Source organism: Barbatula barbatula (assembly GCF_947034865.1).
Source record: "Barbatula barbatula genome assembly, chromosome: 3".
In the NCBI taxonomy this organism is placed as follows: Eukaryota; Metazoa; Chordata; class Actinopteri; order Cypriniformes; family Nemacheilidae; genus Barbatula; species Barbatula barbatula.
The window spans coordinates 3,669,298-3,813,476 of NC_136764.1; the positions used below are offsets into that span (position 1 = coordinate 3,669,298).

A 144,179-nucleotide genomic window follows, 5' to 3' on the forward strand; every position below is an offset into this window, starting at 1 on the left:
TTGATGTCGACTAGTCGCGGGTCATGTGGGCTAATAAATATATTGACGTTGTTCTAAAGTCGTAGGCCGTCACAAACAAACTCGACACATGTTTCTGTTGTTTCATCTATTAGTGCTCATGACACTTTCAGTGGACTTGTTGTAAATGCAAGTGAAGTTTGGTCTGTACACTCGCTTCAGATCTGAAGTAACGTAAAGCTGCTGTAGAGATCCACCTGCTGCTCTTTTACTACCAGCGACCTCACGCTTTAAAATAGTTTTATTTTAGTTGTTGTTGCTCTCGAGCAATATGAAAAACTGTTCATTTGTTTTTAGATGCTATATATTAAGAAACTAAGAAAATAAAGTCCACCCAACCTTACTTTCTTCTGCAAAACACTGTTGGTAGCCATAAACTTATATTGTATGGATACAAAACCAATGACAAGACAATGAGGACAAATGTTTTATCAAAATATCTTTTGTGAGAATAAAGTCATACATGTTTGGAATGACACAAGGTGTAAATGATTAAATAATTGTGTTTTTTGGGGACCAGTTGTTATAAACCTGAATACATTTCTTTGTTGTGCTGAACACAAATAAACACGAGAGTTTGTAACTCAGCCGTTGTGGGTCACCATTGACTCCCATAGTAGTCTTTTCATTTTTGAGTGAACTGTTCCTTTAAGTATCCAGTCAACAAAATAATCTTTATTAGACACATTTTAGGACTAGTCTTATTCAGTATAAACAAAAATATCTATTTGTTTCGAGACATTTTTAAGTAGATTTATTGACAGTGAACAAGTGACAGAAATGTTTTGTACTCACACTTGTGTTAATGTTGATGTGGCTGCACTTCTTGTATTGTGTTCTCTCTCTCAGATTAATTTAATATGATTTGTAAGTATAAAGTCATTGTGACATGATGTTGATAATGACTGAGATGAGTGAATATTAATATCATATCTGATGTTTCTCCTCAATGTTTTACAGTATTGAGCCTCGACTGTAACAATGACATGAAGAGTGAAAGGATTCCCTTCATTCAGTAAAGATCATCTGAGCCTTTTTCTCTCTGAAGACTGTGACATCACCGCTGACGGCTGTGAAGCGCTAAAAAGTGTCTTATTTATCATTATTTCCATTTATATAACATTCTGATCTCATATTCTGAATCATCCTGTATCTCTGAGCTCCTAAAGTCTGACGTGTGTCTGGTCACAATACATTATAACATGGTCAATGGACACCTACATTTACTGCTTTAAAGAATGAAATTAAAATAAAATACTTATAATAAAATAATAGTTTTAGGCATCAGACAAATTGATGCTTAAATGATCGTTGACATAAAACAATATAATGACTTTTTCCACATGTGAGGGAGTGTAAGTGATGATGAATATTGATGTGTTTCACACCTGGAGAGATAAACACCAAACACCTATAATAGACATCAAGGTGAAATATTCTGAAGCAACTAGAACAAAGAATGTGATGAAACTTCATATGTTTTATTGGTCATTTCTTTATCAAATGGTTCAGACTATGATCAACATGAGTACACAGTTACACATCATATGTCTGTCATGTGTTCTGTCTTTAACATGAACTGATTTAATAAGCTCAGAGATTCAGTGATGCAGCAACTTTCCTGAAAGAAAACTGTAAATAACTGTTAACATATAATGTGCAAAGTATTGAGCAATAATGTAAATAAATATGAACACTAACAAAGCACACGCATAACAAAAAACACTTTATTGGTGGTGTGGAATGATCTATAGCCGAGCACAGTATACAGATCTGAGTGTTTCTGTGATGTATTCACTGAGTTTTAGTCTTTATATTGAGATGTGATTTCAGAAATATATTACAGACAGTGACGGCTGAGAGCGCACCCTGTATATTTTCTTTATTTTATAAATGCACTTTTGTTGTCAATGTTATTGTACACAAATAAAAGTTTAAACACTTTACACTGTCAAATGATGTCTTACACACATATGTTTGATCACTAATTACGAGTTGATTCTGAGACTGAGGGGGGGGGGTGTCTCCAAGATGGCGCCGTGACACGTGGTTTTGTAAGCTGAGAAACAAATCAGGTAATTCTCACAAGTTCAATTCAATTTTATTTATATAGCGCTATTCACAATTTCCAATGTTCCAAATCAGCTTTACAGGGAAAAAACACAAATCAGGTAAAACACAGTACAAATGAAAACACAAATACCATTAAGTTGTTTACTACTATCGTTATGTTGTTTATTGTGGTCGATTTAGATTCAATATTGACGTTCGAGTAGCGCAACTATTGATCCATCATCAGTTTCACTGCACAATTCAGAAAATGTCTGTAGATCTTGGCGCAGAGATGGAGATCGAAACTATAAAAGAGAAGAGAAGTTTTACTGATACTCACTCGCATGCGTGTAAAGTAAAAAACGGAGGAAGTTGTGATTCTTGCTCAAGCACACCGAGCAAATATCAGCCTCCCAAAAAGCAAAAGAATGAAGTTGACACACCTCTGCCAAACGAAGTGAACTTTCTCTGAGTGATGTACAGGAGAATATCATCCGAATTCTCTCTGAGAAAATCAACCAGTGATCCGATCAGAAAATATTAAACTAGGAAACAGAGGATTGCGGTAGATGGATATTACTCGTGTTAGATCAGAATAACGAAAACAATTTATTAATACACTGTTATGCCACCAACAACAAAATGAACAACGATTTACTTTTTTCAAATATTGAGTCTCCAGCATTTATTTTCCGATCCTTCAGCCAAAGTTATGTGGGAGGAGATTTCAATACTGTGTTGAATGAAACCATTGATAGATGGCCTCCTAAAACTAGCCCAGACCCTTCTAGTGAACTGGATCATGTATGTTTAAGGGTCTTATAGATGTGTGGCGATGTCAGAATCCAGACAGGGAAGAATATACATGAGGACTCATCTCTTCATTCTCGTATTGACTATTGACTTGTGTCTAATGATTTAACTAATAATGTTTAATGTATTGACAGAACCTTGCATAATAAAGGAATATTTATAATAAAAAATACACTGTTAACGATTTGCTTGTAAAATGTAAAATGTTTAGTCTTTTTTCTTGTTTTCCAGTAAAATTGTCTACAAATTCTTGAATCAAGATGCATTTTCTTGATGAGCAAAATGACCTTAGAAAATAAGTCCTGTTTTTGTTAAAAGAAAAGATATTTCAGTTAATTTGTGCTTAAAACAATCAAAAAAATCTGCCAATGGGGTAAGAACATTTCAATTGAGTGACTAAGAAAAAGTTGAACCTTAATTCAAGATTATTTTCCTTTCCCATTGGCATGTTAAAATCCTTTAACATTATATGTTAACAAATAGAACCTTATTATAAGTGTTACTAAAAAGTCAGTAGTAACAAAAACAAATTTGAATAAAAGTTGTATTATACATACATGGTCAATATTTACAGAAACCCATAAACCCATAAACCCATAAACCCATTAACCCATGAACCCATAAACCCATAAACCCATAAACCCATTAACCCATAAACCCATAAACCCATAAACCCATAAACCCATGAACCCATGAACCCATAAACCCATAAACCCATAAACCCATAAACCCATTAACCCATAAACCCATAAACCCCAAAAACCCATAAACCCATAAACCCATAAACCCATTAACCCATAAACCCATAAACCCAAAAACCCATAAACCCCATAAACCCAAAAACCCATAAACCCATAAACCCATAAACCCATAAACCCATAAACCCATAAACCCATAAACCCAAGAACCCATGAACCCATGAACCCATGAACCCATGAACCCATGAACCCATAAACCCATAAACCCAAAAACCCATAAACCCATAAACCCATAAACCCATAAACCCAAAAACCCATAAACCCATAAACCCATAAACCCATAAACCCATTAACCCATGAACCCATGAACCCATGAACCCATGAACCCATGAACCCATAAACCCATAAACCCATAAACACATAAACCCATTAACCCATTAACCCATAAACCCATAAACCCATAAACCCATAAACCCAAAAACCCATAAACCCAAAAACCCAAAAACCCAAAAACCCATAAACTCAAAAACCCATGAACCCATGAACCCAAGAACCCATGAACCCATGAACCCATGAACCCATGAACCCATGAACCCATGAACCCATGAACCCATGAACCCATGAACCCATGAACCCATGAACCCATGAACCCATAAACCCATTAACCCATAAACCCATTAACCCATAAACCCATTAACCCATGAACCCATGAACCCATGAACCCATGAACCCATGAACCCATAAACCCATTAACCCATAAACCCATAAACCCATAAACCCATAAACCCATAAACCCCAAAAACCCAAAAACCCATAAACCCATAAACCCATAAACCCATAAACCCATAAACCCATAAACCCAAAAACCCATAAACCCATAAACCCCAAAAACCCATAAACCCATAAACCCATAAACCCATAAACCCATAAACCCATTAACCCATAAACCCATAAACCCATAAACCCAAAAACCCATAAACCCCATAAACCCCAAAAACCCATAAACCCATAAACCCATAAACCCATAAACCCATAAACCCATTAACCCATAAACCCATAAACCCATAAACCCAAAAACCCATAAACCCCATAAACCCATGAACCCATGAACCCATGAACCCATGAACCCATGAACCCATGAACCCATAGACCCATTAACCCATAAACCCATAAACCCATTAACCCATAAACCCATAAACCCATAAACCCATTAACCCATAAACCCATGAACCCATGAACCCATGAACCCATGGACCCATAGACCCATTAACCCATAAACCCATAAACCCATAAACCCATAAACCCATTAACCCATTAACCCATAAACCCATTAACCCATGAACCCATGATCCCATGAACCCATTAACCCATAAACCCATAAACCCATAAACCCATAAACCCATAAACCCATAAACCCATAAACCCATAAACCCATAAACCCATTAACCCATAAACCCATAAACCCATAAACCCATAAACCCAAAAACCCATAAACCCATAAACCCCAAAAACCCATAAACCCATAAACCCATAAACCCATAAACCCATTAACCCATAAACCCATAAACCCATAAACCCAAAAACCCATAAACCCCATAAACCCAAAAACCCAAAAACCCATAAACCCATAAACCCATAAACCCATAAACCCATAAACCCATTAACCCATAAACCCATAAACCCATAAACTCAAAAACCCATAAACCCCATAAACCCAAAAACCCATAAACCCATAAACCCATAAACCCATAAACCCATAAACCCATAAACCCATAAACCCAAAAACCCATAAACCCATAAACCCATAAACCCATAAACCCAAAAACCCATAAACCCATAAACCCATAAACCCATAAACCCATAAACCCATTAACCCATAAACCCATAAACCCATAAACCCATAAACCCATAAACCCATAAACCCATTAACCCATAAACCCATAAACCCAAAAACCCATAAACCCATAAACCCATAAACCCATAAACCCATAAACCCATAAACCCATAAACCCATAAACCCATTAACCCATAAACCCATAAACCCATAAACCCAAAAACCCATAAACCCATAAACCCATAAACCCATAAACCCATAAACCCATAAACCCATAAACCCATTAACCCATAAACCCATAAACCCATAAACCCATAAACCCAAAAACCCATAAACCCATAAACCCATAAACCCATAAACCCATAAACCCAAAAACCCATAAACCCATAAACCCATAAACCCATAAACCCAAAAACCCATAAACCCATAAACCCATAAACCCATAAACCCATAAACCCATTAACCCATAAACCCATAAACCCAAAAACCCATAAACCCATAAACCCATAAACCCATAAACCCATTAACCCATAAACCCATAAACCCATAAACCCATAAACCCAAAAACCCATAAACCCATAAACCCCAAAAACCCATAAACCCATAAACCCATAAACCCATAAACCCATTAACCCATAAACCCATAAACCCATAAACCCAAAAACCCATAAACCCCATAAACCCAAAAACCCATAAACCCATAAACCCATAAACCCATTAACCCATAAACCCATAAACCCATAAACCCATTAACCCATAAACCCATGAACCCATGAACCCATGAACCCATGAACCCATGAACCCATAGACCCATAGACCCATTAACCCATAAACCCATAAACCCATAAACCCATAAACCCATAAACCCATAAACCCATAAACCCATTAACCCATTAACCCATAAACCCATTAACCCATGAACCCATGATCCCATGAACCCATTAACCCATAAACCCATAAACCCATAAACCCATAAACCCATAAACCCATAAACCCATAAACCCATAAACCCATAAACCCATTAACCCATAAACCCATAAACCCATAAACCCATAAACCCAAAAACCCATAAACCCATAAACCCCAAAAACCCATAAACCCATAAACCCATAAACCCATAAACCCATTAACCCATAAACCCATAAACCCATAAACCCATAAACCCATAAACCCATAAACCCATAAACCCATAAACCCATAAACCCATAAACCCATAAACCCATTAACCCATAAACCCATAAACCCATAAACCCATAAACCCAAAAACCCATAAACCCATAAACCCCAAAAACCCATAAACCCATAAACCCATAAACCCATAAACCCATTAACCCATAAACCCATAAACCCATTAACCCATAAACCCATAAACCCATTAACCCATAAACCCATAAACCCATAAACCCATTAACCCATGAACCCATGAACCCATGAACCCATGAACCCATGAACCCATAGACCCATTAACCCATAAACCCATAAACCCATAAACCCATAAACCCATAAACCCATAAACCCATAAACCCATAAACCCATTAACCCATTAACCCATAAACCCATTAACCCATGAACCCATGATCCCATGAACCCATTAACCCATAAACCCATAAACCCATAAACCCATAAACCCATAAACCCATAAACCCATAAACCCATAAACCCATTAACCCATAAACCCATAAACCCATAAACCCATAAACCCAAAAACCCATAAACCCATAAACCCCAAAAACCCATAAACCCATAAACCCATAAACCCATAAACCCATTAACCCATAAACCCATAAACCCATAAACCCAAAAACCCATAAACCCCATAAACCCAAAAACCCAAAAACCCATAAACCCATAAACCCATAAACCCATAAACCCATAAACCCATTAACCCATAAACCCATAAACCCATAAACTCAAAAACCCATAAACCCCATAAACCCAAAAACCCATAAACCCATAAACCCATAAACCCATAAACCCATAAACCCATAAACCCATAAACCCATAAACCCAAAAACCCATAAACCCATAAACCCATAAACCCATAAACCCATAAACCCAAAAACCCATAAACCCATAAACCCATAAACCCATAAACCCATAAACCCATTAACCCATAAACCCATAAACCCATAAACCCATAAACCCATAAACCCATTAACCCATAAACCCATAAACCCAAAAACCCATAAACCCATAAACCCATAAACCCATAAACCCATAAACCCATAAACCCATAAACCCATAAACCCATTAACCCATAAACCCATAAACCCATAAACCCAAAAACCCATAAACCCATAAACCCATAAACCCATAAACCCATAAACCCATAAACCCATTAACCCATAAACCCATAAACCCATAAACCCATAAACCCATAAACCCAAAAACCCATAAACCCATAAACCCATAAACCCATAAACCCAAAAACCCATAAACCCATAAACCCATAAACCCAAAAACCCATAAACCCATAAACCCATAAACCCATAAACCCATAAACCCATTAACCCATAAACCCATAAACCCAAAAACCCATAAACCCATAAACCCATAAACCCATAAACCCATTAACCCATAAACCCATAAACCCATAAACCCATAAACCCAAAAACCCATAAACCCATAAACCCCAAAAACCCATAAACCCATAAACCCATAAACCCATAAACCCATTAACCCATAAACCCATAAACCCATAAACCCAAAAACCCATAAACCCCATAAACCCAAAAACCCATAAACCCATAAACCCATAAACCCATAAACCCATTAACCCATAAACCCATAAACCCATAAACTCAAAAACCCATAAACCCCATAAACCCAAAAACCCATAAACCCATAAACCCATAAACCCATAAACCCATAAACCCATAAACCCATAAACCCATAAACCCAAAAACCCATAAACCCATAAACCCATAAACCCATAAACCCATAAACCCAAAAACCCATAAACCCATAAACCCATAAACCCATAAACCCATAAACCCATTAACCCATAAACCCATAAACCCATAAACCCATAAACCCATAAACCCATAAACCCATTAACCCATAAACCCATAAACCCAAAAACCCATAAACCCATAAACCCATAAACCCATAAACCCATAAACCCATTAACCCATAAACCCATAAACCCAAAAACCCATAAACCCATAAACCCATAAACCCATAAACCCATAAACCCATAAACCCATAAACCCAGGGTGCAAAAGCGGACCAAACTGTGACTCTAGAGCTGTAAGAAAAAAGATATAAGATGTGTTACTTGCTCACAGTTTGACACGATTCTGTTTGTTATAAACGTTTAAGATTAAAATGATCATTTAAATGTTTTCCCCTTTATACATTAACATTAAGGGGTGTAAATATGTGGGATTGCATTTGCTATACCGTTGGGTTTAGAGAAATTCAATGTGGTTTTGGAAATGCATTTCAAGATCGCGCTGCTCTCTCCTCCGATTGTCATTGTGTGTGTATGTGCGCCACCTTGTGGTCATTTTCCAGTATTGAAGTTTGCGCAGTGTTGAGGTTTAGATCTCATTCATCGTACAGCAGTAAACTAGTTTCGGTTCACAACGCGATCAAACTTTGCTTGGAGAAATATAAACCTGTAAGTTTATTTATATCTTTAACGTTCATTGATTTGTTAACAGAATATTGATTCATTAATCGATATAAAATCATTTTAACACCGAAATAAAACGTATCACAAAAGTTACCGTTTGGTCTGGTTTTGTCTTCGTTGTAAACACACATGATATTTATGTTTTACACTATTTTAAACAACATATAGCACTTAAACGTTTAAAAAAGTTTTACTGCAACATCACCTAATTTTAACCGAAATGCAAAGTTGTAAAAACATTTTGTGTTTTCTGGGTCAAGATCCAAGTATTTTTTTATTTTTTGTTTTTTTATTGTATAAACTTAAATTTGCACACATTCAGTCATCACAATCCAAAAATACAAAATGAACTAACAAAATATATACAAACAATAAATTATAAATAGTATGAAATTACAAATTGATAAACCAATAAAAAAATAAAATAAAAAAAAAAGATAAAACAGACTTACAAACATCAGTAATATTAAGGATAGCGGAGTTTATTAATTAAAGAGATTTGAATATATACTAGTTATTAGTAAAGCTTTCTTATTTTTAACTAATTTAAGAGACTCAATATATAAATCAATTTCAATTTGGAATAATTTAAAATTTGGTTTGGATTTGGAAAATTTTGCTTTATGAATATGGAATTTACCTAATAAAATAAATACATTACAATATTACATATATTTCTATCTTTACAATCAAAGTAAGTGATAATCTGTTTCCCTTCAAGTGCAATTGTGTTATTTTAGATGCCATATAATTTTCAACACTTTTCCAGAATGTTATACAGTATGAGCAGCCATAAAAAAGATGAATTACAGATTCTCTTTCTGTCTCACAAACACAATTATCAATAGATGTGAATTTTGAGATAAATAACTTTGTGGGATATATATTGTGCAATATTTTCAAATGTAATTCTCTAATTTTGCTCGTAATGCAAATCTAAAAGGAACAAGCCACGCCCCATGCCAATTAATCTCAGTAAATTGAGCATTCCAGAAAAATTTCCCATGGGGTGTTATTTTCTTTAAATTTAAAAAACATTTTCTGATATGCTTATTAATACAATTGCTGCTCATTATATCCACACCATTTATATAAAGAGTAAAACTAAAGTCTGGAACTCCATTTTGTTTTATATAACTTTTCATTAATTCTAATATGCCATTTGGTATAAATTTGAAAACAGAGTTATATTCTTTGAATGTTATTGGGAATGCCTTCTCTCTAAGAAATGATTCATAGCTAAATAATTGGTTATTACAATCAAAAAGGTCTTTTAAAAATATAATATCTCTATCAATCCATTTCTGCAGTGACTTGTTCCCTTTAGTGATACATTCATTATTCCATAAGATGGACTTGTGTGGAGAGAAGTTGTGGGAATGACATAGCTTCCAGGCCAAAAGAGCTTGTTGATAAAATTGGGATAGTTTTAACGGCAATCTTGTAATATTGTAGCTACATTTCAATAAAAATGTTAAGCCTCCTACACTCGTTTGGAATAAAGTACCATAAGGATTCTGGTGCTCTCAAACATTCCTTCAACCATTTCACCTTAAAGGTGTAATTCAAGTCCAAAAAGTCCAAAAGTTCAAATCCACCTTCCTCCTTTGAACCAGAGAGCACTGCTTTTTTAACATGATGGTGTCTGTTTTTCCACACAAAATTCCTAAATATGGTATTTATATCTTTACATGTTGAATCATTGACATTAAGAGATAGGGCAGGATAGACGAATCTTGAAATCCCTTCAGCTTTAGTCCAAAGAATCCTTCCTAAAATAGAGATGTCTCTTTGAAGCCATAAATTCAATATTGTTTTAGTTTTCTTCAATTTAGGTGAAAAGTTAAGTTGTTGACGTTCCTTAAGATCCTTGCAGATATGAATACCTAAATATCTTACACATGTCTTAACAGGCATATTAAACATTTTATCCTCTTCAGTCTGATACAGACATAAGATTTCACATTTAGATTTGTTAAGCGTTAAACCTGAGGCAGCTGAAAATTGGTCAATTAGGGTTATAGCTGATGTTTGTCACTCAAAAAGAGAGCTGTATCATCCGCTAATTGAGTTAATCGAATTTCCTTATCAAAAATAGACAATCCTTTAATAATAGAACTATGTTTAATATGTAGTGACAGTAATTCAACCACCAGTAGGAACAAAAACGGTGAAATAGGGCATCCCTGGCGAACTGATCTCAGTACAGGGAATCTGTTTGTGGTATTTGGATATAGTATCACAGAACTATCAATATTTTTATAAAGCATTTCAAATGTAGATATAAAATTTTGTCCGAAATTAAAAATCTGAAGTGCTTTAAGTAAAAGTCAAGATCCAAGTTAGTCCTCAACTGCACCGCGCACCTGTGACACTATACGGAAGTTGCGTCATCAGTGACGATTCGTTCCAGGGAAAGCGCTGGCAGCCTTTTGCACAGTTACAATAGATAAAACAAAGACACAATGACCTATTTAAACACATAAGACCTTTTAAAAATCTAATAGCAGCTGTTATAACTGTTTTTTAATCTATTTGTCCGGCATATAGTGTCATATAATATCTAGATGAAGGTCGCAACTTAAAACATTTTAAAGGGGATTGATAGGGTCACTTATGATCAGTGTTTGGCAAGTTACCTCCACAATGTTATACACTATAGATGACTAGTTACTGTCACTGAAAAGTCATTAGTTATATTACAATATTACTGTCTTTGAGTTGTAATGCGTTACACTTACTCTTGAGTTACTTTCATCAAAATAACCACAACAGTATGACGACCCTGCTGAAAGAAAACCACCACAGAAGTTCTACTGGTATCCATTAAAACTCCTCTGGTAACCTTAGGATATATTAGAAGCTTTTGTAGAGTGTTTTGGACATTATTTGAGTTTGATTTAATGGTCTCATCAACATCATTCTCATATGACTGATATGTAATACTGTATGTACAGGTATATGCCACAATGAACAGTAATACAAACAAATTAAATATAAACTAGATGAACAAACCTGTCTCCCCTTTCTGGCCTTTTTGACCAGCAGCCCCATCTTTACCATCTTTGCCAGCGGTGCCATTGTGTGCCGGTATGCTGGGGACTCCAGGATAAACATTTACATTTACATTTACTCATTTGGCAGACGCTTTTATCCAAAGCGACTTACAAGTAGTTTTTTTACAGTGGCACAGTACTGCAGAGCAATCAGGGGTAAGTACCTTGCTCAAGGGCACTTCAGTCATGACCTGCTGGCACTGAGATTAGAACCAGCAACCTTCTGATCACAACGATCTAACCACCAGGCCACAACTGACCCCATTTACATTTATGCATTTGGCAAACGCCTTTATCCAAAGTGACTTACATTTGCATGATCCTATACATTTGTCTCTAAGTGCAATCCTCTGGATCGAGCCAAGACCTTGATGTTGTTACCACCAAACTCTTCCCACTGAGCTGCAGGAAAGCTGCACAACTCTTCTCTGTCGCAGCTCATACATGCGGCCACAACTGCAGCTGGAGCAGCACAGAGACAGCAGGACTTTAACATCACCATCTTCTGCTCACTGTGGAAATAACAAGGTTTCTGTTTAAGCAGTATTTAAAGTGTCCACACTTGAGGGAGGGATATACAATATATATATATATATATATATATATATATATATATTTATTATGATTATTAATTTAGTTTGATTATTAAAGTGATAATTGGTTTCAATATATAAAATGTTTACCAGCTTATATCCAAACATAAACAGTTATCAAATGATTGTTGAAATATAAATATAGACTTTTTCACATCGATGTGTCAAACACGCAAGCCTTGATGTGACTTCACAAAAATGTGTAGATAGTTTCTCTCTCCACTAAACATTTTAATTAAATAATAAAACAATTACATTCTTTAGCTTGTTAAACTTTAAGTTTGTTGTTTAGTTTTTAAACCAAATCAAATGTTTGAAACAATCTGTTTAAAGTCATATAATCAGGTCAGATACAAATGTTGTGGACAGGACGGGTCTTGAGTTCACTGTCATGTTATCTGCGCAGTCCCTAGAACAAACATTACAGCCAACCAATGAAATCCCATTTACAGTAGATGACATCACTTCAGGTACTTGGAGTTTATAAAGTTGTTATTAGATTTGCATTTAAATGAAACAGAAACTAATTTATTCAAGTCTAGCGGGATTTCACTACAATGTAGGGGTAAGTGTTTTCTCTTGCTCTGCCTTGGATGACTAGGAAAATGACAGGATCGAGGTCCCCACCCTATAGTTTCCTATAGCTATTGTCTAAGTATGTTTTTCTCTGTCTTGATTGTTTATGTTTTTTTTTTTAGTGATGACCTAGAGTTTGATTCAATTAATTTCCTTTTCCCGTCTACCAGCCTAGAGGACAAGAGGGATGTCCCTTCTCCAAGGAGATAGTAGACTTAGAATTATTTACCTTAATGTTCAGTAAAGAATAAACAAAAACACACAATAGTCATGAGATGAGAGAGTCGTGAGTACGGTTTCACCACAACAAAATGTACAAACAAAAAGAAATAAAGCTTTGTTCAGATTCACTCTTCTGTTCGGTCTCTTTTCTTCAATTATGCTCAAACCAAACAGAAATAGGAAAACAACAACAGTTCTGAAAGACCGTTCAGAAGGTGCTCGGTACACTCAAAAGTACTTTATAAATGTTTCCACATCAGATATGTTTTCATGTCAGTCCACATACCAGAATGAGATTCACAACCCGAAGCTCAATTTGACCTCACCGTAGACCTGAGCTGGTGTTGCAGTGTCCAGATGTGTCAGGTCATTTAATCACAGATGACCACCTGATCAAACACAGAAAGTCTCTTTTCTTTTTCAACCATGAATAGCATCCACGTGAGCGCTTGCAACAGACGAGGATGTATTTTCCACAAAACAACACAGTAACACAGATTTGCTCAAAAACAAAACAGTTACCAGTTCAGAAAGTATGAAGAAGGTTTATTCAAAAAGGAAAATAAACACTGCTAATGTTCAAAAATGAATTATAGAAGAAAATAGAAGGGAAGAACAATTATTCCCTGGAGGCAAAGGCTGCAGTACTCAAAATAGGAACAATACTGTGAATGAAGAATCTCAAAGAATTCGCAATGCCGTTTGCATCCACACAGCGGCGCTAATGTGTCAGAAATGGAGAGCGATGAAGTCTTTCTCTTCCCCTTCTCTCCGTATCTTTTCTCCTGAGTGTCTCTAGCTCCTCCCCTCTTCCACGCCCAATGAAACCCTTTCATAATTAAGATCCTTTTATACCTCCACACTCCGTTTGACAAATATTTCTTGATCAAATAACAACTCGCACATTAACTCACATTAAAGGAGGACGCCCGTGTGTTCAGTGTAGAAAGACACACACATGAGAATTCATTCCAGAGATTTTCATTCACATGTCCTCTGTGCAGAAAAAGACAAGTCAAAGAACTTTAAATCAAAATAGGAAACTTAAAAAAAACCCGCCCTCCTCTGAATCTGATTGGCCGTGATTAACCATCAAACCAACAATGGCAGCGAGTATTACCCAATCAGGGGCAGAATAGGACGTGTCTTCACACATTGCGGGTGGGGTGATTTGCATAGGATGCTTTACAATGTGGACCAATGTAAAGTACGGGACAAATCGCGTCCACGGGACGCGTCATTTTGTCTGTAAATACGGGACGATTCCGTATTTCACGGGACGGGTGACGACCCTATTCACGTCACTACAGAACGAAGTGTGAATATTTTCACTAACCCCGCCCACTGTAATAGTTTCTTACAGGAACTGAATATTAGACAACATCTGTTTCAAAGACGGTTTAGGACATCAAAGGCATTTTAATGAAAGTGACTTAAATATCCTAATTTAACTAAGGCATAGTCCTGGCAATATGTTTCTGATCCGGTCTGACGGTATTACATTGAAAAGAAGAAATAATATATGAGCTCATCGTCATCATCAGCTGCACATGAGTCTTAAAAAGAAACACATAAGTCATTATTGTACAAAAGTTGATTTCTTGATTTCTAATACTGAGACTTTATAATGTATTGAATCAGATCATTTAATCTGAGAAATCTTACAAAAACACACACATACTAAACCAATTAATATTTCATAATAAATACCATGAGGTTCTTCTGAAAATAATCAATAAGACATATAACATAAACAATAAAAATATCATTAATGTTTTGTTTGTTAAATGCTTTTTAATGCTTTACATTGTTTTCATTATTTTCTGATTTATGAATTTGTCAAGCAAGAAATCTTACAGTCCTGACGTCCTCAGAATAATCTCTTTTATGAACTACATTACATAATTAATTTAAATGTATTTGTTTTAATTAAATAAATGGTAAATTTGTTCAATTATATATATTGGTAAAATATAAAACCATGGTTTTGACAATAGTGCTCAATACTGAAAATAAAAGTGATTTCTACACTTTTACCACAAAACAACATTGTTAGATTGACTAGTGCATGTGCTCCGTACTAAACAACAAGAGGCAGAACAAGTGTTATTGTTTGTTGTTGGGAAACTTATTGTTGAGGAGTGAGGACCCTTCAGTTATGAAACACGTGATCTGAGAGCCGCCGACGCATCACCAACACCCGTGAAATATCTGGACCTCTCGGACTCTGGGACTCAAAATCCTGCTGTGCAATGAGTTCTGACTGAAAAACACACCGGTGATGATGTTCAGCCAATGAAAGAATCAGATTTACAGGTTCTTCTAACACCTGTTGCTGGTGATGTTTCATGATCACTTCTAGCAGCTGACGCATCTCTGTTAAAACTTCATCAAGTATTTGATTTAGTGAAAGTCTGACAATCTTTTTTCATTGTTTATTATTAAATATCCTGTTGAACTTGGTTATAATAACAATGCATTTAATTTATTAACCATCATCTGATTCACTTTCAAAGCGGCTTGGTCTCTTGTGAGGTCTGAGAGTCTCCATCAGTTTAGACATTTGACAACTCAGCATGCTTTCAGGTATTTCATGGCTTTGTGATCATTTGCTAAAAATATATTTATATATAAACTTACATATATTTGGACAGAGGCACATTTTTGGTTATTTTAGGTTTTTATATGTATTCAGGTTAGAAATAATAGCAAGATAATAACAAAAATAAAGTCACATTAAGATACTGAAAGTCATAAAAAGAAACAGTATTCACTCACGACAAACACACACACTGGTGTTGCTCCCTAAACAAAAGAGAATGAGAAACTCACTCAAGTGTTAAACACTGCACCCCTAAAGAGAGGTGTGTAAAGTACCCTTTCTACTATTGAACACAGGAGACCCGAACACTTACAATAATTACAATTAACCACAAACAAAGAAAACTGTATAAATCAACAGTTACTGGTTCTTCAGTGAACTTCCGTCTACAAATACAAATGATGTAAAACAAGTTCACGATCAGTCTGACACGACTGTACAGGTTCAGCTGCACTTGAAGGGTGTAATGACTGCAGGACACAAACTTTACATTATTCACTAATATAAGAAAATCACATTCCACATCTCACTCAAACCTGATTAACCAATGAACAGAATAAATGCCCCGAACTACACGACTCCGCTGGAACAGGCAACCAGGACTCAAAGAGTAAATCAAACCCCGCCATTTGGAAACTGTCTTTTATTTAGAGCTCCATCATAGTGATTCACCAGCCGGTGACCTGACGCCGCTAAATCTACTGGGCAGATAATGCCAGTTCTCCACCAGGGGAGTTATAGAGAGATTTCTATCCACTACAAGAAGCAAGAACTCTACTGGAGGAAGAGAACAACCAGCAAGTGGGTGAATGACTGACACGATTTGATTTAACACAGAAGTTTATATTGAAAAAACAAGTTGTTCTCTTCACTTAAATCCAATAAAAGTAATATCAGGTATAAACAATAAACCAACTGTTATTGATCTGGATGACTGTCACTAACTCATTTGTTTCCCTTTTTATTTTAGGGTACAGGAATCACTGCATACACTCTTCAGAGAGATTATGAATAAACAATAAATGAAAGTAAAACAACGCTGTGATCGTCTCCCTTTGAATTTAACCAAATAAGTTTGACCAAAGAAAATCGAAAGTTTCACACCTTGGCTGCACAACATGACAGTAATCAGGTGTTAAAACACAATGAGACTCAAATTCTTCTCAAACGTCACTAGAATGCTGGAAAACTTAGTTACTTGGTATGACATTTAAAGAAACACATTAAGATGCTTTTTTTCTCTTTTGACTTTGACAAATGGACACAAAATAATAAAAAACAAGAAATGGATATGAAATGGACTTTAGAAGTTGTAATAGTTGTAACAGAAGAGGAGGTGGAAGGAGCAGAAGTGGAGCAGCTTTGATTCTGAGGCCTCCAGTCTGTAAGCTCCAGATCCAGAGCCTCCCAGAATCTTTCTGTGTCATCTGCCTTCGGTTCTGGTGTTCAGTCAGCTGCTGGTGCAGTATGAAGGCATTGACCACTGTGATATCCACAAAAGGGTCAAATAGAAATCGATAGCACTTTCTGGATCCATCGCAAGTCCAGAAGCCTTTTTGAAGGAGATCCTGGAACAGTGATGGTCTGGTGTAAAAATGATCCACATTCAGCCTAAAGCCTGTTCCTAGAACCCTGATGTCAATCCCCCTCATCACAGATTCATAGCGGACTGTCTTGCCTTTTCATTACTGGATATAATGTTGTGAGGAGGCTTTTCAAGACCAGAACACTCTAAATACTTTTATACGCACAATCTTGTCATTTATGAATTTCATAAAGTACTGATCATATATGCATACTAGTGTCCTAGACCTTTCTGACAATATATAGTTTCTTATGACAAGTTAATAATTTAAACTAAATATTGAAGTAAATGTACGTGAACCGCCAGACATTGAGCAGCACATAAATGTTTCTTATTCACACTCTTGTCATTTATGAATCAATTACTCTTCTTACATAAATGATTTAATAAAACAGTGATGAAATATTTATTTTAAGAGTCTTAGACCTTTCCAACAATATAAGATTTGTCACAATAAGAAAATAATTCACATGCATAATATTGAGCCTCGTGTTAAAACACCGACAACCTTTAGTTTCATGTGTTCAGATTGTCATGTGTATGTGCGCCACCTTGTGGCCATTTTCAGTATTGAAGTTTGCGCAGTGTTGAGATTTAGATCGCGAACAAACTTTGCTTTGAGAAATATAAACCTGTAAGTTTATTTACTATCTGTAAGCGTTCATAGGTGAAGTGTGCAAGGGCAGGATTGTAAAGGGAAATGTCCCTCACATAAACTTTCTGTAACTGGTAAAAGTGTTTCTTGTTTGAAGCTCGACATCAATATGGATATTTCTCTTAAACAAACAATGACAGATGACAGAAAAGACCTTTATAGAGCATGAAACATCACAAACACACGTCACTCACAGATCCAGACACACACACAAAGGATATTAAATATTTGTTTTCCTTTATATGTGTAACACGGGAGAATATTAGTTGTAAGAACCACACGAGACAATGTTAGTGAAGTTTTGCTTTATTCATTTGTTAAACTAGTTCTCATGGACACTGATTTGTAGGCCCGCAAATAGTTGACAATATATTTGTCTTCTACTGTTTCTGAAAACATATTTCTTGTTGAGTTTACCGGTATGATGCGTTGGAGTCCTTGAAGGAGGCTGCTGGAGAAAGTTCCGGGGTGACAAAGATCTGAGTCCGGACAGGAGCAAGGAACTTATGCGATCTTGGTTCCGCCGGGACGAGCCATCTACCGATGAGCCGGGGGGAGAATTCAACAACAGTTTCTCAAGCGATTGTTTTTTAAGCCGATAAATCGAGTATAAATTAGTGCTTGAGTTTATCGATAATTGTGGATATGCTTATTTTATAAAACCCATGTTAAAGTTGTTAATGTTGAGAATTGTGTAATTATCCCCTGTTGTGTTAAATGGTCTCGTCTAATACCTTTATAAGGAAAGGGGCAGATGGTCTGGTTGAATCTGTTTCTCTTATAAGTCCTGTTAAGTCATTTCTGTTAGTTTGATGTTGTTTCTCTTTGTTTTATGTCTTGTCGTCTGGAGGAAGAAATAAATGATCATTGTCTATGAGTTGGGCTTGTGGATCACTTACCTTGACGTTGGTTCTCTCACATGCACATAAGAGTCCACACTGGAGAAAAGATGTTCACCTGCACTCAGTGTGGAAAACAGTCTCATACAAAGACCGACTGGCAAAGCTCATAAGAACTCACATTGAAGAGCGTCTGTACTCATGTGTTCAGTGTGGAAAGAGTTTCAGACACAATAGTGCGCTTACTGTCCACAAGAGAATTCACTGGAGAGCCCAAACACATCTTCAGTGGAGGAAGATTACCCAGTTAGCCTCAGACGTCTCACCCACGGGCCGTTCATTCAAAGCCATCATGATTCCCAGACCTTCAATATGTGCTCACATTCTGGAGAAACACCATTTATCTGTTATGAGGGATAAAACATTTTAAATAAACACAGAGAAAACCATGCAAATGTAAAGCCTTTTTGTGGAATATGTTTGTTATTGAATGACGATGGTAAGAATTGCTAGTAAATCCATAATGAAGAGAAGTGAAGTGTTTGAGTGTGGTGTGAGTATTAGAGCCAGTTAAGCAGCATCACATAATCCATACTGGAGAAAGAGCGTCACTGGAGAATAAACTTCATAAGTATTCATATAGTGAAGAGTTTCACTCAGCAGGTTCCTGGAGAGACATCACACTACTGCCTACATGAGGAAGAACCTTTAGCGCAGGGGTCACTAACTAGTGGACTTCGGTCTGAATGAACTTTGATATCATCTGACTGTGGAACAAGTCTGTCATGTTTGGTGGCTCCTCCTCCTTCACAGGTAACTGCAGGTGAAAGTGAAACTATTACAGCAGGAGCCATTTTACAGCAAAGCCTCGTTCAAGAAAATAAATCATAAAGAAGCTAAAAACACAGTAAGTATAAACAGCCTCATGTTTATTCAGTAGATTTAATATCGTCTTGATCTGAACATCACATTAAGTTTATTGGTTGAAGAACTGTCTTGAATATTGTGTTGTTTCTGGAATCAGGAAGTGTGTTTATAAACTCAAAACATTAAAAGTGACGTTTTGAAAACTTAGTTTCTCTGTTAAGAGCAAATGTGAAGCTCAATGTTGTGGACGGACTGATGGGAAAGAAGTGTGTATTTCTGAGATGACACATAACACATCAGTATTTTGTTTACAGGTTTGAGATTAACTCTTTATATTCTGACACTGTGTGTTCATCATGAATCTCTACAGAATTATCAAAAGGTGAGAAATGAAAGATTTTAATAAACTTAAATGTGTTATTGTCTATAGTTAGATGTGTTTTGATCTGACAGATGTAAGAGTTTGTGTTTAATAACTTACTTTAGTTTAAATAGTTTTTTAGTATTTGTGGTTTAAAATGTAGAGACTACATTTGTAAATGTACATTTTATACACATTTACTAATTATATTTTTATGAATTATATTAAAATATGTTTTTATCATTTATATAAAGTATTATTATTGGGTGAAATATCTCATTAATACAAGTTTTTTATTGAAAAATGCATAAAACTGAACATGAAGTAAAGTGTTGTAATGTTGTTTTAGTTTGACTGGTGGAGAATCTCCTAAACCCAGCTGTGTGTCCATGAAGAGTGAAGCATCAATGGATCCTCCACTTTACTTCAGTTCAGGAGACTGTGATGATCCAGATGTGAGGTGAGAACAGTCTGATGGTTTAGACGAGTAAATCACTTCATCAGTCTTTATTCTCTGATCTGAGTCTGTGCTGTTGATGTTACTGCAGATATTCACTGAACACTTTACTGACAGATACACACATTAATCCAAGTGTTCACTGTATGAAACACATATTTCATTTATTGTTACATTACAGAAACACAACAAATGTCTCAATCAAAGGGAAGCACATGGAGTCTGTTTTCCAGGTGAGTGTGTCTGTGTTTGTGTGTGTCTGTGTGTGTGTGTGTCTGTGTGTGTGTGTGTCAGTGTGTGTGTGTGTGTGTGTGTGTCTGTATGTCTGTGTGTCTGTGTGTTTGTGTGTGTGTGTGTGTGTGTGTGTGTCTGTGTATGTGTCTGTGTGTGTCTGTGTGTGTCTGTGTGTGTGTATCTCTCTGTGTGTGTGTGTGTGTGTGTGTGTGTGTGTCTGTGTGTAAAAGTTGAGAAATAGATGTGAAGCAACTACTGTGTAACAATCGTTTACATGCAAATATTTATAAGGGATTTTTTTACAGTATTTTGCTTTGATTAACAATAATTTATTTTACATTCATTTGATTTACATTCAATATCATGTTTCATTCACAGTTTATTCAGAAATGTAGATGCTCTTCTTCAAATGAAGCTTTAAAATAATTTTACCCCAAAATATGTTTCTAAGCCCAACATCAAATCTGTATGTTTAAGGGGCGTTTCATGAGATTCTTTTACTGTCAGTCGTACTGCAGCTTTACACAGATTACTGTTATTATTACTGATGATTCTGAAACATGTTTAGATGTTTAGTTTCAAACTGATTCATTGTAGTAAGAATTCACGATCATATTGATTTGAAATAGATCTCAGTGTGTTATCAATACTGATGTGTATTTGATGCTTTGAGAATCATTTGAAGGCAAAATATGAATTAAAGAAAATATGATTTTGTTTCTGTAGTTTTGATGTGTGTTTATAGTGTTTAAATGTGTTATAAGTTTCATGAAATGAGGTTCAAGCTATTTAGAAAAAACTGTTTTCACTAAAATGAGCATTAAAACCTTTTTCTGCCCTCATAAGAAAACAAAATCATGTGTGTTTGAACAATGTTTTCAGGAGCTTGAGCACAAACTCATCTCTCTGATGAAGAAAGAGCTGAAGATCTTCAAGAGTCTACTGAGTTCAGATTACCCATCATGCTCTGAGAGAGAAGAGGAGGATGATGAAGATCAGATCAGAGTCAGAGAGATGTTTCTGAAGATCACACTGAACGTCCTGAGGAAGATGAAGCAGACAGACCTCGCTTACAAACTACAGACCAGTAAGAGCTCTCAGTCATGTGACTATGACATCACTTTACCTTCAGACGAACAGACACAGTGTTTGTATTTACTGATGATTATTAGTGAAAATACATTTACAGTTAATAAATCAACAGAATAGAACCATGAAGCTTTTTGTGTTCAACTATGTCATGATCAGCAAAACCTTAAAACACTCTTAAGGTCAAATATATATATTTTTTCTAATCGTATACATGTATTTTTATTTATATTCCCTTTGTTTATCAGAGTTTGCCCCTTTAAACATGAAGAAACACAAATCCAGACTAAAAGAGAAATTCCAGAGAATGAATGAAGGAATCTCAAGTCAAGGAAGCTCAACACTTGTGAATGAGATCTACACAGAGCTGTACATCACAGAGGGAGGGAGTGAAGACATCAATAATGAACATGAGGTGAGACAGATTGAGACGGCATCCAGAAGATCAGAGACACAAGAAACACAAATCAAATGTAATGACATCTTTAAAGTCTCACCTGAACTAAACAAACCCATCAGAAGTGTGCTGACTAAAGGAGTCGCTGGAATTGGAAAAACAGTCTCTGTGCAGAAGTTCATTCTGGATTGGGCTGAAGAAAAAACAAATCAAGATCTTCACGTCATATTTCCACTTCCTTTCAGAGAACTGAATCTGATCAAACAGACAAATATCAGTCTGATGGATCTTCTTCATCAGTTCTTCACAGATACAACAGCACTGAGATCGACAGACTTTGATGATTATAAAGTTGTGTTTATCTTTGATGGTCTGGATGAGTGTCGTCTTCCTCTAGATTTCTCAGAGAATCCGAGTTTGTTTGATGTCAGAGAATCAGCGTCAGTGGATGTGCTGCTGACAAACCTCATCAAGGGGAATCTGCTTCCTTCTGCTCTGATCTGGATCACCTCTCGACCAGCAGCAGCCAATCAGATTCCTCCTGAGTGTGTTGATCTGATCACAGATGTACGAGGATTCAATGACCCTCAGAAGGACGAGTATTTCAGGAAGAGAATCAATGATGAGAGTCTGGCCAACAGAATCATCACACACATGAAATCATCCAGAAGTCTGTACATCATGTGTCACATCCCAGTCTTCTGCTGGATTTCAGCCACTGTTCTCCAGAGAATGTTGAGTGAAGCAGAGAGTCCAGCACAGATCCCCAAGACTCTCACTCACATGTTCACACACTTCCTGATGTTTCAGATCAAACTGAAGAGTCAGAAGTATGATGGGAAATGTGAGGTAGATCTTCAGCAGGCTAGAAAGAGTCTTGAGTCTCTGGGAAAACTGGCTTTTCAACAGCTGGAGAAAGGGAACCTGATCTTCTATGAGGAGGATCTGAGAGAGTGTGACATTGATGTCAGAGAAGCGTCAGTGTACTCAGGAGTTTGTACTCAGATCTTCAGAGAGGAGTTTGGACTGAACCTGGGGAAGGTGTTCAGCTTTGTGCATCTGAGCGTTCAGGAGTTTCTCGCTGCTTTGTTCAAGTTTCTGTCATTTCTTCAACAAACATCAGAAAACTTCAGCAGATTGAGATCAAACATGAGTGATTTACTGAAGAGTGAAGTGGACAAGGCCTTACAGAGTGAGAACGGACACCTGGATCTTTACCTCAGATTTCTTCTGGGTCTCTCACTGGAGTCCAGTCAGACAATCTTACGAGATCTGATGACACAGACAGGAAGAAGCTCTGACAGTAAACAGGAAATAGTCGAGTACATTAAGATGAAGATCAGAGAGAATCTCTCTCCAGAGAAATCCATCAATCTGTTTCACTGTCTGAATGAACTCAATGATCATTCTCTAGTGCAGGAAGTACAAACATATGTGAACAGAAGAGATGAGTTTAGTCTTGCTGGAGTCCGTCTCTCTCCTGCTCAGTGGTCGGCTCTGGTGTTTGTGTTACTGAACTCAGAAGAGAAGCTGGATGAGTTTAATCTGAGGAAATATGATCGATCAGATGAATGTCTTCTGAGGCTTCTGCCAGTGATCAAAGCATCCAGAACAGCTGAGTGAGTCATTTACCTGCAGTTTCACCTGAACATCTAACAGTCCACATTACTGTAGTTAATGTCCTACAGAGACACAATAAAACATGATGGAATTGTTCACTGCATCTATAGAGTGAGAGCTGCTCTCTTGTGGCTTTTTTCTGATTTTCATTCATTTGTTTTTTATTTATAATTGTCTGTCAGGGTTCAGTTCTTGCAGTGATTCTCTATCAGGTGCAGATGTTGCTTCAGCTCTTGTGCAGATGATTCTCATTGTTCAAACATTATCTCTTGATGTGTTTATATGTTCACTGTTATCTTGTTATTTCTCTTTCAGTCTGAGTCTCTGTAATCTGACAGAGAAAAGTTGTTCATCACTGGCGTCAGTTCTCAGATCAAACTCCTCAAGTCTGACAGAACTGAACCTGAGTAACAATAATCTGAAGGATTCAGGAGTGAAGCTGCTCTCTTATGGACTGAAGAATATAAACTGTAAACTGAAGACATTAAAGTAAGAAAATCCTTTAAGCAATAAAGTTAAACATGTGTATGTATTATGTAAATGAAGGTCTTCATAAATTTATCAGAATCATCTTTATATGTAAGAGACTCAACAGTGACTGTCAGTCAATGACTCTCTGTTGATTCAGATTCATACAGAATTATCACCAAACTGAGATCATTTTAATAACTAACTTCAATATATTAAACTATTCATGATATTATTGTATAATGACAGTGATTTACAATCATATTTTATTGCTTGTATCATGTAAAAAGGGACATAATTTGATACATTTGATGAATAATAATTGAATATATGAATGTAACAAGATTCAATAGAGTGAAGGAAGGAGGCGGCAACCGGCGAACATTTAACAACTTTAATTAAATCAAATAAACAATAAACACGGAAGTAGAGACCGGCAGCCACCTCAAGATAGACTGCCGGCCATAAAACATAGACACAAACTTTACATGTCCTGGCCCGGTCCTCTCTCGTCAACAGTCCTGCCGCTCGTCCTTTTAAACTCCCGATCTCCTCCGTAAGATATGCGGGACCAGTGCGCACACAGCTGATTGCAACTATCATTCACGCCACCGGCCCCGCCTCACAGCTCTCGTCCCGCCTTCCTCACCACAATGAAATAATAAAAATATATTAAAGTATAATTAACTATATTAAATAATTATGCTATTAATTATTGTCTAAATGTTATTGTCATTATTTTCTTCTCTCTTCAGTCTGTCGTTCTGCAGTATTGGATCTGAAGGTTGTGTTGCTCTGACTTCAGCTCTGAGATCAAACCCCTCACATCTGACACAACTGGATCTGAGCTGGAATAATCCAGAAGATTCAGGAGTGAAGCTGCTCTCTGATCTACTGAAGGATCCACACTGTCAACTAAAAACACTAATGTGAGTTACTGATCTAATTATCATTTGCTGATTCACTCTTGTTCTTGTGTAAATTTAAAACACCATGTAGTGTGTTTTACCCTTTCTTGGGTTTTTCGTTTTTCCCCTGTAAAGCTGCTTTGGAACAATGCAAATTGTGAAAGGCGCTATATAAATAAAATTGAATTGAATTGAATTGAATAAATTTGATGTAGTTGACAGTGGCGGCGTTTCAACAAAACCTTGGTTATGGCAAAATTTCCTCCGGCCAAACAACAGCGATATTCCAAAGTAACGTCACCATAAATGATACCACATCATATCTAAACAAATCCTTCACAAGAATCCAAAACACTGAATGAATGCATGAACATGCACAGAGACTTACAGATAACAAACACAAACCCTCATATCCATTAAAATGTGTTTTTAAAGCTCTAACTCTGCAGCAAAAGAGCGACTCCAACAAATATCTACTAAAGCATCTGTCATTTATACTGTGTGTGACAATCGCTTCAAACACACAGACAGATGTTTCATAACAACCACAAACGACCACGTTCATCAGGTACGAGTCTAAAATAAACACCAAACATTAAATGAAATGAACAGCAAACATTATTAAATATAAAACATGTCTCACCTTGTCACAGTGAAGTTTATTGTTATTAAGCAGCGGCGAGGTTGAAGCTAAATCTGTGACATCCAGATAATCCAAAAAGATTCACCTGAACATCTAACATACAAGAAATATACAGCAGTCTAAAATATTAAAATGATCTTTAATGGGCATCATTATACACACTTTGTTTGCTGTCTGCACTTGGGTTCTCTGTCCTTATTCCCACAACACGTTCCTGACACCTTGATGCTTCATACGATATCCTGAAACATAGAAATGAGATCAGAAGTGATCATTAAAGGGGTCAGCTGTGGCCTAATGGTTAGAGCTTGTGATCAGAAGGTTGCCGGTTCTAATCTCAGTGCCAGCAGGTCATGACTGAAGGGCCCTTGAGCAAGGCACTTTACCCCTGATTGCTCTGCAGTAATGATCCACTGTATAAAACTACTTGTAAGTCGCTTTGGATAAAAGCGTCTGCCAAATGAATAAATGTAAATGTAAATTAAAGATCCATCTGTTAATGCTTTGACTGTTATTCATCTTTGTGGCAAGTGCAGCGTTATTCACATCAGAAAGATCCATCATGCAGTCAGAAAACAGTCATAAGTGTCTTACTAACATTGTGACTCACTGTTATCTTGTTATTTCTCTTTCAGTCTGAGTCGCTGTAATCTGACAGAGAAAAGTTGTTCATCACTGGCGTCAGTTCTCAGATCAAACTCCTCAAGTCTGACAGAACTGAACCTGAGTCACAATAATCTGAAGGATTCAGGAGTGAAGCTGCTCTCTGATGGACTGAAGAATACAAACTGTAAACTGAAGACACTAAAGTAAGAAAATCCTTAAAGCAATAAAGTTAAACATGTGTATGTATTATGTAAAGAAGGTCTTCATAAGTTTATCAGAATCATCTTTATATGTAAGAGACTCAACAGTGACTGTCAGTCAATGACTCTCTGTTGATTCAGATTCATACAGAATTATCACCAAACTGAGATCATTTTAATAACTAACTTGAATATATTAAACTATTCATGATATTATTGTGATTTACAATAATTTAATTTATTACTTGTATCTTGTAAAAAGGGAAATTATTTGATTATTTGATGAATAATAATTGAATAATATATTAAATGAAGTATAATTAACTATATTATATAATTGTACTATTAATTATTGTCTAAATGTTATTGTCATTTCATTTATTTTCTTCTCTCTTCAGTCTGTTTAACTGCAGTATTGGATCTGAAGGTTGTGTTGCTCTGACTTCAGCTCTGAGATCAAACCCCTCACATCTGACACAACTGGATCTGAGATGTAATAATCCAGAAGATTCAGGAGTGAAGCTGCTCTCTGATCTACTGAAGGATCCACAATGTCAACTACAGACACTACTGTGAGTTATTTATTATTTTTAAATCATTATATTTCTATAAACTATTTCCACACTGTAGGGTTTGCTCAAACTAGTTGACATGAATGCTCTGGCACTTCATTTAAAGCTTGATGTCGACTAGTCGCGGGTCATGTGGGCTAATAAATATATTGACGTTGTTCTAAAGTCGTAGGCCGTCACAAACAAACTCGACACATGTTTCTGTTGTTTCATCTATTAGTGCTCATGACACTTTCAGTGGACTTGTTGTAAATGCAAGTGAAGTTTGGTCTGTACACTCGCTTCAGATCTGAAGTAATGTAAAGCTGCTGTAGAGATCCACCTGCAGCTTTTTTACTACCAGCGACCTCAAGCTTTAAAATAGTTTTATTTTAGTTGTTGTTGCTCTTGTGCAATAGATGAAAAACTGTTAATTTGGTTTTAGATGCTAAATATTAAGAAACTAAGAAAATAAAGTCCACCCAACCTTACTTTCTTCTGCAAAACAGAAAACTGTTGTTAGCCATAAACTTCTATTGTATGGATACAAAACCAATGACAAGACAATGGGGACAAATGTTTTAAATATATCTTTTGTCAGAAGAAAGTCAGACAGGTTTGGAATGACACAAGGTGTAAATGATTAAATAATTTTCTTTTTTAGGGACCAGTTGTTATAAACCTGAATACATTTCTTTGTTGTGCTGAACACAAATAAACACGAGAGTTTGTAACTCAGCCGTTGTGGGTCACCATTGACTCCCATAGTAGTCTTTTCATTTTTGGGTGAACTGATCCTTTAAGTATCCAGTCAACCAAATCATCTTTATTAGACACATTTTAGGACTAGTATTATTCAGTATATACAAAAATACATATTTGTTGTGAGACATTTTTAAGTTGATTAATTTACTGTGGACAAGTGACAGAAATGTTAATGTTGGTGTGGTTGCACTTCTTGTATTGTGTTCTCTCTCTCAGATTAATTTAATATGATTTGTAAGTATTAAGTCATTGTGACATGATGTTGATAATGACTGAGATAAGTGAATATTAATATCATATCTGATGTTTCTCCTCAATGTTTTACAGTTTTGAGCCTCGACTGTAACAATCACATGAAGAGTGAAAGGATTCCCTTCATTCAGTAAAGATCATCTGAGCCTTTTTCTCTCTGAAGACTGTGACATCACCGCTGACGGCTGTGAAGCACTAAAAAGTGTCTTATTTATCATTATTTCCAAAACAATCTAATGACTTTTTCAAGTGATGATGAATATTGATGTGTTTCACACCTGGAGAGATAAACACCAAACACCTATAATGGACATCAAGCTGAAATATTCTGAAGCAACTGGAACAAAGAATGTGATCAAACTTCATATGTTTTATTGGTCATTTCTTTCTCAAATGGTTCAGACTATGATCAACATGAGCTCACAGTTACACATCATATGTCTGTCATGTGTTCTGTCTTTAACATGAACTGATTTAATAAGCTCAGAGATTCAGTGATGCAGAAACTTTCCTGAAATAAAACTGTAAATAACTGTTAACATATAATGTGCAAAGTATTGATCAATAATGTAAATAAATATGAATAGTAACAAAGCACACGCATAACAAAAACACTTTATTGGTGGTGTGGAATGATCTATAGCCGAGCACAGTATACAGATCTGAGTGTTTCTGTGATGTATTCACTGAGTTTAGTCTTTATATTGAGATGTGATTTCAGAAATATATTACAGACAGTGACGGCTGAGAGCGCACCCTGTATATTTACTTTATTTTACAAATGCACTTTTGTTGTCAATGTAGCCAAATAAAAGTATAAACACTTTACACTTTTATATGATGTCTTACACACGTATGTTTGATCACTAATGTCGAGTTGATTCTGATGCTATGAGAACAAGATCCAGCGGGAGGAGCATCAATATGGCGCTGTGACAGGTTTTGTACACTGAAAAAAATAACTTGTAGGATTTACTTAATTTTTTTATCGCAAGTTTTTGCATTCACTTTTGTAAAGTAAATTTTACTCTTGAAACTAAGTAAAAGTTATTTTGAAATTGTGAATAAATCTAAATTCTTTTTTTTAGCTGTATATAATAAGAAGGTTGTGTAAATCTAACTTGATTATTTTAAGTAAAATCTACTCAGTTTTTTTTTTGTAAATTTAATTTGAAATTTTGAGTAAATCTAACTTATATTCTTGACCTGTATGTTATAAGAAAGTTATGAAACTAAAAATTGATTTGTTTTGTTGCTGATAACAAAAATAATAATTGGACTCAACTGTATCAAAAAGTATTTAATAAATGCTTTATTTAATTAAATACCATTGCAGCATTACGTAAAATTTACAAAAAAATTAGCAAAAACATAAAAAAAATTACAAACAAACAACATCAAGAATGTTTTCTATAGCCTAATCATGTAACCAACTAAATCAATCGGAATACTGTAAGTATAAGCATCAACACTGGTGGCTATTATAATGCTTCGAAAGTTGCAAACGTTTTGATGCATCTAAAGGACGTGTTTTGCAAGGCCACCTCAGGCAAAAATAAAATTTAAGGTTACAAATTGATTCCTGAATTCCACCTAATACAGTCTTCCAATCTTATGTGTACAACTGACAGCTCTTTATCAATCTTCAGTCCTTTTGAACTCCTCCCCCTCAATTTCCTGCAATTAGACAAAAAATATTGAGTACACCATATTGTCCTTGCATACATAGACACACAATTAAACCGTAACTATAAATAAAGAGAATACATGTGAACTACTATTGACCTCTTTATTATATAGTTTAGTTTTTTTAACCCCAATCAATACTTTCCCTTAAGGCAAGAAAATTAGACTTCATATCATAGCAGGTTATTTTTGCAGTATATAAAAAGATGTATGCAAGATCATTTAATAGCTAAAGTATATTAATGATAGATAATCCGTGCAAGAATTAATACATGAGTATACATAAACATGCAAAGAGGCAGATCTGTGCAGATTACAGAACTTCAGATGTGCTAGAAGTTTCAAACTAGGCCTATGTCTCTCTGCACTTTCTATTTTAAAACGTTTACTTCCAGCATTTTAAATGGCGTGGTCAATTGCTTAGTTTTATTCACAGGGCAGCTAAAACTCTGCAAACCAACGATGTGCGTTGTGTACCAATGCACGGCAACGTAAACGTACCCTATATGTGAAGAAACATTTTGTTGCTGCGGTTGGCCAAGGACTATTTATTCCAGCGGAAGGATCGCCATTAGTTATTTTACTAACTGAGAAAGCAAAGAAGGAGTTGCAGGCACAACGCGAAGCGCGAAAAGCCCTTCAAACATGATTTATTCACCATACAACAGAGCCTCTCATAACTTATTTGCTTATTTTAATGCTCCTTACCTGATCAAATGAATTACTGGATGATCGATCAGACGCTGTGGAGGCCGTAGCCTTGTTTTAAAAGCGAGCGGAAACAGTTAAGCAGCGCAGTCAAGTTCAGAAACATGTCAGAATATCCCTACACGCGGGTTATTGCGCAAGCCACACCGAATTAACATTAATCGGTTAAACGGCAACACCTAGCCTAGCACACCCAAGTACCGGTAATAAGGAGCGAGAGGACGCGGAAGATAAAATGTCACACATAAAAGTTAGCCTATCGTCAATTTTCGTATTAAAAAATACAAATGTGACGCAAAATATAACGTTACTGTTGCTCATCACTCAGTGGCGGCTCCAGACAATTTTGATTGGGGGGTCAATGGGGGGTCCTGGTCATTTAAAGGGGGGTCTCATGAAAACCGACAGAAAATACAGTGGACACGGCTAATAGCTGCATATTAATGCTACTAAACAAATAAAACAACACAGCATATCAACTACTTTGTTTTTAATTAATTAATCAATTGTAGTTTGCCAACAATATGCTCGAACTTTAATTGCCACACCCAGTGCCGCTGCTAGCCATATTGGTGCCCTAAGCATAATTCCATTATGATGACCCCCCCCCCCACCCTGAAATTTGCCAGTTTTACTTTTTATTACCAAACATATAACTCAATACCAATAACACAATAGCAGCATCGCAGTATAAAACCTAGGAACACTAAATAGAGAAAGTAAAATCTTCACAGCTTTGCTGACTTTGTAAACATATGGAGAATAGCCAACACACACTACACATTTGAAAGTGCAAACTTTTCTTCAGTAAACAGAATTAGTAGCAGCACATCCACATTTCCCGAATTTAAGTTAATTAAACATGGACATACCTGCATGTGATGCACGGGCATCATCTCGCAGTTTCTTCTTCTTTCTTATCTCTTATCCTGACTCCTAATGTCTTTTCGGGGCCATTTCCAAATAAGTTGCCTAGGCAACCATCTGTCAAACTGCGTCAGGCGCACGCGCGATCAACCGGCGCTGCTGCGGGTGGTGGTGATATGGGAATGTTCGGCCGGTTTTTTTACATAAACATGGCTGAAATGTGCCTGCCTAATAATTTTTCTATAGCCTAATGAAATAAAATTAGATTTAAAAAAATGTTTTTCATTACGCTATTTTTGGTGCCCCCTCATCACTTGGTGCCTTACGCAACGCACGTGATGCGCGTGGGAGCGGCAGCACTGGCCACACTCATGACAGAAAACATATTTACAGTCCAAAAGAACGACGCGGGTATGATTGTAGTTGAGCCTGTCTTGGTTTCTCGGCTGAGCCATGGATTAAATCCCCAGTTAAATGCTCTCCGCCGTCAGGATTCCCAACATCCGTGCCCGCTGTCGCGCTCGATGAAGCGCTATTTCTTTTCATCTGCTCACCTGTCTCCTCCGCCCTTTTTAGGTATTACAAAACGATCCATTTTTAGCTTCAAGAAAAGTGCGTAGCAGCTCTTGCGGGCTCGCGACACCGTCTTGAACGTAATGACGCAAGGCGCAGCGACAGCAACGTTCATGAGGCGTCGCTTTGATTCTTATGTTTATATTTTTTATATGTCGATTAATTATTAATTATTATTGTTCTGCGTAGTTTGAAGAGAACAATTTTTAAATCTTTATCCAGGATATATATAAAATATTTTTTAATCAGGAAGGGGTGGGGGGTCTAATGGGGGGTCAAGGCGTTTTTTGGAAGGGTCTTGAGACCCCCCAAGACCCCCCCTGGCGCCGCCACTGCTCATCACTGCTGTTGTTCATTCAGTTGTCCGAGTGAAAATAAAGAAATGCTTGTGAAAAACATTGTCGAATACTTATATGTCGAAAAAGACAACCTGTCTAGAAATACACGACAACCTAGTAAATTAGGCTACTGAACGCTGCAAAACAGTTCTAAAATACAGTGACATGGGCCCTAACATTACCTAAACATATATGAACGAGAAATAATAATAAATATATACTATAAAACATTTAGAAGACAATTAACTTTAAACATACCTGCTTGTGTGGATGATATCCGCTTCCTCAGAAACGATCCCTCATAAACGACCCCTGAAATGGCGGGAGTTACGCGCATGCGCATTGATGAATCCTTAGCCAATACTCTTCTGTAATATATCTGTCTAGAAAATATCGAACTAAATATAACAAAATAATTTGCCATTCACTCGTCTGACAAAAAATGTTAAAGTACATCGAAAAATATTTCGAAATGACACCATTTTGGTTTGTTCAGGTGCGCTGAACTCTACAACGTTTTTTTACGTTCTTATAAATACTTGAGTAATTAGTGTTAATGCAACAAACATTACATCTTAGTATTTATTTATCTTAATCAATACATGCACGACATAAACACCATTGTAGGTTTTACTCAACATTTTAAAGTTCACACATCAACTAACTTTTTTTATGTAGAAATACTTCAGTTTTTTAAATAAAGTCTACTACCCCAAAAAATCATTTTTATCAGTGTAAGCTGAGAAACAAATCGGGTAATTCTCACAAATGAAAACACAAATACCATTAAGTTTCTAGCTACTGTCGTTATGTTGTTTATTGTGGTCGATTTAGATTCAATATTGACGTTCGAGTAGCGCAACAATTGATCCATCATCAGTTTCGCTGCACAATTCAGAAAATGTCGTTGACACCTGGAAGTGAACTTTCTTTGAGTGACGTTTTCCGTTCAGCGTCATTACGTAAAGCGGAGCAGCGCTCGTCACCAAAGTACATGTATTTTATAGTAGTTGTTCTAAGGATTGTTATTCTAAGGAGGTTTAATGTCTCTAGCCTTCCTTTCGGTGTGTTGGTCAGAACACAAGAGGGAATCACAGATCAGGGTTCAGTAGAGGGGGTTTATTGCGTTCTTGATATGGGTTAACGATGTATGTGTGGTTCTACAATAAACAGAAATAATACGTGCATTAAATCACACATCCTCAAAATGAAACTATTAATGTACAACATATTCAGCACACAGCATACATATCACATAAACAACAACTCGTAAAGCAATTTACGTTACAACAGCGCCGTCATATATTTATATACACAGACTTGGCGCATGCAAACAGAGAACGAAACAAAGTGTCTGTGTACGGATGATCAACCTCACACCCAATATTGTACATTCAGTTTTCAGTACAATTATCGTACAAAAAACTTTCGAAAAATAGTCAAAAGCTTAAAGTACTTTAGAGGGATTGAACGATTCACTGCGAGGCCGCTGTTTACTGCAAACTTGTGTTCATGTTCTGGTCTCTTATGGTCTACACATCATGCTTGATTCATGAATTATACTGAATTTCGTCTTATATAAATATTATAATTAATTATAATATACACACTATATTATGTTTATTTGACACAGAAGACTGTTGTAATGGTGCTGAAAAGAAAACAAAAACTGAATTGTTTTTTTTTAATGTGAACTAATTTTGTTACTGTTGTTTGCTGAGAAATAATCCAAAATGTAATTTTATCGAAATGCTAGTTAATTAAACGAATACATTGTGAATAAGTATTAAACGAGTAAAACAAACAGTAAAAATTAAAAATCTTGATTGTTTGTTTTATTTAAGGATTCACCAAAAGAGTTAATGGCTCACAGGCAATATGTTTCTGATCCGGTCTGACAGTATTACATTGAAAAGAAGAAATAATATATGAGCTCATCGTCATCATCAGCTGCACATGAGTCTTAAAAAGAAACACATAAGTCATTATCGTACAAAAGTTGATTTCTTGATTTCTAATACTGAGACTTTATAATGTATTGAATCAGATAATTTAATCTGAGAAATCTTACATGTACAAAAACACACACATACTAAACCAATGAATATTGCCTGATAAATACCATGAGGTTCTTATATCTCCTCCTTTATGTGGGACTTCACAAACTCTGCTGCTTCTCCCTGAACCTCGAGCATCTGTTCATGTTTATATGCTCGAAGGCAAACTCCTGAAAATAATCAATAAGACATATAACATAAACAATAAAAATACAAAAAATATTTAAAATGTATATTTATTTTCTTTATTAGATGCTTTTTAATGCTTTACATTGTTTTCATTATTTTCTGACTCATGAATTTGTCTGGCAAGCAAGAAATCTTAAAGTCCTGAAGTCCTCAGAAGAATCTCTATTATGGACTACATTACATAATTACATTACATGATTATTACACAACGATTTGATTTAAATGGTACATTTGTTCAATTATTTATTGTGTGTAAATCGTGATTTGTAAAAGCCATAGCATTGGTAAATATAAAACCATGGTTTTGACAATAGTGCTCAATACTCAAAATAAAAGTGATTTCTACACTTTTACCACAAAACAACATTGTTAGATTGACTAGTGCACGTGCTCCGTAAACAACAAGAGGCAGAACAAGTGTTATTGTTTGTTAACTAAACTAAATATTGAAGTAAATGTCCGTGTACCGCCAGACATTGAGCAGCACATAAATGTTTCTTATTCACACTCTTGTTATTTATGAATCAATTACTCTTCTTACATAAATGATTTTATAAAACAGTGATGAAATATTTATTATAGAGTCTTAGATCTTTCCAACAATATAAGATTTGTCACAATAAGAAAATAATTCACATGCATAATATTGAGCCTCGTGTTAAAACGTGTGTCCCGGGGACCCGTTTCAGAAAGCAGGGTAAGTGCAAACTCAGTGTATGTTAACCCCAGAAAACGGGATACTCTGGGTTTTCAGTTTCAGAACGCGAGGTATATCAAACCCGCGACCGTGGGGTAAGTCAAGCCAGTTTCAGAAATCGAGGTATCTTATACTCAGAGAGAGTAACCATAGTAACCTACTCTGTGAACCTAACCTGGTCAGGAGCAGGTTTTATTTCACTAACCCGAGGTTTGTTACAAACTCCGCCCCCTTTAGAAGCGCGAGCGGTTGAAATTGCCTTCGCCGTTTGTTTGAATTAATCGCGCACGAGTTCGTAACACAGACATTAAATGTCCGTTTATTCAGGAACCCGTAGATGAGGAAGCTGCATTAATTCAGAGAGAGTTAAATTTACGTCGGGAGAGAATATATGGTGAGGCCCCGTTTGGATGTTTTATCATATCCGGAGGATTTTTTATTTGAGCGATACCGGTTTTCTTTACAGTCCATTAAATATATCCACACTCTGCTTCATCCTTATAACACAAACCTCACTCGTCGTGGCCAAGCTCTTACATCTGAGCAGATTCTCTGTATGGCTTTACGTTTCTTTGCTAACGGAAGCTTTCTTTATAACACCGGGGATGCAGAACACGTTAGCAAGGCAACTGTATGTAGAGCGGTAAGAAAAGTGTGCCTTGCTCTCAAGCACTTTTTATACATTTTTGTTAAGTTTCCTGGCCACAAACCTGTGAGAGCAATCAAAGAGGAGTTTCACAGGATTGCAGGTGAATGGTGTACATCTTTCAGAATTAGGCTGACCTAATTAATGTGTTCTTGCTGCCACCTCTGGAAGTAGATAATAATTCAAATACCCTTTAGGATTTCCCAATGTGATTGGGTGCATTGATGGCACCCATATTCCCATCATCGCTCCTTCCGAAAATGAGGTTGATTATGTAAATCGGAAGTCCATCCACAGCATTAATGTGCAGGTACACTGACATGGCCTAATGTTTCCTAATGTCAAAGACTGTGTCCAAGTACAGTAACTCTAATGTCTTTGTTTGTCACTGTGAAGATCATATGTGATGCTGCAAACATAATAACAAATGTGGAGGCTAAGTGGCCCGGCTCGGTTCATGACTCACGGATATATCGGGAGTCATCTGTGAGCAACAGAATGGGCCAAGGTACGTGAATATATGCACTGAACACATTGTAATGTCTGTCTGTCTGTCTGTGGAAAAGCAATAAACCAATGTGACCTTACAGGAGAGATAGACGGCCTTCTGCTGGGTGATAGGGGTTACCCATGCCAACCTAGACTCATAACCCCTTACCCAGAACCTGAGCCAGGCCCCCAGCAGCACTTCAATGTGGCACACAGCAGGACAAGAGCCCGGGTGGAGATGACCATAGGCCTGTTAAAATCACGTTTCCAGTGCCTACGCCACCTCAGGGTGACCCCTGAAAGGGCTTGTGACATTATTGTGGCATGTGTTGTTCTTCATAATATTGCCATTATTAGAGGGGAGCAACACCCTGCCCTACAAATTCAAGATCCTGAGGAAGACCTCATACGCCCTGGTGATTTCCAGGATGGAAGGGTAGTCAGAGACCTTATATGCCGCAATGTCTTTGGACATTAATACACCACACAAACACAGGACTGTTAAATAAACTGAATTTATTCAAAATTTCATTTTGTCTTCTTTATGTCCTACAAATACAAAAGCTACAGTTATGTTACCATTAAGCTTGTAAAACTGTTCCATAACTTTGTACACCCACCTCTAGTTTGTGCCTAAGTAGTTCAATTTCCAAATCGGTTTTTAGGATCTGACGGTCCAAGTACAAAAGTTCTTTGTCAGTCTTTTGTAGCTGTTTAATTAGATGGAGCTTATATAGCTCCTTAACTGGCAACTGAAAAACACAAGAATAAGGTTAGATGTTGGAATTCTAAAGTCTGCAGATTTAAACAATAGCATTTACGGAACATTACTGAACTGAGCTCATTTGTGTGTCAGAATTTGATGGACCAGCCTCCTGTTCTGCCATGCTCTGTAAAAAAAAGAAAGACAAGTTTGTCCGTTTGTGCATGCATACCAACTAGCACTCTAGAGGCGTACTATGGAGTGTGTGATTTGGAGATACATCATATAAACATTACCTCTGTAGGCCTCTCTGTGTCAGCAGATAATGTTTCTTCATCCCCTTCATCCTGTGAAGAAAAGCATTTGGTGTAGTGTTCACTTTTTAAGTGCCCTTTGCCCTTAAATTCTGCTGCATTGGGTAGGTCACTTACAACTGCCTGGGGTTCTGTTGTGAGAAGAGGCTCCACAAGGCAAATACAACCATCAGAATATGCTGGGACAAAGAAAAAGTATTTAAGTCAAATTAATGTAACTATAACAAAGGGCCTGTACAAACCAAGATAGGTGGCCTCTTACATATTATATCCGCACTTGTATCCTGGGGAGTGACAGGTTCTGATGAACTCCCTCCTGGAATACCCTCAGCCACTGGTCGCCCAGTGTTGAGGCTCAAGGCCATCTCCTCTGCATCCGTCAGAGGAGGTGGTGCAGGTCCCCCCCCCAGTTTTACGTGCCTCTGCGTTCTTTCTATTTGCTGAGTAGAAATGAAATAGTCCAAGTTATGTCATTGCCGTAATTAAGACATGCAGAGAGGATTTTCTCTCGCGTCCATTACAACCGATGATGACTTTCATTGGTTGTGGTTTCTAGGACTATACAAGCCAGTGCATAGTTGTCTTACAAACAGGATTTAGAAAAACCAGCCATGATTTTCTTGGGGGAGCAGGGGCAAGAATGGCCAGTTTCCTGTCTTCTATAGACACAGTGCTTGGTTCTCATATCCTCATAACTTTCAAGGCCAGTTTATGAAATATATCAAACATTTCCCAGTCAAGCATCCTACTAGCAAGAGCATTTAAACTCACCGGACTGAACGATGTTTTTATATTTCATTTTCAGCTGCTGCCATGTTCTTTTTATTGCAGAAGGATTGCACCTACATGACAAAAATTGTAGGTATATATGTATATATATATATATATATATATATATATATATATATATATATATGTATATATATATATATATATATATATATATATATATATATATATATATATATAGATAGAGAGAGAGAGAGAGAGAGAGAGACACACATTTTTCACAGTATCAACATAATTAATATAAAAATTGATAATTAAGCAATTAAACTTACGCATTGACACGTAAAGCTATTTTCTCCCACGCCGACTCTCTTTCTTTTGCTGCTGCGGCTGTGTTGCTCTTCCTTCTAAAAATGTGTTCATATTCGCTGTACGCTTGTAACAGTACCTCTAATTCTACGGGCGAGAAGTAAACGGAGCGCTTTTTGTCACATGGGGTTGCCATGGTGAATCATGTTATCTTCGCTCAATTGATGATGGCTTTTTAAAGCCGCGGTGAACACGAGTAACCTCGGGTGAACTTACTCAGAGTGGATTGAACTGATTGAAACCAGCTGTTCTGAAACAGAAAACTCAGAGTAGCGGTTATCTGAGTAAATCAACTCAGAGTTCATATTTTAACTCAGTGTTGCTTGAACCTCCTTATTGAAACGGGTCCCGGCTCCGCCGACCACGCCCCCTACAACAGAGCTCTCTCACCCTCCGCACAGATCACACTCCCCGGAATTCTAATTACACCCGCACCTGCTGCTCGTTATCTAATTTGTTTGGACACTATTTAGTTTGGAATTTCACTTCAGTCTTTGTTCGGTGTTGATGTTGTTATGTGTTACTTGACTTACCCGTTGTGGAATTTATCCGTTGTTTTTGGAAGGAATTTATCCATTGTTTCTGATGGAATTTGTCCATTGTTTTTGGAGTTTACCCGCTTTCTTGGATACCTATTATGAATTGTGTTACATCTTTTTTTGAAGAAACATCCTTGGTTTTTTGTACGCTCTGGACTGCTTTGTGTGCTTGGATAACTCCTTTAATAAAATCCCTATTGATATCTCCTGTTCGCCTGTGGTGTGTACATCGGTCCGAGGCTGGCGTGACAGTACACCGAACCAACCAACCAACGATGTCTGCACCACAGGAGTCCGCCGGTCCCTCAGCACCGTCAACTTCCACCACATCCATGGATCCTCTTGCCCATCTGGTCGAGATACTTCGCGGGCATACTCACGGCAATCCCCACGGATCTCACGTCTCCAGTCCCATGGCCATTCCCCAACGTTTCTCCGGTTCTGTGGAGGAGTGCAACGGATTCTGTCTGCAATGTGAGCTTTACTTTCAAATGCATCCCAATCAGTTTGCCTCGGACACCGCTAGGATAGCCTTCATCATATCACTTCTGAACGGTAAGGCGCTGAGTTGGGCTCAAGGGATTTGGAAGGCAGGAGGTCCACTAACCACCACGTTGATGACCTTTATGGAGCACTTCCGGGAAGTTTTCGGTATGACAACCGATCATTTATCAGTTCCTGATCGTTTGCTGAGACTCCGCCAAGGAAGATCTTGTGTGGCGGACTATACTCTACAGTTTCGAACCCTCGCAGCCTCCAGTGGTTGGAACGAGCCAGCCCTTATCTCAGTGTTTCGTCAGGGACTGGAACCTCGGGTCCGAGCTCAGATGGCCATTTACGATGACACTGCCGGACTGGAGAAGCTCATTCAACAGGCAGTGAGAATAGCCCAACGTCTATCGGCCTGTGGAACCAATTTCCCTCCTACTCAGCGTCCCGTGCCCACTCCTCCACAGACGACAGCCCCGGGGAGACCGACCTCTTCAGAACCCGAACCGATGCAAGTGGATCGTTACTCCCTATCCCCAGAAGAACGTGCTCGTCGCCGAGACCAGAATCTTTGCCTTTTCTGTGGAGGAGCTAATCACCGTATCGCTTCCTGTCCGGTCCGTCCGTCCCGTACCGCGGTGAGTACCGTACAGACACCTGCTTCACTTCCATACCTGGTTTCCACCAATGCAGTGATCTCTTTGTCCGACGCTGTGTTCCCTGTAAGGGCCTTGATTGACTCTGGAGCCGCAGGGAACTTTATTTCTCATCGTCTTTTGTGCACTCTGAAGTTGCCCCGCTTAAAGAATGATCGAGACATGGTGGTTCACGACATCTTAGGAAAACCCTTGGGAAGTGGAAGAATCACGCATCACTCACCTCTGGTTACAGTCCGTGTGGAACCTGGACACGAAGAGAGTCTCACCTTTTGGGTTCTGGAGGGGTCCACCTCTGATCTCGTCCTGGGACGACCGTGGTTACAGGAACGCGAACCCCATGTCCACTGGGCCTCGGGTAGAATCCTCGCCTGGAGTCCGGCCTGCCAAAAGCGATGTCTCAACAAAGTACATCACGATTTGTTTCCTGCAGCCCCTGTAACAGTTCAGTCCACGAATATCGAGAATTCCCGGACTCCGTCTTCCGTCCAGATTCCGCCACAGTACCGGTCATTCCAAGACGTGTTTTCAAAGCAGAAAGCAACCAAGCTACCTCCCCATCGGCCATGGGACTGTGCCATCGAGCTACTGCCGGACGCCACTCTACCTAAGGGTAGGATCTACCCTTTAGCCGCTCCAGAACAGAGAGCCATGGAGGAGTATGTCGAGGAGGCCTTACGTCAGGGATTCATCAGACCTTCCCGATCCCCTGCCGCCTCCAGCTTCTTTTTTGTGGGTAAGAAAGATGGGGGTCTCCGTCCCTGCATAGATTACCGGATCCTTAACCAGTCCACAAGACGTTTCGCTTACCCCCTTCCTTTGATCCCAGCCGCCCTGGAACAACTGAGACATGCCCGAGTGTTTTCCAAGCTCGATCTCCGCAGTGCTTATAATTTAATTCGGATTCGTCCTGGGGATGAGTGGAAGACTGCATTTATTACACCCAATGGACACTACGAATACTGTGTCATGCCTTTTGGATTAGTGAATGCCCCTGCAGTTTTCCAAAGCTTCATGAACGAGATCTTCCGTGACTTAGTGGGAAAGACTTTGGTGATCTACTTAGATGACATCTTGATCTACTCTCGTTCGCTCCAAGACCATGTTCATCACGTCACTCAGGTATTGCAACGTCTACGGCAGCATCATCTCTTCCTCAAACTAGAGAAATGTGAGTTCCACCAGTCGACCGTGCACTTCCTGGGGTACATCATCTCAGAGAACCGAGTGTCAATGGATCAAGGGAAGGTGGATGCTGTACGAGCGTGGCCTCGACCCGAGACGGTAAAGGAACTCCAGCGATTTCTCGGTTTTGCTAATTTTTACAGACGCTTCATCCAGGGATACAGCAGCATCGCAGTTCCTCTAACCTCAATGACTAGTCAAAGATCCAAGAAACTGTCCTGGAGTGCCGAAGCCCTCCAAGCCTTCGATCGACTGAAGGAAGCTTTTAGTACGGCACCCACGCTTTGCTTACCGGATCCCGAACTGCCCTTTGTCGTAGAGGTGGATGCCTCATCTGCTGGAGTGGGAGCCGTCTTGTCTCAACGGCAGGGAACGCCGCCTCGACTGCACCCATGTGCATACTTCTCCTGTAAGCTGTCCCCGGCGGAGTCCAATTACGATGTCGGGAATCGTGAGCTATTGGCGATGAAGTTGGCGTTGCAGGAGTGGAGGCATTGGCTGGAGGGGGCCAAGCATCAGTTTACAGTCATCACGGACCATCGGAATTTAGAACACCTGAAAGAAGCTCGAAGACTTAACTCACGTCAAGCCCGGTGGGCACTGTTTTTCACCCGTTTCCAGTTTCTCGTCACATATCGTCCCGGCAAGCAAAATGGGAAAGCAGATGCTCTATCCCGTCAATTCCCTAGCAATTCAGAACCCGTATCTCCTGAGGCTATTCTTCCTCCTGCAATCTTTGTCTGCCCAATACAATGGGCCCTAGATGACGAAATTGCATTACGAAATCAACCGACTCCGCCGGGAGTTCCCGAGGGCCGAGTTTTTGTTCCCCCCGAACTCCGTACTGGCCTAGTGGACTCAGCACACTCCGTTCCGGGATCCGGCCATCCAGGCAGTACACTCACCATCTCACTCATCGCCAAACGATACTGGTGGCCAGGTATGTCCCAGGATGTCTCCCGTTTTGTTCGGGGATGTTCAGTCTGTGCTATCACCAAGGTTCCTCGCAGATTGCCCGAGGGAAAACTGCTACCACTTCCGATACCCCATCGTCCCTGGTCACACCTCGCCATCGACTTCCTGACCGATCTACCCCTGTCTGACACGTTCACAAGTGTCCTAGTAGTAGTAGACCGGTTCTCCAAGGCCTGTCGGTTCATCCCGCTGACCGGTCTACCTACTGCCATGGAGACTGCGGAGGCTCTATTTAACCAAGTCTTCAGAATATATGGATTGCCCGAAGACATAGTGTCGGACAGAGGTCCCCAGTTCATATCCCGAGTCTGGAAAGCCTTCTTCACCCGTTTAAATGTCACCGTCAGTCTCACGTCCGGTTATCATCCGCAAGCTAATGGCCAAGCTGAGCGAAAGATTCAGGACCTAGGGAGGTACCTGCGGACCTACTGCCACGATCACCAACACAGCTGGCATCGGTATCTTCCTTGGGCCGAGTACGCCCAAAATTCGCTTCGGCAAGCTTCTACGGGCCTCACCCCGTTTCAATGCATCCTCCGATACCAACCCCCTATGTTCCCCTGGACCGAAGAGCCGTCGGAGGTGCCAGCTGTGGACCACTGGTATCGGGAGAGTGAGAGGGTATGGGATTCAGCCCACCAACAACTCCAGCAGGCTATTCGCAGGCAAAAGTATGCGGACACTCGACGCTCACCCACGCCTCAATATGAGGTGGGACAACGAGTTTGGCTGTCAACTCGGAACCTGCGTCAGCCCTGCCGGAAACTGAGTCCCAAATACGTGGGACCCTTCACTATCCTGAGACAGATCAATCCCGTCACTTACCGGCTTCAACTTCCCCCGCACTATCGGATCTCTCCCTCCTTCCACGTGTCGCTGCTCAAACCCTTCACTAATCCTGTGTCTGTTTCCTCCACAGAGCCTGATGTAACGGCGGACCTACCCCCTCCTCCTCCGTTAGACGCCTCCCAGCACATATACCGGGTGGAAGAGATCCTCGCCTCCCGGCGACGAGGCGGGCGGCTGGAATATCTCGTGGACTGGGAGGGATACGGCCCAGAAGAACAATCCTGGGTACCCCGCAATGACATTCTCGATCCTGGACTACTTCGTGAATTCCACCAGAGCCATCCAGAACAACCTGCTCCCCGTCCACGCGGCCGTCCTCGTCGTCCGGATGGGTCCGCTGGAGCGGACCGTGGAGGAGGGGGTACTATAACACCGGCTCCGCCGACCACGCCCCCTACAACAGAGCTCTCTCACCCTCCGCACAGATCACACTCCCCGGAATTCTAATTACACCCGCACCTGCTGCTCGTTATCTAATTTGTTTGGACACTATTTAGTTTGGAATTTCACTTCAGTCTTTGTTCGGTGTTGATGTTGTTATGTGTTACTTGACTTACCTGTTGTGGAATTTATCCGTTGTTTTTGGAAGGAATTTATCCATTGTTTCTGATGGAATTTGTCCATTGTTTTTGGAGTTTACCCGCTTTCTTGGATACCTATTATGAATTGTGTTACATCTTTTTTTGAAGAAACATCCTTGGTTTTTTGTACGCTCTGGACTGCTTTGTGTGCTTGGATAACTCCTTTAATAAAATCCCTATTGATATCTCCTGTTCGCCTGTGGTGTGTACATCGGTCCGAGCCTGGCGTGACACTGGGTCAAGATCCAAGTATTTTTTTATTTTTTATTTTTTATTGTATAAACTTAAATTTACACACATTCAGTCATCACAATCCAAAAATACAAAATTAACTAACAAAATATATACAAACAATAAATTATAAATAGTATGAAATTACAAATTGATAAACCAATAAAAAAATAAAAATAAAAAAAAAGATAAAACAGACTTACAAACATCAGTAATATTAAGGATAGCAGAGTTTATTAATTAAAGAGATTTGAATATATACTAGTTATTAGTAAAGCTTTCTTATTTTTAACTAATTTAAGAGACTCAATATATAAATCAATTTGGATTTGGAAATTTTTGTTTTATGAATATGGAATTTACCTAATAAAATAAATACATTTACAATATTACATACATTTCTATCTTTACAATCAAAGTGATAATCTGTTTCCCTTCAAGTGCAATTGTGTTATTTTAGATGCCATATAATTTTCAACACTTTTCCAGAATGTTATACAGTATGAGCAGCCATAAAAAAGATGAATTACAGATTCTCTTTCTGTCTTACAAACACAATTATCAATAGATGTGAATTTTGAGATAAATAAATTTGTGGGATATATATTGTGCAATATTTTCAAATGTAATTCTCTAACTTTGTTCGTAATGCCAATCTAAAAGGAACAAGCCACGCCCCATGCCAATTAATCTCAGTAAACTGAGCATTCCAGAAAAATTTCCCAAGGGGTGTTATTTTCTTTAAATTTAAAAACATTTTCTGATATGCTTATTAATACAATTGCTGCTCATTATATCCACACCGTTTATATAAAGAGTAAAACTAAAGTCTGGAACTCCATTTTGTTTTATATAACTTTTCATTAATTCTAATATGCCATTAGGTATAAATTTGAAAACAGAGTTATATTCTTTGAATGTTATTGGGAATGCCTTCTCTCTAAGAAATGATTCATAGCTAAATAATTGGTTATTACAATCAAAAAGGTCTTTTAAAAATATAATATCTCTATCAATCCATTTCTGCAAATAAAGTGACTTGTTCCCTTTAGTAATACATTCATCATTATTCCATAAGATGGACTTGTGTGGAGAGAAGTTGTGGGAATGACATAGCTTCCAGGCCAAAAGGGCTTGTTGATAAAATTGGGATAGTTTTAATGGCAATCTTGTAATATTGTAGCTACATTTCAATAAAAATGTTAAGCCTCCTACACTCTTAAAAATGTTGTTGGGAATAAAGTACCATAAGGATTCTGGTGCTCTCAAACATTCCTTCAACCATTTCACCTTAAAGGTGTAATTCAAGTCCAAAAAGTCCAAAAGTTCAAATCCACCTTCCTCCTTTGAACCAGAGAGCACTGCTTTATTAACATGATGGTGTCTGTTTTTCCACACAGAATTCGTAAATATGGTATTTATATCCTTACATGTTGAATCATTGACATTAAGAGATAGGGCAGGATACACGAATCTTGAAATCCCTTCAGCTTTAGTCAAAAGAATCCTTCCTAAAATAGAGATGTCTCTTTGAAGCCATAAATTCAATATTGTTTTAGTTTTCTTCAATTTAGGTGAAAAGTTAAGTTGTTGACGTTCTTTATGATCCTTGCAGATATGAATACCTAAATATCTTACACATGTCTTAACAGGCATATTAAACATTTTATCCTCTTCAGTCTGATACAGACATAAGATTTCACATTTAGATTTGTTAAGCGTTAAACCTGAGGCAGCTGAAAATTGGTCAATTAGGGTTATAGCTGATGTTTGTCACTCAAAAAGAGAGCTGTATCATCCGCTAATTGAGTTAATCGTATTTCCTTATCAAAAATAGACAATCCTTTAATAATAGAACTATGTTTAATATGTAGTGACAGTAATTCAACCACCAGTAGGAACAAAAACGGTGAAATAGGGCATCCCTGGCGAACTGATCTCAGTACAGGGAATCTGTTTGTGGTATTTGGATATAGTATCACAGAACTATCAATATTTTTTATAAAGCATTTCAACTGTAGATATAAAATTTTGTCCGAAATTAAAAATCTGAAGTGCTTTAAGTAAAAGTCAAGATCCAAGTTAGTCCTCAACTGCACCGGGCACCTGCGACACTATACGGAAGTTGCGTCATCAGTGACGATTCGTTCCAGGGAAAGCACTGGCAGCCTTTTGCACAGTTACAATAGATAAAACAAAGACACAATGACCTCTTTAAACACATAAGACCTTTTAAAAATCTAATAGCAGCTGTTATAAATGTTTTTTAATCTATTTGTCCGGCATATAGTGTCATATGATATCTAGATGAAGGTCGCAACTTAAAACATTTTAAAGGGGATTGATAGGGTCACTTATGATCAGTGTTGGGCAAGTTACCTCCACAATGTGATACACTATAGATGACTAGTTACTGTCATTGAAAAGTCATTAGTTATATTACAATATTACTGTCTTTGAGTTGTAATGCGTAACACTTACTCTTGAGTTACACACAGAAAAAAAATGGTTCTTCACCGGTTCTTCACCGGTTCTTCGGGATGATTGAGGTGCTATATAGCACCGCTACTGTATAAAGAACCAGTTAAGCACCTGTATGGTTCTTCAGCGGTTCTTCATTGGTTCTTTGGGGTTGTTAAGGTGCTATATAGCACCACTGCCTTACAAGTAAACTGTTAACCCCTCAGTATATGGTTATTTAGGATCTCAACTCTCTCTTAGTCTCTTTAGTTGGGGAAAGGATTGAAAACAACATAAACAACAAGATAATTCTGGGATGTGAGAGCTGTTAGTTGTAGCTTAAATTATGTGGAAGGAGAAAGGAGTATGAGAGAAAGCTAAAACATGGTGAACGGCTGTAGTCTTTGAATGAATGTAAATGGATAAGAGACTTCACATGAGTGTGCGAAGTCACCGAAATTATATCACAAACTCAATTTTTGGGCTATTGCCTTTTTCTCATATATAAACTTTGCTTTGTGTTATTTAGTGAAATATTATATGTTAATGTTTTTTGATTTAAGCTTATATAATGACATTTTTTCAATCATTTACTATGATCTCAATGCCCTGACCTTTCTGTTGGAAACAGCATTCAAGTAGACTACTAATTTCCAATGTCTTTAATGTGTCACATACTGGGTAAAAAGCAAAATATAATAAATTATAAATAGGCAATATTCAGATAGATTATCAAAAGCATTCTCAATATTCTCAATAACTATAGTCTTGTTATTAGACATAATACAACAATGGTTATGTGTCCTGCCAACAAAAATGAGTTGGAAGTGTTTTTATCACACCATTGTTTTAAATTATATCTTACGTATATAGTTACATTTCATTTATAAAAGGTTTAGACCGTACAATCTTTAATCTTATTTACATAGATTATAAAATCCCACCATGAACAAGAATTTAAATCGCTAAAAACCTGAGCTGGACCTGCTCAGAACTACCTTTGACCAGAGCACGTCACGTAACCTAGCAACCATTCGCCAATCAGGTGGACGCACCATGCAAGCGCGAGTTTAAAGCTTCCTGAGGAGAAAACTTCGTCGTTGGACGCGGATTCAGACGGAGAAGCAAATATTTATCGAGGTGAGTAACAGTGCCACAGAAATAGGCTCTTTACAAAATGTATTGTGTAATAATAAACAAGGAACATTTTTCATTTGTATTTGCAAACGTAACTTTAACTTATAGCGTTTTGTGACAGAGCCAAACCAACCGTAAGGTAACGTTAATATGCGAATATCATCCCATTGACGCCCAAAAAACACCTAAAGTCAAACCAGCTGCAATTGCTAGTTTTAAACAAAAAACCAAAGCGCATTTTTTTCAACCGACAACGCTCGAGACACATAACGTTAACCTCGAGACGGGTTACAGTTAACGTAACAGAGATAAGTTACGTGTAGGGATATTTTTGCTTTACAAACAGTAAATTGTAACGAAATATCCTTGGTTTCTTAATTACGTGTATATTTTTTGTATCTGTATTTACAGTCAGTAAGCAATACTTGTCACGGATGTGTTAGAGAGAGAACCCAATTGCAGGCAGCGAAACCGGGATGAAGGGGTTAACAAGGACTTTAATATATACAGAGAACAGAAACAAAACAAAAACCCACGAGGGGGTGACAACAGGGTACACACTAAACTGAACTAACTACAGACTAAACACTTGACAAGAATTACAACTACAAAAACACCTAGACTAACAAAACACTCACACTGACTAGACTAGACTAGACTAGACTAGACTAACAACTCAAAGACATGGCTTAGCATAAAGCATGAAGTAGCAAGGCATACCAGTACAACGAACGAGCACAGGACTGGGCACTGTACACGAGCTGTAGCGACATCTGGGCTTGCTTCCGTGCCCTCATCCTTTGCCTCTTCCTTCTCAATCGGGCCACCCGTCCGGTGGTTGGCTGAAGGAAGGACACGAAGGGCAGGTCTGGCTCCGGATTGGAGGCCTCCGAAGAGGACCCCCAGGACTCACGCCTTCCCCGTTTGCCACCCAGGCTGACTACTGGTGGGGAGGCTGAAGGTGGTGGAGCGGAGGGTGTGGGGATGCCCAGAACCCCGACCTGCAGGACACGACCCGAGGAATCAGCGGACATCGTCCCCGAATCTCCCCTCCCCCACTCGCCGCGGATGCAGCCAGGCGGAACATGAGCTGCGGAGCTCGAGCCGGGCGGAGCCGAGTCCTCCGGGGCGGCTACAGTCAGGGCGCAATCCTCCGGGACACTAGCCAATGGGGCGGGTACCCCGATTGGAACAAGGGCCTCGTCCCGGTTGATCACGAACCTGACCATATCGTCGAACCCCAGGGGCTTAAGCATCCTCTTCTCCGATGACGTGAGACGGTTGGTGAGGCAGCCATGCTGGCTGCCTACTGGGTTCAGTTCTGGCTCGTTCGTTCTGTCACGGATGTGTTAGAGAGAGAATCCAATTGCAGGCAGCGAAACGGGGATGAAGGGGTTAACAAGGACTTTAATATATACAGAGAACAGAAACAAAACAAAAACCCACGAGGGGGTGACAACAGGGTACACACTAAACTGAACTAACTACAGACTAAACACTTGACAAGAATTACAACTACAAAAACACCTAGACTAACAAAACACTCACACTGACTAGACTAGACTAGACTAGACTAGACTAGACTAGACTAGACTAGACTAGACTAGACTAGACTAGACTAGACTAGACTAGACTAGACTAGACTAGACTAGACTAGACTAGACTAGACTAGACTAACAACTCAAACACATGGCATAGCATAAAGCATGAAGTAGCAAGGCATACTAGTACAACGAACGAGCACAGGACAATAGACAAGAGGAGGCTTTAAAGGGAAACAAACACAGGATAATTGACAAGGGTCAGGTGCGGGTATTGAAACACTCAGGGAAGGTTAACGAGGAAACGAGATGGTGGGAAACACTGACGAGACACGAGAAAGCACATGGCAGTCAGAATCACAACAAAGCCATGTCTTTCTCACACAAAACCTAAGGCTATGCCATGACTCCGCTGCAAGACCAAGAATTAACATGACATGATAGCGGAATCATGACAAATACTGTTGTTTAAGTGTTAATGAATTGGATTTAAGATTTTGAATGGCCTTGTGTTCATTTAACTGAATTACAGTGAATTTAACTGTTCAGTTCAAATTGTGTTAAACTACTGTTCCAGCAGATATGAGTAATTCAGATTTTCATGTCAGCATAATAGCAGATAAGGTTATAGTTTAACATTCACCTTTATTTTATCTTTCTCTTTAGACTATGACAGACTTTAGGAGTTGGACTTCTGTTCAAGTTTGCCAGTGGCTAAAAGATATCGAATTGGGGGAATTCTGTGAAACTTTTTTGGGTAAGGTTCAAGTATTCTGCAATTGATGTACCAGTGCCCTAACTGCCAACCCAGATCATGTCCCTAGTAAATTATCAGTTCATTTAAAATATGTTTTTTTCATACTAAGTATAGTGTAAATGTATTAACATATCTACTGAGACGACTTACTGATATAAAATTATAATTAAACTTTATTTGGAGTACTACTTATACACAATGCACATTTATTAGAATGAAGCCTGTGTTTTAATAAAAATGTTTTTAATGTCACTTTTTAAAAGAATTAAATGAATTTTTATAAAATCAGTGTTTCGATGCAAGATATTTAAAGTATACCAGAAGTATACTTACAATAGTTCCACTTTAACACTATTAAATACATTAAATATATCTTTAGTTGGACTTCCACACTTTTTCTGAACAATTAAAGTATATTAAGTACAAAATTAGTTGTTCCAATTTAGCAGACTTTAAGTGTACCAATTTAGTACACCACGAATACAATCGCAGTGTACTTTATTAAGTGCATAAGAATAAAATGTATTTACAGTATACTTAGCATGAAATAAATGTATTTTGAATACAATTAAGTGTATTTATTTTTAACTAGGGGTAACATCAGTAATTTAGCTCTAAATGGATCTACAGAATAAAAATTTATCTCACGATTTATCCATTCCTTAGAATGTAGCTCAGCCAATCACAGTGCAATGTTTAATAGGTAAATACATAACAATGCTTGCTGTTTATGATTCATTTAACTTTTTATTAAATGCTTTCTTATCCCCAGAACATGAAATAGATGGAGCCACTCTTGCTGTTATTTCAGAGAGGATGTCTGAGAGGCTTTTTCCAGTAATTCGCAAGCAGACTCTGTTTTTGGCCCAGTTGGAAATACTTAAAAGCCCACCAATGAGGAGGTAATCAGAGTGGTACCCCATCAACACATTGTGTCCACTCTGTTACATTGTAGTGTACAAGTGTTTTGCTAACTGTTAATTTTTTACAAATTTATTTGTATTCTATTTTTGATTGCCAATTCTCTATTTATTTTTTTCTCCATAGAGAGCACCCTTCAGAAAGCAATAATCTCCCCAGTCAAACTCAGTCTGATCCACATACCCCTTTAATGATTCCAACGTTGCTGAGGATGGCCATAGAAAGAAGAGATTCTGATCTGAAAAGTGCTTCTAAAACAAAACTGCGGACTCTATTGATTCAAACTCTGTTTGACCAACTTAGTATGAAAACAATGTAAGTCTTTCTAGTTTAATTAAAACTTTTTGGACTGCAATCAATATCATACATCAATACATAATTATTTAAAGAAGTAACCAAGAGGGTCATAATGTAAAAAAAAATCAGACATTTTTCCTTTTGTTTTTGGTGGTAGCACAGTTGTGTGTACCCTAACACCAGTTTGCTTTTCTGTTTCTGATTTTTCTGTTAGGTACCCAACTCATCTTCAGTATATTGAACTTCTGTCGACTTTGATCAATCCAGTATCCTAAAGGACACTGATCTTTTTGGAGTGTGTTGTTTTAAAATTGAAGGATCCAGCTGGACTTCCTGTCACTGTGAAAAGGGTGTACAACTCAATCTGTGAGTAGATTTAGGGGGTCAATATTATTTCTTTCAGCATCTTTTGGCCTCTTTCAGTTCAAGTTTCCATGTATATGTCTGTTTGCAAATGATACATGTCTTGTCTTTTCACTCATTTATTTATTGTTCAAAAGAATTCAAGAATAACAACTTGTCTATGGTAGTATCTGTGGTTTATGTTATAATTAATTTAGATTTTTCTAATTAAATAAAGAGCTAATGTAGCCTCAAGCCAGTAGGCCAAAAAGAGCTTACAGGGTTACAGTATGTGTGTATAAACCTTGTTGTATCAATTTGTATGAATATAAAAGAGTAGTTCTATTCAAATTTTGTATTGCCTATATTTATTCTATTCTAATATATTATTCTATATTTATAACATAATCTATGGTGTTTTTATGTTGTACGATTAAATATTCATTTTTTTTAATAAGTGTCATTTATTATAGTGTCTCACATTTCGTTTTAGCAAGAAGAATGAATGATGGAAGCAATGCATTACATTAATGATTTTATTCTAAATGGTTAAATACCTAAATCCTATCACTGTTTTGGGTATTGTTTGAAGCGAAGATGCCCACTGAAAAGAGGCGGATTCAGGAGAGAGAGTGATATAATTCAGGGAGTCATGTTTTTCTGTGTTAGTTAAGGTGATTGAGTGCTGTATTTCAGTGTTTTACTTCTTTATATATATTTTAATAAAGACCCTGTTATTCTCAGTCCTTCATATAGCCTGTGAGTTTTTTTTTGGGGGGGGGGTTGCCCTTTTTTCAGGTCAGAGCAACTGCCCCTCAAAATTCCTCTGCACGTCCCTGCTTTGATGTCATCTGACTGTGGAACAAGTCTGTCATGTTTGGTGGCTCCTCCTCCTTCACAGGTAACTGCAGGTGAAAGTGAAACTATTACAGCAGGAGCCATTTTACAGCAAAGCCTCGTTCAAGAAAATAAATCATAAAGAAGCTAAAAACACAGTAAGTATAAACAGCCTCATGTTTATTCAGTAGATTTAATATCGTCTTGATCTGAACATCACATTAAGTTTATTGGTTGAAGAACTGTCTTGAATATTGTGTTGTTTTTGGAATCAGGAAGTGTGTTTATAAACTCAAAACATTAAAAGTGACGTTTTGAAAACTTAGTTTCACTGTTAAGAGCAAATGTGAAGCTCAATGTTGTGGACGGACTGATGGGAAAGAAGTGTGTATTTCTGAGATGACACATAACACATCAGTATTTTCTTTACAGGTTTGAGATTAACTCTTTATATTCTGACACTGTGTGTTCATCATGAATCTCTCCAAAGAGACCAAAAGGTGAGAAATGAAAGATTTTAATCAACTTAAATGTGTTATTGTCTATAGTTAGATATGTTTTGATCTGACAGATGTAAGAGTTTGTATTTAATAACTTACTTTAGTTTCAATAGTTTCAGTTTAGTTTCATTTATTATTTGTGTTTTTATAATATTTAAAATGTAGAGACATTTACTAATTATTTTGTCATGAATTATATTAAAATATATTTTTATCATTTATATAAACTAAAACTATTATTATTGGGTGAAATATCTCATTAACACAAGTGCTTTATTGAATAATGCATAAAACTGAACATGAAGTAAAGTGTTGTAATGTTGTTTTAGTTTGACTGGTGGAGAATCTCCTAAACCCAGCTGTGTGTCCATGAAGAGGGAAGCATCAATGGATCCTCTAGTTGACTTCAGTTCAGGAGACTGTGATGATCCAGATGTGAGGTGAGAACAGTCTGATGGTTTAGACGAGTAAATCACTTCATCAGTCTTTATTCTCTGATCTGAGTCTGTGCTGTTGATGTTACTGCAGATATTCACTGAACACTTTACTGACAGATACACACATTAATCCATGTGTTCACTGTATGAAACACATATTTCATTTATTGTTACATTACAGAAACACAACAAATGTCTCATTCAGAGGGAAGCACATGGAGTCTGTTTTCCAGGTGAGTGTGTGTGTCTGTGTGTGTGTGTCTGTGCGTGTGTGTGTTTGTCTGTGTGTCTGTCTGTGCGTGTGTGTGTTCGTGTCTGTGTGTCAGTGTGTGTGTGTCTATGAGTGTGTTTGTGTGTTCGTGCGTGTGTGTGTTCGTGTCTGTGTGTGTGTCTGTGCATGTGTCTGTGCGTGTGTCTGTGAGTGTGTGTCTGTGCGTGTGTCTGTGCGTGTGTCTGTGAGTGTGTGTCTGTGCGTGTGTCTGTGCGTGTGTCTGTGCGTGTGTCTGTGAGTGTGTGTCTGTGCGTGTGTGTTTGTGTGTGTGTCTGTCTGTGGGTGTGTGTGTTCGTGTCTGTGTGTCAGTGTGTGTGTGTGTCAGTGCGTGTGTGTGTTCGTGTCTGTCAGTGCAGGGACGTGGACAGGAATTTTGAGGGGCAGTTTCTCTGACCTGAAAAAAGGGCACCCCCCCAAAAAAACAACAACTCATATGAGGGACTTAGAATAACAGGATCTTTATTAAAATATATATATAAAGAAGCAAACCACTGAAATACAGCACTCAATCACCTTAATGAGTACTAATAATAACACAGAAAAACATGACTTGAGTCCCTACATCAATATCCCTGAATTGTGTCTCCCTCTCCTGAATCCGCCTCTCTTCAGTGGGCATCTTGGCTTCAAACAATACCCAAAATAGTGATAGGATTTATGCATTTAACCATTTAGAATAAAATAATTAATGTGATGCATTACTTCCATCATTCATTCTTCTTGCTAAAACGAAACGTGAGAAACTAACAATCAGCAGACATGTAGCTTAGTTTGCCTAATGCCTACCTACCAAAAAAATGCAAGCTATCTGTCTTATTATTTAGGCTAAACGTGGCAAACTCAGCCTGGATTTATGAAGATTTTAATTCATTTCACAAAACTTGATGATGATGATGATCGTTCGTTTGTTATACATCACAAACTCACCTTTTCTGACAACGTAATTGTATGGAAGGCCATTTAGGCAAAAATGTCTTTAGACGTAACGTGTACAGACGATATAATGCGTGTACGCGTTATTGCGCCTAAAGACGAAATTCATGGAAGGATTTGAATACAATTGATTAAACATATAGCCGTGACGTCATCGTTCACGTAGCCAAGTGTCATTCATGAATAATGCATTTAAACGTGACGTTCCGGCTGCGTCAGCAATACGTAATTTTAGGACAAGGAAAAAGAGTGCATTTAAAAATACAAGCGGTAGAAGTAGACAAGGAAAAGCAATAGCTTTGCGAAATTTTCTTAACAATTGCAGACGCGTTTTTCAAGAATGTATACATCTTTGCATGTCAGATAATGTGGAGGTTTTTTCCCCTTAACAGCCAAGTGATCTGCTACTCCTCACAGTGTTCCCACTTAGATTAGATTCAACTTTATTGTCATTAAACATATACAAGTACAGTGTAACGAAATGTAGTTTAGGTCTAACCAGAAGTGCAATTAGCAAGTGCAGGATATACAGTTAGAATAAATACAGAATACAATATTGAGAAAATATTATACAGTGGGCATGGACTATGAAAATATGACAGTAGGTATATACTATGAACAATATATACAGATGACTATATACTATGAACATTAACACTATGAGCATTACTGTACAGGTGGATATGAGCAGATAATAATTTAGACTAAACAATAGTGCAAGTGATTAAAGTGTGCATAGATTATTGACATTAGCTATTAAAGTTGCAATGCAATAGGTGAGTTAATGCAGTTGTTGAAGTAACAGTGCAGTGGATGAGTTAATGCGGTTATTAAAGTTACGGGGCAGTATAAGAGTTAATAATAGGTTGCAGTCCAGAAGATGAGTTAATGCAGTTAATTAGGTTACAGTGCAGTAGATTAGTTAATGCAGTTATTGAGGTTACAGTGCAGTAGATGAGTAGATTCAATTCAATTTAATTTTATTTATATAGCGCCTTTCACAATTTGCATTGTACCAAAGCAGCTTTACAGGGGGAAAACGAAAAACCCAAGAAAGGGTAAAACACACTACATGGTGTGTTATATATTAAATCCAATTATTCTAGTAAATAATATCTAATGTCAGCATCTCCCGGTGGTTTGTTTAGCATATTTGCTTTAAGTGAATGCTTGGCTGAAAAGATGCGTCTTTAATCTAGATTTAAATTGGGCGAGTGTGTCTGATCCTCGAATAATATCAGGAAGGCTTTTCCAGAGTGTAGGTGCTACGTATGAGAAAGCTCGACCCCCTTTGGTGGATTTAGATATTCTAGGTATTATCAAAAGTCCTGCATTTTGAGATCTTAGAGAGCGTGATGGGTTGTAGTGTGATAGAAGCTCTGTTAGGTAGGTAGGGGCTAAACCCTTTAAGGCTTTATAAGTGATTAAAAGAACCTTAAAGTCAATACGATACTTAATGTGTAGCCAGTGAAGGGTTGATAAAATCTGGGTTATGTGATCGTATTTTCTGGACCTGGTTTGAACTCTGGCAGCTGCGTTCTGAACTAACTGTAGTTTGTTTATTGATGATGCAGGACAAACACTTAGTAGCGCATTACAGTAGTCAAGTCTTGAGGTCATAAATGCATGAATAAGCTTCTCCGCGTCAGCAACACACAGAATATTTCGTAACTTGGCAACATTTCTTAGGTGGAAAAAGGCTGTTTTTGTGACATTTGAGATGTATTTTCGAAATGACAGGATGCTGTCTAATATAACGTCTAGATCTTTTACTGTATTTGTTGGAGTAACAGTACATCCTTCGACTCGCAGTTTATAATCAGAAATATTTGGTTTGCGTGTCTTTGGTCCGATAAGTAATATTTCTGTATTATTAGAATTTAGAAGAGGGAAATTACAGGTCATCCAATGTTGTATATCTTTAATGCACTCTGACAATTTGGATAGCTGGGAGGAATCATCTGGTCTTGATGAGATATATAGCTGAGTATCATCTGCATAGCAATGGAAGCTAATTCTATGTTTTTTAAAAATGTTTCCCAGGGGAAGCATGTATATGGAGAACAGCACTGGTCCCAGAACCGATCCCTGAGGTAATCCATAATTTACTTGCGTTAGATTGGATGATTCCCCATTTAAATGGACAAATTGATGTCTGTCTGACAAGTAAGATCTAAACCATTCTAGTGCCTGTCTCTCAATACAGGTATAATTGTGTAAGCGATCTAGAAGTATGTTATGGTCTACGGTATCGAACGCAGCACTAAGGTCAAGCAGGACCAGGAGTGAGATGTTACCTTTATCTGATGCTATAAGCAGGTCATTTGTAATTTTAACGAGCGCAGTTTCAGTGCTATGATGTGATCTAAAGCCTGACTGAAATTTTTCGTGCATGTTGTTATTTTGTAAGAAAGAGCACAACTGAGTGCACACTACTTTTTCTAGTATTTTAGACAGGTATGGGAGATTTGATTCGTTGCAGTTAATAGAGTTACAGTGCAGTAGATTAGTTAATGCAGTTATTGAGGTTACAGTGCAATAGATGAGTAGATGCAGTTAATAGAGTTACAGTGCAGTAGATAAGATAGTGCAGTTATGAAAGTGGTCCATTAGTGCAAATGAGCATATTTCAGATGTGCAAGTGAGCAGTATAGAGTGCAAATGATGCTGTGTGTGTGTAAACAGTCCAGTAGAGCAGATAACATGAAGTACTGGTGTGTACAGTTCAGTCATGCATGCAGCCCTGTAGTGCAATGTAAACGATGTTATAGCAGCTTGGAGTTCAAGGTAAGAGATATAGTGGAATCAGTGGGGGGCAGAGTTCAATAATAAAACAGCTCTGGGAAAAAATCTATTTCTTAGTCTGCTGGATCTTGTTCGGAGGCACCGGAAGCGCCTACCGGAAGGCAGGAGAGTAAACAGTCTATGAGCGGGGTGAGAGGAGTCCTTGAGAATGCTGCGAGTTCGACGCAGACACCGTTTCTTCTGAATGTCCTCAATGGCAGAAAGTGTAGTCCCTGTGATGCGCTGGGCTGTTTTCACCACCGGCTGCAGTGTCTTGCGCTCAGCAACAGAACAGTTCCCGTACCAGACTGTGACACAGTTGGTCAGGATGCTCTCTATCGTGCAGCGATAGAAGTTCACCAGGATAGTTGAAGACAGTTGGTTCTTCTTCAGTGTCCTCAGAAAGAAGAGACGCTGGTGAGCCTTCTTGACCAGGCATAAAAATTATTTGACCCCAAGATGTACCTGCAGCTCGTCGGTTACTTTTGTTTCTCAGTGCTACAAACGTCCACTTCACAGCGACATTCATGAAAAGTGTCTCTACTGCCTTTTCTATATAAAGTTGTGCTCTTTTGTCCATTCCGGATTAAATGAGGTCTCACGTTTCAGCAAGTTACCGTTATGATGTGACGAAGCCAGCACGTGGACTCCACTTCCACGTCGTGGAGGCTTGTTTACGTTTTTAACCAATGATATATCAGATATTTATTTGACACCTCTTTCAGCCAATCATTTGTTTGACTGGAGATCCTACGGCGTCAGACGCTTTGTGCCAATAAATGTTCTAAAGCGGGTTTTGTTTAGGCCGATTCAGCACAACTCCAAAAAAGGAGGACAAATGAGTGTCCGGTTTGAGTTTGCCCCGGACGCCCTAGACAACGTTGAGTCGTATCACCTGACAACCGTGACAATCTCCTTGTAGGGCCGCTCATGCAGGATCAGCTCAGGTGCCGGTCGCGTACAGCGCTGCAGCCACGTAAACAGAGTTTGCCCTTCCCCTTCTGACTTTTACTTTCGTTGCCCGAATATAGAAGTGAATGAGGCTTTGCGGTTTTTTTATCTAGACGTATGTGGAATTCTGCATCCATTGTACATGATTTATTTATTTTCCACCTCGGAAGGGCAATGTGAGTCGAGAAGGACATATGGTCAGTTGCCCGGGCAACCTGAGTAACCCCCCTGTGCACGTGTCTGTGTGTGTGTAAAGTTGAGAAATGGAGGCGAAGCAACTACTGTGTAACAACCATGTATATATAAATATGAATAAATAGTTTTATACCAAAATATGTTTATAAGCCCAAAATCAAAGCTGTATGTTTAAGGGGCGTTTCATGAGATTCTTTTACTGTCAGTCGTACTGCAGCTTTACACAGATTACTGTTATTATTACTGATGATTCTGAAACATGTTTAGATGTTTAGTTTCAAACTTCATTGTAGTAAGACGTCACGATCATATTGATTTTAAATAGATCTCAGTGTGTTATCAATGCTGATGTGTATTTGATGCTTTGAGAATCATTTGAAGGCAAAATATGAATTAAAGAAAATATGATTTTGTTTCTGTAGTTTTGATGTGTGTTTATAGTGTTTAAATGTGTTATAGGTTTCATGAAATGAGGTTCAAGCTATTTAGAAAAAACTGTGTTCACTAAAATGAGCATTAAAACCTTTTTCTGCCCTCATAAGAAAACGTCTCGGTTACGTATGTAACCTCCGTTCCCTGATGGAGGGAACGAGACGTTGTGTCGACAGAATTGGGGTTTGACTTGAGAACCTATCATCTCTGACTGACTTGAACAGGCCAATGAAAATTGGCGAATTCAATTTTCATGCCGGACTCCGCCCCCGGATATCTGGGTATAAAAGGGAGCCGGCGTGCTGCATTCATTCACCTTTTGTGCTGAGGAGAACGCGCTACGGAGACCACTTCCTACCGCAGGGAGGAGCTTAGTGGAGATCCACACACGGTCTCGCCGGATAGGGGAGAGCACGTGGGAGACATGCGGACACGAGAGGGTGTCGCGAGCAGGTGAAAGAACACCTGGGAGAGGTCATGGGCCATCGTGTGAGAGCCGTTCATGAGAAGACATCAGACGGAACCGCCCTGTGGAGGGGTTACTACGTGTGGAGCACTAGGCCTTGTTAGAGCCACTGCTAGAGCTCAAAAAATGGCCAAGGGAGGCAGGACTGCTCCGCCCGGCCCGCCACCGAGGAGTGCTTAGTGATGGATGGAATGCCTACTCTTCGCCCAAGTGGGGGGAAGAGGAAAGGCTAGATAGCGCCATGTCCCACCGACTGCCAGTCTTACCTGGTGGTGTCCCGTAAGACTGGGGCTGATACCGGTAAGGCGCAACTAGTAGCACTTGATGCTCCTCTTCCCTGACCTTGCACACGACGTGTCCAATGAGGCTCACTGGGGGGAAGGCGTACTTTCGCTTGTCCCGCGGCCAGCTGTGCGCCAAGGCATCCGTGCCGAGTGGGGCGTTGACTGACGAGAGAGCGCGTCGGCTCTCTGGTTCAGGTCGCCCGGGATTTGAGTGGCTAACAGAGACTTCGTCTCCCGCTGGCTCCACAGGAGGAGGCTTCGGGCGAGTTGTGATAGCTGCCCTGAACGAATACCACCCTGTCGGTTGATATACGCCACGGCAGTTGTGCTGTCCGAGTGGACCAGCACGTGCTTGTCCTGCACGAGGGGTAGGAATCTCCTCAGTGCAAGTAGCACCGCCAACAACTCTAGGCGATTAATATGCCAGCGCAGGCGGGGGCCCGTCCACAGACCCGACACTGCGCGCCCGTTGCACACAGCACCCCAACCCTTCAGGGAAGCGTTCGTCGTCACCACGACGCGCCTTGATACCTGCCCAAGGGGGACCCCTGTCCGTAAAAAGGTCATCGAAGACCACGGGGTTAGGGTGTGACGGCAGAAGGGCGTGATAGCAACACGCCCGCTGCCGGTGTGCCACGCACTCCAGGGAACTCTGCTCTGTAGCCAGTGCTGTAGCGGTCTCATGTTCATCAACCCGAGGGGGACCACCCCCGCCGAGGACGCCATGTGTCCCAGGAGCCTCTGAAATAGTTTCAGTGGGACCGCTGGTTGCTGCCTGAAGTTCCTCAGGCAGCTCAGCACCGACTGGGCACGCTCGGTAGAAAGGCGTGCAGTCATGGAGACAGAGTTGAGTTCCATACCGAGGAAGGGGATGCTCTGCACGGGGGAGAGCTTGCTCTTCTCTCGGTTGACCTGCAACCCCAAACGGTGTAGGTGCCGGAGCACCAGGTCCCTGTGTGTACACAACAGATATCGCGAGTGCGCCAAGATGAGCCAGTCGTCGAGATAGTTGAGCATGCGCACCCCCTGCTCCCTTCGTAAAGACTCGTGGAGACAGGGACAGACCAAATGGGAGGACGCGATACTGATATGCCTGTCCCTCGAACGCGAACCGCAGGAACGGCCGGTGACGAGGGAGGATGGACACAATGGAAGTACGCGTCCTTCAGGTCGATTGCCATGAACCAATCCTGACGCCTGACGGACGTCAGGATGCGCTTCTGCGTTAGCATCCTGAACGGCAGCTTGTGTAGGTGCTTGTTCAAGGTACGCAGGTCCAAGATGGGGCGCAACCCGCCGCTTTTCTTGGGGACAATGAAATACGGGCTGTAAAAGTCGAAATGCGGCTGGGTCGCAGCGGGGCAGGATGCGGCAGCTTGACCCGCAGCGTTGTAAGCCTTCGACACCAGCGATGCCGAAATGACACGCCTTGGAAGGGAGCCTTGATCGATCTCTCCAGGTGGCAGCTGTCTGCGGGCACAAGTGTACCGCGACTGCACGTTCCACCTGGGGAATATGGACATAGCCCTTAGCTGCCCCGTCATCGAGGGAAGGATGCGAAGGCTCCGAAGAACAAAAGGTGAATGAATGCACCACGCAGGCTCCCTTTTATACCCGGATATCCGGGGGCGGAGTCCGGCATGCAAATTTAATTCGCCAATTTTCATTGGCCTGTTCAAGTCAGTCAGAGATGATAGGTTCTCAAGTCAAACCCCCATTCTGTCGACACAACGTCGAGAGACCGACAGAAAGAGAACTAAATCATGTGTGTTTGAACAATGTTTTCAGGAGCTTGAGCACAAACTCATCTCTCTGATGAAGAAAGAGCTGAAGATCTTCGAGAGTCTACTGAGTCCAGATAACCCATCATGCACTGAGAGAGAAGAGGAGGATGATGAAGATCAGATCAGAGTCAGAGAGATGTTTCTGAAGATCACACTGAACGTAATGAGGAAGATGAAGCAGACAGACCTCGCTTACAAACTACAGACCAGTAAGAGCTCTCAGTCATGTGACTATGACATCACTTTACCTTTAGACGAACAGACACAGTGTCTGTATTTACTGATGATTATTAGTGAAAATATATTTACAGTTCATACATCAACAGAATAGAACCATGAAGCTTTTTGTGTTCATCTAATGTCATGATCATCAAGTCTTAAAACACTCTTAAGGTCAAATATATATATTTTTTCTAAATGAATACATGTGTCTTTATTTATATTCCCTCTGTTTATCAGAATTGGCCCCTTTATACATGAAGAAACACAAATCCAGTCTAAAAGAGAAATTCCAGAGAATGAATGAAGGAATCTCAAGTCAAGGAAGCTCAACACTTGTGAATGATATCTACACAGAGCTGTACATCACAGAGGGAGGGAGTGAAGACATCAATAATGAACATGAGGTGAGACAGATTGAGACGGCATCCAGAAGATCAGAGACACAAGAAACACAAATCATATGTAATGACATCTTTAAAGTCTCACCTGGACTAAACAAACCCATCAGAAGTGTGCTGACTAAAGGAGTCGCTGGAATTGGAAAAACAGTCTCTGTGCAGAAGTTCATTCTGGATTGGGCTGAAGAAAAAACAAATCAAGATCTTCACTTCATATTTCCACTTCCTTTCAGAGAACTGAATCTGATCAAACAGACAAATATCAGTCTGATGGATCTTCTTCATCAGTTCTTCACAGATACAACAGAACTGAGATCGACAGACTTTGATGATTATAAAGTTGTGTTTATCTTTGATGGTCTGGATGAGTGTCGTCTTCCTCTAGATTTCTCAAAGAATCGGAGTTTGTTTGATGTCAGAGAATCAGCATCAGTGGATGTGCTGCTGACAAACCTCATCAAGGGGAATCTGCTTCCTTCTGCTCTGATCTGGATCACCTCTCGACCAGCAGCAGCCAATCAGATTCCTCCTGAGTGTGTTGATCTGATCACAGATGTACGAGGATTCAATGACCCTCAGAAAGACGAGTATTTCAGGAAGAGAATCAATGATGAGAGTCTGGCCAACAGAATCATCACACACATGAAATCCTACAGAAGTCTGTACATCATGTGTCACATCCCAGTCTTCTGCCGGATTTCAGCCACTGTTCTCCAGAGAATGTTGAGTGAAGCAGAGAGTCCAGCACAGATCCCCAAGACTCTCACTCAAATGTTCACACACTTCCTGATGTTTCAGATCAAACTGAAGAGTCGGAAGTATGATGGGAATTGTGAGGTAGATCTTCAGCAGGCTAGAAAGAGTCTTGAGTCTCTGGGAAAACTGGCTTTTCAACAGCTGGAGAAAGGGAACCTGATCTTCTATGAGGAGGATCTGAGAGAGTGTGACATTGATGTCAGAGAAGTGTCAGTGTACTCAGGAGTTTGTACTCAGATCTTCAGAGAGGAGTTTGGACTGAACCTGGGGAAGGTGTTCAGCTTTGTGCATCTGAGCGTTCAGGAGTTTCTCGCTGCTTTATTCAAGTTTCTGTCATTTCTTCAGAAAACATCAGGACTCTTCATCAGATTGAGATCAAATATGAGTGATTTACTGAAGAGTGAAGTGGACAAGGCCTTACAGAGTGAGAACGGACACCTGGATCTTTACCTCAGATTTCTTCTGGGTCTCTCACTGGAGTCCAGTCAGACAATCTTACGAGATCTGATGACACAGACAGGAAGAAGCTCTGACAGTAAACAGGAAATAGTCGAGTACATTAAGATGAAGATCAGAGAGAATCTCTCTCCAGAGAAATCCATCAATCTGTTTCACTGTCTGAATGAACTCAATGATCATTCTCTAGTGCAGGAAGTACAAACATATGTGAACAGAGGAGATGAGTTTAGTCTTACTGGAGTCCGTCTCTCTCCTGCTCAGTGGTCAGCTCTGGTGTTTGTGTTACTGAACTCAGAAGAGAAGCTGGATGAGTTTAATCTGAGGAAATATGATCCATCAGATGAATGTCTTCTGAGGCTTCTGCCAGTGATCAAAGCATCCAGAACAGCTCAGTGAGTCATTTACCTGCAGTTTCACCTGAACATCTAACAGTCCACATTACTGTAGTTAATGTCCTACAGAGACACAATAAAACATGATGGAATTGTTCACTGCATCTATAGAGTGAGAGCTGCTCTCTTGTAGCTTTCTTCTGATTTTCATTAATTTGTTTTTTATTTATAATCGTCTGTCAGGGTTCAGTTCTTGCAGTGATTCTCTATCAGGTGCAGATGTTGCTTCAGCTCTTGTGCAGCTGATTCTCATTGTTCAAACATTATCTCTTGATGTGTTTATATCTTCACTGTTATCTTGTTATTTCTCTTTCTCAACACGTTCCTGACACCTTGATGCTTCATACGATATCCTGAAACATAGAAATGAGATTAGAAGTGATCATTAAAGATCCATCTGTTAATGCTTTGACTGTTATTCATCTCTGTGGCAAGTGCAGCGTTATTCAAATCAGAAAGATCCATCATACAGTCAGAAAACAGTCATAAGTGTCTTACTAACATTGTGACTCACTGTTATCTTGGTTTTTCTCTTTCAGCCTGAGTCGCTGTAATCTGACAGAGAAAAGTTGTTCATCACTGGCGTCAGTTCTCACATCAAACTCATCAAGTCTGACAGAACTGAACCTGAGTGACAATAAACTGAAGGATTCAGGAGTGAAGCTGCTCTCTGATGGACTGAAGAATACAAACTGTAAACTGAAGACATTAAAGTAAGAAAATCCTTAAAGCAATAAAGTTAAACATGTGTATGTATTATGTAAATGGAGGTCTTCATAAGTTTATCAGAATCATCTTTATATGTAAGACTCAACAGTGACTGTCAGTCAATGACTCTCTGTATCATGGTTATGTCAGGTCTTGTCAGGTTTTTCTAGTCTTAGCGCAGGATCATGACAGTATCAAGTGTTTTGTTTGGAGAGAAACTTTATTGGCGGTCACAACATAATGTCAGGTACAGAAGGCAAGGACTCAAATGGAGATTCAATATAATAATGGTTTTAATCCAATAAGCAAGAACAAAACAAAAAGCTAAGCAGAGCTTCAGACAGTCCAGGGCAAAGCAGATGCAGGGTCAGACAGGCAGGTGGTTGGTCGAGGTGCAAACAGAGTCCGAAGGGGTAATCCAAAAGAGGAAGCACAACAAACAGGTTTTGACTCTAGAGACATGAAAGACAGGATGAACACGACGGAAAGAGTTGGACAATCGAAGCTGAACAGTCACCGGGTTTATGACCTTGACGATGGGGAAAGGTCCAATGGAACTGGGCGCCAATTTGCGAGCCGGGACCCGCAAAGGGAGGTCCTTGGTAGAAAGCCAAACTCATTGCCCACATACGTATCTAGGTGCACATACGGTCGGCGGAACACTTGGTACGGTCCCGGGACCGCATAAGCGCCTCCCTGGCCCTTTTCCAGGTGCGCCGACAGCGTTGGATAAATGCCTGGACCGCCGAAGCATTAGACAAAACCCAAAGGGAAGAACCAAATACTCAAAATGCCCCGTAGGGGTGTTAAAGGCTGTCTTCCATTCGTCCCCCTCTCTTATCTGGACCAGATGGTAAGCGTTGCGAAGGTCCAACTTTGTGAAGAACTTCGCCCCCTGCAGGAGTTCAAAGGCTGAAGACATAAGTGGTAACGGATACCGATTCTTAACAGTTATGTCATTCAGACCTCTGTAGTCAATGCAGGGGCGAAGCGAACCATCCTTCTTCACAAAGAAAAACCCTGCACCGGCCGGAGATGAGGAGGGACGAAGGATATTGGCTGCAAGAGACTCGCTCAAATATTTCTCCATGGCCATCCGTTCAGGGGCTGACAGGGAGAAAAGCCGTCCGCGAGGTGGAGAGGAACCGGGGAGAAGATCTATGGCACAGTCGTGGGGGAAGAGAAGAGGCCTGGGACTTGCTGAAGACCGCTCTCAAATCATGATACTGCACAGGAACCCAAGATAGATCGACCTTTTCCTCCTGAAATGGAGGAAGGGGAGAGAGGGGGAAACAAGCAGAAACAAGACAATGGGCATGACAAAATAAACTCCATCCTGACAGAGAACCGGTGGACCAGTTAATGGACGGATTGTGGCGGGAGAGCCAGGGATGACCAAATACTATGGGCGCTGCGGGGGACTTAAAAATAAAAAACTCTAACTCCTCCCTATGGTTACCTGATGTGACCACATTCAAGGGAGCGGTGAGAGAGTCCATTGTCTGCAGTACTCTGCCATCAGGAGCACGGACAGTGATGGGTGGGTGAAACTGCCGAATAGGAAGACCCCTCTTCCGGGCCCAGGTCTCATCAACAAAATTGCCCTCTTCCCCAGAGTACAACAGCGCTGACTCGTTAAAGGAAGAGCCGTCACAACTGAGTGTCACCGGAAGAAGTGTTCGAGAGCAGCTGGAGTACCGCTCGCCAGGATCTCCCTATCTACCGGCGAGCGTTGGCTTTTAGCGGACAAGTAGAAGCCTGATGACCTTGGCCCCCGCAATAGAGACACAGTCCTTTATTTAGCCGACGAAGCTTCTCCTTGGCCGGAAGGCGCAGCCTACCTAGCTGCATGGGCTCCGAAGCATCAGTGTTATCGGTGGAAGCCACCGCAGGAGACTTGAGAGATAGAAATGTGAGTGAAGGTCTGGTTGAGGTCCTAACCTGGCGTCGCAGTTCCATCCTGGCGTCGAGCCGAATAGCCAGGGCTATGAGATCATCTAACAGCCCCGGAGGATCACGATCACTGACCAACCCCTCGAGAAAACGTGCAGAAAGTGCCTCTAGATTCCACTGACTGGTTTCCGCCAGAGTGCGAAATTCGATGGCGTAGTCTACTACGGATCGATTCCCCTGCCGGAGAGCTGCTAGGAGTCTGGAGGCTTCTTTACCAAACACAGAGCGATCGAACACCTTAATCATTTCCTCCTTGAAGTCTTCAAAGTTGACCTGAACACCGGAGTGGGCTGTCCACCACGCCGCGCTCCAATCGCGGGCACGACCGGACAGGAGTGAAATGACAAACCCCACCCTAGCTCTCTGTGAGGCGTATGTGATCGGTTGAAGAGAAAAAACAACTTCACATTAAATAATGAAGGCTCTGCATAGGGTGGGCTCACCGTCATATGGAAGAGGGTTGTTTATGCAGGGTTCGTGGGCTCGTCCGGGCTGGCGGGGACGACAGGGGGCTCAGAAAGTTGGAAATGCTCCATCCCGGCCGTGAGGTCAGCTACCTGGACGGACAACGTCTCAAGAGTCTGCTGGGTAGCGACTAAGCCTTCTTGGTGATGGCCCAACAAGACCCCATGTCTCTTCAGCATCGAACGAAAAGGAGATGAATCCGCTGAATCCATTACTGGCTGTTGCGTTCTGTCAGGTACAGAAGGCAAGGACTCAAATACAGATTCAAAATAATAATGGATTTAATCCAATAAGCAAGAACAAAACAATTATCCAGCGCATGAAAACTTGAAAACTATAACTAGAAGAGAGCAAGGTTAGTATAAATACGACAAGCCAAGAGGCTAGAGTGAAGTAGTTAATACAACGCAACAGCAAAGAAGGAGAGAAACAGAGAGGAATATAAAGGGAGGAACGTAATGAGAGCAATAAGAAACAGCTGTGCGCTGCTGAGCTGCTCAGCTGTGCACATGGAAAGGCGAGTGAAAAAGTGGAGGGAGATCAAACCCGGGACCTGACACATAATGTGCTTTCTCTCAGGTCTCGTCTTTGGCCCCGCCCCTCCCTTCTCCGCTCATGCTTGTCCTGTTGGTGTTCATTCCCTTCACCTGCTCTGTATCATCATCCTTGTTTGTGTCCCTATTTAGATCCCTCGTGTTTATTGTCCTGTGTCGGTTCATTTTGTTATCTTGCCTCATGGTGTCTTCGTGTTGGACTCCCCTGTTCCTGTTGACCATTTCCCTCTCATGTGTTTGGATTTATTATTTAGATTATCCTGGACCTTGTTTGTTTTGCCCCGTCAAGGGAAGTTTTATGTTCAAGTCTTGTTAGTTTATCGTTTGCCCTATAACAGGTTAATTTAAATAAAGTATTTTATTTTCAACTGCTGCCTGCATTGGGTTTTGCTTTCTGTATATCCTGACACTGTTGATTTAGATTCATACATATTGATTCATGCTATTATTGTAGCTATTTAAAATAATTTAATTTATTCCTTGTATCTTGTTAAAAGGGACATCATTTGATACATTGATGAATAATAATTGAATAATATATTAAATAGTTAAAATATATTAAATAATTGTGCTATTAATTATTTTCTAAATGTTATTGTCATTATTTAATTTATTTTCTTCTCTCTTCAGTCTGTCGTTCTGCAGTATTGGATCTGAAGGTTTTGTTGCTCTGACTTCAGCTCTGAGATCAAACCCCTCACATCTGACACAACTGGATCTGAACTGGAATAATCCAGAAGATTCAGGAGTGAAGCTGCTCTCTGATCTACTGAAGGATCCACACTGTCAACTAAAGACACTACAGTGAGTTACTGATTTATTATTTTGTAATAAATCACAAGTGACTGTCGAGTATTTTTGTTGTTTATGTTTTGCTGTTTCACTCTTGTTCTTGTGTAAATTTAATGTAGTTGCCAGTGGCGGCGTTTCAACAATATCTCAGTTATGGCAAAATTTCCTCCGGCCAAACAACAGCGATATTCCAAAGTAGCGTCACCATAAATGATACCACATCATATCTAAACAAATCCTTCACAAGAATCCAAAACACTGAATGAATGCATGAAGATGCACAGAGACTTACAGATAACAAACACAAACCCTCATATCCATTAAAATGTGTTTTTAAAGCTCTAACTCTGCAGCAAAAGTGCGACTCCAACAAATATCTACTAAAGCATCTGTCATTTATACTGTGTGTGACAATCGCTTCAAACCCACAGACACATTTACGCATTTGGCAGACGCTTTTATCCAAAGAGACTTAGATTTCATTAGACTATAATATTTTTGTTTCAAAGTATGTGCAATCCCCTGGGATCAAACCCAAAACCTTGGCATTAGTGTCATGCTCTAACCACTGAGATACAGGAAAGCTACATATTGTCATAACAACCACGTACATTTTTTTTAAATATCTTCTTCCTTTTGTTGAAAATAAATGTCTGCATGATTTAATATGTGATGTGAAAATGAAGTGAAAGGTGGATTGGAACCTGCATCAGTAAAGTGTTAAAATGATCAGTCACATGTCTTACTCACCACACCATTGAAGCTGATGGTCAGTGAATGTTGTTTTTACATTGTAATATATACACGCTTCTGACGGCCATACAAGAAATATACAGCAGTCTAAAATATGAAGATGATCTTTAATGAGCATCATTACAGACACTTTGTTTCACTGTTTTGTCTGAATGTGTCATGATTCCGCTATCATGTCATGTTTATTCTTGGTCTTGCAGCGGAGTCATGGCATAGCCTTAGGTTTTGTGTGAGAAAGACATGGCTTTGTTTTGAATCGGACTTGCCATGTGCTTTCTCGTGTCTCGTCAGTGTTTCCCGCCCTTTTGTCTCGTTAACCTTCCCTGAGTGTTTCAGTACCCGCACCAGACCCTTGTTAATTATCCTTTGTATGTCTCCCTTTAAAACATCCTCGTGTTCATTGTCCTGTGCTCGTTCATTGTATATTGTACTTTCTATGCTGTATGCGGTCCTTGTCTGAAACCCTGTATTGATTATCCGTGCTTTCTGTTTTCTCAATCTAGTTAGTCCGTGTCCTGATTATTATTTATCTTGTCTTGTTTTACCCCCTTGTGGGTTTTTGTTTTGTTTTATCATTAAAGTCTTGTTAACCCCTTCACCAATGCTGCCTGCAATTGGGTTCTCCTACACAGTTAATGACAGAATGCTGTAGGGCAGGGGTCTTACATTCAAGCTCCTAGAGGTCCGGTCTTTATATCTTCTTCCAACAATGGTCCAGACAAAGTTTACTGTAAATTAATGAATATTTAGTAAATTAAGCCCCCTTGTGTGTATATATATGATCTTTCATCAGGCCATTTATTTAATATTTTGATATCCACAGTATGTATCTCTGTATTGTAGGTTCTGTGGCGAGGGGAATGTCCTCTTAATAGAAGTCTGATAATTGATATCTGTCAATATAAAACTACTGACAACATTCAAACAACAAATGTAATGTAACTATTAAAATGCTCTCATCATAAACAGAAAACTAATTTACTTACTAAATAAGCCTTTTCATGCCCTTCATACCAGAACTACTTCTGTCTTTAAATCATTTCACTATTAGATACTTGTTCATTACAAAATGTGACGCTGCTTGTGAAAAGCAAAATTTATTTCATTGTTTTCAACATAAAATCATGAAATTAATATTTGATGCTTGTTATAATAAGTTAGATTTTGAGACTTTAGTTTGGGTTTTCACAGGGTCACAAATGTTTACATGCTGATCAATAATGCTAATGCTCAATATAGATAAAAAGGTTGTGGTTCATAAAATATCAAAAATCTGCTGGAAAGGTTGGATCAGAAAGGGTTCACCTCTGACCCCGCTGTCTGCACTTGGGTTCTCTGTCCTTGTTCCCTCGACACGTTCCTGACACCTTGATGCTTCACACGATATCCTGAAACATAGAAATGAGATCAGAAGTGATCATTAAAGATCCATCTGTTAATGCTTTGACTGTTATTCATCTCTGTGGCAAGTGCAGCGTTATTCACATCAGAAAGATCCATCATGCAGTCAGAAAACAGTCATAAGTGTCTTACTAACATTGTGACTCACTGTTATCTTGTTATTTCTCTTTCAGTCTGAGTCGCTGTAATCTGACAGAGAAAAGTTGTTCATCACTGGCGTCAGTTCTCAGATCAAACTCCTCAAGTCTGACAGAACTGAACCTGAGTCTCAATAATCTGAAGGATTCAGGAGTGAAGCTGCTCTCTGATGGACTGAAGAATACAAACTGTAAACTGAAGACATTAAAGTAAGAAAATCCTTAAAGCAATAACGTGTGTAAATGTAAAATAGTCGAGGTCTTAATAATTTTGTTTATAAACTCAATATTTTTAATAATCACAAATGACTTTCAAGTATTTTTGCTGTTTTTCTCTTGTTCTTCTGTAAATTTGATGTAGTTGAACTATTTGTATAATGTTTTCTCTTTGATAAACTAATGTATAATAAACTAATTAATCTAATTTATAAATCCCTTTGGATACAAGTTTTAATTAATAAATAGAAATGTAATATATGGAAAGTGGCTTTCCATTTGTATGAAGTGAAACATTACACTGTTTTATGTCACTCATGCTAGAAGTTAAGCTTTCATTGAAAAAACATTAGATCAAATTATTTTGATGATAAGTGTCTTACTAACATTGTGGCTCACTGTTATCTTGTTATTTCTCTTTCAGTCTGAGTCGCTGTAATCTGACAGAGGAAAGTTGTTCATCACTGGTGTCAGTTCTCAGATCAAACTCCTCAAGTCTGACAGAACTGAACCTGAGTCACAATAAACTGAAGGATTCAGGAGTGAAGTTGCTCTCTGATGGACTGAAGAACACAAACTGTAAACTGAAGACACTAAAGTAAGAAAATCCTTAAAGCAATAAAGTCAAATGTATGTTTGTCATATAAATTCAACGGAGGTCTTTATAAAAGTTCATGTGAATCATCTTCATATAATGTTGTTGATCAATGTGTAAGAGACAGTAGTTGCGTTGCCATTAGGCCTACCCTTCAAATTGCGCATGAGGTGTTTTTTTAGGCAATACGATAAAGAATCATTTAGCTAAACTGCAATGGGAACACTTGTCACGTGGCATAAGAAAGTCACATGATCATTCACACGTCATTACAGTGGTAAGTCCATAGAGAGCATTAAAACAAACCTGTTTCTTCTTAGCAGCGGCCTCATGCAGAACCTCTGAGTAACTTCAAAGACCATTTTCTCAGATTCCAGAGTTCCAAGTAGTTGTATCTCGGACAAATATTGTTGAATCCTACAAACTATTCATCGATAGAAAGTTTTATGATAAAGAATGAAAACGAATCATTGTGCAGTATGGAGCTTTATTAGGAAAAGTGAGTTAATATAAAAATATCGCAAAATACAGACATTTCTCATCCCTCTCTTTCATAACAGTAGATGACATCACGCACATCTAAAGTTGGTTCCTAACCCACCCAAACACCTAAAGAAGTTCGAATGACTTATTGCAGGAAGAAAACAATACACTTCAGTTGCATAACATTGTTGCATAATATCACTTACATTTATAATATTGCAAAAATCTGTAATGGAAACCCGGCTACTTAACGCTACTAACTCTGATACTGTCATGAATCACAGAGGAAGAACCCAATTGCAGGCAGCAACAATGAAGGGGTTAAACGGACTTTAATAATAGAACACAAAACAAACACCCACGATGGGGGAAAAGTACTAACAAAACTAAGATACAAAACAGAAACCAAACACTTCCCACGAGGGGGCAAAAATAGACAATAACTTAACTGAACTCTTGACACAACGTCTTAAACAACACAGACAAGGACTCTTACGTAAACACAAGCCAAGACACAGGTACAGGTACAACGAACAAGCACAAGACAATAGACATGAGGGCATTAAATAGGGAAACTAACAGAGGATAATTAACAAGGGACATGTGTGGGTAATGAAACACTCAGGGAAAGCTAACGAGGAAACAAGAGGGGCGGGGCCAGAGAAGAGACAGGAGAGAACACATCATGTCAAGACTGACAATAAAATGTTTCTCTCCACACAAAACATGTGGCCCTGTCATGATCCTGCCACTAAACTCGAAAATCAAGACATGAGAAGGCAGAATCATGACAGGACCCCCCCCTTAATGAACGCCCCCAGGCGTTCACCAAGGGAGCCGACTAACGGGACAAGACCGACTGGGAAACAGACAACATCCAACAAAACATCGTAAAAAATATCAAGGGCAGACAGGCAAGAATAATTAACGGGTTGGGGTGACATAATAAAAACAACAAAGAAGGGAGGGAGGAAGGGGGAACAACAGAGTTCATGGTAGGAAGTCCAGAGGGATTGGGACAGGGTGGTGCAGTCTTAGTTCTGGGAGGTAGCGCTCGAGATCACGGAGTCCCAGAGGATCTGATTGAGGCCGATGGAGTCCCCGGCTGAGAGGCCGGCGGAGTCCCCGGCGGGGCATGACTGGGTACCGGCTGGAAGGCCGGCTGGGCTGGGCAGGACTGGGTACCGGCTGGAAGGCCGGCTGAGTCACCGGCTGGAAGGCCGGCTGGGCAGGACTGGGTGCCGGCTGAGTCACCGGCTGAGCAGGACTGGGCGCCGGCTGAGTCACCGGCTGAGCAGGACTGGGCGCCGGCTGAGTCACCGGCTGAGCAGGACTGGGCACCGGCTGAGTCACCGGCTGAGCAGGACTGGGCGCCGGCTGAGTCACCGGCTGAGCAGGACTGGGCGGTTGCCCCCTCCGAGGCTTCTTCTTGGACCGGCCCATAGAACATGTGGCCGGCTGCAGAGAAGCGGTGGGGGACCCGACTACCTCTGTGCTGGAAGAGGCGGAGGGGAGTCCCATGACTCCCTCCGTCCGCACCTACCACGAATGCTAGCTGGAGGTGGCGAGACGGGTGGTGCTGAACTCCCCAGAGTGATCATACCCAGGGTACATCCCTCCGGGATCGAAGACAGTGTGAGGGATCCGCCTGGAGGTGAGGGTCTGGAGCCGTCCCGGTTGACCAGGAAGTTCACCATATCCTGGAACCCCAGAAGCTCCAGCAGCTGGGTCTCCCTGGCGATGAGGGGTTCAACGAGGCCGCTGTTAAATATGAGTTTGAGCTCCTTCTCGTTGAACTCTGTCTCCACTGCCACTTACAGGAAGTCCCGGGCATACTCTGGCACACTGGAGTCCCTCTGATGCATCCCGAACAGGAGGTGGGCTAGAGATCTCAGGTGGCGCTGCTTACTGTCCATGGCTGCCTGCTGGGTTCGGTTCTGGCTCGTTCGTTCTGTCATGAATCACAGAGGAAGAACCCAATTGCAGGCAGCAACAATGAAGGGGTTAAACGGACTTTAATAATAGAACACAAAACAAACACCCACGATGGGGGAAAAGTACTAACAAAACTAAGATACAAAACAGAAACCAAACACTTCCCACGAGGGGGCAAAAATAGACAATAACTTAACTGAACTCTCGACACAACGTCTTAAACACAGGGAGGAAACAAACAGAAGAACCTGAACACAGACAGGGACTCTTACGCGAACACAGACAAGGACTCTTACGCGAACACAGACTAGGACTCTTACGCGAACACAGACAAGGACTCTTACGCGAACACAGACAAGGACTCTTACGCGAACACAGACAAGGACTCTTACGCGAACACAGACAAGGACTCTTACGCGAACACAGACAAGGACTCTTACGCGAACACAGACAAGGACTCTTACGCGAACACAGACAAGGACTCTTACGCGAACACAGACAAGGACTCTTACGCGAACACAGACAAGGACTCTTACGCGAACACAGACAAGGACTCTTACGCGAACACAGACAAGGACTCTTACACGAACACAAGCCAAGACACAGGTACAGGTACAATGAACTTGCACAAGACAATAGACATGATGGCATTAAATAGGGAAACTAACAGAGGATAATTAACAAGGGACATGTGTGGGTAATGAAACACTCAGGGGAAGCTAACGAGGAAACGAGAGGGGCGGGGCCAGAGACGAGACAGGAGAGAACACATCATGTCAAGACTGACAATAATATGTTTCTCTCCACACAAAACATGTGGCCCTGTCATGATCCTGCCACTAAACTCGAAAATCTAGACATGAGAATGCAGAATCATGACAGATACTTTCTGTGAGAAATAACTGAGACACTTTGACAGAAAACATACTGTTATAAATCTTCAAACGAATAACCTGAATATTATACTGAACAATTCTTGGTATTATTCTAAAAATGACTTTTATTACGAATTTATTTCATTTATTTTCTTCTCTCTTCAGTCTGTCTGGTTGCAGTATTGGATCTGAAGGTTGTGTTGCTCTGGCTTCAGCTCTGAGATCAAACCCCTCACATCTGACACAACTGAACCTGAACTGTAATAATCCAGAAGATTCAGGAGTGAAGCTGCTCGCTGATCTACTGAAGGATCCACACTGTCAACTACAGACACTACAGTGAGTTGTTGTTGTAGTTGTGTAAATTTGTTTTTGTAGCAATACTTGTGGATAAAATAAATCTGAAATGTCTTAAGATAATGAATGTGAGGAGTGTATTTTGATATATCTGATCTCTCTGATGTTTTACAGTATTTAGTGTTGAAGGTAACAATCGTCTTCACACCGTGATGTTGCTACAAGGCCAATAAGCAGATCACAGCAGGCATCAAAGTTTGTTTTGTTCTTGGACCGGCAAATCTGTGCTGGAAAATAATGTCTGTTGCCAGGAGCTTTATCCAAACCACAGAAGCTTGTTTAAAATATAATACGTTTATACATTTTATAAAGCTGTATAACAAAACATGTCTTTTACTAAAATTAACTGTGGTTAACAAGGTTCTCCTTGTTCAACTATAGTTATCGTTTTGTTTTTGTTTGCTTTTCTAACCAAAGTTATATTTAGTATCGTACATGTTAGAGGAGACCACAAATGCATCAAGAATCCAACTGAATGAATGCATGAACATGCACAGAGACTTACAGATCACAAACCCTCATATCTCTTAAAATGTGTTTTTTAAAGCTCTACTGTTAAAGTAAAAAAACATTTTTCAAACCTCCCTACCCCTTACCACACACTTTATTATTAAACACCTGCACTTTTTTTGTTGAAATGCCTGTATGATCTAATATGTGATGTGAAAATGTAGACAAGCTAAAGGTGGATTTGAACCCACTCGTGCTAAAACTATACAGTGGTCTAAAATATGTTGATGATCTTTAATGAGCATCAATATGTAAACATGGTTTCCACTGTATCGTCTGAATGCTTGAGTTTGGCACCTGCGGTTCTCTGCCATACGCAAACACCGACCCTGTTGACAGCACTGATTTGTTAGGGATCATTGAGCCACGTGACCACACGGCGGTAAGATCAAGTGTTGCCTCCACCTCTTCACAGAGGATGACAGTAAAAAAGAGAGAGAGAGGTTTTGTTATTGGACTGATTCCTGCTTTATGCCGTCTAGACCAGGTGTTACTGTAGCGGCCCCTTGGTTATATTCATCAAGACGCAGAGAGTTTCAAACGGGTGTCAATTTATTTATTCCTCTCAACGAGCACCATGCACCATGAACACCGTGAAAACTACAGAAGAATAGAAGAAATACAAAATGCTTCTATGTAGCTTCACATAAGAATCATGTTTACACACAATACAAATAATTGTAACAAATTACCAATATGAAATGAAATAAAATATGTTTACATTCTCTTTAACTTAAAATCCGTTCTGACAATAAAATACAATCCACACATTTTCCTTCATACCTCATTCCGCTTCTCCAAGGGCGCTAAATCAAAGAGTTTCTGCCATCAGCTAACATGCTCTCTAGCTCCACACACCATCAAAGTTCAGAGCTCTTAGAAATGACATGGACGAGTAATACAAAATAATAAAGTAAATTAACATGTAAACTCTTTCTTTATACGATTGAAATGGATGAGCATGATAAATAACCAAAAATTGTTATAAGTTTTTTACCGTTCCTCAGACGATACATGAGCACCACATTGTGAAGTGTAGCGGGAAGTTAGCGTAACAAAAAAAACATCCGAAGAAGAAAAGCGCTTTTTCAAAATAAAAGCGGAAGCGGAACAGACAGGGAGACACTGTCGAACTATAGCCTTTTCAACATATACAAATAAAATATTATATATCTTATAAACTGTGTAGGAAAATATTAATTTGCTTTATAAGACATTTACACTCCCACCAAATCCTAGTACAATGAATGAATAAATATACAAAGAGTAAGTGAATTGTGCAGGATTTCTCGACTCTAAGAAATGAATAGCCTGAAATTAAGCTATCATAGGTAACACAGAGCAGTTTGTGGAGTGGTATCAATCGCTTTATTCTATTCAGTTCTCTAGGAGGAGCACCAATTTTTTGATCGGTCTCTCAATAACTGAAGGTTTGGAGGGAGGATCTTGTTTTTTATGAGGTTTCCTCTCCCCAACTTGCACTTTAACTCGACGAACCAAGCCATCACTACTTTGAACAGTCTCAATCACTCGTCCAAGTTGCCACTGATTCCTCGGGAGGTTGTCGTCTTTAATAATGACAATGTCATTCACCTTGAGGTTGCGCTGAGGTGAGTGCCATTTCTGTCTCAAGGATATGTTCAGCAGATACTCCTTTTTCCAGCGGCTCCAAAATTGTTCTATGAGATACTGAACTCTTCTCCACCTCTTTGTCGCATACAGGTCCTCCTTGACAAATACTCCAGGAGGAGGAAGAGCAACTTTAGATTTCATCATTATGAGGTGATTCGGTGTTACAGGCTCCAGTGCATGTGGATCATTGATTCCATCCACTGTTAACGGGCGGCTGTTAACGATAGCCATGGCCTCATAAAGCAGTGTTCTGAGGGAGGCGTCATCAAGTCGACCTGGGCACTGTGCAAAGGTGGCGTTCAGCACATTTCGAACAGTTCTGATCTGGCGTTCCCAGACACCTCCTGCAGGACTGTCAGAGGGAGCATTGAAGACAAATTCGCACTGCTTCTCAATGAGGAAGATTTCCAGTAGCTTCGTATCACATTCCTTAAGTGCTTCCTTAAGCTCATTCCTGGCGCCAACAAAATTAGAGCCTTGGTCACAGCGAAGTTGTCGAACAGCTCCTCTTAGGCTGATGAAGCATCTCAATGAGTTGATGAATGAGTCTGTTGACAAATCTTCGAGCATTTCAATATGAACAGCTCTAGAGTACAGACATGTGAAAATTAAGCCGTATCTTTTGTATTCTTTGCGGGCTTTCTTTACAATGAAAGGACCGAAACAGTCCATGCCGCTGTACGTGAAAGGTGCTGAGGCTTCGACGCGTTCTACAGGAAGCTCGGCCATTTGTTGTCTTTCTGTCGGCCGTCGCAGTTTCCTGCAAAGCACACAAGTGTGTATCAGCTTAGCTACCAACTTGCTCCCACCAATTACCCAGAATCCATTGGCCCGAAGCTCCATTAAAGTCTGGCCTCGACCCTGATGGCATGTCTTAGTGTGGAAATGAGACACAATCAACTTGGTGATGTGGCTGTTATTCGGTAGGATGACTGGGTGCTTGACTTTGTGACAGAGCGATGACTCTTTCAATCTCCCACCAACACAGAGCAGTCCATCGGACCAGATAGGGTCGAGACGGAAAAGAGAGCTTGAGTTTGGAAGGTCTTTTTTACCTTGGAGCAGCTTTATCTCCCGGAGGAAGGCTTGCTGCTGTAGTATCTTAATCACTTCGTCTGCAGCCTTCTCACGCTCCATAACAGTCACATACTCACTGTGTTGTTTCTGTTTAGACCCCAGCCTCTTGATTCTTGCCACCACCTTAAGAATTGTTGTCCAGGAGGAAAACTGACTCAAACGCCTGAGGATGTCATCGCAGTTTTTGACTTCTGTTGCAAACACCTGAATTGTCTTGACTTCAGGATCACCAATAAGTAATTCTGATGGAGTGATGGGTGTTAGAAGTAATTTACTATCCCAGAGAAACTTCGGTCCTCGCAGCCAGTTTGTTGAATGAATGTCTGAAGCACGAAGACCTCGGGAAGCATGATCTGCCGGGTTTTCTGCGGTGTCCACATAGTGCCACTGACTGGGATCACTGTTATCCCTAATCAGCTGAACACGGTTTGCAACAAATATGTGGAACCTACGGGCATCATTGTTAATGTACCCGAGCACAACTTGTGAGTCTGTCCAGAAAATCTCTTCATCGATCTTTATGTCAAGTTCACCTTTTAACATGACACTGACCTTCGTAGAAACCACAGCTGCTGCGAGTTCTAGTCTCGGGATACTTGTGACCTTTGAGGGTGCAACCCTTGCTTTTGCCAGAACAAGACTACAATGGACTTCATCCTTGTCATTCTTGAACCTGAGGTAAGAACATGCACCATATCCCATGCAGCTGGCATCAGAAAAATGGTGCAACTCTACTCTGACAATGTTATGGTAGTCATGTGGGTGGTAACATCTCGGAATTGAAACTTCTTTCAACCTCTTAAGCCCATTTATCCACTCCTCCCACCGTGGCCTCATATCTTCTGGGAGTGGATCATCCCATCCGGTGCCTCTGTGACACAGCTCTTGAAGTATTCGTTTTCCCTTTAAGCTGAATGGAGCGATGAATCCAAGAGGGTCATAAAGAGAGGCAATGACAGAAAGGCAACCACGCCGGGTTGAAGGCTGATCTTTCAAGCTGCTGCTAAAACTGAAAGTGTCAGTTTCAATCGACCATTGAATGCCGAGTGCACGCTCTGACAGGGTTGGATCCAGTCCTAAAGGTTCGATGGTTGCTGTTCTTTCTGAGGGATCTAAGCATGCGAGGGCTGCTTCCTCATTTGAGTTGAATTTATGGAGGCGTAGACTTCCTCTTTTGCACAACTCTTGTGACTCAATGATCAGTTTCTTGGCTTCCTCGACTGATGAGACACTGACTAGCCCATCATCAACATAAAAATTTTTCTCCACAAATGTTGATGCTAGTGGATAGGTAGCTTTGTGTTGCCGTGCCAGATGTTTTAAGCCAAAATTGGCACATCCTGGAGACGAGGCAGCTCCGAAGAGATGAACGGCCATCCTATATTCCTGTGGTTCCTTCTCCAAATCTCCACCTTTCCACCAGAGGAATTTCAGATAATTCCGGGATTCAGGAGTGACGGAGAACTGATAAAACATTCTTTCGATATCACAGATGATCGCTACGGCCTCCTTCCTGAAGCGGCAGAGAACTCCTACTAGAGGATTGATAAGATCAGGCCCAGTTAGTAGAGTGTCGTTTAGAGAAACACCGTGGAATTTAGCAGAACAATCAAATACGACTCTCAGCTTGTTTGGTTTTCTGGGATGATAGATGCCGTGATGTGGAAGGTACCACTCAGTCTCTTCTGCAAATGTTGTAGGGGCAGGTTCTGCATCACCCTTGTTAATCGTTTCTTCCATGAATGCTTTGTATTGATCATAATATTGTTTATTGGTCTTTAACTTCTTCTTAAGGCATTGCAGGCGAACTGTGGCTAGCCTCTTGTTGTTTGGTAGGTTGGGTGGACTGTTGCCCTTGAATGGGAGGGGCATCTCATAATGTCCGTCTTTCTTCTGCGTGATGTTGTTACTGAGGAACTCTATGAAATGAACATCATTCTGGGACACATATTTGTCTTCATAAGTTCTCTCCGTAAAGTCTGATTCTAGGGCTTTTAGAACATCTGTCGTCGGTGGAATTGGCAGTTTTTTTACTGTGAGCCGATGCACAAAGCTCTGACTTCCTTGTCTGTCTAGGTGAGGATTTGATGAGCCTATAATACTCCATCCTAGTTTTGATCTCTGTGCAAACGGTTGATTTTTGTCTCCAATGATAACCTCAAGAGGAGCTAGTGCTGCTGGACAGTCATACCCAATTAAGAGCCCTACATCACAGTCTTGAAGGGGTGGTAGCTTATCTGCCAAAGTTCTGAGATGAGGCCAGAGTAAGGCTGTTTCCTTCGTTGGAACATAAGACTTGTCCACCGGGATAAAGTCACGGCTATAGGCCTGTTGTAATTGGATGTGGTTCTTAGAGTGCAGTCCTCGTACTTGTAGACCATGGACGTTCTTGCTAGATATGATTGTATCAATAGCCGTCATAGTACTCAATTTTAATTTTACTGGTTGGGCATCAACATTCAGTTTGTCAAGTACATCTTCTAAGACAAACGTTGAGTCACTCTGTGTGTCCAGTATTGCGTATGTGAGTACTTCTCTGTGTGGCTCTTGTATGGAAGACACAAGGACTGGGACGATACTTGAGGTAGCGGAAGCACGTTGTGTTGATGCATGGGATATGACCTTGTGCGTTTCCAAGCTTGCATGGTTTTCTGTGGAAGTGAAGTTATTAGGTGTTGCTTCCACAGGTCTTTGTTTCCTGTCGTCGTGCAAGCAGGTTGGGTGACGACGGCTGCATGTGTTGCATGTGTGTCGTCTCTTACAATCTTTGGTCATGTGACCCTTCCTCAAGCATCCAAAGCAAAGCCGATTTTCACAGATGAATGCCCTTTTGTCTTCACCACTCTTTGCTGCGAAGGTGGGACACTTGGTGATATTGTGAGCTTCACTTTTACAGACGGAGCAAGGTGATTTTGGTCTACAGCCGTTTGTTTCTTGTTTCTCCTGAGTGAAATTCTTTGTTTGTGTATTTGTGTTGAGAGCTTTGGCTCTCTTTGGTAATCTTTCATCAGTAGCCCTGAAGTTCATCAACAATGGAGAAGCAATAGGGTTACAGGCTATCCGTGCCTCTTTGCTCAGGAACTTTGAGAAGCATGCAAGATCTGGATAGCTTCCGGATGAGTCAAGTTCCTCTACAACAATTCGACTCCACTTGCGCACGATCCATTCTGGTAGTTTTTGGAGTAACTTGTGATTTTCTTCACAATCGTTAAGGATAGCTAGTCCTTTGACATGGGGAATCGCCTCATTGCAGCCTTGGAGGAAATCAGCGAACTCTTGTAGTGCTAGTGGATCGTTTGTGTTGATCTTTGGCCATCTCATGAGCTTATCACGGAAAGCCTTTTGTATGATGAAAGGGTTCCCGTATCTGTCTTGTAAGACTTTGCATGCTCCACTGTATGCGCTTTCCGAATCTCGATAAAAGAAACCTTCAACAGCTTTGCGCGCCTCTCCAGCAAGATAATTTTTTAGATAAAACATCTTCTCACTTGGTGGGAGGGGTTTTCTGTCTATGAGAGCTATGAATGACAGCTTCCAATCTGTAAACTGTAAAGGGTCACCACGGAACGTCGTTGGTTCAGGGACAGGCAAGCGGTTCATACTTAATGAGCTGGCGATTGCTTGGGCTAGACTCATAGACTCCTGGGTCATTGTCACCTCCGGAGCAGGTTGGTGAGGTTGGAATGATGCAGCATCAGGATTTAATCGAGGTTCAGCTTCCTTTCTGTAGCAAGCAGAGTAAGTTGTGTCATTAATCTCCTCATTGCAGTTCTCAAACCTTTCAAAATCGTCATATGCTCTAACACGAGCTGCTGCTATGGCGACGTCTTTTTCTGCTTGTAACTGCTGCAATTTGGTTCTCTCTTGTTCCAACTGTTGTTGCATTTCAACCTCTTTAAGTTTCCATTCCCCTTCCAACTTGTGAAGATGTGCTTGCTGTTCGTGGATTTCTTTCATGGCTTTTGATTGTTCTAGCTTAGCCGCAAGCTCTGCTTGCGCATCTACTTTACTGCTGTGGGTACTGACTGAGCTGGAGTGGTGGCTCAATCTCTCTGGTAACTCCAGTGAGCACACCGTTTCAGTTTTAGTGTGGCCAAAGACAGACCCATATTCATCTTTGTTTAATATTTCTCTTACTCTTTCCTTCTCAAGTTGATCATTAAAATCTTGACTAACGGTCCCTAAACGGATACTTATGAGGTCACAAATGTCTTTTGTTAGTGTAACACAGGCGTCCATTTTCTTTACAATCTCTGGTGTGGTGTTACTGTTACGAAGTATAGGATCATACTGTTTGCTTACGTCATCATGTTTTGCTTGAATGTCTCGCTGTAGTTCAATAAGGTCTGCTGATGAACAGAGGGTTTTTAATTTTGTCCTAGTCTCCCTTGCTACCAGCTTCCAAGCGTCATATGACTTGTTAAATGCTTTCTCACGTTTTTTGGTGTCTTGGTCATGCATCTCTTGGCCTTTCTCTGTTAGCTTTCTTTCACGTGAGCTAGATTTGCATGGGGTGTCTTTAAGTGACATTTTGTTTGTTAGTGCTGCTGCTCTAAGCCGAGTGTAGCCCTTGAATGTCCAATGCCTGAATTTACACTTGTAAGCTGTAGTTATCCTTTACCACAGAGTAATGTTTATGCTGAGCATTAATAGATTATTGACATCCAAAGGATTTTTGCTTAAAACAGTAACAACAAAATTCCCTTTAAACCTTTTTCATAAATAGACATGACCCAAGTGCATGAGCTAGTTTCTCGAAATAGTCACCAGTTTTAGAAGCGTTAAGAACTGAGAATTAGTTCGCACGATATTTTGACCTTACAATAGCATATTATTTAAGTCACTTCAGTTATGCTTCAAGGATGTGTGTGTGTAGAAATTGTCCCTTTTCAGCTTGTTTGCTCTTTGGCCTCCAGTGTCTCTTTTGCAGCTCTAGTTGTACCTTAAACATTGCTGTCCATTTTAGATCTTGCCTGGGTGCAGGAGTTGGATGCAAGCGAAGTAAACTGGCTGGTATTACGTTGGTGTTTTGGCCTCAGATGTGATGGCGTCAGCTTTTCATCAGGGACAGCAGGGCTGGTGCAGCGATGAGTTTTCACTGTAGCGGCCCCTTGGTTATATTCATCAAGACGCAGAGAGTTTCAAACGGGTGTCAATTTATTTATTCCTCTCAACGAGCACCATGCACCATGAACACCGTGAAAACTACAGAAGAATAGAAGAAATACAAAATGCTTCTATGTAGCTTCACATAAGAATCATGTTTACACACAATACAAATAATTGTAACAAATTACCAATATGAAATGAAATAAAATATGTTTACATTCTCTTTAACTTAAAATCCGTTCTGACAATAAAATACAATCCACACATTTTCCTTCATACCTCATTCCGCTTCTCCAAGGGCGCTAAATCAAAGAGTTTCTGCCATCAGCTAACATGCTCTCTAGCTCCACACACCATCAAAGTTCAGAGCTCTTAGAAATGACATGGACGAGTAATACAAAATAATAAAGTAAATTAACATGTAAACTCTTTCTTTATACGATTGAAATGGATGAGCATGATAAATAACCAAAAATTGTTATAAGTTTTTTACCGTTCCTCAGACGATACATGAGCACCACATTGTGAAGTGTAGCGGGAAGTTAGCGTAACAAAAAAAACATCCGAAGAAGAAAAGCGCTTTTTCAAAATAAAAGCGGAAGCGGAACAGACAGGGAGACACTGTCGAACTATAGCCTTTTCAACATATACAAATAAAATATTATATATCTTATAAACTGTGTAGGAAAATATTAATTTGCTTTATAAGACATTTACAGTTACTATCAGGATGATTCCTGCTTTATTTCTCACCCCGAGTGTGGTGTTAACGCTTTATTCTTCATAAAGATTGGGGTGCCATCTAACGCTTCCCTTCGTGGGTATGAACGTGTTTCAGGAGGTAAGAGGGAATGACCTAACAGAGTAACACCCTGCTTTTTGGCCTATGGATGGGGTGCGTATCATAAATAACGGGGGGTTTCTGCACTCTTTTGGGCAGCAGTGATGTTTTGTTTCTATACACTGTGAGACTTCAGTCGGATTCTTATATTGGTTTAGTCCTTATTTTGGGTTTCAGTGCATTTTTGTTAGTTGTGTTTTTTTACATGTTTATCTATTCTTTGTTTTGGTTAATTTTTGTTTTCAAAATTCTAGAATTATTTTCTTTGTTCATTTATGATTGTATCTCTTTGTTTTCTTTTCCCTGTTTTTGTATATTATTTGTGAAACCAGCATACACAAGAGCTGTAAGCGCTGTATTTAATTCAGCACATGGAGCAATGCTCTGATCAGAAGGTTGCTGGTTCTAATCTCAGTGCCAGCAGGTCATGACTGAAGTGCCCTTGAGCAAGGCACCTTACCCCTGATTGCTCTGCAGTAATGTGCCACTGTAAAAAACTACTTGTAAGTCGCTTTGGATAAAAGCGTCTGCCAAATGAATAAATGTAAATGTAAATTTCTATGAAGGTATTGTACTTTGATGTCTTGATATCTGCTCTTCTAAAGTATTCTGTTGAGACCCTGTTCTCTTTGGGTTCTTGTTTGTTTTATCCTCATAATTTGTCTTTTGTGTTAAAGTGAAGTGACGATTTCCTTTATCAACATTGTGTTTTTTTGTTATGAATGAGAGGGTTTTTGAGTTAGTTTTATCCAATTAATAAACAAAAAGTTTTATCCACAATATTTTTTGTGATGAGGATGGCTTCTGTTTCTTCGTTTCCCACGCCGTTTTTGCCATGTCCTGGAGATCCAGAAATTCCTTTTGACACGTGGCTCTGGATGTTCCAGAACGATTTACTGGTGGTTGATGCTTCTGGAGACGGATGGTCAGTTGCACTCAGGCGAGCATTGCTTCTACATTGTTTGGGGACTGAAGGTCAGCGATTGTTTTATACTTTGCCGAATCACAGGGATTCAATGGGATGCGATTGCAGCCTTGAAACTTCACTTTACTCCCCGACGGAACATTGTGGCTGAGCGCCATGCTTTCAGGAAACGAGTTCAAGCACCGGGAGAATCCATTATTCAGTACGTAGCAGCTCTACGGGATTTAGCGGTTACTTGTGACTTTTCAGTTACACTGGATGACATGTTGCGTGATCAGCTCGTGTACAGTCATCGGATTCGTGAGAGGTTGCTATTGGAAACGGACTTGACTCTTGAAAAAGCCATTACTATCGCTCCGCAAACAGAAGCTGCTGGTGAACAAGCCAAAGTGTTATCAAGTCATCGTTCAGTACCTGTGCAAGTGATACATGCCAAGTCTCCGTCTGCAGCTCTGCGTTATCGCCATAGACCGCTTCCAAAATCGCCATCTAGAGCATGTTCTTCAAAGTCTTTATCTTCTGCACCTGGTTCGCTGGCACAGGAGTGTTATCGATGTGGGTCTGTCAGTACACGATCCGTTCCACCTGCACGATCCGTTCACGCATGCGCGTAATTACGTATTAGAAAACGTCATGGTTTTCCTACACTATTTGTACCGTGACGCAGGCGATGAAACGTTTGACGGCAGGCGGCACAACTGGCGGCATGTTCTTTCTTTACGTTTTGAAATGTCGCTTATGTTACCATGATTACGATGTGTTTATGTGGTTGCCAATCCAAAATAATAGAGTTGTTACATGAACATAGATGATTTTGGTTTCATGTGGAATAAAGTATTTTTATCGACTGCAAATCTTCAGTTTCCTCCAAACTCCATTTTGCGATTCATTGCTGTATCATGTCTATTAACCTTACCGTGTTTCGATCTAAGGTCAGTAGTATTGTCAAAGACAGTTTGTGTCGTTTTTTAAATTAAAATCTGATAATACTAGTTGACTTTATGTAGTAATTTATTAGTATGGGCCTATATATAGGCTAATATATCTATCCATTTAATCTAAATTAGTAAAATAATCCCTTCAATGTCGTTTACAGAAGCCAATAAGGAACATAACACGGATGTCTAACTAGACTGTAGTTCTTTCTTCATCTAAATTATAAAGTCAGGGGAAACATTACAGTATTTCAAACTGACTTGACAGAACGCATAGTGAAATGAGACCAGGTGGAACGAAGCGAAGTAAATTGAGTATTGTATTTTATTTAACAGTAAAAAATATAAATAAAGTAAAACAAAGCTGCGCAAGCGTGGAACAGATCGTGCAGTGTCGTAAATCGTCGCAAAACAAAATCATCATTTGCGCATGAGCGGTTTCTACAACGTCGTTGTGCGCATGCGTGAACGGATCGTGCGTCGTTGTGCGCATGCGTGAACGGATCGTGCAGGTGGAACGGATCGTGTACTGACAGGGTCTATGAAACACCTTGCGAACGATCGTAGTTGTCCTGCTGCATCAGCACAGTGAAATAATCACTGTCAAAAGATGGGACATTATTCGCGGGTTTGTCGTTCGGGACAAGCTCGCTCAGTGTGTGAAATTGACCTGCCTGAAGTGCAGATTCTTTATATGCATGATTCGTTGACGGATAAAATTCGGTGCACTGCTGTCATTACGACTGCGACTACTTCTGTGCCAGTCGAGCTTACTGTGGATACAGGATCGTCTGTTTCTACCTTACCAAAAATTTTGTGTGAAACTCACTTCAAGAAAGACGCCCTTCTGCCTCCGTCATTGAAACTGGTGACGTACTCTTGTGATCCGATTCCTGTACTTGGATGTTTACCTGTCACTGTCTCTAGGGATGACATCACCTGCTCTACTTCGTTCTTTGTGGTTCAATCGGGTACGGCTTTGCTGGGTATGGATCTTATTAATGGCTTACATCTCTGTTTCGAAGGCAATTTCTACTCCTGTCCTGCGATTGTCTGCTTTGACGCCTTCAGCAGATTGTCTGCTTTGACGCCTTCAAAAGGCTTTGTGCACAGAGTTAAAATTTCTTCAGCTGTCGCCCCTGTGCGCCAGAAACTACGCCGCTTACCTTTTTGGTTAGAGATGCCGTCACTGAGGAAATCCATCGCCTTCTTGAGTTAGGCGTCATCCAGAGTGTGGATGCTTCGCCGTGGGTCTCTCCTATAGTAGTGGTACAAAATAATTTGGGTGCCATTCGAATGTGTGTGGATTTGCGAGAACCCAATAAGGCTGTGGTTACGGATAGTTACCCTCTACCTCATATTGATGAACTATTGTCTTTGTTTTGGGGAGCGAGTGTATTTTCCACTATCCACTATTTTCCACGATTTGGAGAGTGCCTATTTTTCAGTTGCCATTGCATGACGACAGCCGAGATCTGACCGCCTTTATTACTAACGAAGGACTTTTCAGATTTTGCCGTGTACCATATGGCCTCGCTTCAGCACCCTCAGCCTTTCAAAAAATGTTGGGAACAGTTTTACAAGGACTTCCGAATGTTGGCAATTACCTTGACGATATCATTGTCGAACATGACCACACACTCAAAGCTGTTGTTCAACGCTTTCAGGATGCCGGACTGAAATTGAATCAATCGAAGTGTCAGTTCAACAAACCCAGTCTGCGTTTCCTTGGTCATACGGTGAATGCGCAAGGAATGATGAGGATCATCTTTCTGCCATTCTTCATGCACCTGCACCAACAGATGCAACACAACTCCGCTCTGTCCTCGGTCTACTATCCTGGTATGGTATGTTCATTCCACAAGGATAAAACAGGTTCACGAGGGTTCACAAGGATAAAACAGAGCGCATTGTTGCTTTTGCGTCCCAGACATTGTCATCTACTGAACGCAAGTACTCGACCATTGAAAGGGAAGCACTTGCTTGTGTTTGGGCCGTTGAAAAGTGGCAAACTTACTTGTGCGTAAATTTCTCCTGTGCACGGATAACCAGGCTTTAACTGTGCTTTTCTCATCCAAAGGAACTGATCGCGCCGGAATGCGTATTGCGCGCTGGGCAGCGCGGTTAATGTGCTTCAACTATGATGTTGTTTATCGGCCTGGAGCTCAAAACAATACGGCCGACGGTCTTTCTCGTCTGCCTTTGCCTGCATCAGCTGACGACAACTTCGGTGCTGAACCAGAGTTTGTGGCTTTTCTGTCTTCGGAGATGTCAGCTTTGTCGCCTCCTGAGGTTGCTTCTGCCTCCGCAGCATGCTCGGAACTGAGTGCATTACGTGCTCAAATTGCTCGCGGGTGGCCTTCTTCTTCAACTTCTGTGGATATTCTTCTACGTCCATACTTTCATCTACGCAACGAACTAACTGTGCAGCAGGATTACGTGTTCAGGGGACAGCGCCTTATTGTTCCTGTCGTGCTACTGCACAAATTAGTTAAGTTAGCTCACGCGGGTTAGCTCATCAGAGAATTGTGCTTACCAAACAACGGCTTCGTGAACTGTACTTGTGGCCGGGCATCGATTGCCTAGTTAAAGAGCACATCCAGACCTGTCAACTGTGTTTGTCCTCTGACAAAACTGCCAACACCTCAGCTGCGCCATTGCAGCCAGTACATGATGTGCTATTACAGTGGATTGGAGAAATAGACTCTTGACATGATATAACACAACAAAAGTTCATCATTTCAGCTTTGTGAGGCCTGTATGGTGAGTCCGGTTTGGGTTTTTACCCAAACTTGGTAAATTAGACTACACGGCTAACCTGCTCAGGATTTATTCTGGTTTAGAGATCGCAAACCAAAACTCGACCAATAGGCTGAAAGTGACGTATATATGACGCAGTGAAGCCACGCCCCTCCTATCTCTCACTCCAAAGTAAAAAAAGTTTTTTTTGTCATCCCTGCTCAGGCAGACCCCTTTACTAGGACTAGTGCCCCATTCGTAGTGACTCCCCTCTGGGTCGTCCCGTGTGTTGAATTCCTCACTCTTGATTTCCCGATTGGTGAATCTGTGACCTCCCCGCCGGTGGTAATCCCACCTGGATTTGTCCCCCTACCCGGGCTGACACCTTTTTGCGCATGTTGTTCTCCCCGCCGGGAGACCATGTTAGTGTCTCCACATGTAACCTCCCCTCCGGGTAGGATGTGGCCTCCGTAAAACACTCTTCAAAGAGGAGAGCAGTGTTTCCCCAGTGTTCGGCTCCGGACAGCTCCTCGCTACTAGAGGCGTACACTACTGTCCGTGAGGCCGTCAGTACAGGCTTCTCAGTATGACCAATACTATGTGGCTGGAAGATTATATCTCACGGTAGCACTCTTGTGACTCGCTAGCCGAGTCAGGGTCGCTCCGCTAGAGGTCGTGATATCGGTGCAAGCGCTGTGGCGTTTAAGATAGATCCCCAGTCAGTCTCTCACAACGTCGAGAGACCAACTGAATGGGAAAGTCTCGGTTACGTCTGTAACCTCCGTTCCCTGATGGAGGGAACGAGACGTTGTGACTTCATGCCACAACGCTGCACCGAACCACTGCTGTGACCGGGAGTGCCCTCTCAGGTTCCGAAGAACAAAGGATGAGTGAATGACCGCCGCCATCTTCCTTTATACCCGTATGTACGGGGCGGAGACTGGCGTGCGCGTGCCATTCGCCAAGCCCATTGGCGTTTTATAATTAATTATCTCGGAGAAGGTAGGTTCTCAAGATCAAACCCCAGTCAGTCTCTCACAACGTCGAGAGACCGACTGAAGGGGAACTAAGTACTAACAACTGTATTTTGACTTAATTGGAAATTATGATATTTTTTAAAAATACAATGAAATAAAAGGCTGTAGAGAACAGTGCGCTATTGCAGACTTATATTCTGAGGTTTTAATTATCATTATTTTAATATAGTCAGTCATAAACTAAAGTGGGCCGGTCTAAGGCATGAAACTGCAGGAATGAAAATGAGTCATAATCCGGCCCTGGCAGGTAAATTCGCCTTTAGTTTGAGCATACCATCGGGTTATCTGACTTTTGATCGGGTTTCGTAGCCGTAGTAACTTAGACTACACGGCAAACCTGCCTGATAAGAGGGAATATCTTTTGCTGCCAAGTGTTTATTTGTATTGTATATTTACATGTATTGATAACTCAAAACACATTCATATAATTGAGTTTATAATTATTATTAATATATAAACAGCATTTAAATTAATACTATAAAAACTAACTTTAATATATATTGGCTGAAATACACTGCAAGACTTTTAAAATCTGAAGAGTTTTATTTCTAAACTAGACATCATACACTTGATGTATTTTTGAAAGTTCCTGATCGAATCTGCAGACTGGCACAGACTTTCTGCAACAAGTCCAGACTGAAAATCTGAGCAAAAGAGTATTTCTAATACAAACTTATAATATAATATTTTAGCCTTAAAGCATTTAAAAGTAATAAAGAATACACAATCTATGATCTTATTGTAAACCTATAAGAATCATTCACATTTAGTTGATTCTGCATTGATATAGCCAGTCTCTGCCAGCGCGGAGCTGTGGTCTGGTCTGATCACAGTGATGTTGTTTGCTATGTTTGTCTGATAAATTACTAAATGTAAATGTAAATATGTTTATACCAGCTCTGTAATTCAGCACTTTAAGTCACGTCATGTTTATTGTTTTTATACAATATAGCATATTGCATTTAAACCACAATAAAACTGTCAAATAGACTTTCATAACTTTCTATAAGTCTATTGTATAACTGAGACAGAAGACAGAAAGACAGGCCGCGGAAACAAGGTCCTATAGTGGGTTCCACACTTCAATCCACACCCGACGTTCTTGGTTTGCTTCTTATTTATTCAATCGAGGAAATTGTTTGATTAAACATTGATTAAAATTAAGATACACTTTATACAAAACGAAATTCACTTTAAAGAAAGTCTTTCTAAACAAACCTATGAAGTGGTCATAATCATGTCATATTGCGCCTCTTATAATGCTGTTCAGTGTTCACTTTTCATAACCACAATAGATAAAATAAATAAAAAATTGAACATACATTTGAACATAAATACGTTTTCTTTAATGGCTACAGGACCCAGTGCAATACAAAAGGTGTTGTTCAGGGAACAGGCAATGGTAGTCTGTACCTTTAGCTCAAGACTGCTGTAGTATCATTTCAGGTCTTTTATCGTTGTATCTTAGCGGGACAGCAGAGGCCGCTGTTTACTGGAAACTTGTGTTCATGTTCTGGCCTCTTATGGCTCCACACATCATGCTTGATTCATGAATTATATAGAATTATACTGAATTACGTGTAATTTTATCGAAATGCTAGTTAATGAAACGAATACATTGTGAATAAGTCTTAAACGAGTCAAACAAACAGTAAAAATAAAAAATCTTGATTGTTTGTTTTATTTAAGGAATCAACAAAAGAGTTTATGGCTCACAGGCAATATGTTTCTGATCCGGTCTGACAGTATTACATTGAAAAGAAGAAATAATATATGAGCTCATCGTCATCATCAGCTGCACATGAGTCTTAAAAAGAAACACATAAGTCATTATTGTACAAAAGTTGATTTCTTGATTTCTAATAATGAGACTTTATAATGTATTGAATCTTTATAATGTATTTAAATAAATAAATGGTAAATTTGTTCAATTATATATATTGGTAAAATATAAAACCATGGTTTTGACAATAGTGCTCAATACTCAAAATAAAAGTGATTTCTACACTTTCAACACAAAACAACATTGTTAGATTGACTAGTGCACGTGCTCCGTACTAAACAACAAGAGGCAGAACAAGTGTTATTGTTTGTTGTTGGGAAACTTATTGTTGAGGAGTGAGGATGTCATGATTCCGCTATCATGTCATGTTTATTTTTGGTCTTGCAGCGGAGTCATGGCATAGCCTTAGGTTTTGTGTGAGAAAGACATGGCTTTGTTTTGATTCTGACATGCCATGTGCTTTCTCGTGTCTCGTCAGTGTTTCCCGCCCTTTTGTCTCGTTAGCCTTCCCATTAGTGTCTCATTACCTACACCTGCCCCTTGTTCAATTATCCTGTGTTTGTTTCCCTTTAAAGCCTCCTCTTGTCTATAGTCCTGTGCTCGTTCATTGTATTCTGTAAGTTGTTTGCCTTTCCCATGCGCTACCTGTTTGTTGGATTATTTGTATCTTGAATTATTGTTACCTTGTAAGTTAGTCTAGTCTAGTCTTGTCTTAGTATTTTATTTTGTTCAGTCTAGTTAGTCCGTGTCCTGTAGTTGTTATTATTTATCTAGTCTTGTTTTACCCCCTCGTGGGTTTTTGTTTTGTGTTTATTTAAATATTAAAATCTTTGTTAACCCCGTCATCCCTGTTTTGGCTGCCTGCATTTGGGTTCTCCATCTTTGTGATTCTTGACAGAATGAACGAGCCAGAACTGAACCCAGTAGGCAGCATGATGAACAATGCAGTGTCCCGACGGTCTCTCCAAGCTCACCTGCTGTTTGGGTTCCGTCAGGGAGGGCATGGGACCCAGGAGTTCGCCAAGGCATTCTCTTCGGTGGCGCGGGAGACAGAGTTTGGTGACGCAGAATTAAAGGTCATCTTTGATGGCTGCCTCACCAACCGCCTCCGGCCATCGGAGAGGAGGTTGCTTGAGCCCCTGGGGTTTGAGGACATGGTCAGGTATGTGATCAACCGGGACGATGTCAGAGTTCCGGTCGTGGCATCTTTTCCGTTGGCTAGCGTCCCGGAGGATTGCATTCTGACTGAGTCCGCCCTGGGGGGCTCGGCGCCTTCCTGCTCGAGCTCCGGGGTTCCTGCTTTTCCTGGCGGCATCCGCGGCGGGTGGGGGAGGAGAGATTCAGGGACGGCGTCTGCAAGCCCCTCCGACGCCGATCTTACCCCTTGTTCTGCTGCGCTGGGGAATACGTCCCCCTGTGCAGGGGGTTGTGTTCGGGTCGGGGTTGTGCGCCTCTCCTCACCCTCTGCACCCTTCGAGTCCAGCCCGAAGCTCCAGCCGGAGAATAACACCGGGACTCAGCCCAAATATTTTTTGGGGGGGCGCCGTACGAGCAGGAGGGCCCGATCGTCTAGCGGGCCTCCTGAGGTCCCAAGTCCGGTGGTCCCGTCAAGTCCGGTGGTCCCGTCAAGTCCGGTGGTCCCGTCAAGTCCGGTGGTCCCGTCAAGTCCGGTGGTCCCAAGTCCGGTGGTCCCAAGTCCGGTGGTCCCAAGTCCGGTGGTCCCAAGTCCGGTGGTCCCAAGTCCGGTGGTCCCAAGTCCGGTGGTCCCAAGTCCGGTGGTCCCAAGTCCGGTGGTCCCAAGTCCGGTGGTCCCAAGTCCGGTGGTCCCAAGTCCGGTGGTCCCAAGTCCGGTGGTCCCAAGTCCGGTGGTCCCAAGTCCGGTGGTCCCAAGTCCGGTGGTCCCAAGTCCGGTGGTCCCAAGTCCGGTGGTCCCAAGTCCGGTGGTCCCAAGTCCGGTGGTCCCAAGTCCGGTGGTCCCAAGTCCGGTGGTCCCAAGTCCGGTGGTCCCACCTGCACTCAGTCAAGTGCCAAGTCCTGCCCGGGCGTCCACGCAAGTGCCAAGTCCTGCCCGGGCGTCCACGCAAGTGCCAAGTCCTGCCCGGGCGTCCACGCAAGTGCCAAGTCCTGCCCGGGCGTCCACGCAAGTGCCAAGTCCTGCCCGGGCGTCCACGCAAGTGCCAAGTCCTGCCCAGGCGTCCACGCAAGTGCCAAGTCCTGCCCAGGCGTCCACGCAAGTGCCAAGTCCTGCCCAGGCGTCCACGCAAGTGCCAAGTCCTGCCCAGGCGTCCACGCAAGTGCCAAGTCCTGCCCAGGCGTCCACGCAAGTGCCAAGTCCTGCCCAGGCGTCCACGCAAGTGCCAAGTCCTGCCCAGGCGTCCACGCAAGTGCCAAGTCCTGCACCCAGTCCTGCCCTGCCGGCCTTCCAGCCGGCGTCAAGTCCTGCACCCAGTCCTGCCCTGCCGGCCTTCCAGCCGGCGGCTCAGACGGCCTTCCAGCCGGTGGCTCAGCCGGCCTTCCAGACGGCCTTCCAGCCGGTGGCTCAGCCGGCCTTCCAGACGGCCTTCCAGCCGGTGGCTCAGCCGGCCTTCCAGACGGCCTTCCAGCCGGTGGCTCAGCCGGCCTTCCAGCCGGTGGCTCAGCCGGCCTTCCAGCCGGTGGCTCAGCCGGCCTTCCAGCCGGTGGCTCAGCCGGCCTTCCAGCCGGTGGCTCAGCCGGCCTTCCAGCCGGTGGCTCAGCCGGCCTTCCAGCCGGTGGCTCAGCCGGCCTTCAAGCCTGTGGCTCAGCCGGCCTTCAAGCCGGGAACAAGAACAGTTCCCCCGAGGACTTCTCCCATCAAGTCCCCTGGGATTCCACGCTCGCGAGCGCCCCCGGGAACTAGGACTGTCCCACCCTATCCCTACCCTCTTGGACACCCTCCCGGGAACTTTGTTGTTCCCCCACCCCCCCTCCCATGTTTATTATTTTTATTGTCTCACCCCAACCCTGTGATTTTGCTTGCTTGTTTGCCCCTGATATTGTTTTCTTTGTTTTGCCTTGTATTGTCGTGTTCCCAGTCTGTCTTGTCTTGTTAGTCTACCCCTTGATGAACACCTGGAGGTGTTCATTTAAGGGGGGGCTTATGTCATGATTCCGCTATCATGTCATGTTTATTTTTGGTCTTGCAGCGGAGTCATGGCATAGCCTTAGGTTTTGTGTGAGAAAGACATGGCTTTGTTTTGATTCTGACATGCCATGTGCTTTCTCGTGTCTCGTCAGTGTTTCCCGCCCTTTTGTCTCGTTAGCCTTCCCATTAGTGTCTCATTACCTACACCTGCCCCTTGTTCAATTATCCTGTGTTTGTTTCCCTTTAAAGCCTCCTCTTGTCTATAGTCCTGTGCTCGTTCATTGTATTCTGTAAGTTGTTTGCCTTTCCCATGCGCTACCTGTTTGTTGGATTATTTGTATCTTGAATTATTGTTACCTTGTAAGTTAGTCTAGTCTAGTCTTGTCTTAGTATTTTATTTTGTTCAGTCTAGTTAGTCCGTGTCCTGTAGTTGTTATTATTTATCTAGTCTTGTTTTACCCCCTCGTGGGTTTTTGTTTTGTGTTTATTTAAATATTAAAATCTTTGTTAACCCCGTCATCCCTGTTTTGGCTGCCTGCATTTGGGTTCTCCATCTTTGTGATTCTTGACAGAGGACCCTTCAGTTATGAAACACGTGATCTGAGAGCCGCCGACGCATCACCAACACCCGTGAAATATCTGGACCTCTCGGACTCTGGGACTCAAAATCCTGCTGTGCAATGAGTTCTGACTGAAAAACACACCGGTGATGATGTTCAGCCAATGAAAGAATCACATTTACAGGTTCTTCTAACACCTGTTGCTGGTGATGTTTCATGATCACTTCTAGCAGCTGACGCATCTCTGTTAAAACTTCATCAAGTATTTGATTCAGTGAAAGTCTGACAATCTTTTTTCATTGTTTATTATTAAATATCCGGCAGAACTTGGTTATAATAACAATGTATTTCATTTATTTACCATCATCTGATTCATTTTCAAAGCGGCTTGGTCTCTTGTAAATCTGAGAGTCTCCATCAGTTTAGACATTTGACAACTCAGCACGCTTCAGGTATTTCATGGCTTTGTGATCATTTGCTAAAAATATATTTATATATAAACTTACATATATTTGGACAGAGGCACATTTTTGGTTATTTTAGGTTTTTATATGTATTCAGGTAATAATAGCAAGATAATAACTAAAATAAAGTCACATTAAGATACTGAAAGTCATAAAAAGAAACAGTATTCACTCACTACAAACACACACACTGGTGTTGCTCCCTAAACAAAAGAGAATGAGAAACTCACTCAGTGTTAAACACTGCACCCCTAAAGAGAGGTGTGTAAAGTACCCTTTCTACTATTGAACACAGGAGACCCGAACACTTACAATAATTACAATTAACCACAAACAAAGAAAACTGTATAAATCAACAGTTACTGGTTCTTCAGTGAACTTCCGTCTACAAATACAAATGATGTAAAACAAGTTCACGATCAGTCTGACACGACTGTACAGGTTCAGCTGCACTTGAAGGGTGTAATGACTGCAGGACACAAACTTTAAATTATTCACTAATATAAGAAAATCACATTCCACATCTCACTCAAACCTGATTAACCAATGAACAGAATAAATGCCCCGAACTACACGACTCCGCTGGAACAGGCAACCAGGACTCAAAGAGTAAATCAAACCCCGCCATTTGAAAACTGTCTTTTATTTAGAGCTCCATCATAGTGATTCACCAGCAGGTTACCTGACGCCGCTAAATCTACTGGGCAGATAATGCCAGTTCTCCACCAGGGGAGTTATAGAGAGATTTCTATCCACTACAAGCAGCAAGAACTCTACTGGAGGAAGAGAACAACCAGCAAGTGGGTGAATGACTGACACGGTTTGATTTAACATAGAAGTTTATATTGACAAAACAAGTTGTTCTCTTCACTTAAATCCAATAAAAGTAATATCAGGTATAAACAATAAACCAGCTGTTATTGATCTGGATGACTGTCACTAACTCCTTTGTTTCCTTTTTATTTTAGGGTACAGGAATCACTGCATACACTCTTCAGAGAGATTATGAATAAACAATAAATGAAAGTAAAACAACGCTGTGATCGTCTCCCTTTGATTTTAACCAAATAAGTTTGACCAAAGAAAATCGAAAGTTTCACACCTTGGCTGCACAACATGACAGTAATCAGGTGTTAAAACATACAATGAGACTCAAATTCTTCTCAAATGTCACTGGAATGCTGGAAAACTTAGTTACTTGGTATGACATTTAACATTAAAGAAACACATTGAGATGCTTTTTTCCTCTTTTGACTTTGACAAATGGACACAAATAAAAAACAAGAAATGGATATGAAATGGACTTTAGAAGTTGTAATAGTTGTAACAGAAGAGGAGGTGGAAGGAGCAGAAGAGGAGCAGCTTTGATTCTGAGGCCTCCAGTCTGTAAGCTCCAGATCCAGAGCCTCCCAGAATCTTTCTGTGTCATCTGCCTTCGGTTCTGGTGTTCAGTCAGCTGCTGGTTCAGTATGAAGGCATTGACCACTGTGATATCCACAAAAGGGTCAAATAGAGATCGATAGCACTTTCTGGATCCATCGCAGGTCCAGAAGCCTTTTTGATGGAGATCCTGGAACAGTGATGGTCTGGTGTAAAAATGATCCACATTCAGCCTAAAGCCTGTTCCTAGAACCCAGATGTCAATCCCCCTCATCACCGATTCATAGCGGACTGTCTTGCCTTTTCATTACTGGATATAATGTTGTGAGGAGGCTTTTTAAGACCAGAACACACTAAACACTTTTATACGCACAATCTTGTCATTTATGAATTTCATAAAGTACTGATCATATATGCATTCTAGTGTCCTAGACCTTTCTGACAATATACAGTTTGTTATGATAAGTTAATAATTTAAACTAAATATTGATATAAGATTTGTCACAATCAGAAAATAATTCACACGCATAATATTGAGCCTCGTGTTAAAACACCGACAACCTTTAGTTTCATGTGTTCAGATTGTCATGTGTATGTGCGCCACCTTGTGGCCATTTTCAGTATTGAAGTTTGCGCAGTGTTGAGATTTAGATCGCGAACAAACTTTGCTTTGAGAAATATAAACCTGTAAGTTTATTTACTATCTGTAAGCGATCATAGGTGAAGTGTGCAAGGGCAGGATTGTAAAGGGAAATGTCCCTCACATAAACTTTCTGTAACTGGTAAAAGTGTTTCTTGTTTGAAGCTCGACATCAATATGGATATTTCTCTTAAACAAACAATGACAGATGACAGAAAAGACCTTTATAGAGCATGAAACATCACAAACACACGTCACTCACAGATCCAGACACACATAAATGATATTAAATATTTGTTTTCCTTTATATGTGTAACACGGGAGAATATTAGTTGTAAGAACCACACGAGACAATGTTAGTGAAGTTTTGCTTTATTCATTTGTTAAACTAGTTCTCATGGACACTGATTTGTAGGCCCGCAAATAGTTTACAATATATTTGTCTTCTACTGTTTCTGAAAACATATTTCTTGTTGAGTTTACCGGTATGATGCGTTGGAGTCCTTGAAGGAGGCTGCTGGAGAAAGTTCCGGGGTGACAAAGATCTGAGTCCGGACAGGAGCAAGAAACTTATGCGATCTTGGTTCCGCCGGGACGAGCCATCTACCGATGAGCCGGGGGGAGAATTCAACAACAGTTTCTCAAGCGATTGTTTTTTAAGCCGATAAATCGAGTATAAATTAGTGCTTGAGTTTATCGATTATTGTGGATATGCTTATTTTATAAAACCCATGTTAAAGTTGTTAATGTTGAGAATTGTGTAATTATCCCCTGTTGTGTTAAATGGTCTCGTCTAATACCTTTATAAGGAAAGGGGCAGATGGTCTGGTTGAATCTGTTTCTCTTATAAGTCCTGTCAAGTCATTTCTGTTAGTTTGATGTTGTTTATCTTTGTTTTATGTCTTGTCGTCTGGAGGAAGAAATAAATGATCAAGCGTCTATGAGTTGAGCTTGTGGATCACTTACCTTGACGTTGGTTCTCTCACATGCACATAAGAGTCCACACTGGAGAAAAGATGTTCACCTGCACTCAGTGTGGAAAACAGTCTCATACAAAGACCGACTGGCAAAGCTCATAAGAACTCACATTGAAGAGCGTCTGTACTCATGTGTTCAGTGTGGAAAGAGTTTCAGACACAATAGTGCGCTTACTGTCCACAAGATAATTCACTGGAGAGCCCAAACACATCTTCAGTGGAGGAAGATTACCCAGTTAGCCTCAGACGTCTCACCCACGGGCCGTTCATTTAAAGCCATCATGGTTCCCAGACCTTCAATATGTGCTCACATTCTGGAGAAACACCATTTATCTGTTATGAGTGATAAAACATGTATTTTTAAATAAACAGAGAAAACAATGTAAAGCCTTTTTTTTGGAATATGTTTTTTATTGAATGACGATAGTAAGAATTGCTAGTAAATCCATAATGTGGGCAGTCGTGGCCTAATGGTTAGAGAGTTGGACTCCTGACCAGAAAGTTGCCAGTCCCATCCTCAGGGCCGGCAGGAAACGACTGAGGTGCCCTTGACCAAGACACCTTACCCCTACTTGCTCCCCGGGCGCTGCAGTGATAGCTGCCCACTGCTCCGGGTGTATGTGTGTTCACCACTTGCTGTGCGTGTGTTCACTACTCACTGGATGGGTTAAATGCAGAGGTCACATTTCAGGTATGGTTCACCATAACTGACAAATAGGTCACTTTCACTTTTTTTTCACTTTAATGAAGAGAAGTGAAGTGTTTGAGTGTGGTGTGAGTATTAGAGCCAGTTAAGCAGCATCACATAATCCATACTGGAGAAAGAGCGTCACTGGAGAATAAACTTCATAAGTATTCATATTGTGAAGAGTTTCACTCAGCAGGTTCCTGGAGAGACGTCACACTACTGCCTACATGAGGAAGAACCTTTAGCACAGGGGTCACTAACTAGTGGACTTCGGTCTGAATGCGCTCGCGGTACTTTGATATCATCTGACTGTGGAACAAGTCTGTCATGTTTGGTGGCTCCTCCTCCTTCACAGGTAACTGCAGGTGAAAGTGAAACTATTACAGCAGGAGCCATTTTACAGCAAAGCCTCGTTCAAGAAAATAAACCATAAAGAAGCTAAAAACACAGTAAGTATAAACAGCCTCATGTTTATTCAGTAGATTTAATATCGTCTTGATCTGAACATCACATTAAGTTTATTGCTTGAAGAACTGTCTTGAATATTGTGTTGTTTCTGGAATCAGGAAGTGTGTTTATAAACTCAAAACATTAAAAGTGACGTTTTGAAAACTTAGTTTCACTGTTAAGAGCAAATGTGAAGCTCAATGTTGTGGACGGACTGATGGGAAAGAAGTGTGTATTTCTGAGATGACACATAACACATCAGTATTTTCTTTACAGGTTTGAGATTAACTCTTTATATTCTGACACTGTGTGTTCATCATGAATCTCTCCAAAGAGACCAAAAGGTGAGAAATGAAAGATTTTAATAAACTTAAATGTGTTATTGTCTATAGTTAGATGTGTTTTGATCTGACAGATGTAAGAGTTTGTGTTTAATAACTTACTTTAGTTTAAATAGTTTCAGTTTAGTTTCATTTATTATTTTTGGTTTTATAAGCATTCAAATGTAGAGACATTTTGTAAATAAACATTTTGTTTTTACACATTTACTAATGATATTTTTAGGAATTATATAGAATTTTTTTTATCATTTATATAAAGTATTATTATTGTGTGAAATATCTCATTAATACAAGTGCTTTATTGAATAATGCATAAAACTGAACATGAAGTAAAGTGTTGTAATGTTGTTTTAGTTTGACTGGTGGAGAATCTCCTAAACCCAGCTGTGTGTCCATGAAGAGTGATCGATCAATGGGTCATCCATTTAACTTCAGTCCAGGAGACTGTGATGATCCAGATGTGAGGTGAGAACAGTCTGATGGTTTAGACGAGTAAATCACTTCATCAGTCTTTATTCTCTGATCTGAGTCTGTGCTGTTGATGTTACTGCAGATATTCACTGAACACTTTACTGACAGATACACACATTAATCCATGTGTTCACTGAACAATAAATTAAATATCTGTTTCCATATACAATTACAGAAACACAACAAATGTCTCATTCAAAGGGAAGCACATGGAGTCTGTTTTCCAGGTGAGTGTGTGTGTGTGTGTGTGTGTGTGTGTGTCTGTGTGTGTGTGTCTGTGTGTGTGTCTGCGTGTGTGTATCTGTCTGTGTGTGTTTGTGTGTGTGTGTGTGCGCGTTTGTCTGTGTGTGTGTGTGTGTGTGTCTGTGTGCAACTACTGTATAACAACCATTTATATATAAATATTTATTAGGGATTTTTTACAGTATTTTCTATTTTAGTATTTTGCTTTGATTAACAATCATTTATTTTACATTCGTTTGATTTACATTCAATATCATGTTTCATTCACAGTTTATTCAGAAATGTAGATGCTCTTCTTCAAATGAGGCTTTAAAATAATTTTACCCCAAAATATGTTAATAAGCTCAGCTAAAATCAGGGTGTTCTAGTGGTTAGAGCGTTGGGTTTGTGATCGGAAGGTTTCCAGTTAGAATCTCAGTGCCAGCCAGCCCCGGATTGGCTAATCGGGAGCACCGGGAGAATTCCCGGTGGGCCGGTCAGTTTTTTAGGCCGCGAGGGCCGGTATGGCACGGTTGAAATGTGGCTTTCCCTAGGCTGCCTTCACTCACAGCAGCCCTCATCTTTTTATTTATCATTTTTCCGCAGCCCCACTCTTTTTTATTTCCTATTTTTTCGCAGCCCCACTCAGAGTGCAGCGTGCAGGTTAATGATGACGTGATTATCTTTTGACTCCCTGGCCCCGCCCCCGACAGCGCCACTGCAAGTTGCTCAAAATAAAAACCGTCAGAAATAAAAACGGATGACAGAAAGCGCAAAGGCGACGCTGAAAAGGCCAGAATAAAAAATAAAGAAAGCTCTGGAAACTGACGCGGCCAAATGTTGTAAGCTGACCACATTTTTTCTCAAAACAAATGAAAACGACGAGACGGCCAGTAAGCTAACGTTAAGGTAGTTAGGAATAGGAGCACTGCAAGATGCTAGCAGCCGTACAAAACAAAGTTGTCTCTGCAAACCACCGTTCATGTATCAAACTTTTTCTTGTAGCTCTTCAGCAGATGAAAGAAATTCTCATGTCTTTGGACAATTGTAAAGGGTGCAAGCTAGTGTAGAAACAGTGTAGATCTAGTGCAGTGTGTAAGCCTCACTCCCCGACCAACAGAGACGCTCTAGCAACAGAAATTAGAGACTGCGGTCTTTAGCCTGCGCCCGTCTCCCATTCGGACCGACGTTGTTTCGAAGCCCGCGCTGAGCGGGGCGAGTGGGACCGGCTACACATTGAACCCGTGATAGATAAAGTTTCAGAGACCAGTGCTCTGCTTAGGCGTTTATTAATGTTTTAGGTTTGTCCATGTTTCCTTGAAGCTACACTTATGCAGAGGAAAAAGAGATGAAACAATCATTAGAAAGTTATACTGTGAAAACAAGTCAAATAGATTTATTCTTTAACTAATGTCCTCATATTTGTGAAAAATATTTGAAGTTGTAAAGCAGACGTTTCATTAAAATAAATTATAGTGTCATTAGACAGTGCAATACATTTTATTTGAATCTTTTTTAATTTAGATTTTTTTCATTATTTCAATGTTTGGATATTTATGAACACTAATTCTTTAAGTAAATTGATTCTGATACTGTCCGGCTATTTACTGTTCTAATATATCTTCACTGTGAAGCAAAACTTAGGCTACTGTATTTTCACTGAATTGGAAATTATGATATTTTTGAAAAATACAATGAATTAAAAGGCTGTAGAGAACAGTGCGCTATTGCAGTCTTATTTTCTGAGGTTTTAATTATCATTATTTTAATATAGTCAGTCGTAAACTAAAGTGTGCCGGTCTAAGGCATGAAACTCCAGGGCTGAAAATGAGTCCCAATCCGGCCCTGGTGCCAGCAGACTGAGACTGAAGTGCCCTTGAGCAAGACACTTTACCCCTGATTGCTCTGCAGTAATGTGCCACTTGTACGTCGCTTTGGATGAAAGCGTCTGCCAAATTAATAAATGTAAATGTAAATCAAAGCTGTCAAAGGCAAGGCAAGGCAAATTTATTTGTATAGCAAATTTCATACACAATGGCAATTCAAAGTGCTTTACATAGAAGAAATAAAAAATATCCATTTGATAAAACAGTGAAGAAATAAGAAAAATAAAATTAACCAGTTAAGAATAAAAAAATAAAATAAAATAGTTTAGAAGAAATAAGAAAAATAAAAATTAACCAGTTAAGAATAAAAATAAAATAAAATATAGTTTAGAATAGATAATAAATAAAATAAAGTACAGCACAAATAGTCGGACGGTCAAAGGGCACAGTGCACATTAATTAAATGCAAAGTTAAACAGATGTGTTTTGAGTCTGGATCTGAATGTGACTACTGTGGGAGCATATCTGATCTCTTCTGGAAGCTGGTTCCAGCTGCTAAATGCAGACTCTCCTTGCTTGGAGAGAACCCTTGGTATTTCTAGCTGATGCGATCCTAATGACCTGAGTGTTCTTTTGGGTCTATATTCAATGAGCATATCTGCAATGTATTGAGGTCCTAGACCATTGAACGATTTATATACCAGTAATAAAACTTTAAAATCTATCTTATATGTAACTGGTAGCCAGTGTAAAGACCTGAGGACTGGTGTGATATGATCATATTTTCTGGTTCTGCTCAGAATCCTTGCGCAGGGTTCTGTATGAGCTGCATCTGTCTATGGTCTTTTTGGGGAGGCCAGTAAGGAGTCCATTACAATAATCCACCCTGCTAGTGATGAAAGCATGCACTAGTTTCTCTAAATCTTGACTGGAAACAAAGCATCTAATTATTTCAATATTTTTCAGATGATAGTATGCTGATTTAGTTATTGCGTTGACATGACTACTGAAGCTAAGGTCTGACTCTAGAGACACACCGAGATTCCTGACTTGATTTTTTTGTTGTTTGACCTTTAGAGTGAAGGTACGCGTTCACATTTACATTTATTCATTTGGCAGACGCTTTTATCAAGTAGTTTTTTTACAGTGGCAAATTACTGAAGAGCAATCAGGGGTAAGATGCCTTGCTCAAAGGCACTTCAGTCATGACCTGCTGGCACTGAGATTTGAACCGGCAACCTTCTGATCACAAGCCCAACTCTCTAACCACCAGGCCACAGGGCTTTAGGTGACCATAAGTCTGAGTGGACATCCATGACATGCGGAGTCCCTCAAGGCTCAATTCTTGCACCTCTCCTATTCAACCTGTACATGCTCCCAATGAGCCAAATAATGAGAAATAACCAAATTGCTTACCACAGCTATGCAGACGACACACAGATATACTTAGCCCTATCGCCTAACGATTACAGCCCCATTGACTCCCTGCTCAAATGCATTGATGAAATAAATAGTTGGATGTGCCAAAACTTTCTTCAGTTAAACAAAGACAAAACTGAAGTCATTGCGTTTGGAAATAAAGATGAAGTTCCCTTTCTGTCGGTCTCTCGACGTTGTGTCGACAGAATGGGGTTTGACTTGAGAACCTACCTTCTCTGACTGACTTGAACAGGCCAATGAAAATTGGCGAATGAAATTTGCATGCCGGACTCCGCCCCCGGATATCCGGGTATAAAAGGGAGCCGGCGTGCCGCATTCATTCACCTTTTGTTCTTCGGAGCCTTCGCATCCTGATGCTGACGACTCTGCAGATACTATCTACGTGTTGCTGGTCTTACGACGTGGTGCAGCGGACTGTCCCTTTTCCTGTGACTTCCCCTGGGCGTCTCGGCAACTTCCAAGGCATTTCTCTAAAGAGCGAGCCCTTTTCAGGGCTTAATATTTCTTCAGCGCGGCATGTCCCGCTGTGCTCATGGGTGCGGCGCACTCATCGAGGAAGGGGACGGACACGATGTCTGCCTCGTGTGTCTGGGACTCCAGCACGCTGAGGCAGCGTTTGTGGATACATCTTGCCCGCACTGCGCGCGGATGGCTAGTCAGACGTTGCGTCACTGCGCGCGGATGGCTGTCCAGACGTTGCGTCACTGCGCGCGGATGGTAATTCAGACGTTGCGTTCACGGGTAGCTGCGTTCTTCCGAGAATCAGCCGCCACCTCGAGTGCTTCCCGTTCTGCGGCAGCAGTGGCATCAGCCCTGCCGTCCGCTTCGGCGAGCACCGAGGGTGATCGGGGAATTACCGTGAGCCTCAATCCGTCAGCCATCGGCTCGCGGACCGTTCACGCCCCGCCTCGCTCGTCTGACCGTCTCGGAAAAGGCGGTACGCCGCCTTGTTCCTCCGTCACGTACTCGGACACGGGGCGTGACGACGATGAGATGTCGCTCGCAGCATCGGAGGGCGTCCTCTTGGCATCCGACCCTGACGATTCCTTAGAGCTTCCCCCTCCGGGGGGTCGAGCTCAGGATGAAGCGGACGTTGAGATGTCAACCATGCTTTCCCGGGCCGCGAGTGTTGGGCTGCAGTGCACCGCACTGCCAGGTAAGTCCGCCCAACGCACGTGGTATCTGGGGACCGGCCGTGACGCTAAGCCACGGTCGGCACCGGTACCATTCTTCCCGGAAGTGCATGAGAAGCTCAGTCGGACCTGGAACGCCCCTTCTCGGCGCGTGCACGTCAGACTAGCTCGGTCGCCCTGACTTCCCTCGATGACGGGGCAGCTGAGGGCTACGTCGACATCCCTCAGGTGGAACGTGCAGTCGCGGTGCACCTGTGCCAGCAGACAGCTGCCACCTGGAGAGATCGACCAAGGCTCCCTTCCAAGGCTTGTAAGTTTTCGGCATCGCTGGTGTCGAGGGCTTACAACGCTGCGGGTCAAGCTGCCTTGGCTCTTCGCGCCATGGCCATCCTGCAGGAGGCCAGGGCGTTGGAGGAGTTGCACGAGGGAAAGTCCGACCCTGGGCTACTGCCGCACTGCCACTGACCTCGCTCTTCGGGCGACAAAGGTGGCGGCGCGAGCCCTGGGGTCGTACGATGTCCACACTGGTGGTCCAGGAGAGACACCTTTGGCTGAACCTTGCACAGATGCGGGACGCTGAGAAGGTTCGCTTTCTCAGCGCTCCCATCGCGCAGGGTGGGCTGTTTGGTGATACGGTCGAGGGCAGCAGTTCTCGACTGTACAGAAGCAGACGGAGGCGATTCTGCCCCGCCGCGACCCGGCCGCCTATCGTCCGTCGAGGTCCCGCGCGGCGTCTGCTTCCCAGCAGCCCCGCCCCTCTCCGACTCAGACTCCGGCCCCAGCGCCCCCTGCACAGGCGGCCTCCCGGAGAAGGACGTCGAAGAGGAGAGCACCATCCCGTCACCAACCTCCGCGGAAGCAGAAGCGTTCCTGACGGGGTGAACCCAGGGAGATCGAGTTCACCGGGCCCGACCCTGGCAACTACATCGCTAGAGGGTCGGACTGGGACGGTGCCTGCCCCGTCCCAGCAACACCAGCCGGGTCCTTTTCAGGGCCTGGTGCCCACTTTCTCACAGAAAGAGCTTTCTCTCTCCCTGGGTCTTCTTCACAGCCGCTCTCACCCTCCGCAGGACGGTGTTCGGCAACCCCACGTTGTGTTTCGGCGAGACACACGGTTGGGTATACTCTCAGTGGCCACCAGCACCCTCAGTCAGACGGTGCGGTATGCCGCGATATCGCCCGACAGGCACCTCGGCAGAGCCGCTCTCCTCCCCGGGGTCCCCCCCCGCGTCGAGGGAGCCGTACTGCCAGCCATCGAACCACCCCCCACGGGGGCAGTGAATCAGATCGAACCTCTGGTCCCCCTGTCTCGGTACCTGGGAGCCTGGTTGGCTCTTCCCAGACCGGCACGGTGGCTAGAGCGAACGATCCGTCTCGGCTATGCGCACCCGAGTTTCGGGGCGTCCTCTTCACATCAGTGGGAGTAGATGCTCCCGTGCTTCGGGCCGAGGTCGCTACCCTTCTGGCGAAGGGGGCGGTCGAGCTCGTCCCTCTGGCTGAGATGTACTCCGGGTTTTACAGCCCGTATTTCATTGTCCCCAAGAAAAGTGGCGGGCTGCGCCCCATCTTGGACCTGCGTACCCTGAACAAGCACCTACACAAGCTGCCGTTCAGGATGCTAACGCAGAAGCGCATTCTGACGTCCGTCAGGCGTCAGGATTGGTTCATGGCGATCGACCTGAAGGACGCGTACTTCCATGTGTCCGTCCTCCCTCGTCACCGGCCGTTCCTACGGTTCGCTTTCGAGGGACAGGCATATCAGTACCGCGTCCTCCCATTTGGTCTGTCCCTGTCTCCTCGAGTCTTTACGAAGGTCGTGGAGGCCGCCCTCACTCCCCTCAGGGAGCAGGGGGTGCGCATACTCAACTATCTCGACGACTGGCTCATCTTGGCGCACTCGCGAGATCTGTTGTGTACACACAGGGACCTGGTGCTCCGGCACCTAGACCATTTGGGGTTACAGGTCAACCGAGAGAAGAGCAAGCTCTCCCCTGTGCAGAGCATCCTTTTCCTCGGTATGGAACTCGACTCTGTCTCCATGACTGCACGTCTTTCTTCCGAGCGTGCCCAGTCAGTGCTGACCTGCCTGAGGAACTTCAGGCAGCAGCCAGCGGTCCCGCTGAAACTTTTTCAGAGGCTCCTGGGACACATGGCGTCCTCGGCGGGGGTGGTCCCCCTCGGGTTGATGCACATGAGACCGCTACAGCACTGGCTACAGAGCAGAGTTCCTTGGAGTGCGTGGCACACCGGCAACAGGCGCGTCGCGATCACGCCCTTCGGCCGGCGCACCCTAACCCCATGGTCTTCAATGACCTTTCTGCGGACAGGGGTCCCTCTTGGGCAGGTTCGGGGCGCGTCGTGGTGACGACAGACGCCTCCCTGCAGGGTTGGGGTGCTGTGTGCAACGGGCACGCAGTGTCGGGTCTCTGGACGGGCCCCCGCCTGCGCTGGCATATCAATCGCCTAGAGTTGTTGGCGGTGCTGCTTGCACTGAGGAGGTTCCTTCCCCTCGTGCAGGACAAGCACGTGCTGGTCCGGTCGGACAGCATGACTGCCGTGGCATATATCAACCGACAGGGTGGTATTCGTTCACGGCAGCTATCGCAACTCGCCCGACGCCTCCTCCTGTGGAGCCAGCAGGTGACCAAGTCTCTGTTAGCCACGCACATCCCGGGCGACCTGAACCAGACAGCCGATGCGCTCTCTCGTCAGTCGACGCCCCGCGGAGAGTGGCGGCTCCACCCCCGCGCCAGCTCATTTGGGTGCAGTTCGGGCAGGCACAGGTGGACCTGTTCGCCTCCCTGGACACCACCCATTGCCCGCTTTGGTACTCCCTGACCGAGGGCCCCCTCGGCACGGATGCCCTGGCGCACAGCTGGCCGCGGGACAAGCGGAAGTACGCCTTCCCCCCAGTGAGCCTCATTGCACACGTCTTGTGCAAAGTCAGGGAAGAGGAGCATCAAGTGCTACTAGTTGCGCCTTACTGGCCCAACCGGACTTGGTTCTCGGAGCTAATGCTCCTGACGACAACTCCCCCCTGGCCGATTCCCCTGACGAAGGACTTCCTTTCTCAGGGGAAGGGCACGTTGTGGCATCCGAGTCCAGACCTCTGGAACCTCCATGTCTGGCCCCTGGACGGGACGAGGAGATCCTGAGTGGTCTACCCCCAGCGGTGGTAGAGACCATTGTTCAGGCTAGGGCCCCAGCCACGAGGCGGTTATACGCTTTTAAGTGGCGCCTCTTCTCGTCCTGGTGTTCTTCTCGTGGAGAAGACCCACGGATATGCTCGATCGGGAGCGTGCTGTCCTTCCTGCAGTCGAGACTCGAGAGCAATCTCTCCCCTTCCACGCTGACGGTGTATGTAGCCGCAATTGCCGCTCATCACAGGCCAGTTAGTGGGAAGTCTCTGGGACAGCACGACCTGGTCATTAGGTTCCTGAGGGGCGCGAGAAGGCTGAATCCGGCCCGTCCGCGCTCCGTTCCCTCTTGGGACCTCAATGTGGTCCTGGCGGGCCTCCAGAGGCCCCCCTTCGAGCCCCTCAGAGATGCCGCTCTTTCTCATCTCTCGATGAAGACGGCTCTCCTAGCGGCGCTCGCCAAGAGGGTAGGGGACCTACATGCATTTTTCGTGGCCACGGATTGCCTAGAGTTCGGGCCTGGTCAATCTCACGTTATCCTGAGACCCCGGCCTGGCTACGTGCCCGAAGTTCCCACCACTCCCTTTCGGGACCAGGTGGTGAACCTGCGGGCGCTCCCTTCTCGGGAGGAAGACCCAACCCCTTCCGTGTTGTGTCCAGTGCGCGCGCTGCGCCTCTGCCTGGACTGCACGCAGAGCGTCTGGAGCTCTGAGCAGCTTGTTTGTCTGTTTTGGGAGGTCAGCACAAGGGGAGGGCTGTCTCCAAACAGAGGTTGGCGCACTGGATCGTGGACGCCATCAATGGCTTACCGATCACAGGATCTCCCGTGCCCGCTTGCAGTGAGGGCACACTCCACCAGGGGTGTGGCCTCCTCGTGGGCACTGGCTCAGAGCGCCCCTCTGGCAGACGTATGTAGAGCTGCGGGTTGGGCTACGCCCGGCACCTTCGCGAGGTTCTACAGCCTCCGCGTGGAACCGGTATCAGCCAGAGTCTTACGAAGCACCGCCAGGTAAGTCCGGCAGCCGGTGGGCGTACGCCTGCGATAGCACTCCTCCATAGGTGAGACGTGGTGCTATCCAGCCTCCCCTCTTCCCCCCACGTGGGCGAAGAGTAGGCATTCCATCCATCACTAAGCACTCCTCGGCGTCGGGCTCGGCGGAGCAGCCCTGCCTCCCTTGGCCTGTTTCTGAGCTCTAGCAGTGACTCAAACAAGGCCTAGTGCTCCACACGTAGTAACCCCCCCACAGGGCGGTTCCGTCTGATGTCTTCTCATGAATGGCTCTCAATCGATGGCCCATGACCTCTCCCAGGTGTACTTCACCTGCTCGCGACACCATCTCGTGTCTGCATGTCTCCCACGTGCTCTCCCCTATCCGGTGAGACCGTGTGTGAATCTCCACTAAAGCTCCTCCCTGCGGTAGGAAGTGGTCTCCGTAGCGCGTTCCCTCAGGGGGGAATGACGCTTCCCAGTGGCCTTACGGTGCCGGGCGGCTTCTCGCTGTTAAGAGAACTAGGCCGCCGTCCGTGACGGCCGGTGGAAGGGGCTCCCATCTTTTTTGAAAGCTCTGGACTCCTTCCCTTCCGCTGGAAGGTTGCAATTCATGCTTAGCGCTCACGTCTGACACGCCCAGGCCAGTCAGCGTCGCTTCGCGAGGAATTGTGACGCGGCACAGCGCTGTGGCGTTTTCCGAGGAACCCCATTCTGTCGACACAACGTCGAGAGACCGACAGAAAGGGAACGTCTCGGTTACGTATGTAACCTCCGTTCCCTGATGGAGGGAACGAGACGTTGTGTCCTTCATGCCACAACACTGGCCGCCCGCTGCAGCAGTCGGGGCAAGATCCTCAGGCTCCTCAGCACAAAAGGTGAATGAATGCGGCACGCCGGCTCCCTTTTATACCCGGATATCCGGGGGCGGAGTCCGGCATGCAAATTTCATTCGCCAATTTTCATTGGCCTGTTCAAGTCAGTCAGAGAAGGTAGGTTCTCAAGTCAAACCCCATTCTGTCGACACAACGTCTCGTTCCCTCCATCAGGGAACGGAGGTTACATACGTAACCGAGACGTTTTCCAGCCTGTCTATAAGTATGTTGTGATTGACCGTGTCAAATGCAGCACTGAGGTTGAGTAGGACCAGCACAGATAATTTGCCTGAATCAGTACTTAAGCGAATGTCGTTTACTATCTTAATGAGCGCTGTCTCTGTGCTGTGATGCGGGCGGAACCCAGATTGAAAATTGTCAAAGTATCCGTTTGAGCTTAAGAATTTGTTCAGCTGGTTGAAGACAACTTTTTCAATGATCTTACCTATGAAGGGAAGATTTGAGATCGGTCTATAGTTGTTTAATATGGTCTTATCCAGATTGCTCTTTTTCAGGAGGGGTTTGACAACAGCAGTTTTCAGGGAGTTTGGGAAACTTCCAGAGAGAAGTGAGGCATTTACTACATCTAGGAGATCTGCTTCTAAACAGTTTAACACACTTTTGAAAAAAGATGTGGGAAGTGCGTCAAGGGCGCAGGTTGATGTTTTAAGGTGTTGAACGGTTTCTTCCAAATTTTTGCCATCAATTTCTTCAAAATCAGACATTATAACTACTTTCTCAGGTTGTGGTTTGATCTGTCTGACCCCAGCGCTACTCAGGGACGTGCTGATTACCTTTCTAATGTTATTGATTTTATCAGAGAAGAAAGAAGCAAACTCACTGCACTTGCTGTCTGAGAGCATTTCACTGGGAATCTGGCTTGGGGGGTTTGTCAGTCTGTCTACAGTAGCGAAAAGAGTCCGGGTGTTGTTAAAGTTGCTGTTTATAATATTTGAGAAGAAAGTCTGCCTAGCTTTGCCTAGTTCCATATTGAAAGCATGGATGGTGTCTTTGTAGATGTTATAATGGACTACAAGTTTTGTCTTCCGCCACAAGCGCTCTGCTTTTCTGCATTGTCTTTTCATATGGGCGTTACATGAGATTATTTTACTGTCAGTCGTACTGCATCTTTACACAGATTACTGTTATTATTACTGATGATTCTGAAACATGTTTAGATGTTTAGTTTCAAACTGATTCATTGTAGTAAGAAGTCACGATCATATTGATTTGAAATAGATCTCAGTGTGTTATCAATGCTGATGTGTATTTGATGCTTTGAGAATCATTTGAAGGCAAAATATGAATGAAAGAAAATATGATTTTGTTTGTGTAGTTTTGATGTGTGTTTATAGTGTTTAAATGTGTTACAGGTTTCATGAAATGAGGTTCAAGCAATTTAGAAAAAACTGTGTTCACTAAAATGAGCATTAAAACCTTTTTCTGCCCTCAAAAGAAAACTAAATCATGTGTGTTTGAACAATGTTTTCAGGAGCTTGAGCACAAACTCATCTCTCTGATGAAGAAAGAGCTGAAGATCTTCAAGAGTCTACTGAGTCCAGATTACCCATCATGCTCTGAGAGAGAAGAGGAGGATGATGAAGATCAGATCAGAGTCAGAGAGATGTTTCTGAAGATCACACTGAACGTCCTGAGGAAGATGAAGCAGACAGACCTCGCTGACAAACTACAGACCAGTAAGAGCTCTCAGTCATGTGACTATGACATCACTTTACCTTCAGACGAACAGACACAGTGTCTGTATTTACTGATGATTATTAGTGAAAATACATTTACAGTTAATAAATCAACACAATAGAACCATGAAGCTTTTTGTGTTCATCTAATGTCATGATCAGCAAAATCTTAAAACACTCTTAAGGTCAAATATATATATTTTTTCTAATCGTATTAGAATAATATATTTTTATTTTTATTCCCTTTGTTTATCAGAATTGGCCTCTTTAAACATGAAGAAACACAAATCCAGACTAAAAGAGAAATTCCAGAGAATGAATGAAGGAATCTCAAGTCAAGGAAGCTCAACACTTGTGAATGAGATCTACACAGAGCTGTACATCACAGAGGGAGGGAGTGAAGACATCAATAATGAACATGAGGTGAGACAGATTGAGACGGCATCCAGAAGATCAGAGACACAAGAAACACAAATCAAATGTAATGACATCTTTAAAATCTCACCTGAACTAAACAAACCCATCAGAAGTGTGCTGACTAAAGGAGTCGCTGGAATTGGAAAAACAGTCTCTGTGCAGAAGTTCATTCTGGATTGGGCTGAAGAAAAAACAAATCAAGATCTTCACTTCATATTTCCACTTCCTTTCAGAGAACTGAATCTGATCAAACAGACAAATATCAGTCTGATGGATCTTCTTCATCAGTTCTTCATAGATACAACAGAACTGAGATCGACAGACTTTGATGATTATAAAGTTGTGTTTATCTTTGATGGTCTGGATGAGTGTCGTCTTCCTCTAGATTTCTCAAAGAATCCGAGTTTGTTTGATGTCAGAGAATCAGCGTCAGTGGATGTGCTGCTGACAAACCTCATCAAGGGGAATCTGCTTCCTTCTGCTCTGATCTGGATCACCTCTCGACCAGCAGCAGCCAATCAGATTCCTCCTGAGTGTGTTGATCTGATCACAGATGTACGAGGATTCAATGACCCTCAGAAGGACGAGTATTTCAGGAAGAGAATCAATGATGAGAGTCTGGCCAACAGAATCATCACACACATGAAATCATCCAGAAGTCTGTACATCATGTGTCACATCCCAGTCTTCTGCTGGATTTCAGCCACTGTTCTCCAGAGAATGTTGAGTGAAGCAGAGAGTCCAGCACAGATCCCCAAGACTCTCACTCACATGTTCACACACTTCCTGATGTTTCAGATCAAACTGAAGAGTCAGAAGTATGATGGGAAATGTGAGGTAGATCTTCAGCAGGCTAGAAAGAGTCTTGAGTCTCTGGGAAAACTGGCTTTTCAACAGCTGGAGAAAGGGAACCTGATCTTCTATGAGGAGGATCTGAGAGAGTGTGACATTGATGTCAGAGAAGCGTCAGTGTACTCAGGAGTTTGTACTCAGATCTTCAGAGAGGAGTTTGGACTGAACCTGGGGAAGGTGTTCAGCTTTGTGCATCTGAGCGTTCAGGAGTTTCTCGCTGCTTTGTTCAAGTTTCTGTCATTTCTTCAGCAAACATCAGAAAACTTCAGCAGATTGAGATCAAACATGAGTGATTTACTGAAGAGTGAAGTGGACAAGGCCTTACAGAGTGAGAACGGACACCTGGATCTTTACCTCAGATTTCTTCTGGGTCTCTCACTGAAGTCCAGTCAGACAATCTTACGAGATCTGATGACACAGACAGGAAGAAGCTCTGACAGTAAACAGGAAATAGTCAAGTACATTAAGATGAAGATCAGAAAGAATCTCTCTCCAGAGAAATCCATCAATCTGTTTCACTGTCTGAATGAACTCAATGATCATTCTCTAGTGCAGGAAGTACAAACATATGTGAACAGAGGAGATGAGTTTAGTCTTACTGGAGTCCGTCTCTCTCCTGCTCAGTGGTCGGCTCTGGCGTTTGTGTTACTGAACTCAGAAGAGAAGCTGGATGAGTTTAATCTGAGGAAATATGATCGATCAGATGAATGTCTTCTGAGGCTTCTGCCAGTGATCAAAGCATCCAGAACAGCTGAGTGAGTCATTTACCTGCAGTTTCACCTGAACATCTAACAGTCCACATTACTGTAGTTAATGTCCTACAGAGACACAATAAAACATGATGGAATTGTTCACTGCATCTATAGAGTGAGAGCTGCTCTCTTGTGGCTTTTTTCTGATTTTCATTTATTTGTTTTTTATTTATAATCGTCTGTCAGGGTTCAGTTCTTGCAGTGATTCTCTATCAGGTGCAGATGTTGCTTCAGCTCTTGTGCAGATGATTCTCATTGTTCAAACATTATCTCTTGATGTGTTTATATCTTCACTGTTATCTTGTTATTTCTCTTTCAGTCTGAGTGTCTGTAATCTGACAGAGAAAAGTTGTTCATCACTGGCGTCAGTTCTCAGATCAAACTCCTCAAGTCTGACAGAACTGAACCTGAGTGACAATAAACTGAAGGATTCAGGAGTGAAGCTGCTCTCTGATGGACTGAAGAATACAAACTGTAAACTGAAGACATTAAAGTAAGAAAATCCTTAAAGCAATAAAGTTAAACATGTGTATGTATTATGTAAATGAAGGTCTTCATAAGTTTATCAGAATCATCTTTATATGTAAGAGACTCAACAGTGACTGTCAGTCAATGACTCTCTGTTGATTCAGATTCATACAGAATTATCACCATACTGAGATCATTTTAATAACTAACTTGATTATATTAAACTATTCATGATATTATTGTGATTTACAATCATTTAATTTATCACTTGTATCTTGTAAAAAGGGAAATAATTTGATACATTGGTGAATAATATATGAAATAATTAAAATATATTAAATAATTGTACTTTTAATGATTGTCTAAATGTTATTGTCATTATTTCATTTATTTTCTTCTCTCTTCAGTCTGTTTGACTGCAGTATTGGATCTGAAGGTTGTGTTGCTCTGACTTCAGCTCTGAGATCAAACCCCTCACATCTGACACAACTGGATCTGAACTTTAATAATCCAGAAGATTCAGGAGTGAAGCTGCTCTCTGATCTACTGAAGGATCCTCAATGTAAACTACAGACACTACTGTGAGTTACTGATCAAATTATAATTTAGTTTAATTCAAGTGACTGTCGAGTATTTTTGCTGTTTCACTCTTGTTCTTGTGTAAATTTGATGTGGTCACTTTACTTGTATTATGTTTTCTCTTGGATAAATTCATTCTTCTTGTATTAATCTCATGTGTAAATCTCTCTGGATAAAAACATTTCCCCAGTTAATAAATGTAATTATATTATACAGAAAGTTTATCTACATATACATGAAGTTAACATGACATACTGTTCTTGTGTTTCTGGACACACACATCATGTTTTACTGAAGTTCACTGTCACTCATAAAAGTTTTCAAGCTTTCATTGAAATGAGATCAACTTGATTTGATTATAAATTTATTACTAAAGTTTTAACACACTTTTGTTTTGTTATTTCTCTTTCAGTCTGAGGGGCTGTAATCTGACAGAGAAAAGTTGTTCATCACTGGCGTCAGTTCTCAGATCAAACTCCTCAAGTCTGACAGAACTGAACCTGAGTGACAATATTCTGAAGGATTCAGGAGTGAAGCTGCTCTCTGATGGACTGAAGAATACAAACTGTAAACTGAAGACACTAAAGTAAGAAAATCCTTAAAGCAATAAAGTTAAACATGTGTATGTATTATGTAAATGGAGGTCTTCATAAGTTTATCAGAATCATCTTTACACAACTGGATCTGAACTTTTGTGATTAGTGGTACCATCCCAAAAAGAACAACGACTAGTGGTACCATCCCAAAAAGGAAAAAAGTCACTCTCCCGTACCTACTCTGGATCTGTTCCACCACCGTTCATGTATCAAACTTTTTCTTGTAGCTCTTCAGCAGATGAAAGAAATTCTCATGTCTTTGGACAATTGTAAAGGGTGCAAGCTAGTGTAGAAACAGTGTAGATCTAGTGCAGTGTGTAAGCCTCACTCCCCGACCAACAGAGACGCTCTAGCAACAGAAATTAGAGACTGCGGTCTTTAGCCTGCGCCCGTCTCCCATTCGGACCGACGTTGTTTCGAAGCCCGCGCTGAGCGGGGCGAGTGGGACCGGCTACACATTGAACCCGTGATAGATAAAGTTTCAGAGACCAGTGCTCTGCTTAGGCGTTTATTAATGTTTTAGGTTTGTCCATGTTTCCTTGAAGCTACACTTATGCAGAGGAAAAAGAGATGAAACAATCATTAGAAAGTTATACTGTGAAAACAAGTCAAATAGATTTATTCTTTAACTAATGTCCTCATATTTGTGAAAAATATTTGAAGTTGTAAAGCAGACGTTTCATTAAAATAAATTATAGTGTCATTAGACAGTGCAATACATTTTATTTGAATCTTTTTTAATTTAGATTTTTTTCATTATTTCAATGTTTGGATATTTATGAACACTAATTCTTTAAGTAAATTGATTCTGATACTGTCCGGCTATTTACTGTTCTAATATATCTTCACTGTGAAGCAAAACTTAGGCTACTGTATTTTCACTGAATTGGAAATTATGATATTTTTGAAAAATACAATGAATTAAAAGGCTGTAGAGAACAGTGCGCTATTGCAGTCTTATTTTCTGAGGTTTTAATTATCATTATTTTAATATAGTCAGTCGTAAACTAAAGTGTGCCGGTCTAAGGCATGAAACTCCAGGGCTGAAAATGAGTCCCAATCCGGCCCTGGTGCCAGCAGACTGAGACTGAAGTGCCCTTGAGCAAGACACTTTACCCCTGATTGCTCTGCAGTAATGTGCCACTTGTACGTCGCTTTGGATGAAAGCGTCTGCCAAATTAATAAATGTAAATGTAAATCAAAGCTGTCAAAGGCAAGGCAAGGCAAATTTATTTGTATAGCAAATTTCATACACAATGGCAATTCAAAGTGCTTTACATAGAAGAAATAAAAAATATCCATTTGATAAAACAGTGAAGAAATAAGAAAAATAAAATTAACCAGTTAAGAATAAAAAAATAAAATAAAATAGTTTAGAAGAAATAAGAAAAATAAAAATTAACCAGTTAAGAATAAAAATAAAATAAAATATAGTTTAGAATAGATAATAAATAAAATAAAGTACAGCACAAATAGTCGGACGGTCAAAGGGCACAGTGCACATTAATTAAATGCAAAGTTAAACAGATGTGTTTTGAGTCTGGATCTGAATGTGACTACTGTGGGAGCATATCTGATCTCTTCTGGAAGCTGGTTCCAGCTGCTAAATGCAGACTCTCCTTGCTTGGAGAGAACCCTTGGTATTTCTAGCTGATGCGATCCTAATGACCTGAGTGTTCTTTTGGGTCTATATTCAATGAGCATATCTGCAATGTATTGAGGTCCTAGACCATTGAACGATTTATATACCAGTAATAAAACTTTAAAATCTATCTTATATGTAACTGGTAGCCAGTGTAAAGACCTGAGGACTGGTGTGATATGATCATATTTTCTGGTTCTGCTCAGAATCCTTGCGCAGGGTTCTGTATGAGCTGCATCTGTCTATGGTCTTTTTGGGGAGGCCAGTAAGGAGTCCATTACAATAATCCACCCTGCTAGTGATGAAAGCATGCACTAGTTTCTCTAAATCTTGACTGGAAACAAAGCATCTAATTATTTCAATATTTTTCAGATGATAGTATGCTGATTTAGTTATTGCGTTGACATGACTACTGAAGCTAAGGTCTGACTCTAGAGACACACCGAGATTCCTGACTTGATTTTTTTGTTGTTTGACCTTTAGAGTGAAGGTACGCGTTCACATTTACATTTATTCATTTGGCAGACGCTTTTATCAAGTAGTTTTTTTACAGTGGCAAATTACTGAAGAGCAATCAGGGGTAAGATGCCTTGCTCAAAGGCACTTCAGTCATGACCTGCTGGCACTGAGATTTGAACCGGCAACCTTCTGATCACAAGCCCAACTCTCTAACCACCAGGCCACAGGGCTTTAGGTGACCATAAGTCTGAGTGGACATCCATGACATGCGGAGTGAGTCCCTCAAGGCTCAATTCTTGCACCTCTCCTATTCAACCTGTACATGCTCCCAATGAGCCAAATAATGAGAAATAACCAAATTGCTTACCACAGCTATGCAGACGACACACAGATATACTTAGCCCTATCGCCTAACGATTACAGCCCCATTGACTCCCTGCTCAAATGCATTGATGAAATAAATAGTTGGATGTGCCAAAACTTTCTTCAGTTAAACAAAGACAAAACTGAAGTCATTGCGTTTGGAAATAAAGATGAAGTTTTCCAGCCTGTCTATAAGTATGTTGTGATTGACCGTGTCAAATGCAGCACTGAGGTTGAGTAGGACCAGCACAGATAATTTGCCTGAATCAGTACTTAAGCGAATGTCGTTTACTATCTTAATGAGCGCTGTCTCTGTGCTGTGATGCGGGCGGAACCCAGATTGAAAATTGTCAAAGTATCCGTTTGAGCTTAAGAATTTGTTCAGCTGGTTGAAGACAACTTTTTCAATGATCTTACCTATGAAGGGAAGATTTGAGATCGGTCTATAGTTGTTTAATATGGTCTTATCCAGATTGCTCTTTTTCAGGAGGGGTTTGACAACAGCAGTTTTCAGGGAGTTTGGGAAACTTCCAGAGAGAAGTGAGGCATTTACCACATCTAGGAGATCTGCTTCTAAACAGTTTAACACACTTTTGAAAAAAGATGTGGGAAGTGCGTCAAGGGCGCAGGTTGATGTTTTAAGGTGTTGAACGGTTTCTTCCAAATTTTTGCCATCAATTTCTTCAAAATCAGACATTATAACTACTTTCTCAGGTTGTGGTTTGATCTGTCTGACCCCAGCGCTACTCAGGGACGTGCTGATTACCTTTCTAATGTTATTGATTTTATCAGAGAAGAAAGAAGCAAACTCACTGCACTTGCTGTCTGAGAGCATTTCACTGGGAATCTGGCTTGGGGGGTTTGTCAGTCTGTCTACAGTAGCGAAAAGAGTCCGGGTGTTGTTAAAGTTGCTGTTTATAATATTTGAGAAGAAAGTCTGCCTAGCTTTGCCTAGTTCCATATTGAAAGCATGGATGGTGTCTTTGTAGATGTTATAATGGACTACAAGTTTTGTCTTCCGCCACAAGCGCTCTGCTTTTCTGCATTGTCTTTTCATATGGGCGTTACATGAGATTATTTTACTGTCAGTCGTACTGCATCTTTACACAGATTACTGTTATTATTACTGATGATTCTGAAACATGTTTAGATGTTTAGTTTCAAACTGATTCATTGTAGTAAGAAGTCACGATCATATTGATTTGAAATAGATCTCAGTGTGTTATCAATGCTGATGTGTATTTGATGCTTTGAGAATCATTTGAAGGCAAAATATGAATGAAAGAAAATATGATTTTGTTTGTGTAGTTTTGATGTGTGTTTATAGTGTTTAAATGTGTTACAGGTTTCATGAAATGAGGTTCAAGCAATTTAGAAAAAACTGTGTTCACTAAAATGAGCATTAAAACCTTTTTCTGCCCTCAAAAGAAAACTAAATCATGTGTGTTTGAACAATGTTTTCAGGAGCTTGAGCACAAACTCATCTCTCTGATGAAGAAAGAGCTGAAGATCTTCAAGAGTCTACTGAGTCCAGATTACCCATCATGCTCTGAGAGAGAAGAGGAGGATGATGAAGATCAGATCAGAGTCAGAGAGATGTTTCTGAAGATCACACTGAACGTCCTGAGGAAGATGAAGCAGACAGACCTCGCTGACAAACTACAGACCAGTAAGAGCTCTCAGTCATGTGACTATGACATCACTTTACCTTCAGACGAACAGACACAGTGTCTGTATTTACTGATGATTATTAGTGAAAATACATTTACAGTTAATAAATCAACACAATAGAACCATGAAGCTTTTTGTGTTCATCTAATGTCATGATCAGCAAAATCTTAAAACACTCTTAAGGTCAAATATATATATTTTTTCTAATCGTATTAGAATAATATATTTTTATTTTTATTCCCTTTGTTTATCAGAATTGGCCTCTTTAAACATGAAGAAACACAAATCCAGACTAAAAGAGAAATTCCAGAGAATGAATGAAGGAATCTCAAGTCAAGGAAGCTCAACACTTGTGAATGAGATCTACACAGAGCTGTACATCACAGAGGGAGGGAGTGAAGACATCAATAATGAACATGAGGTGAGACAGATTGAGACGGCATCCAGAAGATCAGAGACACAAGAAACACAAATCAAATGTAATGACATCTTTAAAATCTCACCTGAACTAAACAAACCCATCAGAAGTGTGCTGACTAAAGGAGTCGCTGGAATTGGAAAAACAGTCTCTGTGCAGAAGTTCATTCTGGATTGGGCTGAAGAAAAAACAAATCAAGATCTTCACTTCATATTTCCACTTCCTTTCAGAGAACTGAATCTGATCAAACAGACAAATATCAGTCTGATGGATCTTCTTCATCAGTTCTTCATAGATACAACAGAACTGAGATCGACAGACTTTGATGATTATAAAGTTGTGTTTATCTTTGATGGTCTGGATGAGTGTCGTCTTCCTCTAGATTTCTCAAAGAATCCGAGTTTGTTTGATGTCAGAGAATCAGCGTCAGTGGATGTGCTGCTGACAAACCTCATCAAGGGGAATCTGCTTCCTTCTGCTCTGATCTGGATCACCTCTCGACCAGCAGCAGCCAATCAGATTCCTCCTGAGTGTGTTGATCTGATCACAGATGTACGAGGATTCAATGACCCTCAGAAGGACGAGTATTTCAGGAAGAGAATCAATGATGAGAGTCTGGCCAACAGAATCATCACACACATGAAATCATCCAGAAGTCTGTACATCATGTGTCACATCCCAGTCTTCTGCTGGATTTCAGCCACTGTTCTCCAGAGAATGTTGAGTGAAGCAGAGAGTCCAGCACAGATCCCCAAGACTCTCACTCACATGTTCACACACTTCCTGATGTTTCAGATCAAACTGAAGAGTCAGAAGTATGATGGGAAATGTGAGGTAGATCTTCAGCAGGCTAGAAAGAGTCTTGAGTCTCTGGGAAAACTGGCTTTTCAACAGCTGGAGAAAGGGAACCTGATCTTCTATGAGGAGGATCTGAGAGAGTGTGACATTGATGTCAGAGAAGCGTCAGTGTACTCAGGAGTTTGTACTCAGATCTTCAGAGAGGAGTTTGGACTGAACCTGGGGAAGGTGTTCAGCTTTGTGCATCTGAGCGTTCAGGAGTTTCTCGCTGCTTTGTTCAAGTTTCTGTCATTTCTTCAGCAAACATCAGAAAACTTCAGCAGATTGAGATCAAACATGAGTGATTTACTGAAGAGTGAAGTGGACAAGGCCTTACAGAGTGAGAACGGACACCTGGATCTTTACCTCAGATTTCTTCTGGGTCTCTCACTGAAGTCCAGTCAGACAATCTTACGAGATCTGATGACACAGACAGGAAGAAGCTCTGACAGTAAACAGGAAATAGTCAAGTACATTAAGATGAAGATCAGAAAGAATCTCTCTCCAGAGAAATCCATCAATCTGTTTCACTGTCTGAATGAACTCAATGATCATTCTCTAGTGCAGGAAGTACAAACATATGTGAACAGAGGAGATGAGTTTAGTCTTACTGGAGTCCGTCTCTCTCCTGCTCAGTGGTCGGCTCTGGCGTTTGTGTTACTGAACTCAGAAGAGAAGCTGGATGAGTTTAATCTGAGGAAATATGATCGATCAGATGAATGTCTTCTGAGGCTTCTGCCAGTGATCAAAGCATCCAGAACAGCTGAGTGAGTCATTTACCTGCAGTTTCACCTGAACATCTAACAGTCCACATTACTGTAGTTAATGTCCTACAGAGACACAATAAAACATGATGGAATTGTTCACTGCATCTATAGAGTGAGAGCTGCTCTCTTGTGGCTTTTTTCTGATTTTCATTTATTTGTTTTTTATTTATAATCGTCTGTCAGGGTTCAGTTCTTGCAGTGATTCTCTATCAGGTGCAGATGTTGCTTCAGCTCTTGTGCAGATGATTCTCATTGTTCAAACATTATCTCTTGATGTGTTTATATCTTCACTGTTATCTTGTTATTTCTCTTTCAGTCTGAGTGTCTGTAATCTGACAGAGAAAAGTTGTTCATCACTGGCGTCAGTTCTCAGATCAAACTCCTCAAGTCTGACAGAACTGAACCTGAGTGACAATAAACTGAAGGATTCAGGAGTGAAGCTGCTCTCTGATGGACTGAAGAATACAAACTGTAAACTGAAGACATTAAAGTAAGAAAATCCTTAAAGCAATAAAGTTAAACATGTGTATGTATTATGTAAATGAAGGTCTTCATAAGTTTATCAGAATCACCTTTATATGTAAGAGACTCAACAGTGACTGTCAGTCAATGACTCTCTGTTGATTCAGATTCATACAGAATTATCACCATACTGAGATCATTTTAATAACTAACTTGATTATATTAAACTATTCATGATATTATTGTGATTTACAATCATTTAATTTATCACTTGTATCTTGTAAAAAGGGAAATAATTTGATACATTGGTGAATAATATATGAAATAATTAAAATATATTAAATAATTGTACTTTTAATGATTGTCTAAATGTTATTGTCATTATTTCATTTATTTTCTTCTCTCTTCAGTCTGTTTGACTGCAGTATTGGATCTGAAGGTTGTGTTGCTCTGACTTCAGCTCTGAGATCAAACCCCTCACATCTGACCCAACTGGATCTGAACTTTAATAATCCAGAAGATTCAGGAGTGAAGCTGCTCTCTGATCTACTGAAGGATCCTCAATGTAAACTACAGACACTACTGTGAGTTACTGATCAAATTATAATTTAGTTTAATTCAAGTGACTGTCGAGTATTTTTGCTGTTTCACTCTTGTTCTTGTGTAAATTTGATGTGGTCACTTTACTTGTATTATGTTTTCTCTTGGATAAATTCATTCTTCTTGTATTAATCTCATGTGTAAATCTCTCTGGATAAAAACATTTCCCCAGTTAATAAATGTAATTATATTATACAGAAAGTTTATCTACATATACATGAAGTTAACATGACATACTGTTCTTGTGTTTCTGGACACACACATCATGTTTTACTGAAGTTCACTGTCACTCATAAAAGTTTTCAAGCTTTCATTGAAATGAGATCAACTTGATTTGATTATAAATTTATTACTAAAGTTTTAACACACTTTTGTTTTGTTATTTCTCTTTCAGTCTGAGGGGCTGTAATCTGACAGAGAAAAGTTGTTCATCACTGGCGTCAGTTCTCAGATCAAACTCCTCAAGTCTGACAGAACTGAACCTGAGTGACAATATTCTGAAGGATTCAGGAGTGAAGCTGCTCTCTGATGGACTGAAGAATACAAACTGTAAACTGAAGACACTAAAGTAAGAAAATCCTTAAAGCAATAAAGTTAAACATGTGTATGTATTATGTAAATGGAGGTCTTCATAAGTTTATCAGAATCATCTTTACACAACTGGATCTGAACTTTTGTGATTAGTGGTACCATCCCAAAAAGAACAACGACTAGTGGTACCATCCCAAAAAGGAAAAAAGTCACTCTCCCGTACCTACTCTGGATCTGTTCCACATTGGTGGAACGATCTACCAGCTGCTACAAGATCAGCAGACTCGGTTGCCATCTTCAAAAAACGCCTAAAAATGCATCTCTTCCGTCAACACGTCGCTGATTGATTTTTTTTCCTAATTCTCTTCCCTTTCCTTTAAAAAAAAAAAACTTACTAACCTCACTATTCTTAGCTTTTTATACTGTGCTAGGCTTTAATGGACTAGTTTTGATGCACTTATGTATTTTGTGGCCTATGTTGTTATGTAAATGTAAATCTTTATATGTAAGAGACTCAACAGTGACTGTCAGTCAATGACTCTCTGTTGATTCAGATTCATACAGAATTTTCACCAAACTCATCACTAAATCATTTTAATAACTAACTTGAATATATTAAACTAATCATGCTGTTAATATAAACTGACAGTGATTTACAATCATTTAATTTATTACTTGTATCTCGTAAAAAGGGAAATAATAATATTAAATAATTTTACTCCTGATTGTTGTCTAAATGTTATTTTCATTATTTCATTTATTTTCTTCTCTCTTCAGTCTGTCGTTCTGCAGTATTGGATCTGAAGGTTGTATTGCTCTGACTTCAGCTCTGAGATCAAACCCCTCACATCTGACACAACTGGATCTGAACTATAATAATCCAGAAGATTCAGGAGTGAAGCTGCTCTCTGATCTACTGAAGGATCCACACTGTCAACTACAGACACTACTGTGAGTAAAGGCGGGGCATACACGGCGCAAATTCTGATGGTCGGAAGATCGTATGTCCACGCACACGTCACGAGTGAGTTTATGTGAAAATCATACAGACGAGGTGATAAACGGCACGATTTTACTATCTGCCGATTTACGAACCAATCGCACAAAGTTCCGCGCCAAAAACATGGAGTCAGAGGAAGAGATTTTTTTGTGGCAGCAATGGCTTGCGAAAGAATAAAAAAGAAAAGAAAAAGAAGGGCATGGCAAAGAGTTTAGTTGGAGAGAAGAGAAAAGCATGGACTTTCTGTTCTTCAAAACAGCTGGTGTATCTCTGTGCGCATGCTTTGATGTGGCATTTATCTCGGAGTATCAAACACAAAAAAAAAGACTAACTTAAACAAAAAGAAAAATGCCAAACTCCGTGAAGAGCCTCTCGCGAGTGTCGCGCTAGACAGCCATGTATGCACTCCCAACCAACGCCCTGCCGTCTGCACTTTTATCCGGTCTCAAGCGGAACCTGCGTAGGACGCACTTTGGCATGATGTCAGCCCATAGGGGCTGAGTCCAACCAACTACATATACCCCCACAAGAAAATGTCACCGTCCCGGTGAATACTCAATTACTCCTCCCACTGCCATGATCTAAAATATAATGTGGTGAGAATTCACCGTAGCATCACTAGAACCCGAACCCTGCAAAACAGATTGCGGAAGTTGAAAAGAGTAAGAGTGCAGCCCCGCAGCAACCATATCATCTCCATCTCTTTGATTATCAATTGGGACTGGCACGTTATCTACATATGTTACCAAACGTGTGTCTAATGAAAATGGATTTTGACTCCCACTCTCCCTGACCTCACCTCCATGCCCCAAAACACTGGGCTGAGGTACAACCATTTCTACCACAAACCCATAATTCCCCCCTAGCTTTGGCGTCTTCCTCTACCCCTTCTGCACCTAGTAAGAGTCCCGGGGCTAATGAATTCCTTCCACCTGCAGCAGGAATGGGTTTCAACTCAGACCTATGGAGGCATTTAGAAGACCCCACCCCGTCTTGTCGTTGTACCTTGTATACATTATCAAGGCCATCCGTACATTCTACCACCTCAAACACATTAGGAACCCATGCATCTTGAATCTTATTCCTACCCAATGGTTGACTCCTACAGTTAACTAAGGTCCCTGGAGCAAGCATATGCACACCACTCTCTGAGTTTACTCCCCGAGAAGGGGCTCTCTCCTCCAAACACTTACGCGCACTCTCATATGCAACCAATAGATGATCCCTGTGTGCAATATCCAATCACTTACACTCCCTCTCCACTAACTCTTCCCCCACAGCGCCCAATAAAAAAATCAATCGGCAACTGTGTCTTCTGTCCAAACATTAGTTTGTAAGGTGAGTGCTGTGTAGATTGCATACAATACCACCATTCACCAAACAACAATTGTGGAAGAAACTGTGGCCACTTCCTTTTCTGTTCCAGAGCCAAGGTCCTCAACAAATCATGCAACGTGCGGTTGAACCGTTCACATTGCCCATTTCATTCAGGATGATATGGTGTAGTGTGACTTTTCTGAATGCCGTAAACACAGCATAGATGTTTGAACAACTCGCTTTCAGGTACCCCATATACAGAAAACCACTTTTCGACAAACACTTTAGCCACTGTCTTCGCTCTCTGATCGGACGTAGGAAATGCTTGAGTGAACTTGGAAAAAACACCAAAACATTTTCCTGACCATTGCTAGCTTGTTCCATAAGGGTGAAATAGATAGCAATGATTTCTAACGGTCTGCAGGCAGTCAACCTTCCAATATAGGTGCGAAACTTAGGCTGTATTCGTTGCACCAATGCTTCACATCCGTCCACATCCCTGGCCAATAGCACCTCTCTCTAAGCAGCTGTATAGTTTGATCAACACCCTGATGGCCATGGTTGTTTTGTACATTATTTAATGCCTCCGTACGCAGAACACTGGGAAGCAGCACTTGCAAGATAGTCTCTCTGGCTGGTGGAAGCTTGATTTGTCGATACAATACGCCCTGGTTCTCTCTGATGCGTGCCCACTGCTTTACTAGCCCCTTGAACCCTTCAGGACCCTGAGCCACTTCACACTTAGAAGGTATGGTTCCCTTTCTCCAAAAAAATAAGAAATGGCCAATCACAAGGTCTAGAGCCTGCAGTGCCGAAAGATCAGGTATCGCGTTCACAGCCAAAGCAAAAACTTGTCGGTTATCCTGTAAGGTTTGTTGTTCTATCACCTCTTCTGCCGGAAGTGCAGTACCAGCATTATTCAGCCCATGACTACTAGTAAGTGGGGGAGACGTGACAAGGCATCTGCATCGCGATTTGCTGTCCCTGGATGATAACGGATTTCAAAATCAAAGAGCTAGAGCTGGGAAGCCCAGCGCTGTTCTACAGCTGCCAACTTCGCAGTCTGTAAATAGCTCAGGGGGTTGTTGTCGGTGTATACAATAAACTTATTTCCCATTAGATACTCTCTAAACTACTCTGTTACAGACCACTTCAATGCCAAAAGCTCCAGCTTCATGGAGCTGTAGTTTGACATGTTAGTCTCATAATGCCGCAACCCTCTACTTGCAAATGCAATGGGCCTAGTCCTACCTTTCCTAAACGTGCTTTCCACTACTCTGCAAAGACCCCACCAATTTGTGCAAAGGTGCGGCAACTGATGCAAATCCTTCAACAAATCGGCGATAATATGAGGCAAAACCTAAAAAGGACCATAATTATTTTACCTTATTAGGTCTTGGCCACTGTGAAACGGCACTACCCTTTTCCGGGTCAGTAGCCACACCCTCTGCATAAATAATATGGCCCAGATATTTCACTTCAGTTTGGAACAAATGACATTTTTGGAACTTCAATTTCAAATTATATTTCTGGAGACGACTCAACACCATTTCTAAACGATCCAGATGCTGTTGGAAAGAAGTTGAAAAAACATGTCATCAAGATATAAAAGCAACGCATGGAACCTCTGGTCACCAAATATCCTTTCAATGAGACGTTGAAATGTACTTGGTGCATTGCACAACCCAAATGGCATTCTGGTGAACTCGAACAGCCCAAATGGTGTGCAAAACGCAGTCTTCTCCTGATCTCGCCTGGCTACTGGAACCTGGTTATAACCACTAGCTAGATCTAAAGTGCTAAATAACCTAGCTCCTCCCAGAGCATCCAGGGATTCCTCGATCCGCGGAAGAGGAAAGGCATCTTTCTGAGGCCTTGAATTCAATACTCTATAATCCACACATAGCCGAATTGCACCATCCTTCTTCTGAACGACTACAATCAGAGAGGCATATGGACTAGAGCTTGGCTTCACTACTCCTTGATCTAATAACTCTTGGATGTGCAGTTTTACCTGATCGTATTGAGATGGGGTAATCTACGGTAACGCTGGCGTACTGGCGCCTCATCTACCAAAGGTATAGTATGCTCCACCAAGGGAGTACAACCCAAATCACCTTCCCCTCTACTTAACACCTCTCTGTACCTGTTCAACAGACTACACACCTCCAATTCTTCCTGGGAAGACAAATTAGGCCAAGCAATCTGTGAAAAATCTAATGCCGGAAATTCTTCGGCTATCACTGTTTGAACCACAGCTACCTGCTCTTCCATGGATACTTGGGTATTAAACTCTACCTGCATTGTCAACTGTACCAAAGCCAAGTGGAATTCACCAAGAACAGCTTTAGACCGAATCCACCGGTCCTGCGTCCCCACATTCACGACAGGCACTTCTAGCCTCCCCCGGGTTACTGGCAAGAAAGATGAGGATATGATCAAATCGCAGGGCAGTTGACAATTCTCTAAAGGCAAAGATTCCAGCAAACCTGAGGAAAATGCAGATCCAAGATCGTTACGACATGTAGCTGGAACAAACTTCAACGTACCAGCTGGCACCAAAACCGCAGGTCCAAAACCCCGAACCAGACCTACCCGACCAGTCTCCTGGACTCGGTCAAGCTGTCTACACTCCACCAATGCGGACTTCCATTCTTTTCCTGACACTCTTACTCCTGGAGTCTGAAACAAGGAATCTCCATGCTGTACAAACAGTTCTTGATAGCACTGATTAATAATATTCATCCCAAGTAACCCTGGGACTCGACCAATTTGTCCCTGCTCCTGCGCTCCATTTGCATTCTTAACTATTAAGATTCGCATTCTTGGAACCAATCTATCGAGAACTTGAACTTCTACCTCTAAATAGCCCAAATACGGGATAGCAAGGCCACTAGCTGCCTTTAACTTTAACCAATTACATGACTGTAACTCCGTTCCCATAATGGGTTGAAGATGTTCAGTAAAAAACTGTTCAGTAATGGTAGTCACCATAGAGCCGGTGTCTAATAAACAAGGTACTGATATTCCTCTTAGTTTTATTTCTACAACCGGACAATTCCCTATGAGCTTAATACCATTATCTACCTCCTCGCCCAAAGACTCCCCATCCGCTCCCTGGGCACCAGCAACGGAGGGTTTTAGTTTTCCAATTGATTGACTGTTGGTCTACCTGTAGCCCTGGAATGGGTCTCAGTTCGTAACCCCTCTCTCTCTACAGCATTCTGGGATAGATTACAAAACCTAGCAATATAACCCGGTTTATTACAACAAATACATATAGGTTTACCATCCGGCTGACAGGGGAACTTAGTGCTCTGTGACCGACCATCAAATCTAGGCATGGGTCCTCTACACCCAACAGATCCTGGGAAGCTTTTCCTAAGAAACAAGGACACTTCCGTTCCCTCGGAACATAAAAATATCGTTCTGTCAACACAGGGAGGGAAGACCAAGGCATCAAAGTCGACAAGGAAGAAGTCTGTGGAGTAGGCCCAAATAAAGAATTCTCCCCCGGAACATCAGCTGGGTTAACAAGCTCCGTTTGACTGGTTTCCTCTCGAAGCCTAACATTTTCTGCCTGTAACTGTTGTACCAGTTCAGTTAACATCTGCAATTGTGCCTGCATTTCCTCTGCCATACTAGAAAGTGACCAGGGAGAGAGGGGGAACAAAAAAACAAGGCTTTAAACAAGATGTTATAAGTCTGTTAACTCCCAGGAAGAGCAACCTATATATCTTAAGGCAAAGGGATCCCTCCAGACGGCTCCGGCTGCTTCTGATTCCAGACCATGATCCTGCTCTTCAACCACTGTTTTTCCCAGTACAAAAAAACAACAACAGAAGAAGCGCACCACGCCAAATGTGATGAGGTCCACATTCACCCTAATTACCAATCAAGGCAATAAGCCTGCTCAAGTTGTGAGGAATGAACACTTCAGACTGTGTGTTGGTACACGGCTTCAATTAATTTATTTAAACACAACAGCAAGATAACCACCTGACTCAGGCGGCAACCAAACATGTAACACAAAATCAAAACAATTAACAGATAGGCTGTAGCCAGCACATTGTGTCGAACCGACTAGGTTCTAGGCAGATACAAACAACCACCCTTGGCCATGATTAGTACAAGTCAAGAAATCGAATCACAGCAAACACGTAATATCAACAGCACCAATAAATCCACTTTGTGTCTTCACTGCAATACACCACCCTCTAGTGGCCAAGGGGACTATTAACCTGGAAATGGCGGCTGTAACACAATACACTCATTCCACTCATTCCTAATTATATAAATCTACAATAAAAACAAACAATCATTACCTTTACAGTTCTTCCATCCGCAAGTGTCGCGCTAGACAGCCATGTATGCACTCCCAACTAACGCCCTGCCATCTGCACTTTTATCCGGTCTCAAGCGGAACCTGCGTAGGACGCACTTTGGCGTGATGTCAGCCCATAAGGGCTGAGTCCAACCCACTACATATAGATTCAAAACGAAACAAAAATGTAATTTTATTTAAAAAATGAAAAAAAAAATGTTGTCTCCCATGTCAGTTGACAGGGAGAAATGGCAACCCTACCTAATTCCATTTCACTACGCACTTCAACCGTACACTAATCTACGTACTTCACCAAAAGCACACGTGCATTCAGGTGACAGAAAACCTAGCAGAATCAAATCACTCAGTGAACGAGGGTACCCAGTAATTTGGACCTAGAGTGGTCAGCACAACTTCCTAGCTAGTCCAACAAAGTTCCAGTTGTCATTCAATTGTCACGCATCAAATCAATAAACACAATGGGAAAATAAAAAGTTAATAAAAAATAAATAAAGCAACAACAAAATAACAGATACTATCACGTTACAAAGTTCATTAACAATATACCACAAGATTCACTCCATAAGATCACGCTCACATTAACACTTATTTCACTCATGGACACTCACACGTGCACACACACCTTTAGCAGCAACCAAACACACCCAGACACTCACATCAACTTATAAGTTCATTCACCCACGATAATACCATAACAACCCCACCAACAGTCTTCCAGTTGAAACAGTGCGGAGGTGACCAAATGCCACACGGATTTATACTCTGGTGTCGTAATCTCCCGATGTATGCTGGCTGGTCCCAAACGGCCCCACAAATTGAATACTAGGGTCTCAATTTGCCCGATGTCAAGTCCACTCAATAAAGGCTGGTCCAGCAGATGCAAAATGAGGTGAGGCGAGGCAAGGTGGAACGCCGCGGCACCGCGCAACCAGGTGCCCAAGGCGACAAAAGGACCAAAAAAGGAAAACAGAGCAAGAGGAAGAGGAAGCCCAGGTCCCGGTCCCAATCAGTTCACTGTAATCACAAGAACATATTAACAGCTCTCGATAACTTCAGCTATAACAGAGGGGAACATGATATAAACAACAAGTCCTTTCACGGATACTCTCATTAAAAATAGTCTACCCATCTGATTATTAACAAATCAGCTTTTTAAACATTAAACCATGATGGGTAAACAGCCCGGGAGGTGCACTAAAACAAACAAAACGCATACAGCCAACCCCAAATTAAATATTCCTTTCTTCATGGTAACATACCCAAATGCTGTGCAGCTCCGCTCAAAGATCTGTGCGGTTCAGATCAAAGATCCCCATACTGGAGCCACTCAGAAAACCAGCATCCAAGTTTGCAACAATCAACACGCTTCCCAATGAACGCAGGAACATTACTTATACGCACTCACACGCCTATAGCGCACCTGGATCTAATTAGGTGATCACCATTCAGTGCGTACTCTGGTACAATCATCCTACAGAATATTCTGTGAACATATAACAACAATATATTTAATATTGACTGAATAATGCCATTTTAAAGATTGAAATCTCAGTGAATTTAATATTTGATCCTTGTTATAATAAGTCAGATTTTGAGACTTTAGTTTGGGTTTCACATAGGGTGGCCATTTCCATAACACCAAAAAGGAGGACACTTTGCGGCATTTAGTGAGGCTAGAATAACTGCATCCGGTGTACTCGCAAATACAATACAATTTTGTCTATTATATTGATGGTATCATGATATAGTGATTCTGAAATAGCCTACTCTATTCATTACCAGACTATTTGATCTACGACATATCTTGATGTGTAACAGAAGAGAGAGGCAAAAAATTGTTTGTTCACAGTATTTGTATTTATTCAAGACACTCCTGTATGACTGGTGATGCTTGACTGCATGATAGACATGATAGAGATTTTGTCATCCTGAGGTGATGTTGCCTCTCGAAAATAAGACCTAAGGGAAGACGTACCAGCAGCTCATCGGTTACCTTTATGTTTTTCAGTGCTGGCATGTCGGTCAGTGGCGCCTTTCCCTTTACTAATAATTTACATTTATACATTACATTTATTCATTTGGCAGACACTTTTATCCAAAGCGACTTACAAAGTAGTTTTATACAGTGGCACATTACTGCAGAGCAATCAGGGGTAAAGTGTCTTGCTCAAGGGCCCTTCAGTCATGACCTGCTGGCACTGACATTAGAACCGGCAACCTTCTGATCACAAGCCCAACGCTCTAACCCCCGCTCACAGCTGACCCCTTGTGTCCACTTCACAGCGACATAGTGTGCATGATGAATATATGAATTTGTGCTCTTTTGTCCATTCCGGACTAGATGATGTCTGACGTTTCGGCATGTTAACGTTATGATGTGGCGTCAGACGCTACGCTGCTGCGTCCCAATAAAGGGTTTAGAGCGCGTTTTTTAAGGCCGATTCAGCGCAACTCCGAAAAGGAGGACAAATGAGTGTCCGGCTTGAGGCTGCGCCGGACGCCGGACAGGGGGCTTAAAATCCGGACTGTCCGCCCAAAAGCCGGACATATGGCCACCCTAGTTTCACAGGGTCACAAATGTTTACATGCTGATCAATAATGCTAATGCTCAATATAGATAAAAAGGTTGTGGTTCATAAAATATCACAAATCTGGTGGAAAGGTTGGAGACTTTTATCAAACAGTAAACAGACTGACAGATACAAATCCTTTAAAGTTGCTGTATTTAGTTTATTGTTGTGAGTCTATTGACCTGCTCTGCGTGTCTGCACTACTGTTGTTAACATGAACACGTGTCTGCTGCTCTTCATGCGGCGTGTCTTTGGTGGAGAGAAGCAGCGCACGCGGATCAGAAAGGGTTGACCTCTGACCCCGCTGTCTGCACTTGGGTTCTCTGTCCTTGTTCCCTCAACACGTTCCTGACACCTTGATGCTTCATACGATATCCTGAAACATAGAAATGAGATCAGAAGTGATCATTAAAGATCCTTCTGTTAATGCTTTGACTGTTATTCATCTCTGTGGCAAGTGCAACGTTATTCAAATCAGAAAGATCCATCATGCAGTCAGAAAACAGTCATAAGTGTCTTACTAACATTGTGACTCACTGTTATCTTGTTATTTCTCTTTCAGTCTGAGTTTCTGTAATCTGACAGAGAAAAGTTGTTCATCACTGGCATCAGTTCTCAGATCAAACTCCTCAAGTCTGACAGAACTGAACCTGAGTAACAATAAACTGAAGGATTCAGGAGTGAAGCTGCTCTCTGATGGACTGAAGAATACAAACTGTAAACTGAAGACATTACAGTAAGAAAATCCTTAAAGCAATAAAGTTAAACATGTGTATGTATTATGTAAATGAAGGTCTTCATAAATTTATCAGAATCATCTTTATATGTAAGAGACTCAACAGTAACTGTCAGTAAATGACTCTCTATTGATTCAGATTCATACAGAATTATCACCAAACTGAGATCATTTTAATAACTAACTTGAATATATTAAACTATTCATGATGTTAATATAAACTGACAGTGATTTACAATCATTTAATTCATTACATCTTGTAAAAAGGGACATAATTTTGATACATTGATGAATAATAATGTAATAATATATTTAATAAAGTATAATTAACTATATTAAATAATAGTACTATTATTTATTGTCTAAATGTTATTGTCATTATTTCATTTATTTTCTTCTCTCTTCAGTCTGTTTAACTGCAGTATTGGATCTGAAGGTTGTGTTGCTCTGACTTCAGCTCTGAGATCAAACCCCTCACATCTGACACAACTGGATCTGAGATGTAATAATCCAGAAGATTCAGGAGTGAAGCTGCTCTTTGATCTACTGAAGGATCCACAATGTAAACTACAGACACTACTGTGAGTTATTTATTATTTTTAAATCATTTTATTTCTATAAACTATCACCACACTGTAGGGTTTGGCACAAACTAGTTGACATGAATGCTCTGGCTCTTCATTTAAAGCTTGATGTCGACTAGTCGCGGGTCATGTGGGCTAAAAAATATATTGACGTTGTTCTAAAGTCGTAGGCCGTCACAAACAAACTCGACACGTTTCTGTTGTTTCATCTATTAGTGCTCATGACACGTTCAGTGGACTTGTTGTAAATGCAAGTGAAGTTTGGTCTGTACACTCGCTTCAGATCTGAAGTAACGTAAAGCTGCTGTAGAGATCCACCTGCTCCTCTTTTACTACCAGCGACCTCACGCTTTAAAATTGTTTTATTTTAGTTGTTGTTGCTCTCGTGCAATAGATAAAAACTTTTTTATTTTAGATACTATATATTAAGAGGCTATTTTACGGGAGTCCCGCCATTCTCTCGCAGCCGCACACAAGTGTCTTACTCCCCACACCCATCAAATCTTGTTGCAAAACATTTCCAAGCTCTTATTTTATTTATTAATGACATCATCAACTATTCGACCCGACTTTTATCACAGTATAGTCGACCTCAAAAAATCTAAAGTCGTTTATTAAGACTCAACTTTGGGACGAGTGGTTTGCATAACTCAGTTTTCTCAGTGAAGTCACATGTATTTCAACACACACAATGTTAAATGAATCTGAGTAGCCTGCATGGCTGAGTTTACTCAACTAGGAATATAAAGTCCACCCAACCTTACTTTCTTCTGCAAAACACAGAAAACTGTTGGCAGCCATAAACTTCTACTGTATAGATACAAAACCAATGGCAAGACAATGAGGACAAATGTTTTATCAAAATATCTTCTTTTGTGTGAAGAAAGTCATACAGGTTTGGAATGACACAAGGTGTAAATGACCAGTTGTTATAAACCTGAATACATTTCTTTGTTGTGCTGAACACAAATAAACACGAGAGTTTGTAACTCAGCCGTTGTGGGTCACCATTGACTCCCATAGTAGTCTTTTCATTTTTGGGTGAACTGTTCCTTTAAGTATCCAGTCAACCATGGGCGAGGCTATGCACCCCTAAAACTTGGAATAAGACATTTTGTAATGCAAAAAATAAATTTGTCTTTTACAATGGTTTAAAATGTACGCGATAAGGATGAAAATGAAAACATCCCCGCTTTGCAAATGGTGTCTCTTCCTCTTCTCTTCTTCTACTTCTCCTCTGTACCTGCACCTCTCAGCGCGAGCGTTATCCAGCGCGAGACACACGCGGGTTGTGAATCAACTAAGTTGCTCCAAAGCTGTCTCACACTTCTTTCCTTTTACATAGAGTTGTTCCGATTGCGAAACCATATCGGTGAGTACTGGAGTCAGTATCCTGAATCACCACGGTACACCTATTAGTATTTATTTTAGTCGCGGGTCGCCGCCTCTGTGGAGTAGCACAGGACCTGGGTGACTCGTCCATAGTCATAGACGGAAAGAAGTAGCGCCGGTTACAATGTTCTTCCGCAAAACGCATTCAGTTCTGTTCATTAACCGCTAGAGCTTGAAACAAAAACAGCAGCGCGACAAATAAATTGCGAACCTGTGTAGTGCGTACGTGTGTCTCTGTTGTTAAAGTTTATCGTTAATTTGATAGGCCTACTCATTTTAACAACCGGGAGTCATGTAAACATGACGTCACGTGCGTCTTTTCTGGTCAGTCGTCATGGAAACATGAAGCCCTGGCGTTTGGACCAGAGTGTAAGAAGAAGTGATAGTTGCAAAAAACTTTCTGAATTGCGCAAGAGTGAGGCTGGTACAGTTCAGGACATGATAGCAGTGTACAAACTCCTAGATTCATAAATGTTCCCTTCACTGAAAGCTGTTATTCAGTCTTTTAGTGCCTTGCGTCGGCTCCATACATGGCTCAGGAGGACCACAGGCCAAAGCAGACTCCAGCACCTATAGCTGTGATGTCTATTGAGAAGGAGTTGCTTGAAATAATTTAACCCCAAAGGGTCATTGACAGGTTCGCCAGCCTCAAAGTGCGGCGACATAGATTAACTCTCCCAAAGTAGAGCAAAAATGGGGATTTAGGGGAAGTACTTCAAAGATTTATCTCTATTTCTTTTTTTATATCTTTACTTTCTAAGTATTTTCAAGACCTCTGTAAATTATCTGGATATTTTGGACTTTTTGGTTTTACCTTCTTTTTTGTTTGCTCTCGATGCAAAGCTTTTTTTATTATTATTTATTTATGACTAAAGAAGATGAATTATATTTAGTTTTTCAAGTACCTGTTACTTTGTTCAATGACAATAAAGTTGAATCTAATCTAACCAATCTGATGACTGTTGATACAAAATGAGGCACATGGAGTTAAGGGTAAGGAAAACAAGCTGTGTGAAGAAGGTTTTGTGTTTGTTACAGGGAGCTGTCTGTGTAAACTCACAATTAAACTGGTGTTCTGAAAGGGTCTCAAAAAAAAGAAAAAATATCTGAATTTTGGAGTTAGTTGAATCAATGTTGTAATGATAAAGTTATTTTTTAATAGATATATTTTTAGTTTTTGTGTGTAAAGAGGGTGGTGGCAGTGGGGCTCATTGGGTGGTCAGCACCCCTGAAGCAATCGCCCCTGCAGTCAACAAAATCATCTTTATTAGACACATTTTAGGACTAGTTTTATTCAGTATATACAAAAATACATATTTGTTGCGAGACATTTTTAAGTTGTTTATTTACAGTGGACAAGTGACAGAAATGTTTTGTACTCACACTTGTGTTAATGTCGGTGTGGCTGCACTTCTTGTATTGTGTTCTCTCTCTCAGATTAATTTCATATGATTTGTAAGTATAAAGTCATTGTGACATGATGTTGATAATGACTGAGATGAGTGAATATTAATATCATATCTGATGTTTCTCCTCAATGTTTTACAGTATTGAGCCTCAACTGAAACAATCACATGAAGAGTGAAAGGATTCCCTTCATTCAGTAAAGATCATCTGAGTCTTTTTCTCTATGAAGACTGTGACATCACCGCTGACGGCTGTGAAGAGCTAAAAAGTGTCTTATTTATCATTATTTCCATTTGTATAACCTTCTGATCTCATATTCTGTATCATCCTGTATCTCTGAGCTCCTAAAGTCTGGCGTGTGTCTGGTCACAATACATTATTACATGGTCAATGGACAATGTAACGAGGTAACGAGAGGATGGGAACAGAGACGAGACAGGAGAGAGTGTATGGAAGGCCATGACAATAATTACCTCTCTCCACATTAAACATGAGGTTCTGTCATGATCCTGCCACTATACCAAGAGATACATGACATGATGCGGCAGAATCATGACAGACACAGAGAGAGACACAGAGAGAGAGAGAGAGACACGGAGAGACACAGAGAGAGAGAAAGAGAGACACGGAGAGACACAGAGAGAGAGAGAGAGAGAGAGAGAGAGAGAGAGAGAGATTTTTAACACACCTTTATTTAAAAAACATTAGTGAACATTAATTTCATAATTATTTACTTATAACAATAATAAATACACTTTTAAAAAGAAAAAAAAAACCATACATATTTCCTTTTTTTCCAAATAGCACATTTGCATATATCTCCATACGATAATTCATCCAAGTTATTTGTCAATTTAAAATATGCAAATTCTGCTTTGATTCTATTTGCTATAAGAGCCTTTAAAACCACCTCAGGACCCACTTCACCTTCCCCCTTTAACTTCCTTTAACCATGTTAAAGTTAACCATATTGCCATCTTTGCCCCTCCTATTACAAAATTGATTAACGAGATTTTTTTCCTATCTGATGCAACAAATTCCTAACCCACTCTTCTCAAATCTGGAACAATCGTCTTAACCGTAAACAATTTAAGAACAGATGATCCATTGACTCGTCAGTGCCGCAAAAAGGACATTCTTTCCCTACAGTGGGGACAATGTTTGTAGCTATTGCCCAATGTATAACTCTCCATTGGAGATCCGCAGTGCGTTTCTCAATAGGGGGTTTATACAGGGACCTCCAACAGCCACTAGGGGATGAATCTGGCCCAAACATTCCTGACCACTTTGTCTCTTTGCAGTCTCAGAGTACATTATAATGTGACACTTTCACACAAATATTATAAAGTGCCTTTTTTGGAGCGGTCTCAAAACCGTCAAGTTTGGGAGTCCTGAAATTTCAAATGGATCATTCCACTGGCTCCTCATCTATTGCTGCTGAAATTTCCACTAGAAAAAGACTCTCTCTGTTTGGTTCAGGAACTTCATCGTCCTCTGGGCTATGTCCAAAGACAGAAGGTAAAGCTGAGACAATTCCATCCATTATTCTCTTCATGATCCTTGTAGACTTGACACCAGAGGAGTCATGTTGCACATTTCTTCTGGACTTTTCCAGTTTGCCCCATTCATTAAATCAGCAATTGTTGTGTAGCCCGCTGTTGCCATTACGTTTTGTTTACTCCTGGACTCCAGTGCCTGTACTTGTATCATCGGATTATTATTCTCCATCCAGAGTCCAATGTTTGAAAAGTCTCTCTTAACTTTAAAATTAGAAGTCCATGTTCTGAAAACAGTTTTGTAGAATGGGGAAAACTCCCTCAAGTCCATGTTTTCCAGTTTAATTAAAAACAGTTGCAGATCATACTTGAAAATGTGAATTTTTTTAACACAGCACACGCTGTATCACCCCAGCATGGTTTCGCATACAGTAATCTTTGGGCTGTTTGAAGTCTGAACGTCTTTATCCTATTTTCAATGTCAATCAGGCCTTGTCCTCCCTCTTGAATAGGTAGGAAAATTACATCAGATTTTTTCCAATACTGTCCATCCCATAAAAAGTAAATTAGCTTTCTTTGTAGCTCTTTAACAACACATTCTGGGGGTCCATGACATTCATTTTATGCCATAATGCAGAAGCAGCCAGATTGTTTGTGATCAAAACCCTGCCTCTATAAGATAGCTGAGGTAGCACCCCAGACCAGCGAGACAACCGAGAAATCACTCATTTTCTAAATGGCTCTGTTCCTAAAAAAACTCCCAACATCTTCAGGCCCTCTCAACCCCATTTAAGTCCCCCTCGAAGCACAGGGTTTTCCCCTGCCAATCTCCTAACAAGTATCCCTCGCTCTTTTCCCAGTTTACTATGGCTGAAGAAGCTTTTTCATAAATGTTTAAACTATTTGTTAAATTCAAAACATCTATATCACTTTTTATAAACACTGTTATATCGTCAGCTTAGGCAGAAATAGTAATTGGCCTATTTTCGCAGCCATCTATCATAAACCCCTGCAATTTCTCTTTAAGTTTATATAATAAAGGTTCAATGGCCAAAGCATATAACTGTCCTGATAAGGGACAGCCTTGCCTTATACCTCTATGAACTAACACTGGATAGCTTAGCCCACCTCCAACCTTTAACAATGCAAAAGCTTCAGTGTATAACAGTTTTACCTAAGAAATGAAAAGCTCACCAATACCAAATGCATTAAGGGGTTTAAATAAATACAAATGATCAACCTTATCAAAAGCTTTTTCTTGATCAATTGGAAGGAAGACCTACATCCTCGTTACTAGCATTTGCCAAATCCATTACATCACGCACAAGAAAAAGATTGTCCATTACAGTTCTTTTCGGCACACAATACGTTTGAAATTCATTGATAACATACTCTAAACATTGTTTTAATCTATTTGAAAGACATTTAGCTAAAATTGTATAATCAGTACACAATAAGGCTACAGGTCTCCAGTTCTTTAACAGACCAAGATCACCTTTTTTTGGTAATTGGGATAGGACTGCTCTTCTACAACTTATTGGCAGTTCCTTTTTTATGAGAGATTCTGAAGACTTCAAGTAAATCCTCTTTTAAAAGAGTCCAGAATTGTTTATAAAACTCAGACAGAAAGTCCATCAATGCCAGGAGACCGACAGCTGGAAAGTTTCTTTACAGCCTCTGCTTTCATCTGCTTGAATATCAGCATCAAGCCATTGCCTCTGGTCATCCGTGACCTTTGGCAAATTTCTTAGAAGGTCATCCGTGCAATTAGTGTCACAGTTTCTTGCTTTGAATAAATCAGTATAAAAATCTTTGCATGGTTTCTAATTTCTTTTGGACTAGTTATTAAAGTCCCATCTGGTAGTTTCAAATGTAACATACGTTTTCTTCCTCCTTCTGAACTCGGAGCATCTACTTCTCGTATTGAAGAATAGCGTGCTCTTATTAAAGCTCCTTTTGCTCTTTCATTGAACAGAGATGTCAGAACAGTCTTTTTGCTTTTAATTGTTCCACTTCTTCTGAATTCTCTTCAATAATTCCTAACTCAATTTTTATTATTTCGCCCACAAATGTTTTAATTGTGTCCTTAATAAGTCTATTTGAGTGAGCTGTATAATTCTGAGGAAAAATTCTTATTTGTGCTTTTCCAACATCCCACCATCGCACAAAATCTTCATAGTCACTCTTTTGTCCTTGCCATCTAGACCAAAATAACCCAAACTTTTCACAAAATACAGAGTCATGTAATAGTTTCTGATTAAAATGCCAGTAATAACTGCAATTCTGTGACTTTTTAAGACTCATTTCTATCCTGCACAAATGGTGATCAGAAAAACCGTTTGGACAAATATTAGCTTTTTAAACTCTATTAGAAAATGTTTTACTTATGTAAACCCTATCCAAACTTGCAGCACTAACGTAATCATGAGAGGCTTTTACCCATGTAAATTGATTCACTGTTGGGTGTTTTACCCGCCAAACATCAAATAAATAAAATTTTCTTATAATGCTGCCTAACAAATTAGCAGACTGGGGATACGGTTCTTCACTATTTCGGTCCAGTGTAAAATCTAAAGTACAATTCCAGTCACCCCCTAGAACTATACATACATAATTTTCATTCTTTATTAAACCACTAGATAATTGAAAAAAATCTACTCTTTCTGCTCCATTGTTTGTTGAGTAGATATTTATAAAAAGAAAGGGAAACCCCATTACCTCTGCCTGTACAACCAAAATTCTACCTTTAACTATCTCATGAGAGGATATATTTATCATATTAAGCTTTTTGGAAAATAGAATTGCAACACCTCCACTTAGATTAGAGCCATGGCTTAGAAACATCTTCCCCTCCCACCACATTTTCCATTCTATTTCATTACTTAAATCGCCGTGGGTTTCTTGTAAAAAAATAATATCCAAATGTTTATTTTTAATTAATTCATTCAAGGCACCCCTTTTCCTGTAATTCCTTCCCCCATTAATATTTATTGTCCCCATTTTTATGCTCTCCATAAGAAGTAAAAAAATAGAAAGAAAAAACAGCCAAAAAAGACAGGAAAAAGAAAACACCCCTTGTGACATAATCATTGAATTACTTTTTAACCCATCTCCTTTCTTTCGTATATTTGTCACAATTTTTTTCAGTCAAAATTTTTTCCTTCGGCTCAGTTCTTCCATTCCTACACTCTTCTGTACTTTAACTGCCGACCTCAAGAATTTTTCGACATCTGGAAAGAAAGTCTTTAAATTTAGTAAGTTTTTCCAAAAGTTTCATTAAGGAACTCATTGATTTCTTTCACTGTATACAACTGATCATCACCACTTTGAGAAAATATGTCAGACATTCCTGAAAGACTATCATCATCATCAGCCATCTCCTCCTCCTCCTCCTCCTCTCTATCAACAACCTTAGCATTATATTCATCACTGTTTCCAGTTTCATCTTCACGTTGAACAACATTGACCTCCGCTTCCTTAACGGTCTCAATAACAATATCACGTTTTTCAACATTTATTTCTTTGCATCTTTGATCCTGATTGTTCTGTGTTTCATTGTTTTCTGATTCATCTCCCTTCCTTACAGTTTTCTTTAAACTCTTTCCTTTCCCACCATTACTTTCTTTTGACCCACCCAGCCTTGCCATTTCATTTAACCCTGTCGGCACCACCGTTTCATTTTTCCAACTCATTATTTCCAGTGTTCGTTTAATGAGGGCACGCAAAAGGTATGGGGCGTGCCAAAAGGTTTCTCATTGGTCTCGCCAAACAGTATGGGGATGCCAAAAGGTTTTGCGAAAACCACCTGTGAGTTACTGGCGTCATCACCACGGCAAGTTTAGGTTAACGTTTACAAAACCTGTAAGCAGTAAATATAAATTATATATATTTCCCCTTATCTTTTTATAGCAATCAAAAACAAATTACAACTATTTTTAGGGTTAGGGTTTGCAAACCAACTGATAAGTGCTTTACCTCCACCTGCTGGACTGGAGTGTGGAACAAAAGTTTAACGTGATTGGCCAATACAATAAAATTCCTTTCACTAATCAGAAACCTTTTGGCACGCCTCTACCTTTTGACACGCCCCTACCTTTCGGCACGCCCATTGCTCCAGGCTGCAGCTACCCCTGTCTCGTAAAAGCGCCACTTACCCAAATGCCGCTCTCAATCAACCGACTGGTAAAGGTCCGTTCCTTCTTCGACTGAGACGCCGGCTTCCGGTACACATCTAACGCCATGGCGAAGCGAGAGAGAGGAGTCTCCATCCGCCACAAGGCCAAAGATCAAACGCCACTCACCCAATACTCTCCCAGGAAAACAAACAACAACAAGACTTAAACAAACACTAATTTTAAACACTAACGGATTTTTTTAACTATTTGAAATATCAAAAATCTTGAAAAAACATTAGATATTCTCTCACCCGTGAGAGGGAGACAGAGAGAGAGAGAGAGAGACAGACAGAAATTTCCACAAATTTGTTATTCTAAGATATAGAAATATAAAGCTATAACATTTATTTTCAGAATAATTTCGTAAAATAAAATAAATTGCATTTCTATTTTTTCTAGAGTTTTCCTTGGAATCCTTTTCAGACTCATATTTATGACAGTATAACATGTTCCACAGTTTCTTCTTGCCCACAAAATTCATCATGATGACCCATTTTATAAAGTTTATGTGCTGTTTAGTCTTGTATGTCTGTTTCTCATCCTTGATATTATTATCTCATCTCTTCTATGTTTTCCTGCACTGCTCATCTCTCCCACTTTCCTTTGTCAAACCACCTTCCTGTCAGGTCTCGGGTCTAGCATTCCCTTTGTTGTCTGTGTTGTCTTTTGTATTCCCGGCACCTGATGTGGTTTCTGACAGCTCTCACGTGTCTGATCCTTGCGTGTTTTTCTTTTTCCCGCTAGTTTTACTTTAGTTGTTAATTAGTCAATTGCCCTCACCTGGTATCTTCTCTCCCTCACCATTGCACACGGGTGGTTTCTCATTAGTTCCGTTTCCTTTATATACTGTGTTTTTCCTCTTGCCCATTGTCAGACCTTTAGTGTTTTAGACCTTACCTTGTCTTGCGAAATTTATTTCTTAGTTTTTGAGCCTTCTGGATTTCCAAGTTTTTACCGTGAATCCTGTTACTCACCTTGTCCCACCTTTAACTCCAGGTCCTAGCACACTTCCGGGTTTTTTTGGGGTTCCTCTATCTACTGTCCTCAGCGACCATTACCTCCTCTCCTGGCCGGATTATCCTTGTTCTGCTGTGTTCTCTCAGAGACGTTTTATACCCTGGTGTTCGTGGGTGCGTCAATTCCGGAGAATGCGACGGATCTTATGACAACGAACCTGACATCTATCGCTGCGCTACGAACCCACCGGAGAGAGCTTACTGGCTACAGACACCGACCTTTCTGGATTAATACACCGCGGGAAGCTCTACAGAAACTTCTTGCTCAACTCAGCGTGTGAATACCCACCGGGGAAAGCTTACTGGCTACAGACACCGACCTTACAGGATTAATACCACAGGGGGAGACTCTACAGAACTTCTCACTCAACTCCGCGTGTGAATTCCCACCCTTGCGCTTCCGCCTTTGATTCATTGGACTTTTCTGTATCCAGTCTACTGGGAGTATATTTCAGATCATTTTTTGACTTTCAGTCCCGGGACTTTAATGACGGTAGCTCCG

The 144,179-nt window shown here is 41.0% G+C and overlaps 2 protein-coding genes across 3 annotated transcripts in view; both read left to right on the forward strand.

The window, feature by feature from the left end:
- The first annotated feature begins 20,001 nt into the window (after positions 1-20,001).
- Positions 20,002-85,154, forward strand: LOC306891748 (NLR family CARD domain-containing protein 3-like). Of its 2 annotated transcripts, XM_079452245.1 has the most exons (18): positions 20,002-20,087; positions 20,362-20,429; positions 20,758-20,868; positions 21,047-21,098; positions 21,982-22,186; positions 22,437-24,204; positions 24,521-24,694; positions 25,429-25,602; positions 26,860-27,033; positions 27,429-27,602; positions 64,564-64,737; positions 68,335-68,508; positions 70,824-70,997; positions 71,428-71,601; positions 75,057-75,230; positions 75,363-76,247; positions 84,296-84,812; positions 84,984-85,154. In XM_079452245.1, the coding sequence occupies exons 2-16, from the start codon at positions 20,404-20,406 to the stop codon at positions 75,367-75,369; spliced, it is 3,735 nt and encodes a 1,244-aa protein (XP_079308371.1). In that variant the 5' UTR covers positions 20,002-20,087; positions 20,362-20,403; the 3' UTR covers positions 75,370-76,247; positions 84,296-84,812; positions 84,984-85,154. The 2 variants fall into 2 exon arrangements, with proteins under 2 accessions (XP_079308371.1, XP_079308372.1); XM_079452246.1 differs by lacking the exons at positions 20,002-20,087; positions 20,362-20,429; positions 20,758-20,868; ... (7 more) ...; positions 84,296-84,812; positions 84,984-85,154 and adding exons at positions 52,831-52,918; positions 53,193-53,260; positions 53,590-53,700; ... (1 more) ...; positions 61,802-62,006; positions 62,257-64,024 and having other exon boundaries at positions 75,363-76,527.
- A 15,617-nt stretch (positions 85,155-100,771) lies between these two features.
- The window catches only part of LOC306891750 (uncharacterized protein), a 209,039-nt gene continuing 165,631 nt past the window's right edge, over positions 100,772-144,179 (forward strand). Inside the window, exons 1-3 of the mRNA XM_079452248.1 lie at positions 100,772-100,901; positions 101,083-101,134; positions 119,818-120,022. Coding sequence (XP_079308374.1) covers positions 100,831-100,901; positions 101,083-101,134; positions 119,818-120,022 — 328 coding nt within the window. The 5' untranslated portion in view covers positions 100,772-100,830. The remainder of the gene's footprint in view (positions 100,902-101,082; positions 101,135-119,817; positions 120,023-144,179) is intronic.

Bases quoted from the DNA above. Each gene is read 5' to 3' on its own strand.
- LOC306891748 (XM_079452245.1), top strand. From the start codon at position 20,404: ATGAATCTCTACAGAATTATCAAAAG. The intron at 21,099-21,981 runs GTGAGTGTGTCT...CAATGTTTTCAG, and splicing joins ACATGGAGTCTGTTTTCCAG to GAGCTTGAGCACAAACTCAT. The intron at 71,602-75,056 runs GTAAGAAAATCC...TTCTCTCTTCAG, and splicing joins TGTAAACTGAAGACACTAAA to TCTGTCTGGTTGCAGTATTG.